This window comes from Tinamus guttatus, unplaced genomic scaffold, assembly GCF_059628265.1.
Source record: "Tinamus guttatus ecotype Peru unplaced genomic scaffold, ASM5962826v1 Tinamus_guttatus_pri_ptg000138l, whole genome shotgun sequence".
Taxonomy (NCBI): domain Eukaryota; kingdom Metazoa; phylum Chordata; class Aves; order Tinamiformes; family Tinamidae; genus Tinamus; species Tinamus guttatus.
In genome coordinates, this window is record NW_028288672.1 from 3,291,105 (window position 1) to 3,435,283 (window position 144,179).

Consider the following 144,179-nt stretch of genomic DNA (forward strand, 5'->3'; position numbering starts at 1 on the left):
AAATTTGCCAAACAATTAGATATAAGTCTGAGGTCCAGGCTGTAATTCGACAGGCTCAGTCAATTTGCGCCCTTGGCACAAATGACCCGCAGACGTCAGTAGGGGCAGCAGACATGGCAGTGGAGATGGCTGGCACACCAGGGTAAGGGGACATGGTGTGGGAGGGAACCTCACAGCCAGCAACCCAGCAGCTCACCACGAGCAACAAATTGGTGCAGAACCACAAAAAAAGAGAATTGCTTCAAAGTTTTAAATGAATAATTCAACACTCCTTTGATTCTTGAGTTTTAGCTACTGCAGAATGTGTGTCCTGCCACATTACTTCAACCTTGAAATGAAGTACAAATGGATATGATTCAGATTCTAAATATTTAAAGCCAGAATCAAATCTCAGATACATTGTGTGTTCTGTCATCTCAAAGACCTGATAAAGAGAAGCAATGATGGACAGCATGGATTGAAATTAAATTGTAACTCTGTATTAAAAATCTTGCACTGCTAATTCACATGAATAATTAACCACATAGAGCCTGAAGTTTGTACGTTAAGAGTATCGTTGAAGTGGTCTTTGGCATTTCTGTCTTGCTTAACCTTCCATAGGAATAGTCCAAGAAGACCTCACAGGAGAAGGATATCAACTCCCTGTTTTTCCTCTCATCTCACAAATATGCATTTGAACTATTAACATTTTTCCAGATAGACTGCAAACAAAATATTTCTAATCTTTCTTCCATTAGAAAGAAAGATAAAATCACAAGCTATATTAACACGTGGGCAATGATACCATTTTACTACCGATAGCCAGATAAAAGCAATCATCATATGAATCTTCACATACAGCAGGCAAAGACATAAGTCAACACAGCTCTCTACCAAATATTACCTTAAGAGGAGTAAGTGCATCAGGATATGACCCTATGAAATACTAAGCCTTTAGTTCCAAGATAGTGCAAAAAAACAGATGCATGATCTCATCACAAATGTCGATGTGCCAGAATACAACCATAGAATTGTAAATTCTCTAAATGCCCAAGGAAAACAATATTTGATCTTGCCAAAAAGAAAAGAAAGGAAAAGAAAGGAAAAGAAAAGAAAAAAAGAAAAAAAGAAAAGAAAAGAAAAGAAAAGAAAAGAAAAGAAAAGAAAAGAAAAGAAAAGAAAAGAGAAAAAAGAAAAGATCAACACAAGTGGCAAAATGAAATATAGTGAGGGCTGAGCATAATAAGGAATGCTAGGCCTATTTCTGCTGAAACTGAGGGTGGTCTTTTTGCTCCCTTAGCTGAACTCCAAGGCCTCAGCAGAGGACTTTGGGATAAATTACAACACAACTGCACAACAGGCTCCCCAGACAAGCTTCAGGCTGTCCACTGAAAGCAGCAATGAGGCTAAACACCCTGAATGTCGGAAGAGCCTGAGCACAGACTGCTTTTGCATTTGGCCCAGCCTTGCTTAGAAGTTATCTGAGAGTGGCTCTTCGTATGGCAGATCTTATGGGAGTTGTATGTACCCAGTGTTTTTTTATTAACAAAACTAACACAGCTGCATTTGGACAGATGGAAGTATTTTGTATTTCAGGAAGACTGTCTGCTCTAGCTTAAAAAACCCACTTCCATCATTTTGTGTTGAACTGAACCTGGGAGGGCCAGAGTGCCCACGTGGGCCCTTCCAGGACAGCAAGCCCTGGAATGAATAAGGAATCTGCAATGAATAATGCAGAGAGGGATCGTTTCCTTCCTCAGGCTCCGGGGGAACGTGTGCTACGTTCCAGCAAGTGCCCCTGAAACACAAGGTAAAAGCCCACAAACACATGAAGGAGGACGAGGAAGCAATCCAGACCCACAACAATGAAATTCCAGCTAACATCCTCAAGGCAGTTTCATAATAAGTTAGCATTGCCATGGACCCAGATGCAGCTGCAGGAAACATGGATTTTGGTTTGTTTTATATCCCATGGATTGGCATCTAGGTTCTGTAACAAGTAAGTATGATCTGTAACTGAATAGGAGCATAGCCACAGGAGAGGAAAGATTAAGGGTATCAAAGGAATACATTTTTCATTTCACTCCTTTCTTATTACAGTAGATTAAAAGAAAAAAAAAGAGAGAGTTTTGTTCAACATTCAATTTTGAGAAGAATTAAATGAGCCAAAAGCATTGTTCAGAAATAGAGCTCTGAATAAAGGATTTCAAAAACACAGTGTGTGGTTCATGGTGGGATTTCTACTTCCTTTAAAGACAAGCCATATACAGCTGTACAAGAACTATTGTCCTGTGTCTCATGAAGAAATAGTTATTCTCTGAAGTGCTCGATCTGTGAAGACACATAGGTGAAAGCCTGTAAATGAAGGGAACCACTCAAACTCTTCTGGTTCAAATCACCATCGTTCAAAAAGCAGCAAAGAAACAGGAATGATGGATGAATTAAATAGCTTTTGATTGCCTGGATATGAAGGATAGCAGGATTTTGTCTTTGGGAATGGCACGCAGCAGCAACTAGCATGCCAATGCAAGACTAAAGCCAGCCCTGAGGTGGTACAAAGGCATTGATCCTTCTTACAGAACATGGTTTGTTCTTAGGAGCCCACATGGGGAGGACAATTTTGTCTGTGGGATATGCAGAAATGTTCCTTGCCACTGAGCAGCAAGATACCACAATTTGGGGAAAATAAAAACCTGAAAAACTTACTGATAAATCTTGCTCTGGAGATTCTCTTTTCCTGCTAGTTGCATGAGATGTCAAACATGAAGACTTCAACCACCACTTTAGCCTCCATCAAGACAAAGGCTAGCAAAAGAGAAAGAAAGGCTGCAAGGCAAACTCCCAAAATGCAAGAGTGCATTTCAAACTCCTCCTTTTGAAATGAATGACTCAAAATAAAAAAAAAAAAGGAGAAATACAGAATACAAACTAGGGAACCTGAGAAAACAGATTTAATTATCATTTTAACTTTTTTTTTTTTCTTGCAGAAATTTTCCTGCTGCAAGCACACATGCTAGAGCAGATCACTAAGATCATTTGTAATCCCAAGTCATCAGGAGCTGAACTTGACTGCACTGGGCTGGGGATGTGCAATGAAAGGAAGTCACAAGGACCACAATACTGAGATCTCCAGTGCAATGGTTCTAGTGATTCAGATATTACCAAGTTTTGTCACACCTAACCAGAAAACAGGATAACACAGTATTCTAGGCAGTCATTAGTAGAGAAATGACAGCCGGACATCCTTCTTTGAGCTTTAAACTTTTGACATCAACTGTCTCATTCTGACAAGTTGTCCCTAGACCAAGGAAGAGGAAAAAAAAAAAAAAAAAAAAGTAAGCTTTTTTCCTAAAAGAAGACAACAGACTTGGGAGAAGTCTTGAGAGAAATAGCTCTTTCCTCAAGATAAAATTCTTCAGAAAGGAAGTCCTGAGATAAACTTTATACCATTTTTTAGGTACAAATGGGAAATTTTACTATGACAATTTCAAGTATATGTTGCAGACACAAGAAGCACATGAAAGAAAAGGTTTTGGATCACCTCCAGAGATTTTAGGTTATGGCAAGTACATACTACCAGGATACAATATGGCTGAAAATGGCTTCCTTAATAACAGGGTTTGGAGACCCTGGAAGAGTAAATGACTGTACAATTGGCTGAAAAAAACTCCAGTGTACAATGTTTTGGGCATTTCTGAGTTTATCAATTCCGGTGTGAGTTCATGCATTCCTTGTGTATTTTTGTTCAGAGGGATGCTCTGCTGGTCTTCAAGAGGCGGCCAGAGGAGGTAGATAGAGGCAGCACATGCAAATCCAGCTCCGTCCGAGTGGGCGGGAGAGGAAGGCTGCATCCAATAGAGCAGCCTGCGAAGGGGAAGCTCACGGATGGCTGTAAGACCTGGTCACAGAAACCACCTGAGGAAGGGCTCTGCCTGCACGTACAAGCTAGCCAAGGGTTCCTCCACTCATAACCACTTCCACCATAACCATGGCATACACAGCTGCAAAGGTATCAGAGAGAAACCTGGCACCAGGCAACAAAGTAAATTTTTGCCCGGAGAGGAAAACCTCAATTCCTGCCCAGCTGGGCCAGTTACTTCACTCAGTGTTTGGCAAGCAGGGCAAAGACCTTGGTCCAGTGGCTGAGATGTCTACTTGCTTGCGTGATTGTGAGGAAACAAGTTGAGAGGAGGTAGAGGAAGAGCTTCAGACCTCACGGGTGGTGGCTGAGGGTCTGCACGTATCTCAGCCCTGCTGACAGCCACACAGGGAGGGCGGCTGCCATGGAAAGGGCTCCTGCTACAGGAGGGAAGGTGCTTCTGCTCAGAGAAGCGCTGCAGGGGGCATGGGGAGGAGGGAGACCCCACAGGGGTTTCCTCTTCTATCTTGTCAATGAACCAGATGGCAGGACCAGCAGAACCCGAGGGAGGAGCATTTAGGAGTCAGATACCTCAGAGGGAAAAAGGAAGCCAAAAACTAGGTCTGGGCCAAACAGCACAGATGAGACTGAGGGCAGCACAGGAGTAGCCTGGGGTCTCCTCTGCAGCTGCAGCTGGCCACAGCTACGTTCCCATGCTTCCGGCAGGCCGCTCGGCCCTGCGGAGAGTTGCACATTTCCCACAGGATAGCAGTAGGGGGAAGTGCCACAAATGGACACCAGTGGCTGCAGCACACAAGCCAAAAACACGGTCAGACAGGTTTGTCGCCAGGCAAGAAAGGCAGCGGTGCAGGAGGGCCCCGGCGCGCACTGCCACGGCCCAGCACCGCGTCTGCGAGCGTGAGGGAACCACGTTCCCTCTGACAACCCTCCTGATCTCCATCACCAACCGCAGACCGGCAGGCACTGCTTGATCACCCCGTGGGGGGAAGCTTCAGAAACCCCTTTCCACCCCCGGAACCATCCCCAATTTCAGTAAAGATCCTGTGACACTTTGTGGAAAAAAACAACATTGTATTTGATTTACAATTAACAGGATTTACAAATAGTGACAAGGAAACATATTAGCCATGAAATTAGGATGCCTCTGTTGACGAAGGTGTAGCTGGCAAAGCACCTCTATGTTGAAGTCTTACGCACTTCAGTGCTAAGAAGTGTAAAATAACTTATAGGCAGGCGGGTTCAGGAATGATTATCCACAAATACAAGAGCTTGAGTATAAAACTAACTCCCCACCCCAGGCCACTGGTAAGAAACCAGTTCTGGTGAGGCTTTTGACTTCTGGAAACTGAATGAAAGGCCCACTGGCAAGTCCTAGGGAAATTTCAAAAAGGAAAAAAGACCAACAAACAGTAAATTCATTGTATGACAATCTACTGGGCAGGGAGAGCGGGCAGTGGGAGCTGTGCAGCTTGCTGAGACTCGGCAGAGCCGGGAGCTTGGCGGGACAAGGAATGGGAACCAGGACAGATGGCAGCGCTTCGTTAAAATGCTACGTTACTGCCAAGAACTTGCAAGACAGAAAGGAAGAAAGTTTTCTGATGTGCAACACAGCAAGTTAAGAACAACGTACCTAACTTTTTGACTTGTACAGAGCTTACCTATACTGTAAACACACACTTTTGACAAGTTATTTTGATTTTTGTTGCTATGCGTTATGGTGTGTATTCAGTCAAATGCAGCATTCCAAGGCTCAAAACTGATCGAGTGGTCTTCAGAATGTGGGTATATGATTTTTCCAATATCATACTAGTATTTTACAGCACAATTACAATAAAAACAAATGGTGGTAACCTAGGACAGTTCCAAGATTCAAATAAAAAATCATCAGAACCAATTCAATATAAGATATTATACATAATCAAATCATGTTAAACAGCACACTCTCGGCAAGCAGCTAATTACAAGCATTCTGCTGGTCATGTTTTTCACACAAAAATCATTCAAGAGCACATAAATATTTCTTTTTCTGATCTGCTTCTTTTTACAAAACCATTCATCAGATTCACAGAATTAGTACAAGTAAGGCACATTAGCATATATCATAAAACTCACAATAATAACAAAAAGTTGTAAAGTTTTAAGAACTAATTCTCCTTTGCAGTGATTTCTGAACCAAATGAGGCTTCATCAGTAGAACCCTCCTACAGGGATGGATTTTACTTCCATTGCAACCAACAATGGTGGGTGCAATACTGTGCATTACCATGAACATAAATAATTAAATTAATTAAGAACTGCGTGTGGTAGCAAATCCCTTTTCCAGATCTTACGGGAGAATGAGATACATTGTTTACTATGTTCGTTATGAGCACAGAGAAAGTACTTTTAGAGCTATGGAAATTAATTTCCAGTTATCAAAATAATAGGGGATATTGCATGTTTCTTTGAATATGCCATTGTATTCCTAGTATAAATATTGCTTAAAATATAAAGGATGCTATAGCATTGAATTTATTTGCATAATGAATTGTAAATGCGGATTTTTCAGATTTTACTAAATTAAATGAACCATAAACTTTCCTTCCTCCACCCCCCACCCTGCCCCCAACCAAAGGACTCTCTTTCCCACAGAAGATTCATTTACACACAACACAGCTTTTAATTAGAAGCATAATTTACAGTAAAAATTTTTTTACATTACACCTCTGCTATCAAAAAAACATGAAATCTTTCATTTAAAGTTGTAATTATACATTAAAAAATAGAACATTATTTCCTTAACAGGAAGAATGAATTTGAACATCTTCAGATCAGATTTCTTTATTGCGGCTTTTGAGTCAAAGGTCAGTCACTTTATTCTCTAATGCAGCTGCTATTTGCTGTAAACGGAAGGCAAGCTGCATTTTTTGTGCAGCTGGATCCTCTTCAAGTGCATTTATAATCTGGAAGAAATAAACACAGAATGTTTGGAATCATTTAGCTCAAAATACATAGACACTTCCTGGACCAAGTGTTTGACAGTAATTTGGCTTTACAGACTCTTTCGCATTCACTCTGTAGCAAAGATAAAGTCCATCTCCTAGGCCCCACATTCCATTTTTACATGAGGATGATAAAAATGATTGTCTCCATTACTTTGTCCCATTACTTGGGATCCAAGCAAATTAATAGGTAGTACTTTATCTTTTGAAATACTGCATACCAAGATGGACCAGGCAGTGGAAAATCACAGAATCCCACAATTACAGAATGGTTGAGTTGGAAGGGACCTCTAGAGATCATCTAGCCCAACACCCTGCTCCAGCAGGGTCACCTAGAGCACGTGGCACAGGGTGGCATCCAGGCAGGTTTGGAAGATCTCCAGAGAAGGAGACTCCACAACCTCTCTGGGCAGCCTGTTCCAGGGCTCTGTCACTCTCACAGGAAAGTTCTTCCTCACATAGAGATGGAACTGCCTGTGTTTCAACTTGCACCCCTTACACTGTCACTGGCCACCACTGAGAAGAGTTTGGCCCTATCCCTGCTACATTCTCCTCTCAGGTACTTATACATATTGATCAGATCCTCTCTCAATCTTCTCTTCTCTAGGCTAAACAGGTCCAGCTTGCTTAGTCTTTCCTCATAAAATAGATGCTCCAGTCTCTTAACCATCTTTGTCGCTCTACGCTAGACCCTCTCTAGAAGTTCCACACTTCTTAAAAGTGTGAACAAAGCTTAGAAACATTTATTTTTTAGCTTTGAACCTGATTTTACTTAAGCCTCACCCCACAAGGCTTAATGGTCACCCACCTGTGCTGGCTAACCCCATCCCCAGGAGTTGGGCTGGGAGGAGCTCCTGGGTGCCCGTGCGCGGGCAGAGCTGTGAGCACTGCGCGGCCTCCTCCCTCCATGAGGAGCACAAGGAGGCATCGGCCTGGCTGCTGCACCGGGCAGAGCTGTGAGCACTGCGCGGCTTCCTCTGCCCATGAGGAGCACAAGGAGGCAGCGGCCTGGCCACTGCACCGGGCAGAGCTGTGAGCACTGCGCGGCCTCCACCGTCCATGAGGAGCACGAGGAGGCAGCGGCCTGGCCGCTGCACCGGGCAGAGCTGTGAGCACTGCGCGGTCTCCTCCGCCCATGAGGAGCACGAGGAGGCAGCGGCCTGGCCGCTGCACCGGGCAGAGCTATGAGCACTGCACGGCTTCCTCTGCCCATGAGGAGCACGAGGAGGCAGCGGCCTGGCCGCTGCACCGGGAGCTGCGGGCTCCTTCCCCTGGCTCTTTGGGAGCAGGGCTGAGAGCCCGGCCCGGTGTCACAGAGCCCAGGTGGCCCCCAGGCCGCTGAGGGGCCCCCAGCGACTGCACGTGGCCTCTCTCCTCCACAGGCCCAGTGCAGACAGGCTAGACCCTCAGACACCAGGGATTTTAAAGCAAGAGCTAGAAAAGGTCAACTATTATGAGAGGGATTTTCCTCAAATAGAGCTTTCTAGGGCTTTTCAATATCAGATTTCAAAGCGTTCAGAGGGTCTTCATTTCCACTATCCTTTAGGGAAACTTCTCCACAAACTATTAAATTTCTCCATTAGGACAATGTATCAAATGGCAAATTCGTTCCTTTTCTAAAACTTGACTTTATTAAAAAAAGTCAGGCACTAATAAAGCAGAAACCTTTAGCTATGTTTCAATACTACACAAACTCTGAAGAGCAAGAACAGGAAAAATGGTTTCCCTGTCACCACCTTACTCTAACCAATTCCTGCACTTTATTGACAACGGGAATTAATGAAGTCAGTATCAATCTAGTTCCTAATTTAACTTCCAAGGACTGGCACAGGACTTGATTTTCAAACACCACAGCAAATTTGTTTAGAAATCATTATTTCAACAGTTTTATTTTTAGAGCACAGCAACAGAGTTAATAAATACTTATTACAGTATTTAAATTCGGCCGATTTAATTTGATATTGTTTCCTAATTCAACCAATTACGTCTAGCTGTAACTCCTTGAATCTTGACTAAATAATTCATGATTATCTCTGCTGGTGAATATACCCTTCCTATAAATTTGGACAATTAGACTGTACCCACTTAGTCACTGTCAAGCCCCGCAGAGAAGCACAGGGAACAGCGCATGCTGGGAACCATACTTCCACTATTAAAGACAAGGGCAGCTGCAAAATGTTCCAATTTATGCAAATTAAAACATTTTTATGGAAAACAAATAAGCTCAATTAATTTTACAGAATGGTCCTTGACAGATTATCTCCATAACTCCACGTTAGCAGCCGTGTGATCACACGCACCTTGTTGTTGCACAGCGCTGTATGCAGCAGGAAGAGCTGCAGATAGGCTCTGAGATTGGCTGCCCTTGTGCTGATAAACTCCAGCAGGCTGCTGAAAACAAACGAGGCGCAGCCGGCGCCTCCGCCTGCCAGCGAAAATGAGCGTCCAGAAACCGTGATGGGAAGCAGGAATGCGCGCGTGGGGAAGAACCGGGGCCCGGGGATCCATTTGTCATCTGGCTTCCTTGACTCTTTCTGTAGCAGGTCAGGCCATGGATATATATATGTGTGTGTATATATATATATTTATATATTTATGTTTATATATCATATATTCCATATATGATATATAAAAAAACTCTCTATATATGTGTAAATATATGGAAAGCATTGTAAATTGTAAATAAGGTTACTTCATGCTGGGGAAGAAGGGTGAGGAAGGCAGGGCCACATGCTGGCCTGCGTGTCTCTGCCCGCTTCCCCAGTGGCGTCTGTTGCGGGATGCTCTAGCTGATTTGGTTTTCCTTGCTTCCATCTGCTCAGGAGCCACGCGGAGCTGGCTGCTGCTGCAGAAAGCAGCTGCAGGGAAGCAGAAGACTTGCTGCCATCAGGGTAAGTGTAAGTGAAAACAAGAACTGTGGTGAGGTGCAGGACAAGCTGTAGAGAGCTCGCATGCGCTGCGCTCCTATTCTGATTCAGCATCTGTTCTTGCCTCCTTTGATTTAATTCTAAGAGTTTTCTGGACACATTCATTTCCATGGAAACCTTTGAACGCAAGTTCCCTTCTCTCTTTTTGTTTTCGGATTACGTTTGGAGAGCCATAGCCACAGCCCAGCTACACTGGGATATCCTTTGTTCCCCTTTCCACACATCCTGCGGAATCCAGGCAACATTTTGGATTGGGAGCTTACTTGTGAATCAGACCATATTTAGCAGTTTTTCTACCTTGGTTTACCTTGGGCAGGCACTTAATTTTCATGGCACAATGGGGATTGGGTATGGAAGTTTTAATTGTAGGTGAGCTAATGAAAAATGCATCGCTCCATTCCTACAAGTGAAATGATTTTCATCGATTGTCCCTAATAAAAAAACAACTAGCTCAAACCCTAACCTCTGAGGATTGCTTTTTGCTCAGTGGTATTTTTAAATCCTGATTCTTAGGAATTAGTGTGGCAGGAGAACCACGCAGAAATGATTTTTAAATCTGATTCTCCTTCCGATATGGTTAAGTTATGACCATCAAAACCAGATAACCTATAATGAAACTGTTCACTTACAAGTATACCCCCTCCAGCAGCATAAATCGAAGTGACAGGTGTAAGTGCAAAGCTAGACGTGTCTCTTTGGCATTGCTTTTACCTGATTATCCAGGGAATTACGAAGTTTTTTGTTTAGACTCATGTTAACCTCTGTAGCACATTATCATTGATATTATTAAAAAAACAAACTCCAAACCCCGCAACTTACCTCATCATAGTATTTGTTAGTATACTGGTAGAGTTGGTGTAGAGCCACAAGCGTGTTTAGAGAATCAGTATGTGCCTGTTAAACAACACAAGTGAGGGGCAAACATGTCAAAATATGATTGTAAACAGCTAAAAGTTATGCACATGCATGACTGCTGGATATAACAGACAACCCTATTTTCATAGTCAAGATCCTGCATCCTGTACCTTATTGCTATGTTGACAGTTTGGGCAGAAAAAAGGGCGAGAAAACTTTGGTGATTTTTAAATCACAATTTTCCCACTGCTGTTTTTTCCAGGCTATCCACAGCTCTGACACTGGGGGTGGCAAACAGGCAAATATTTTGAACTCAGAATGTCAAACCACAGCTCGCAGCTCTAACATCTGTTACAAATATGGCTACATACAACTTAAGCATTTAGTTAGCACAATCTGCAAATTGTTGAGCTATTAAATGTCGGTCCTGTCACTGTCATGTCTGTTTGAAATCCCCTTTTTTTCCAGCTCATTTTAAATGCTTGAAACTATTCACATCTCACTATAGCAAAGGTGTAATTCATCAAGTCTGCAAGCACATGTACATTCGGAAAAATCCATCTGGATCACAAAAATGGAAAAGGGAGAGAGAAAAGAGGCTTTAAATGAAGCAGGAAATAACTCCAGCACTACCTCTTCCTCCTTCCCTCCATGACATTTGACATCTTAGTGAATGTGCTCTACCTGTCTAAATATCTGTTTTCATTCAAATGTACAGGATTCAAGGTTCCATCCATGCCTTTAAGTCTTTTAAATTAGTAGAGAAAATTAAAAATTAAAAAATATTGCTTTTGGCATAAATGATTTCCCAAGGCATAAAGCAGCAGAGAAATATCCACGTTTCTTTGTTCTGTGAGAGTCACTTCTAGACCTGGCAAAATCTGGAATTTTCTATTAATCCTTACATATTTATTTTATCACAATTTGTAATGTAAATAGAAAGGACCAGTAAATTCTGCTGATTTTAAAACACAGTTTTAAATTCATTTCTAATCACTAAACATCTTAATTTTATATACATCTCTTTTTTTGAGATAAATAACATGAACTGGAAAATGAAATGTCACCGCAGATGAGTTGTGTAGTGAATGACTGAAAATAGAAATGTTCTCATGAGGAAGTTGATCCACAAAATGTTAGGTCCTACGGGCATTGAAATAAATAAGCTACAGAAATTCCCCAAACATCTTCATAACTGTAGAAGTCTCAAGCTAAACTGCACAAGAAAAGCATCCAGGATATACAGTAGCTCTTTGCTGAGGCTAAACCTAATCTGTTAAGGCTGGAGAGGGCTTCTCCTGGCTCCCTAAGCTCAAGTGCATGGGCTCCTGCAGGGCTGAGGCAGGTTTTGTGGCACTTCTGCTCCTCCTGCCTCAAACCAGAGTCCCTGGGGGAAGCCAATGCTGCTCCCTCTCCCTATAGCCACTAGGATGGACAATCCACAGTAGCCTGGTGTAAGAAGAGAGAAGAAAAACCACTGCTTTAGGGAGCATTTTAGGGAGGTGAGCTACTCATGCACGGTGCACGGTTCCACCACCGACCTGCAGTGCACGTGTGCAGTGCAAAGAGTCGTACTGCCCTTGCTCTGCAGTGCACTTAACACGTATGCCTCCCCCTTCATCTCTGCAATCTGATTTTTGCTGTAATACCACTCTGTGAACTCAGTTTTTACTTATTATCAATATGATCAATGATAAAAATCCTCTATAAACTGCCAAGAGAAAACACCATTCAACAGTGTTACAATCTTTCTACGATAGACATGAAAACTGCCACTTTTTTCTAGCTTCAAGATCATTCAAATAGATTTGTGGCAGTAACTGCTCTTGGTTCCATTCAATAATCAGCATTTCAAAGGGCTAAAAATCGCTACACTAAGCAAGAGTATTTCAGAGATATATGAAATTATTCATTTTATTAGCACATACAATAAACTCACTCATAGAGAAGACAGTGAAAATGAGAGCTAGGCTCCAATTTCAGGAGAAGAAAAGTTAATATATGCTTACCCTAGAAATCTCTGCTAAGTGGGTGTTCATATCCTGGTCGCTCACTGGCACCATCTGACGAATACCTTTGTAATAACTGCAGTAAACACAAACAAACGTGCAATTAGGTGAAACACACTGTGGTTTTCTGGTAGTTCTATATTTTGTGTTTGCAGTTATTTAAAACATGCTTCTTAACAAGCATGGAGCTTGTTCTACTGCAACCGATCCATTTAGTAACCCCACCTCCCATCAGTCATTTGTATTTATACACCAGCAGCAGAAGCAAATTGCCCTTTATATACAGTGCCATGCCACTGAAAGGGATGTATTTCTAATTCTGGTTGATCCTTATTTGAGGTCTTCAAGCTTTTGAGGTCATTGACCAGCAAGGTGCTTCTTCTGCAGCACACCTGCCGCGATACCATGCAGTCCTCAACTAGCAAATGGCCAAAGAGGCTTTGGAAGGGCTGTGTTTGTGCAGATGTTTTGGGGAGTTAGTGCCTACTCAGTTGTGGAAATGCAGCGCTGAATAACAGATTATGTAAGTAAGGAAAAGAAATGGTGCAAACAGCACTGAGATGTGTCTATCTGCACACACATGAACACGCGTTTCACTTCAGCGCTGCCAGCAGCACCCTGCTCTTCTCTGTCTCCTCCCAGCCTCTCATATGAACAAGGAAACTTTTTAACATCCAAGTGTGAAATCTTTAACACTTGAAAGTTGACTTAGACTCCCTCAGCATTCACTTCTTCAGTTACTAAACACATTCACAAAGACTTAAAATCTTGACAACTGTGAATAAATATAAAGAAAGTGTTTTTACACTTACTCTTCCACCATTTTCTTATAGTTAGAGATTTCTTTTGCGTAAAGTAATTTATTACTTGGAGAATCCTGAAAAAAATATGAAGAGAGAAACATACTTGATTTGTGAGCATTTCTAGAAGGTAACAGAAAGTCAAGCATGTAAGATCACCCCTTTATAACATATGCACTTGAGCTTTTCGGTATTAACATTATGTTCCTTGGTATGTGGGTAGGATTATTTGTCTTAGAGGGAAGAGGTTGGCATAGGACATTATTATTGCATTTTACAAAGATATCAATGCAAGATGATTCGAAATTATGGTGGACATGAAAAAATCACTTCTGAAATCTGCTTTTTATAACGGCAGTTGCTATTTTTTCCTTTTTATGAATACCAGTTGGCAGGCAACACAGTAACAATGACATGTTCACCAACCTGTTAAGTAGTGAAATGCTAACTTCATTATAAAATTAAAAAGAAACTATCACTGCTTTATCTCCTCCGAGAATGGGTATTGTCTACAGTGATGCCCTTTGTCTTGTCAGGCATGAACGCAGTCAGGATGTAGAATGCAAATCACTTACTCTGCTTAATTTGTGCTCTGTTCTTGTGCAAGCATCCATGAAAGTCTGTGCGATGACTGACAAGGAGGCATCCACTACTTCGTGAACATGAACATCAAAGATGAAATGGGGATTTTTCAGTATGTTTACCCAGAATCTAAGAGGCAAGCTGCAAAGCAAGGAAAAAAGATAAATAATCCATTTTACACTACAAATGTTCGACAACACCAACAAAAAAATCAAACGAAATTAAATATGGGTTTTGCATTTTGATCTCACTGTGGTGAATTTTAATTTTATATTTCAACAATTACATACGCAGTCTGATGTCTAGTTTACATGACTGGAAACAATGCCTTTACGTCTCTCACTGTTGCATGAAAATGAGAAAAATTCATCTGAGAAGAACTTTGAGTGCTCCAAACAGAAAAAAAAAGATGTGTGGTTAGAGAAACACTCTGACTAACATTTTATTAGATTTTGTGCTTTGACAGATAAATCTAATCCCATTTGCATCTTGCTCTTCTGGAGGATCTTATTATGAAAGGGTAGCACAGAAGGGAATCCTCAGTTGCAGGGACACCAAGAAAAGACAGAGAGTAATAAAAAATAACAAGAGAAATCTGCCAAGAAATACTCATTGGAAGCTGGTTTCATTTTTGCAGCTTCTAGACTTATCAGGAACCCTTTTGATCAGCAGAAACATATTATATTGATCAAAATTATACTGAGAATTATAAATGGCATTTATGTGTCCCTGTGGCTAGAATGTTCCCCTGGAGCAGGGATTAAACATTATTTTTTTCTGCAAAACAAATATTTTTCTGTTCATACTGCACCTATTTGTTTTCCAGATGTGGATGGTATCTTCATCCTTGATGTCATGTTTTTCTGCTTGCTCATCAAGAAAGTCAAAGAAGTACTTCACAGCTGGAGGCACTACATGATTCGAGTTGAGCACGCTATGAAAAAAGTTATCTACAAACTGCTGAAGTGTCCCCTGAAAGTGAATTAAAAACAATTTATTACATTTGCTGATTTCAGTGCCATCTTAGATTTTTTTTTCCCCATTTACATCCCCATCAGCCTCTATCCAGGTGCAGTCACTGGAGGCCTTTGTTCTGCAAACTAAGGGCACACGGTGACAAAAACAAGTAACTTCTCAATGCAGAGACCTTGCCAAGAGCCAAACAGTGAAGACCTTCCAGAGAACAGTTTTATGCTCGAATGTGAAAGGTTGTGACTTCACCGACTGTTATATGGTTAACACACAAAGGTGTGCTTTGTGTTTGACAGATAGAAGAAGCAAAAACTGGCTGCAAGTGACAATAGGTACACAGTTGAAGGCCGTTGTGCACATGAAATAACTGTGGGCAATGTTCAGCTTATCTTGAGGCTTCCACTTCCAGTTTCTCTGACGCCAGGGCATCATGTCCTATTACAGCAATTTTTTGAAACGAAGTGAGAGGGATAAGTAACACTGAACATTTCATTTTTTTCTTTAGAGGCAAGAGATTGTGTCTCATCAGACACCTAATGGCCTCCATACACAACCTTTCTTTCACAACCACTTTCACACTTGGTCAAATGGCCTCAGCTGGAGCTGAACCACCCTCATCTTCTCCAGTAAGAGTGACTGGGTCCTGCCTTTTGGGTCAGTAAACACTTTATTCTGAAAAATGTCAAATCATTCTTTCTGCAAGCAAGACTAGTTAGCAAAATTATTTTGGCTGTAATACATTTTGCTGTAAAAGCCTAAAAATATTCTAAAAGGACTGTTAACACGTGAAAGTATTTTTACTATTTTTTTCTAGATTACACTGCAGCATCATCCACAAAGAAAATCAGGGAAACATAAAGCTCTGCAGCAGCATATAAAGGATTTGTCCTCCCCAGGAAGGTTCTTGGGTCGTGCGAGGGTGGTGAAGCAGCAGACACCTAAGCCCTACCTTCACAGACAGAAGTCTTGTCAGGTAGATCTCGGTAATGGCTTTGGTTCTCTCCTTCTCCTTCACGCTGCCCCGCTTCGATTTGCCTTCATCGAGCTCATCCACGGGCCGCACCAGGTGCCAGACCTTGTTCTCGTCTTCCAGAAGCGCGTGTCCTAGGAACAGCCGTTGCAGTAGTTACCAAAAACTTCCCGCCAAAACAGCAATGCAAAAATAATAATGTGCACGAGTACACGCAATATCCATCTTCTCTTCCCTCAGCCAAAAGGAGCTAGGTGACTCCAATCTCATCTAACTTACACAGCTCGAGTACTAAATTGTCTATGGGGTGTCAGCTGAAGAGGCGGCTGAAGCGACACACAGCTTTCTCCAGCCAGCAGCAAAGCCAGAGGGAAGATGGACAAGGAAACTCCTGTTAAGTTACACAAGCCCTGGCGCGTATTTTGGAGGTGCCCACGCTGAAATGCTCTGTGATGTCCTGTAAGTTCCCAGAGATCAGATGAAGTTAGAGAAACTTGGCTAGTTGTCACCCCATAGCCAACATGGACCGAGTGTTTGTAGCTCACTGCAGGTGCAATGTAAGACATGGTCACACAGGCTCGGGTGAATTTGGCAGAAATGATCTAAGAATTTACAGTGTCAATCTTTTTTTCTCAGGATCATCACCCAAACTTACATTTTTTACCCTAAATGCTAAGTTCCAAGTATCGCATCTCAGTTCAAACCTGCCTTTATCAGCACAGGACTCTACACTTAGTTTGATAATAGGTGAATGCTCAGAAAAGATCTTCGAGTATCTGTTGTTTCAAAAAATTCAAAAATATATGATTGTTATAACTTACTATTAACCTTGAAAAAAAGACTGGGTCACAAACTCAGTTAATGAACTATTACAGCCCCAAAATTTCAAAGATTCTTGCAATTCCAAACTGGTGTTTTCCACTACAGCTGTGATTACATTATACACATGTAGTTATATTAAAACATAGAACCTAACTGTAATGTAAAATTACTGCAAGGTAATTTTTTGTAATGAAGCTGAATTGTGATTTTTTTCTGGGAAAAAAAACTTTCAAATTAAAAAATGTTAATTTTTAATGCTTCACCTTCAAATGATTCAACAACTTCCCCTGGAATAGCACCACTGATTTTAGGGATTATGCCAAGTAGGTATATTAATACCACCTTAAGGATTTAAAGAAAGAACAAGCAAAACCAAGAGATCTGAAACTACATTCCTCAAAAGGTACACTAAATTTACCAGATAGCATATGTGCTCAATATTTCATTGTAGGAGAAAACAACATTTTTATGTAATCTGGAGAAGCCGACACGTCTGCTTGAATCCATTTCATACATTCTCAGGAAAAGCATTAGCTGTGCAGCCTTCTGGTGCCTTTACCACTTTCTGACTCCCCCCAGATTTGCCACACTTAATCATGTTGTCATTTAACAGTCCTTAGTTTGACTTGGAAGCTCAATGCCACTGAAGCAAGGTAGAAATAAAAGTTATCATTTTATTCTGAAGCAGCTATGATTTCCCAATCAATACCATTCATAACAATCATTCTCCGGCATGGAAAAAAACTACTGGCGGGCCTGAATTTTTGAATTTCTTCTGCAATGCCTGTCATTTACTTTTGTAAACAAATAGACGATTACAAGGGAATTCAATTACAGTGGAAACTATTTTTCAGCCTTGTGCAAGCTGTTTGGTACTCTTCTGCTTCCTCCTCCAATTCAAAGGAATTTATCCTCTCTGTGCCCTCCCGGAGGTAAGACCAAATTTAACTTTTCAGTAAAGAGAAGGAGCCAAGTGGATTCCATGCAGATTGTTTGTCCTCACACACATCTTAATTTGGCCCACGTTCAATTAGCAGGAACAGAATTGGCTACTAGTGCAATAGTATTTATTTCACAGAAAAATAGGGCTTAAAAGAAAAAAGCTCAAACAGATGAACTTTTGTAATACAAAGATCCTATTTCACTGCTCGAAATAGCTTCAAGAAAGAGGAAGAGAAAATCAGAATACGGGGCAACACAGCACATTATCACTATGGTTGCTAAGAGGAGATAATATTGCTGTGAGATAACATTTTCCCCAGTGGAAACTGATGAAGTGAAGAAGAGAAAAAGCGAATCCCAATATTTTGGCAGTCACATTATACATCAAGCTGTAAGCAAGGAGAAGGCTGCACTCCCTGGGTCAAACAACTTTCCTCCCAGCCCTCCGCTTCTTGGCCCTTTGAGAATTTTGTGGTTGATCTAAAATAACACTGGAGCTGTGTTAACCACAGCTGTGCTGACTATTTAGCATGGCAGAATCCAAATATAAACATGGTGGAAGAAAGTGAGATGGTGAGAGGTGGTTTCTGCCCTACAGAAAATTAAGTTTCCTTCCCAGTTCCTGCTCCCTGCTGAATACACTTGTCTGTGTAAGTGAAGGTGGGGCTGTCCTGCACAGAACTGCGGATCAGGATTTCTGATCTGCAGCCTTCTGGCTACTCTAAACCGTAACAACAACGATAGTTATTTACAACAACAACAATAATAACGAAAAAAGTTATCAGCAGAGAGTTGTTTTCGCTTACAGTTCTGTATAGAAATACTAGTATAAAATGGTTGAAACGACTCTCCATTTTGATACTAATCAGTAATTTCATTTTTTATCTCCAGAGGCAAAAGATTCTGCATTTAATTTGTCGCAACCTCCAGCCTATAGTGTCTTCCTGTTAGAAGCAGTGATACAAAACCAGAATGGAAGCAATGCCAGGTTTTAGAGCAACATCTCTGAACATGATTCTACATTTTCGTTCTGTGCAAAGCCTAGTACTTTGGCCGACAGTCAATGGCTTCAGCTGACAATTCTCAATGCAAAAGGTGCAAGTTAACGAGAGACTCTGGATAAAAGGAAAACCACTTTGTTGCAAGTCTTATTCAAAAAGCAGGGATAGGATATTCTATTTATTCCAACCCTGTGAATCCCTGACTGTCATCTAAATGCGTATGTGTGGGAGGCAAAGTCTCTGATCTTTCCCTCTCCTTTTTGCACAGCGTAGCATCTCACAAATCACTGTCACTGTGGGCTGCTGCTTTGCCCCAGCTTTGTAACATTTTATAGCTTTCCAAAAGAACAAGCTGGCACCAGATAGCTCTGAGGACCCCTAGGCACTAATGAAAATGTGCTAGCATGGCATGAAATACTGTCTTCCCAAATTTGTACATTGTCACAGTTCAAGAGAGGGTAAGGAGAAAAAATGAGGTGGAAGTCATCTTCTCCTTATGCTTTGGGATCTGAACTACTTCTATGGTTTTATTTTTTTTTATCTCATGTATCAGGGTAGTCAGGAGCACTTGTGAGCCTTGAGGTCTATTTTTCCTTTACAATTTAGTATGTCATATGTATGACTAGAGAGTTCATCCTGGAGTGCAGACCAGGTAGATTAAGTAGGTTCTTCACAACGAACTGACATCAAAGATAGAATCATAGAGGATTAAAAAAAAAAAACCCAAACTTCACATGGTCTAGTTGTCTACAGGGAGCAAAGCAGGGAAGACTGGACAATTGGGAAGCCAGAAATGGACACTTAATATCTACCTGTGTTAATAGAAAACAAGTGAAGAACAACAACAGGCTCCATGTGTCAACCTGCTGCAGCTCTTGGGAGGGAGATGATCACAGTCACCTCAGCAATCAGTGCAAATAAATCCAGCAGGGACTAGAAATCAGCTTTGCCCTGCTGCCCTTCACTGCCCTCTGTATTAAACAGAGTGGCTTCTTAAGTTAAATTGCTGGGTTGGCAACTGCCCTGACAGAGGAGGAGCCACCACCTTCCTTACTATGGTAGATGGTTCCGGCAAAGAGGTGAGAGGAGAGCTGCAGAGCTGCAGCTGTGACCACTAGGAAAACCTCCAAAGATCATGGAAAAAAAATCTCAACAAAAACCACCCAGGAGCAGAGGGTAAGAAGTGAACTGCAAGTAATGCTGCCTGGACTGATTTCCTGGCCAACTCCCAACATTACTGAAGTAGAAGTCTGCACATTTTTGTTAAAAAGCAATACATATCAGAGCTATTAGCTGAGAGCCATATCCTTGAAAAACGCACATTTTTGTTTTATTATTTCCAATCTGTTTGACTGTCCAGCACTCAAAACCTTATTCAATGTAAGATCAGTGAATCTGTTTAAACAAATTAAACTATTAGGTGGAGCAATGGCTTTTGCAATCAACGCAAGACAGAGAAGTGTATCAAATGACTTCAAGGAAGGAAGGATGATCTTAATTATCATCGCGTAAATCCAAGTTCTATTTCATGTAAAATAATAAAGGATAGAAAAGAGAGGCTGAACATCTAAAATCTGAAGGAAAAGCATATGACAAAGAATATAAATTTACAAGTAAAGATTTCTATGAAAATATGACTGCACTGTAGCCTGGAATGGATGTTGTATCTCAAACGCTTTGAGATTTAGAAGTTGGCCTAGACAGAATACTGACATGTGGAATTAACAGCTTTAAAAGACTGTTCACAAGCTAACCAGCCTTATTCTGAGTTGAGAAGAAGTCCGTCATGTTGTAGTAGGCAGGAGTATTGGAATTAACTTTATGTAACAGCTGCATTAGTAATATGAAAGAAAGAAAACATTCTAATGAAATTCCTGATGCTGACAAAGGAATTGGGGACAACATAGATTCTAAAGAGATTATGTCAACGGAATGAACATAACCAATGTACCAACCTTGGAAAATCAAGCTAATGTAGCTGCGGAAAAAGCATTTGCCATGCACTCAAAGGGAAGGCAAATATGAACACAGAGAGATGAGTATGCAAAGTTGTAGAGCTACAAGAAATGCAGTGAAAAACGTACTGCCCTACACCAGATTGCTAACATAATGCAGTGTGGAAGAAGGTCACTAGCATGGGTTCATCTAGAACGCTGCTTTCAATTCCCAGTTTAATGGAAATAATTTGAGAAGAGGCTAAGAGAGGACAGAGAGAGAGAGACAGGAAGAGGTGAAGCTCAGGAAAGATGAAGCCTGCCTTTTGAGCAATGAGACAGAACAGAGAGACTGTCTAGGCAGCCCACAAGTATCTCAAGCTGGTAAAGGACAAGGATGAAGAGAAATGGCACAGTTGGTGTGCAATGGAAAGAGCTGACATGGTGTAAATGGATGCAATGGGATTAAGAGACAAAATGCCAGGAAATGTTTGCTAAGAGCAACTTCTATTAAGCTGGGGTATTGACTCATACTCATCATGGTGAAAGACCTATTATTTCAGGCTTTTATAACTGGGAGGAAGAAACAGGGTGCAGTGGGTAACACAAAACAAGTAAGCATTATATTGCTTGCTGGGGAATATTTAGCTCCATTGAGACTCTTGATAAACAATATCAAGACAATAGCGTCACCATCGCTGTGTGGGTTTTGCCTCCTAGCCCTTTTGGAAGGTAGGGAAGCCACGTGATACGTACTTTCTCCTGGAACATCTTGCTGATTATCCTCCGGCTGCTGGGAAATTCCCATTTTTGACAAGATGAGCGTGGCACCATCTCGGACCTTTGAAAATACAAACACAAAGTTGTTATTCCAAATAAGGTAGTTTGACTGAACCTCGTTGTTAACATCTAAACTCCAGCGCCTGTAATCTTTGGGGGGGAATCGGGACTTATGATAAATTTTGCCCTTCAAAGGATTCTTGAGTGACTGTGCCTGTAATTCAGAACAAACTCCCTCCTCTTCCATTTACAACAGTCTAAACCTCCTCTGAGATAACTGAAAATACTGGAAACATATGCAAGACTTCAGTGGTTCATTAAGCCTGTGTGTGGGCCCTCTGTGCAAAAACGGATTTTATGGTGAGACCTGTTTGCTCAGAAAGTGACATCTTACTTTCCTAAATTGAACATTTATGCCATGAAAAGGATAAATAACATAAAAAGGAAAGATAAGTGGACTGCCAGTGTTTGGTAGTGAGCATATGAAACCTAAGACAGACGCTACAAAATATCAACATCTGCTCTCCTGATTGTGTTGTTGAACAAACCAGATCAACTCAAAATCTATTTAGCAGCATAGCAGGGACAAAGATAAATCTCAGCGGTAGGAAGTGATAGAGAGAAAAGACGAATACGAGACCTGGCAAAAGAACAGAGAGCTTTTACCAGACAATGTATTTGGACTCAGCAGTGCTGAGGAAGCCAAAGCCCTGGCATTTAGGCATGCTTTTGGTGAGAAGTTCAGGCAGTAAGACTAGACCTAGCCTTTCACGCTCACATATTTTAAGTGTTTTAGAGCCTAGACCCAGAGCTAGTTTTCTGTGATTCCTTATGTAGCACAGGAGAAGCTTCTCTACAAACAAATTAAGATTTTATTTATTACTGGAGAACAGTTAACAGATGCAAACAACTGTTGTGAAACACCTCCTTACATTATAATGCATTAGTGTGTTGATACGTTTCCATCTGCCATCTTTTTGTGATGTTAAATCCAAGTCTGAGAGGATCTGTGCAGTAGAACCTGGACGCCACTCTGCAGAGTAATTAAAAGGAGAAAAAGCATTTTTTAAGCTTGTGCAGAAATAACTACTCCAATAGTATATTTCGATTTAAAGAACCACTCATACACTGTGGAACATTAAAAAAAGTCATTTGGGATGTGCCACAAAATGACATGTTTCCTAGTTTGGCTTTTATTATAGACATTTGCACAGTTTGCAAAAGTTTACACTTCTCCAAACTATGCACATGTCTTCTGATTAATTTCCATAGAAAGTTGAATTCCTTTGAAAAAAACACAATATTATAAAACCTGCTATAAGCCCAAAACAGGAGTAGGACAGACTTTCTATGGAACAGAACAGACATTTTTAATTAACTTACTGTGGCTTTCTGAAAAGCAAGAATTGCATCCTCTATTTTCAAACTGAGGCAGCAACAAAAATATCATCAAAACTACTTAATTAGAATTCTCAATATGAGATGGATAACCTTTTAACATTCACATCAACATTTTCAGAACAGAACAGCAATTCTGAAACTCTTCAAGAAAAAGAATTTTCAGAGACTAAGTTCATCATCTCCTGAAATTACAGCTTCTTGGGCTTTTTTTTTGAATAGCCATCATGAGCAAGTCAAAATCAGTTTCAATTTCTAAAATTACATCATTATTTCTCCATCAATTAATTGTCCATGCCATCATTACCACATTAATTAGGACTTGAGCTACTCACTCTGTCAGCCAGGAATACATATCAGTCATTAATATGCCCACTGCACACTAATGACAGTAGACCAAAACTTTCAGAATCATGGAAAAGAACTCTGTAAGAAAATATTCCCTTTTAATGCATATTAAGATTGTTGCAAGGTGCAATACTTCTGCATTTAGCTGAACATGAATTTGGCATTTAAAATGTACTTTTTTTCTTTCACAGTAATTTGCTTTTAGGAAAAAAAATATGAAAGAAAACCATAAAACACACTTCACCTGCTCAACACAGTAGGGCAAGCAGCTACTTACCAAGAACTACACTGTCTGCTTTTGGCCACTGTGAACATGACTGACTTCGATAGACTTGGTCTATTATCTTTTCCTTTACTTGAGATATAGTATCACAGTTGAGCACTTTCACAGGTATGGAGTCAGTTCCTCCATCCTGTACATATACATTTACTGTCTGCAGAGGAAAGAATATGCACCGTTATTAAGATAAATTTTAACTCATTCCTTCCTTTCTGACAAAATAGAAACGATGTAAAATAGATTTTCTTGTGCCTAGTATGCTATACATTTGAAAAAATAGCAATTTTTTATTTTAATATTTTTGAACAGAGGAAGGCACAAGAACAAAGTAGCTGGAACACTGACAAATTACATCTTCTTATATATCCTGATAACCTGGGACATAGAGAAGCACAAGCAATCAGTGCTCCACTGTAATGAGTTACCCATGGGCATCAGAGCTGCGCTTCACTCAACTCCTAATAGAGTGTAGTTGTGAGCTTGCATGCTCCTTTATGCTATATATCATATAATCACAGAATCACAGAATGCTTAAGGTTGGAAGGGACCTCTAGAGGTCATCTAGTCCAACCCCCTGCACACGCAGGGTCACCTAGAGCACGTGGCACAGGACTGCGTCCAAGCGGGTTTTGAAGATCTCCAGAGAAGGAGACTCCACAGCCTCTCTGGGCAGCCTGTTCCAGTGCTCTGTCACCCTCACTGTTAAGAAATTTTTTCCTTAAGTTCATGCGGAACTTTTGGTGCTTCAGTTTGTGGCCATTACCTCTAGTTCTGTTGGTGGCCACCACTGAAAATAGGCCAGCACCATCCTCCTCACTCCCTCCTTTGAGGTACTTATAGACACTGATTAGATCCTCTCTCAGCCTTCTCTTCTCCAGGCTGAACAGGCCCAGCTCCCTCAGCCTCTCCTCATAGGGCAGATGTTCCAGGCCCCTGATCATCCTTGTAGCCCTGCGCTGGACTCTCCCCAGCAGCTCCACAGTCTTCATGACTTTACTGGCATGGTATGGCTGCATACACAAATCTTTATGGTTTTATTTCACAAGTAGAGCAGACTAATGATTGTAAATGTGGTCATTTAACATGGCCTAACTGACACGCAGTGACTTGTTCAACTCTTATCCCTCGATCTCCAGTGATGAGCTCTTCATTTTCTACATTTATATATACATATAACAAAAATAACACATATGTAGATACATACATATAAATATATATAAGCCATGAACAGCATCTTTGTTTTTCAAAGATTTAATTTACATTTTACTGTTATCACAATTACTCTAAGAGCTTCAGAAAGCACATGTAAATAGTATATTCTAGTTCTAAAATTTACTGTTTTCTGCTAGTATTGACATGTTTTATTTATGTTAAAGAGAATCTCTTGAAAGCCTGTAATTTGCTAAATCTACGGTGATTTTATTAAAGCAGTTCCATTATATAAATGACAATTTTGAAAGAGGAAAAAGCAAACGAGAAGACGATGGCCAGGTAAGTGAATCTTCATGGAGGAACCCCTAAACGAGTGATGTTAATGCAACATACCTTTTTTTCACTAGCTAATACAGTAATTCAGCTTTGAGTTTTCCAGGACCTTTTGCTAGTCACGTTTCTTTGGGAGGAAGGCGTCACATTTGCCCCATGACTGCCCAGCGGTGAATACTTCACCAGTCAGATATGGTCTATAATCCCTAAATCTTCAGAAATAAGCTTGCCTGGTTGGTATTTTTAAACAGTTAAGAAACCCTGCCATATGGCAGTCAAATTAAACATGATTGCACTGTCCCTTGACAGAACTCTCTAACTAATCATGAGTTTTCACCTTCCTTTTCCTATTAGCTTTATGGTAATTAGACATGATTTTGCTGCTGGTTCAGTATGCAGCATGTCAGTGTAACCAGTGATGCAAAACAGGCTCATCTTTTGAATAAGAACAATTAAAGAGCAGATAACTGCTCTATACTGTACTTTCTCACCACATCTCAGTTTCAGGCAGAAGTGAAATAATTAACACACGCATTAACCTACCTCAGTGCCATAACTGCTCCCCCTTTACTAAACTCATACAGTGTCACAGTTACCATAACATTGTCATTATCACATTAAAGACCCCAATAATTAAACACAATACTAACCCACTTCATAATCTTTCATCATACATACACCTCCTCCTCCTCGTCATCTAGCGCGCACACACACACACACACACACAGAACCTTTGTTTTATGTCAAATAAGTAAATCTGGACCAAGTATCTCTAATGTTTACAACGTTTAACATCTAAGCAGTAAGCTTGTTTAGCCCACATCTGATTGCACACACAAATCTTCTGCTTTCATATTGCATTCATCTAGCTTAATTGCAGGCATCATGGTTTTTTATGGAACGAAAGAGCCCAAATATAAAGAATTACTCACATTAAGACTCGCATGTGTAGATGCAAATAAATTTTGCTCACTAAGCACAAGAGAAAATATAAACAGAGTTGCCAATCAAAGTAGTATTATGGGCACTACTTTCAGCTCAGATATGAAGAGGAAAATTCTACTAATCATCAAAATATCAACCAGGCTAAAATACATTTTCCTGTCCAGCACATGCTTTTCCTGCATACAGGCTAGGCCATATCCTAGTAATTCTATGAGTTAAAGTCCTATATTAACCTCCTCACACTAGACCTTCCATCAACATCCTTTCAGGATAAACGAAATGGTGATTTTACTAGGATTTAATAAAGCTTTTTATTAAGTTTGTCTCTGCACACTGCAGGTATCTAAGTGTATCTTTCTCAGTTGGAAGCAACCGCAAATAGCTACTAACATGTCAATAAAAGAGAAACCACATCAGAGTCTGCTTCAAGTCAGGAAGAAAAAAAAATCCTATGTTGATCTTTCAAGGGCAGCCTGTGCATCTTGCATATTTATTACACTATATTCTGAAGAAAAAAAACGTAGCAAGACTGTCAAAAAGAGCAAAAATAGAATTTAAATGTATATATTCCTTCCTAAACAGCTAAAAAGTGGGCTGTATTCATTTTTAGAAATCCAGTGTACACTGTGAACTGAAGCCTCCTCAGAAAACTGGTATAAATTTGTGGCACTGAACAGAATTAGGCTGAAGCAGAATTGGAAATAGCAGAGAAGAGAACTGGGCCATGGATTTGGAGTTCAGAGGGCTCAAGAACCTATTCCCTGGGCAGGGGCTCTCATCTCGCTCCAGCTGAGGTGTCCTCCATGCATCTCCAGACCCGCCCATAGAGGCAGCTGGCCAGTGCAGGGAATTTAGGCTCCTTGGATCACATCCCTTGGAATACCCCTTGGGTTTGCTATGTTCAGGAGATGTCAGCTTCCACTTGAAGAGCTGCAGAGAGGCTCATAAAGTGATCTGCAGATTGCAGAGTCTACAGAGCTCCAGAGCAGCTCATCTTGATATGCTAGGAAAATGATCTCCAAAATGACAGTTGCTATTCTGAACAGCAGAAACCACAAGGGAGAAAGACAACCTGAAGTCCCAGGGTAATGCCAGTGCCAGAACGTAGCAAAAATCAATTATGAATGAATCTGGTTTGGAAACGGGAAGAAAGAACTTAGTTATTAGAATGATGGGAATTTTCAAGGGGCAAACAGAATGTATTGAAAAGGCAAAACGTTCCTGTCCGGAGAATTACTTCTGGACAGACTATGTGAAGCACTGCCCATTATCAGGATTTCTATACAGATCACAGTGGTCCAAAGAGAATGTACTGACCTAACACTGTAGATTTTAATTTTATGGAAGAAACGATTTTATACTATATTAATCCCGCTCTGCTTACCAGCTGTGTATACTCTACATCATCTCCCAGTAAGCCGGTGTCGTTCAGCGTATACTTGGCTTTCTTCAGTACAGCATCTACTGGGCCCTTTTCTACCTGGTGTTTGATAGCCTTGAATAATTTATAAAGAGGCTCCCCAGCATTGTCCTGTTTCAGGAAAATAAAGCAGAAAAAAAAGATATACTCAATACAGCATATATTACTGGAAAAAAAAAAACAAAAACAGAAAAAAAATCCACATAGGCAACAGACTTCAACTCTTACCTTGAGGTACTGATATAAACAAATAGACATCCAGTTAGACAACATCCTCTCGACAACAGTTTCAGATCTAGAAAACACAGTCCCAAGTATGTTAAGAATATTTAATGACAAAGTTTTAAAGAAAAATATTGCTTGAAATACAATATTGTTACATGCTTAACCGCATGCACTCTCCTAATGCAGTGATTTCCCTATAGAGTTTTGAGAGCATGCACTTGCTTTAGGATAAGTGCTTTGTATTGCTCATCATTCCCGGGTACCTCCAGCTCATTACTGAAAAGCACACATCCTGTACGCAAAATCTGAAATTGTGACTCTACTGCAAGAACAAGAGATAAAAAATGAACCCTGTTGGGTAGTTACTGCGGGGAAAAAACAACAGATTACCAAAGTACAACCCTGTATGCAGAGCAGGGCCTTCTTTCAGTGCATTTGGGATAACAGAATGTTAAAAAAAAATAGAGCAAGCTCTCACTGACTACACGAGGGTTAATTAGATATGCTCATCACAGAGATGACATGGGGTGTAAATGATAGATAATTTGGAATAAAATTAGATTTAAAAAAATAAATCAAATGTTCAGTATTGGATTTTTAAGTAAGGCAGATGATTCAATAACACTGACACAGAGGCAACACTGCAGCATTTGGATATTCTGCTGCCAACACTTTTTCCTTCCACAGCTATTTTGTGTGATCTTGTTCTTCTAATACACTTAGGGTATTTCTGGCTTCCACAGATAGTTGGTATTATAATACCAGTTTCAAGGTGACTACTTTGCAAATGAAACACAGATACTGAAAAATAAACGAATATGGAAAACATGAAATCATTCAAACCTTCTTAGCATCAGCTTTGGGTTTTTGGCCACAACATACTGCTCCATTAGTTCCAAGAACAGTGTCCTCATGATGTCAGTATAATATTCTAGCTTTCCATGCAAAGCAACAGTGAGTAAAGATGCAAAATAAACTTTAGCTCGAGCAGAGAACTCCCTCTGGTTTTCCAGCGTGTGAATAAACTGAAGGAGGAAACAAATGCATAACTGTGTCAGAGAACAGGTTTCTAGAATATCTCAAATCTCATCTGCAGTAAAGAGATGAGCAATATTATTTTAGTGTTAATCTCCTATGCACAGCACGGAAAACTTTTCAGAAGTTTGAAGAATCTACTTACAAATAAGTGTTACTTATAATTTCCTTAAATATAAACTCCCACAGTCCTGCTGAATTAACCCAAGCAATACATTTATTTCAGCTGAAGCATTATAAAAAGGATGTTTTAATTAAAAGAAAAAAGGTGCTCTGTGCCAATTTTTTAAAAAGCAAAATCAACTCCCCTTTTCCCCAAGTTCCCAATTCTTTCACATCAAATTACAGCAGACACTAATCTAAGTAAGTACACCTGGGAATGCACTCTCTTCCACCATAAACCGTAATGCTACCATTAACTAGCTCGGCACTGCAGCCTCATTTAAAAGAGAAAGTTAGAAGCCTAAATCTATATTTAGGTATCTGACAATCAGCTTAGTTTTTGAGAGTGAGCAATTAGAAATCTTTTCAGAGCAGCTGAGTACTCATCAATCTTGATGAATAGGCCACTTGTTCTGGCTGCGGAGCCTGCGCCTCTCTCCTGGCGAGACAGAAATCCAGTTTATGACTTCCAGTAGGTAACTGCTGTGACCATGACACACAGCCGAACCAGAATTGAATCTATCATCCCACTGATTAAATTTCCTAAAAGGCTGAGGACGAAGCAACTGGGTAACTGCAGTTTTCATGCTGGAACTGGTAATGCCTGTTTCCCTACAGCCACTGTAACGTTAACTAAATCTGTACTATGTGATCTGGGTCACTCTACAGAAATATGAGTGTGTTTTCCCCCCAGGGAAGCTCTGGCAGTGATGACATAGATCTGGCATTAGTTACTGTGCAACCAGAACTTTGGCAAAATCACTGATTTCTGGCAATTTTGCTTCAGCTGTGCAAACTTACTGGATAGTCTGCACACACACATATGTGCAGCTAGGAGACAAGGTGAGTCTACTTCAATACTCACATTAATGAGAAATGATTTGCTATTGAGCAGGTTAGAGAACTGGTTCAAAGCCTGCTCCACAGTGTGCCGCCTCGCCTCTGGAATATCCAGCTTCCCGGTTATCATCACGTCTTTCTCTCCGTCTTTGGAGGGCAAGAAGAAGACTCTGTCCGTGTACGTTTTGTAGTCTAGCACCGGAATTCCAGCTTCATTTACATCATTGGTCTGATCTTCCATCTCTATCATTAGATCTAGAACATGCAACACAGTTTAAGAGTTCATTTATCTTTCATATTACAGCTTTTTTAGGCAACACAGTATCTTTGGGGAAGAGAAGCAACCGAACATTGAAAACTGCTTTTCATGCCATATTTTTCCTTGCCATTTTTACCGATTTACCTGTCAGCTGCCACCACAGCTAGCCTGTGCTGGCATCTGCATACCTTTTTTAGCACAAGTTCTCTCCTAATGCACAATGCCTATAGGACCTCAATGGATGATGAGGTGGAGTTCATTTTTTTTTCTTCTATGTACATTCCATTGCTCCTTATTGTATGTAATAATATAAACTCCTTTCTAAAAAGTAACCCAAGGAAAAAGAAGTACAAGCCAAAAGCAGCTTAAAGTTTAAAGCATAGTCATTTAATTGGAAGGGAGGGGCTAGCAGGAAGGAATAAGGTTAAACAGTTCCCAAAACTGATGAAAACACTTCTGTGGGACCCAAAATCTTTCAAGTTCTTGAAAGGGACAACAGTTAGGTAATCACCTTTTGGAGCAGTTATTTTAGCTGAAGGCTTTCCAATTACCCAGTACTACTAACTGACTTGAATATCATGGTAATTAATCTAATGACCTCAGCAATTTCTACTGTTCATGGATTTATTCTTTCACCCCTTTCACCCCTTTCAGCAAACCTAAGGGAGAAAGTGTCTTGCAGTTTCTGGCTCTATAGGGTTTGGACTTCCTGCCTGATCTCCATTTCCTTTGCTATTACTGGTTCTGTGCGTTTTAGGCTATCTGCATTTCATGCTCTTGTCACTACAACATTGCAGTATGGATCCAGAATATGTTCTGATTTTGGGGTTTCCTTTTATTGTCAGCCAAGAAGGAAGCGGTTCAGGAACTGGACTGCATGTGCATTCTGCTTTCTGCAACCTCTGTGCTGGGTGGAGCAGATACAGAGAGAGGCAGTGGAACTGCTGCAGGATTTTGCAGCTCCTCACTGAGAGTATCGGCAAGAGAAGGGCAGCTTTGCACGTCAGAAACACATGTGAAGAAGCTGCACGAGGTGGTTGTGAGAGGGCAGTTAACCTTGATTCACCCTATCACTTTCAGAAGGCAGCTGGAAATGAAGCTCTCTCAGGAACATCTTTTGATTCAGAAGTTTGCTTCTGGGTTCTGTCCAGAACCTGGAAGGAGTGTTTTCCAGAAAAAGAAAGCTGATATAAGAAATGAACATTGCCTCCCAAATGGCAGAAATTCCAGGAAAACAAGACTTTGAGAGGCTTTTAGCATGGCAGAAATCTTACGAAACCCAGAGCTCCAAAAACTGATTTCAAAGTCTGACCTCAAGCTGGTGTTTAATTCTGTCCTACTTTTAGTTCCTGCCAATATGAAATATTCTATTTCTTTTTAGATATAAAACGTGTACTTTTTTAATAGGGATTACTTTAACATGACCCAACAGCAAGTATACCTCAGATAATGAGGAGACATCTCATGGTAATCATTTAGGCCAGTATTTGCAAACTCAGATGCCTAATTTGAGCAATGCTGTAGAAGTGCTGAGCCCTCACACCTCCCACCGCCTTCCCTGGGCTGCAGCCTCTGTGTTTATGCAGAACAATTAGCTGGCTCCTCAACTCAAGCCTAAGGTTCTCCTGATAAATAGGGCAACATGCTATTTCTTTCCTGCAAGCTTGCCAAATTATCCCTTTGTATGCTGATTGCTGCAAATACATTTTGCAGCTCTGAAAACAGTTTTTAATGTACTTGCCTGGCACATACTGTCATTATCCTAAAAAACAAGTGCACAGTTAGTTATTATAAAACTTCTTTCCTCTGTATCAAAGGCCACTTGTATCAGTGGCTATAAATAACCCCTTCCTCAACCAGTTCTTCCTTCCCAGTTGCTGACTAACTCCTGTGCTCCCTTTGGACTAAAATTGTCCATTTCCTTTAATAACCTTTGCCTCCCTGTTTTATTTTATTTATGGTTTTCATATATAATAGTCAGCAAAATATTTGCTGTATGTTGATGTCTGTAATCAAAAGTAGTTAGATCTTCTAATTATTCCCCGAAGACAGCTTAGCAAGAGAGCACAGTAGCTCCAGCCCATCTCATGATTTCTCAGGAGGACCTAGAGCAATGCAAACACCAGTCATACCTGTGAACTCCTTTTTGCACCGATCTCTGACACTCTCCTCCAGGCCCTCTAGCTGTGACTTGATTTTTTCATATTCTCGTTCTGCTTGTTGGCTCTGGCGTCTTTATGAAATAGAGGTAAGATTTAGAAAACTTACAAACTGGAAAAGCAAATTGTTTGCAATAACTCTAAATAGGAAGCAAAAGGAATCATGGGAAGACAATTTCTTGTTCTTGATTTCTTTCAAAACACTAGCTGCAGAGAGCAAATGAGAGAGAAGACCACCAGCGGACCAAAGACCCTAGAGTGTAAATCAACCTGGTGCCACCATGGATCTATTGCATTAAAACACATATGAGTCATTGACTTACTTAGAATTCATTAGGCAATGGAGAGGAATGGTTGCCATCATACACCAGCACCAAAACGTAATTTGTATGCACTGAACAAGGTTGCTTGCAGCAAGCTCTGCCCTCGCGAGGAGGCATCAAGGGAGCGTTCCCAGGACTGGACTGGGCAGGTGGGGAAGATCCCAGAGAAGGTCACTGCTGTGCCACACACTTCAGCAGGACTTCAGCTATACTGACACCACATCATTAGAGTGAAATACACCCCACACGGGGGGCCAGTATAAGGCCTATGTATTATAGCCTCCAAATTGGCCTAAGTAGGTCTTCAGTGAAGTACAGACATTGTTCTGTCCCTTTGTGAAGTGTGAATTTCACCATTAATCACAAGATTCGTGTGTGGATAACACTTACCTCAGCTGGAAAGAACAAAATGATCACTTAGAGAAATCCATCCAGCTTGGATTTATGGTACTGACTGAAGCAGCTTACATGGTTATTGAGATGTATGCAGAACTAGTGAGCTCCTTCACAAAAGGAACTTCAGATGCAATCTCAAGAACATATGTGTGCACCTAGGCCTGCAATTGTGCCCTGGGAAATTTTGTGCTTATGTATAATGGACAGACCATGCTGACTGACACCAAAAAATTTGGTGTATGAGACAGGCATAAATTGTTGCTCATACTCATATCCAGCTGTAGCTGTTTTCCTTAACTCTGCAGCACATAAAAATTATAGAGACACTTTCTTTTTGTAGACAGAGGTACAATAATTGGACATCACTTTCAAAGCTTCAGAATAGCAAAAGTTCCTAATTAAAGGAATTTCTTACCTATAACAGAATATGGAGATGATGATGATTGCTATCATAGGAATAAGTACGAGTGGCAAAATAAGATTCAGTGGGATTTCACTGGCACGTGTATCATATTCCACCCTCCCGAGGATCCATTCTCGGAGGCCAAACTTCACCTGATCAGATAAGCACAGATATTTCTCTCAAAAAGCACAAATGGACAGCGGTTCATTTCTCAGTTTTGTTTTAATCTCTTACCAATCCTTGCAGCCCAGTGAATTTCTAGCTCCTTCTGCCAAACAAAGGAACCATTTCTGTATATTTTATACAGATAATTCAAGTGACTAGCACTATGTTTCACGAAACAATTTTACTCTGCATTACAGAGGAAGAAAAATCCCCTGCCTGTCTAGCTGCAATTATACACTTCCATGTAACAAAGGTAGAAGGCAATTAGCAGCTTGGGACTGCTTTTTATGTATAAAGTTTTCTAGACAGCAGGCAGAATCTGCAGAAGGAATGAATTGTGCAGGAAGTTTCTTCTTAATAATGTAATACCATTATAGAACAAATTATTTCAGTGAAGAAGCTACTATAGCAGTGTCACTTAAACAGGGCATTATTTTGAAAAGGTAACATACAATGAATTCAGGAAGGTTATTGATAGTATCTCTCTTCTGCCTTTTCTTGGGTTGAGGTTGTACTTCTGGTGGCTCACAATATAGGTCCTTCTCGGTCAGGGTTTTTATGTTGCAAGGCTCATCTCCCACAAAAGCCTGGGCCTCATCTATTGTCATGGCTTTGTTCAGATTACTGCCCTAGACAGAACATACAAGGCTAAGTTATCATCACAAAATCATGGGGACAAGAAGTCATGAGCTGTTAGTTACAAATTTCTGGTTGGATCATTTGCAGTAGACGCAATTCGCATGGTGCCATACAGATGAGCAGAGGGGAAGGTAAGTAAACTGTGTCCTTTCTCCTCCCTTTCTTAGTGTGAGAAAGGAGAGAAACTGACCCCCGCGCCCCATCCCTGAGGAGATCGTGGAGAGTGGCAATTTCCAAATTCCTGGCTCAGCAGCAGAGGGCACCATGAGGAAACACAAAAGGAGGAGGAGGAGGAAGAAAGGGGACCTAGCAGTGCTCCTCATCTAGCGTGGGTCAGGGTCTCCAGCAAGCATATGAGTTTGGTACCAAGCAGCTATTTGTTGTAGGTTAAAGTTTTGAGAAAGATGGGAAATATCTTCAGTACAAGTTTTAAAGGCAAAGCAGGAAACTGTCATCTCTTAATAAGTTTACCTTCGCATGAATAAGTTTGTTGACTTGTTTTTTGATGCCATCTGTGAAGTTTTCAAAGGTTGGGTCTGCAACATATGCAAAGGAGTGGCTCTCATTTTTTACAACCAATTGATGATGATCCATTAGAATAATAGTGGTTATATTATAGTTTTCTGGATCTTCCAGTATTGGTGGGGAAGAGAAAACCACTGTGGTTGCACTGAGATTTGTAACAAGTTTTCCCTCAAACTGTAAGAAACAAGACATGAAGAATATGCACACTTTAGAGCTTGATTGATTCCTACACTTAACTGTTGATAACTTTAGATTGCAGAAATAAAAACACTGTGACCTATGTCATTTCTATACAGCAAAAACAACAAAGGCACTATGAGATACTTTCTGAAAGGAAAACAAAACAATTTGTTGACGGGAAAAAAATATTGATTCATTGTCCTCTAGCAGCTTCCCCACAAAAGCTTTGGCTACAGCTCTACTTTTATCTGCCTTCAAATTTTCTGGCTCTCAGCCACCCTGATATCATTAAATTGCTCTAAGATTAAGAAGTTAACATGGTACTTTTAATCAAGACTGTCTTCTGTACCATTAGGGATCTCAGGTGAACACTTCTCTACTGACAATATGAAATACCTCACGGAAATCAATATTAGTACTAAGTACAGTGTCTGAATTAAATTTACCAATTGTTAATCAACATCTCAAATTAACAACTTTGTTAATATCCTTCCCTACCCTCCCCCAAATAACACAAATCCCAGAAAGTCTTTCACTCATCCAGTAATACCAATTGCAGCCAGCAACACTAACAGGAATCTTTAAAATTTCTTACAGCATCACCTCAGTTTTGAGTTTTGAGAAAGAAAATATAATCTGATAGCTTCTCCCCCACCTTTCTGACATCATGATTAAGTAAATGTAAGTAAATGTAAGTAATGTAAGTAAAAGGTTAAAAAAAGAGTTGCTAGACTTAACCAAGAATATGCCCAATACATAACAGAATTAAGCTAAGATGTTTGGGAGATGCTAGGCACACATAAGGAGGGGTGGGAAGAAATGTTGATAAACACTGTCAGGAATGCTAAATAGACTTTGAGATTATTCTGAGGTTTAAGGTAAGCAGGATATAGAAGAATTATAAGTCGCAGTTTATGGAGTATGAAATGTATGCAGTTTTTCTTGTTAAAATTCTTAAACGGATACAGTGTTAATGCAGCCAAATCCAACCTTGGCTTTGGCATACATTAAGGTTGACTTGCACATATATATAAAAAATAGATATGTTACCAGTTCCATTTAATAATCATTATTTTTTAAACATATGATCAAAAGAAGTTTCTGAATTTAAAATTGTCCATAATTTAAAACATGTTCTTTCTGGAAGATCACATCCAGCTTCTCCATTGTTGTTTTAATTGTGATTTTCATTAGAAAAGTGAGATATTCAGCTCTTTTGGAAACGCCAGTTCTCCTTAATATGAGATGCAAAGAGGGTTTGTTTTATATTTTACAACTCATAATTGTGCACATGCTGTAACTGCAATATGCCTGAAGCATACTGCAAGAAAGAAAAGGGAAAGATTTTGTTCTTTGAGGTGTGAGAAAATAAAAGGCTCTGACTGTGTAAAGCCAACTACTCAGGACTGTGTGCATTTGAGTCCTGTTTCAAGCGAATCTCTAAACACTGAAGAGGGAGGAGAGAGAGAGAGAAAGAGAAAACAAATTATACCACTTTCAAATTCTGAAATATATTCAGTTTACCATTCAAAGCTTCCATACTTATTCATGTTGAACAATTTTTCAGCAGAAAGTTACCAAGAACTAGTAAATGTAAGTATAGATGGCAGGAGTAGGACTTTCATTAGTTAGAAATAGAGCTGAAAGTCTGTTAAAACCTTATTGCTCTCCAATCCCAGTGAAGTCAAGCAGGCAAACTGAAATGCATTTCTGTTTGAACAGACTGTATTTCATGTGTCTATCGTGATGCCTTTGTTGGGTGGGAGAAAAAGGAAAATTACCCTTTTGGAATTTTGTTTTCCTGCTTCTGGATGTTCTGCATAGACCACCAGTGAGAATTTCTGGATGATGTCAAATCCAGTTCCAGTTACTGTAATATTTCTCCCTCCACTGAAAGGCGGAATTAAAAAAAAAAATCAAGTCATTGACAAAATACTACAGCTATAGACTACTTCATACTGAACCACTATTAATTCCACTGCAAATAGCTATACGATAGTTACATCTATATGATAATCACATCTCCTGCACAAAGAACTTCTAGTAAAGCCATCATTTAAATGCTGCAATGTTAATTTAATTTTTTTTTGAATAGCAGTATGAGAAAAATACAAATTCTTTCATCAATATTTGGGACTTGTAATTGATGCCTCTTTCAATGTGCTTCATTTCTTGGATCTTTTTTATTTATTTTGAAATCCCTTCCTCTACATACACACAGACAAATGCGAAAATATAAATCCTATAAATCTCTAGGGACCTGCAAATTACTATTAAAAAAAAGGAAAGAATGAGAAAAGAAAAAGGAAAAGAAAACGAAAAAGAAAAAAAAAGAGAAGATAAAAGGAGAGAGAAAGAGAATGAGAAAGAGAATGAGAAAGAGAGAGAAGAAAAAAGAGAAAATAAAGAGAGAGAGAGAAGATAAAAGGAGAGAGAAAGAGAATGAGAAAGAGAATGAGAAAGAGAGAGAAGAAAAAAGAGAAAATAAAGAGAGAGAGAGAAAAGAAAGAGAGGAGAGAAACAGAAAAAGAAAGAGAAAAACAAGAAAGAGAAGAGGAAGAAAGAAGCCTGAGGTAAATTGTTGCTGGTCTATCAAAGAAACTCCCAGCCCTGAAAAAAAAAATGCAAAAAGAAACAAATCCTTTTCCACAGAAGTGACCACTCCATATTCAAAGAAGCAGACACCAATTTCTGCGACAGAAATCAAAGCCAATTTTCATTTTAAGGTTCCTTTCTTACCACTTTCTTCTACTGAAAGAAAGAAAGAAGCATCTTGATCTCTTTTTCATATTTCAAAATATGAAAAAGCCAATTGCTTCCCACTAGGCAGAAAGCTTGGAATATTGGGGGCAGCAGAGACCAGCATGAGTAAAATTTGTCCCTGTATCTGCTGTGGAATTCCTCTCAAAATCAGTGACGTGCTAAACTGGCCTTTAAACAAGGTGATCTGTCATTCTGCTACCAAGCTAACAGTGGCCTGTCTTCCCTCGGTTCTCAATTATTGCTACATCAGTTTTTTTACAGAACAGAACAGTGGTTTGAGTGAACAGCTAAGAGCTGGGACATGAAATGAGTAAGGGAAGGGGCAACACCTTTTAAAGGTTTTGTTGAATTCCGATCTAGATTTCCTAAAAAGAGACTTGTCCTCCTGGGAAACCATAAGCTACTTCTATTTCCTTCTTACTTACTGAAAGCTGAAGATGAGAACTATTAGAAACCTTTCTGACACTTCTATAATATTTGCAGAAGATGATCTCTCCTTTAGAGAGGATAAGAATGTGAAAGTAATAAAAAGATCATGTGGTTTGACATCATACTTAAATGCTTTAAATCTTTCCCCTTAAGATATCTTCATTTAAAAGAAACTCATTACTTTTTCTGATTTCAAGATTTAGCTTTGAAGTTGGATTTCAAGTCTGGGGTAAGCAACACCAGGTGTGATTTAGAAGGAGTTCAAAATTTATGTATCTAAATTAGTTTATTAATAAACAGTTCTTTAAAACATTTATACATGGGAGAAAACCTATTACATACATTTTATCCCAATCACAAATGAAGTTATGACAAATATTTCATTACCTGCTGAAGCTATTTACCGGCAGGAACCTGGTGACAGTGGGATTCTCCCTGTAGGAAAATTTCCCTGGTATGTTACTTGCCGTGTCTCCATAGTGCACTCTCACATCAACATCTTCAACCTTGCTGTTAGGTCCTGTAATGCAAACTATCTGGTCTCCAAATTCAGTGCTAAATCAAAGAAGAAAGAGAAGAGGAAATATCTTCTGTTACTGATATTATTATAATTCACATTTATTACTTTACTGTACTGTACATACTACTGCATGTAGTACTGTACTTTAGTACCCCAGAACCAACAGGAATGAATCCTAATTTATTAGGCATTGTGTAATTACAAGAGGAAATAATTGTTTCTCCAGGTCTCTTAAAATCTTAACAAAAAAGATATGGGATATGAAAAGAAACAGTGCACACACACAGAGGGAAACAATATGTTAGCACGCCTCATGGTATTCCTTTTGGTGGAGGAAGAAGAGGAACAGTTAGTAAGAACAAAAAGAAGAGAGGAACAAGCCAAGGGACACTACAAGATTAAAATTTTATATGGAAACACAGAGAAGAGAGTGTGGGAAAGCATGGAGGTGTTTGCAGCAGCCAGTCAAGCAGAGAAAGTTGAGACTGGAAGATTGTGTTGATATCTAAGTTCTCCCACTTGGGTTGTTTTTGCAGCTGCCTCTTCCAGCTGGAGTCCCTGAGTTTCCATCTAAGCACTGTGTGCAGAGCCACACTGCACGTGATGAGTCGCTGCGGGACATACTCCAGCTCCTCAGCATTTCATACGTACACATTGCAAGGCTCGCTGCCGACAAACACGTGCACATCCTTCTTGGAACCTGTGGCCAGGTTTGTACCAGTGATGGTAAGTGTGGTTCCGCCTGCTTGGGGACCTCGTTCAGGGCTTATTCCAGTGGGGAGAGGTTCCTGCAAAGAAGAAGCAGGAAAATGCATTAAGAGAATCAATCAATATTTACAGTGGTATTAATATGTATATATTATATAGTAATATATACATAATATTATCTGCAAAATAATAAAATCAGAACAACACAATAACCCACAAATCTTCCACCATCCAGCCCTGTCCATGTGAGCAAAGGAAGAAGTGAAAAATGTGATTTTTTTCCAAACTGTGCTTCACGAGGCTTTCCACAGACTTAAATTCCCTGTTTGCAACACACATAGAGTTAGTGGCCATTAGGTTTGTAAGAACTTCCTCTCAGACTTCCTGTTTTCACACTTATTTTCTGATTTTCCCCTTCATTATGGCTGAGTGTACCTCAGCCTTTCCCTGCCCTTTGAACACATTCTACATCAACTGTAAGAGAGGCAAAGTGAGGTTTTCAAAACTGGTAGTAAAAAGAAAGAATATTAAGATTTCATTTATCTCATAATGCAGTCACGGAAAATGAGTTTTACCCCCTTTTGTGAGCAGTGAGCTTGGAAAAAAAATCTGAACACATTAATTTTCTCTATTCATCTAGAATCTCAGAGAACTTTTTTTTAAATCAATGGAAACATGCAGACATGCTGCAAATTATTATCAAATTCATCAGAAATTTAAATTTCTCAAATAACGACACTCCCTTTGTTCTCAATTCAGTCTTCATTTCAGTGATCACAGTTGCTATTCCTGGATAATTGACAAATGGAAATTCACCGTGAGGGTGATTTTCATGAATGATGCAGTTTAATTACTTCATACTTAAGTAGTCCCTAGGTCCAGTTCAGAAAAGCATCACTCTTCTGGGTAACACGGAGGCTCCTGAATCGAGAACATGAACAAAGTCTCCAACTTGCATGAGGCTCCTTCCCTGCACCAGCCGGATGCCACCGGGGCTGGGAGAGGATGCATCCTGCCTCACGCCTCTCAATGCTGTCTGGGATGCTCGCGTAGGTGCCATGAGATGCCATCCAGAGGGATCTGGACAGATGGGACAACTGGGCGGTGAAAAACCTCATGAAATTCAACAAGGCCAAGTGCAAGGTCCTGCACCTGGGGAGGAATAACCCCAGACACCAGTACAGGCTGGGGACTGACCTTCTGGAGAGCAGCTCTGCGGAGAAAGACCTGGATGTCATGCTGGATGACAAGTTGACCATGAGGCAGCAGTGTGCCCTCGTGGCCAAGAAGGCCAATGAGATCCTGGGCTGCATTAAGAAGAGCGTCTCCAGCAGGTCGAGGGAGGTGATCCTGCCCCTGTACTCAGCCCTGGTGAGGCCACCGACAGAACTAGAGGTAATGGCCAGAAACTGAAGCATCAAAAGTTCCACAGGAACTTAAGGAAAAATTTCTTAACAGTGAGGGTGACAGAGCCCTGGAACAGGCTGCCCAGAGACGTTGTGGAGTCTCCTTCTCTGGAGGTCTTCAAAACCCGCTTGGATGCAGTCCTGTGCCACGTGCTCTAGGTGACCCTGTGTGTACAGGGGCGTTGGACTAGATGATCTCTAGAGGTCCCTTCCAACCTTAAGCATTCTATGAACATTCTATGAACACTCTTCTCATCCCTGGTGAGGCTGCATCTGGAGTATTGTGTCCAGTTCTGGGCTCCACAGTACAAGAGGGATGTGGAGCTGCTGGAGAGAGTCCAGCGCAGGGCTACAAGGATGATCAGGGGCCTGGAACATCTGCCCTATGAGGAGAGGCTGAGGGAGCTGGGCCTGTTCAGCCTGGAGAAGAGAAGGCTGAGAGGGGATCTGATCAGTGTCTATAAGTACTTCAAGGGAGAGAGTGAGGAGGATGTGGCCGGCCTCCTTTCAGTGGTGGCCTCCGACAGAACTAGAGGTAATGGCCAGAAACTGAAACACCAAAAGTACACAGGAACTTAAGGAAAAATTTCCTGACAGTGAGGGTGACAGAGCCCTGGAACAGGTTGCCAAGAGAGGTTGTGGAATCTCCTTTTCCGGAGATCTTCAAAACCCACTTGGATGCAATCCTGTGCCACGTGCTCCAGGTGACCCTGCTGGAGCAGGGCAGTTGAACTAGATGATCTCTAGAGGTCCCTTCCAACCGTAACCATTCTGTGATTCTGTGATCCTATGATTTTACGATATTTTGCGGCAGGGTGAGGTGCCCCCAGCAAGGCTGTTGCGCATGGGGAGATGTCTCAGCACTGTGTGTACCCAGGGAGGATCCTGGTTCCACACAAGCAACACAGCCTTGTGTTTGCTAAAATGTATCAGGTCAGAAGTTAAGGAAGCTGTGACACAGCTAGGCAGCAGCTGATGCTTTTCTGATGTATAATTATGCATCTTGATCCATGTTTAAACATAGACAGTCCTTAAACACGAGAGCGATGAGCCCCTGCTCCTGTGTATTTGCAAATAACATCTTCTCTCCTCCTCCTCTCACCCAGCCTTGCTGAAATGAGCAGCTGATAACGAAGCCCTCAGCTCGTGCTGTTCAGTACGAAATATGTACAAGTAGAGCAAGAGTAAGGAAGCTGGAAGGCTCCCCTAGCTGATGTGGGCTCACCAGATCACTACCCCATCAACAGTGAGGAGAAGGCATATCTCCATTTGGAAATGCAGAGCAAAGGGATCCCAGCCAACTTCAATGGAAGTTAAATATCATCTTAGTGGAAATTATATGTTGAGAAATTTGGTGGTGGTGTTCTTTCAGAGTAAAGTGTACCATCATTATTCAGCAGCAGAAAGCCATCCCCCATGCTATTTTGCTCATGCCTAAGCCGTTGTCTTTACACCGATTTATAGGAATGCGGGTTCCGAAAAGGCTGGGAGGTGAGGGAAGGGTGTCACACAGCTTGATTCCAGCTCAGTGAGCCCTCTCCGGGTTTCCATCAAGGAGAAGAAATCAGCAAAAATGCAAGTGACCCTGTGTTTACTTTAGAGATACGTTTTACACACGTTTTGCTGAAGCACAGACACTGCAGAAACACTGGTAACTAGTACTTGCTGTGCTAGCTGTCTGCTCCCATGTCGGAACAACCTCTCCTAGAAGGAATGCCTCACGGTTCAGCACACTTCATAAATCCACAATGACAACTGTAATTTGCTCGGAAGTCATAGAGCCTTAGGAATATGTTTTAACACTAATTGGGTGTCAATTGCCATTCTTCCCTAAGAGAAATCTGTTTGTAAACCCGTCACTCCTCAAGATCTATGTTGTTTCATCATACGACTGCTTGCACACACTAACCTTTGATTTTGTTTTAAATTTAATATATCGCTTGGGTTACGAGATTTTATGTAGGGAAGTGAATCAAAGTCTCTGTTAAAGTTGGGCTTAAGTCAAAAAAAAGCATCCTGGATTCAACATAACAAGTTTGAGTAAAGCTTGCTCAGTAAAGCTCTGTCAGCACTGCCAATTTAAGTTAAATAGAACTAAGTCACAAAGTGTTAATGGTAAATTTGCGGTGTTCTAACTAGCTCAGTTTAAAATTGCACTTGAGGTTTAAGCTGACAAAAAATCTGGACATGCATTTCACATACAAGCTCCTTTGTATTTTTTTCATAACACAATTTTGTTGATAAACATTGCAATCAATATTACATATGAAATGCAAGCTAAATAAAATACTTATAAAAATGTATCAAATATTTTAACTGTAACCTTATCACATGGACAGAGGATGGTAACCGTAATTAACTTTAGATCTTGATTATCATAAATTGTGAAGTGTGTTGGACCAGTCTATCATCTGTGCTAAAAACCACAGCAATCATTTGCTGCCTTACACATATGAGAAGTTTTCAGGAGAAAATTTTCCCCAAGAATCACTAAGGAATGGACAAAATCTTTATTCCTGAACCTTAGGAAAACTATTTAAAACTATTTTAAACTTTTAGCCTTTTCTCTTAATACTATTTAAAGCTAAAACTTTCGTTATAGACTTGGGAAGAAGAAGGGGAAGGGGTTTCTGAAGCAACCCACATCACTGTCCTCTGTCACCACACATACAAACCAAAGGAAGCTTGCTAGAAACTTCTGCTAGGTCCTTGCAACCCTTTTTTCCTGCAACAGTTGTAAATAATTATACTAGTAAAGCCCAGTTGGGTTGTTTGATCAGGAAATTTGGCAGACTGTCAGCTTGGTTGTGTGGCTAGCTATATATCGAGCAAGCCTCATACTTGGAACAGAACTGTCCAGTGCAATTTTCCATGAGGGATCTTTCAGTTGTGGCCTATGTTTATCTGTCTGTGAACAAGGATATAGGTTCTAGGTAAATACATAACTATTGAAAAACAAAGTTTTCTGTAAGTAACATAATGAGGTAAGCATCTGCTCAATTTGTTGTTTTCTTGGCAAGACTCTGACTTTGCTGAAAGGTAAAACACAACTATGTCGAGAGGAAAACAACAACAGCTCAGCCCTCTATCCAAGATGTGGCAAGAGCAGGGGAGTCAGCACATCTTAAATTCACCTGGGACAGAATTAAAAATTGAGGACGAGAACCACTGTGGCAGCTAATACCAGGTACCAGCCAACGAGGAGGTGGAATAGCTACATTTAACCCTTATTTTCTCTCCGATTTCTTATTTTGCCGCTATTCCTCAAAGGCCTATTTTAAAATAGCCTAATTTGAAGTATTCATATTTAACTTATTTAAAGTAATTTTGCAAATACCAAGAGCACTCCAGGGACTGAGTAATGTGGATGCTTCATAAAGATGATCTAATAAGGAGGAACTCAAGCGTCCCCTGTGTGCAGGGGAATTCTTCAGGACGATTGCTAAGACAAAGCATCGCATAACAACAGTTCATTATCGTAAACTTATCAGGAACATGATGTGATTAATTTTAACCAGCTATTTTTTTTTGTTTCACATTATCATTTTTTGTCTCCATCCTCTTTGAATGGTCTGCCAGAATGAGTATTTTAAGTATATTATGAATTATTTTTAAAACTTTAATAACCAATTTATAGCAAAACCAAGGCACTCCAAGCAACTTTTAGTGCTCTCCTAAAATGTTCATGGATGGCTCAAGAGCAAAGCTATACCAGCTAACCTGGGGGTCTTCCCAGGGAACCAGCAAGGGACCTGCACCATCTAAATGCATAACTAAAAAGCAATTTTCGATCATGAAAGTTAGTCAGACAAGATTAACAGGGAAAGACCTTTTGCTGAATGCCAATGTATTTTGGAAAGGGGTGGTGCAAGCCCTCAGGAAGGGTCGTGTTACCGGAGGAGAAGCCAGTCTGTCCCTACCACCGACATCCCCCACCTGAGCAACCGCAGCACAGAGGCTCAGGAGCTTTGCAACTTCTAGCTCTGGTCTGACCTCAGAAATCCTAGCAAGGCTGCAAACCTCCTCCCTTCACGCTCCTGGACACAGGCACACAGCTCCTCTTTAAAATTTATCCAAGATTCCTTCTCCCTGCAAAGGAAAATGAGGGGCAGAGGGCAAAGCTTGTACTGCAAACACTGCTTGAGCTGTATAAATGAAACATAAAAATGTTGCCTTTACCAAGACGCAAAACTCTTTAATTTGCACTGAATCTTGAGCAATACCGAAAGCTCAGGCACTGGAAACCCATGATCTCAAGAGCTGTTAGATTGGTGATGCCACCTTTTCAAAAACACCTGTTTTCTTCTCGTCTTGTCATCCTTCAGGACCTGTTTTCTTCTCGTTTCCTCCCTTTTACTGTTTCAACCCCTGGATCATCATAAACACCCCACTTTCCTATTCAGCACTTGGCTCTGCACCTCTCCCACTCTCTGTTCACTCGGTGAGAAGGTACCCAGGGGAAGCCACACTTTCTGTAGCAAGACACCTCAGAGACTGTTGCAATTATGAAGCTGAGCAGATATTTTGACCATGGGACCTACAAAGAATTTATATGAGCTTTAAAATAACTCTTCTGGAAAATCTCATTCTTGGAGAGGACTTGGCAATATTTCATTTCTCATGGACATAGTGAAATTTGAGCAACCCTACAAACACTAATTTAACCTTGGTTTTATAATTCCTTGAAGTGCAGAATACCATAATTCACATATATTTCAGTCCTTTCCTTCTTTTGCTTCAAATGGAAGAATTTACTTTCAGATTCCTGTGGACTGTATTTCTGCCTTGTCATGATACAAGCATGGTTCATTCTTCCAGACAGCTTGATGTTTGAATCAGAACAAATCTTTCATTTTTTGCAGTAACAGATTTTCTTGCATATGGGTTTCCTGTTTTAAGAAGTGTGTTCCAGTGTCTACCAATTGCTCAGCGCCTGTTTCCCGTTGAGTCTCGTAGGCCGCGTACCAGCAGTGACTGTTGCACCCTCTTCCACTTCCATGATCATGTTTTCTGTTCACAGTAGCACTGTAGTTGTGTTGTAGTCTTGCTAAAACATATGCCCAGCCACGTCTATGTTATTTGAGCAAGGATCTACTGTCAACAGATGCAGCTTGCTCCCTAGTGCTTAGTTTATCCTGAAGATATAATTCGATCTTGACAGTATTTCTTGCACACGGCCAGATTTTAGTTTGTAAGCATGGGAAGCTTCAGCATTTATAAACCTTACCTAAATGTTTTCCTTAAAACTAGCTGGGTGTGACGATGCAGGGCTAGAGGAGGCAAAGCCCAGCTACTGCAGCTCAGTATCACCCGTTGCACCGTGCTGCTGAGTTAGCAGCCCTGCACTGAGGAGCGCTTCCTGCAGACCTGTAAAAAGCACCAGGCAGCTTTGCTGATAGCAGAGCTACATAGGGACCTTACGTGACTCTGGTCAGTGCTCAAAGCATTCATATAATTTAGGCTATATAGCGAAGGCTGTGGCTACACGCTGCAAATTGGGGCAGTAAGAAAGCCAAATTCTAAGTGACAACTCTGTGCATTGCCTGTGAAACAACATGTTCTCGCAGCACCAGCTTGTTTGCACAGAGAGCATGCGAATTTGCTGCCAGCAGCAGTGAAGTCTCTGTAACTTGGCGAACTCTCACTTGCTATTTACTCTCCTGTGTGCTACTGCCTCCTCTTTGCATCATGGACTCTTCCGAGCTTCTCAAACTCTGTTGGGGTTTGCCTCATGATAGCAACAGTCTATCCTCTCAGGCACTCTGTACTTCATCAGCACTGCGGTATCAGAAAAAAAAACACAAATGACTAAGTACTGGCAACACAGCTTCCACTGGCCCAAGTACGTATATGACTTCACGTTCGGGCCATTTTCCAGCACCATGTTTTCTCCAGAGCCATTGGAAGTCTTTCCCTTGCATTCTGTTTGTATCCTTTGCCTTGTTGTTACAAATCTGTTTCACAAAAATATTGATATATTTTTCCTTGTAGTTTGGTGCTTGCTGTGTGCTGGAGGGTGAATTATTTCCATGCCTGTCCCAGCTATAATCACATTTAGAAGTGAAGTTACTTATTAGCACCGTACATGGCTGTTGCTCTTGATAGAGTTACTGCAGACTCTCTGAGCATTCAGATTTTTCAGCCTATTTACTAATCTAGAATGAACTTTCTCATCTTCGATATTTTATCATTTGCAGATTTTTTTTTTCAAAATTTGCAAGGTGATCTCTTATTTCTTTGGGTTTCCGCTTGCTACTTTATTAAAATACACCTTTTATAGGCTGAAAGTGTTTTTGGAGGGCTAAATCAAGCCGATCCTAAGCCTCTCTCTCACCCACCCACCTGGCAGTCAGGACCCAACGTGCCACTCCGATTAATGTTTCTTTCTATTGGTTTTGTCTATTTGCTTTGCACTTTTCTTGGTTTACAGTGTCATGTTGCACCAACGCAATTCTGGCCCCTTGCACAGCATTCAAGAATAAATAAGAGCGCACTCCTGCAGATCCATTTAGGTTCTGTATCTCTCATGTTTTTGATTTCTCTGCTTTTTCACTTTTCTGTCGACAGGCACATCCTGACCTGTCTGTGTTCTTGGGCATGACTCTGTAAATAAGGATGCCATCTACTATAATAGTTTTCTGTGGTGAGAAGTTTTCCAGTCTAAAAGAACTACACCGGGGAGATAAAAGTGGCTGCCCTTTATCCTTCACTAATGCACGAAGTCGAGTAGAGAAACAAGCAGCCACCAAGAAGGTTAGTGGCGATTCCCCTGATGGGTCAGAAATTCAGACACAGTAGGAAGGGAAGAGAGGAGGGGAGCCCTACAGAGATGCAAAACAACCTTGGCAGAAAGTCCATGCTCCAGAGGGGCTGCTGAAGGAAAAGCAGCTTTGCAGGACTACAGCAGAGAAACGACTGGTGAAGAAGAGGACAGTGGCTGAGTAAATCCCCACGATGACGCTGCGAGAGATGCAGCACGTTGGGAAGCCAGCACCAGACGGATGAGTTCAAATGGACATGACGGGCAGCACACGGCGAAACCAGCTAAGCCCCCAATCTGTCAGCTCCTGTAGGCAGTGGCCTCAGGGCTGGGCTTGTCTTGAGGTGTCAGCGCACGTCCTCCAAGCACGGCTGGGCTCTCGTGGCTCCCGAGGAGCAGAGCACAGGGATGCTGTGCACGGGTCTCACGACGACGCACGCACGCACACAGAGAAGGTTTTCATAAATGTATCCTGTCACAACACATTACTGCTCAGCATTAATCTTGTCCTTCCTTTCCTCCACTTCTCCCTTCCAACGAGAGACATGGAAACCTAAAACATCCCCTTCCTTATCCCATTCCCAGTTGCAATTAGTTCTGGTTCTTGCAGCAGGTCTGTAAAACAACCCACTTGTTACCAAAACTACCCACCCCGCCATCCATGGCCAAATTATTCTTGCATATAATGTACATGAAAACCACAGGCACGAACATGCCATAGTCCATGAAGTGCTGGAGGCACTGGCTGCCTTCTTGGAGGTAAAAACGTCACTCCACTGACTATCAGGTAACCACGGGAGTAAGTTGAGGGGAGTTAAGGGAAGGTTGGTCCTTCGGAGCTGCTCTGTCCCTCCGCTGCTGCCCTTTCTCGGGCTCGAGGGACCTGCTTGTTTCTGCAGCCAAGCCCCCGCGCACAGGATATTCAACCAGGGGATCCCCCCTGCGCGCACCCGGCCGGGCCTGCGTCCCCCGTGGGCCTGGCCCGTCCCGCGAGGCCCCGCTGGAGCGCAGCACAGACCCAGCCTGGGCGACCGGCCGGGCAGCGCAGGGAGCCGAGCTCGGGCCCCGGGGCTGCTCCTTGCAAACCTGTGCACGGCGCAGACGCCCACGTGCTCCCAGGCGCGGGCAGAGCGAGGCACCGTTTTAGCAGCGAGCGCCGCCTGCTCTGCGCGGGATGCTCGTGCAAGTGGCTGATATCGGAAAGAACTGTTTTTTTTCTGACTCAAGGCAGCACCTTTTAATCCTGAGGCAGTGACAACATGATTTTATGGAAAGTCCACAGAGCCTTGCTGACACAGGGCTTTGATGGAGAAATGCAAACATGCGTGACTAGGAAGTATTCATTATAATTTAATAATATTGTATAACGTATAACTATGACCCAGGGTTCCCTGGCAGCTCTTGAGCAGAACTAGAAGCACTGAACGGTGGGGCATATATTTAAGTGCATAACTTGAATGCTAAGTCCAGGATATCTGCATGAGGCAGGGCCAACTTTCCCAAAGCTCAGAATTACCCAGGAGTTCTCCTGGCCCTTAGGCATGACGACATGCAGGAACTTGGTAATGAAAGAGCCACGGTCCTCTGGAAGATGGCAGTTCCAGACCGCTACGGATGTCTGCCTTAGCAGCATCAATCGAGATGGTAACAAACCATGAAAAGGAAAACCAGAACTACAGCGAATCTGTCCAGGTGAAGATGTGTTCAGGGAGAAGAATCAAGGAGGGAGCTACAGCCCTTTGCAAAAACCTCGTGGCACTACTGGCACCGTGCATGAGAGCTCCCAGAGGGCCTGCCTCAAACATCAAGAAACCAGAACTGGATGAAGACAAGAGGAAACTGCCAACTTGGTAGGAAATCAAGGTGGAGGAGACCAGCATGTTAAATGCAACCGTGCTGTTCATGCTCACCTTTGAGCTTCCAGTGTGGTGTGTAATCAGCTTCATTTTGTTTTAGAGCATACTAATACTTGACTCAATTTGTTCCTCTTTTTGGTTATTCATCTCATCTTGCTCAGGTAAACAAACTTCCTGATTTACTACATGTCCTTCTTTCCAAAATAAATCCTTAAAATACATTCAGCCGCTTAGAAAGCTACACAAATGCGCTACAATTTTGCAAGGTGCTATCTTTAATTTCCTCACTTTACCTGTATTTGAACTTCTTGAAACCATACAGTCTTTTTAATCTACATGGGCTAAACGTCACAGAATTGCTCTTGCAAACCAATATGATCCCTGAATCAGCTGCAGTGGAAATGGGAAAGGAATCATGTTTGCACGTGAGCAGCATACCTGAGCCCTAGACCTAGGAAAAGTTGTCTCTTCCCTTTGTACCCTGATACTGTTTCTCACTGCCACAAGCAAACTAGATAAACAATCAGTCAAGAAAAGCCTGGACAGCCCTTTAGCTCTGCTGCTGCTCCCTTTTCTTAGAGACCAGCAGAGCTGTCAATATTCCAGATGTACTGCAGAGCTGCATATGAAAACTCGGCATCATTTCATTTATACTTCACTAAAAAGGAGAATGGCTGCTGTCTGCTTCTGCTTATAGTCAAACAAACAAGGGAAAGGTCAGTGGAGGAGGACGAGGCTATCAGAATTTAATTTCACTGAAATGTCTGCGCCTAAATACAGCACTTGAGTTGGAGAGAAGAAATTATGATGCGTAGGGAGAAATAGGACTTTTATTCCCTTGGTATGCAGCAAATATAGGTGCTAAGTATGCAGCACAGACTCCTATGGGCCAACATAGTTAAAAAAAGTATTTTAAATTGAAACCACAGCTCCCTTGCTAACTGGATTTTTTACTCATTTAATGGAAGTCTCACCTGCTCATGGACTCAGAAATGAGTTGTGCTGGCACACTGGGGCAGAAGGAGAAGTGGAAGCCCTACGTTCTGCTGTCAATTGCTCCCCTACAAGCTCATCTTTAAACACCCACCTCATCCCCCAGGCTCAGCAGCAGCGAGATGCACTCAGTAACAGGTTCTGTGTTCTTGGTTGCCACCACTAGCCTCATACAGCAGGCTGAAATTTGGCCAGAGAGGATGTAGACACTTCTAGTAAGCACAGACCCAACAGGCTGGTAGCTGCTCTGCCTCCTCATGCCTCGTGTTTGAAATGATCACTGCTGAAGCTATTATGGTGATTAAAGCAGACAGTAGAAACAGCAATATCTGCCAGCAGGAGGGCAGCCAGATAATGCGCTCAAGAACAGAAAAAAACCCACATAATATAAAATATTTTAGGAAAGCTCTTTGAAAGAAGAATGTTTTCTTTTCTTTGTATATGTTGAATAGAAGAGTTTTAAAATAAAACACAGATTTTGCATGTCTTCTGAAACAAGTGACAGAGGAACAGCCTGAAAACAACAGTGAAACAAGACTGTAGCTTTTAAGATAATATAAAGTCACTAATTGTCTGCTCTGATCATGCCAAAAGCCAAGAAGCCTATAATACACTTGTAGAGGTCTGCATGAACATGACACCTCCTTACTAATTTTAATTCTGCTGCCGTCCACACTTGGCTTCATTTTCTCATCGAACAAAAATAAGAGAACGAAATTAGAAACTATTTTACTATTTTGAGGCATGCAGAGCGGCACTTCAGGATTTTGTATCACCTGTCATTGCCTCATACTTTGTAAATAGAGTCTGTATGGAAAGATTTTTGCAGTAAATAAACATGTTCCTCAGCAGCAGGTAGCTTAGTTCAAGATTGACACAAAGGAAGTCTTGGACTTTCATGGCAACATCTGCCTGGAGGACATGTAGTCAGAGGCTCTAGATTGTCACTGAGATGCATCTGAGATGCTTTCTTTCCAGAAGCCCAAAGCAGGGGCTGCTTATCTCATCTTCCAGATGTGACAAGGAGTCAATTACACCAGACCAAGATCACAGACAGGCCTTTTAAGCGTACGTAGAGCCTTCAGATTGCCTTTAAAAACTCTTCATAGTTTTTCCATGGGATTTTCATGCAGATCATGAAAGAATCTTTACACTTTGGGGAAGCAGAGGGGGATTTGTGCAAAATTTATCCCACACAATGGATTCATGTTAAAATCCCATCCCATTTTGGCTTTACTGCCACAGCTTCTGTCCTAGAGGTCCTAACAGGCAACATGGAACATGATGTTTCTGCACGTGATGTTTCTGCATGATGTTTCACTCTCCAGGTAAGAGGAATGACACTGACAAAGGAAAGTTTACCTATAACCTACATCTTCACAAAGAAACAAAACAAGCTGTTGACATCAAAAGATCATTTTCAAGCAAGAGGTAGTTTTGGAGAGATGCCACCTGGGAGAGGAGACATTTGCTTGGCAAGACAGTTACGGCCTGTTTTGTGAAAACAGGATGTGTTCCTCTCAGTTGCCTCCTATTCCTGACTTAATCCAGCTCTTACTGCTGATTCCCTTCATTTCCTCCTCATAAGAAATCCAGAATTAATGAGACAGAAGTTACAATGACAGAGATGATAAAACCTAACACACTCTTCATATTTTATAGTCTTATAGTTTATAGAGGTAATTTCAAATATCAATATGAGAAGAGAGATTATTTAAACATTTCTGCTCTCACAGGCTATTATAAATTTCAAAGACCTCATAGCCACAGCTACTCTCTACTAAACCACAGACTAAAACAGCCATAACCTGGGACCATGTTTGGGGTAAAGCAATTAAGACACAACTGAAACTCTTCTTCACAGCGACAGTGAAAACAAAGTACCTGTGTAATAGGAACATATATCATGCTGTCTGGGGCTCTGCTTATTTCTCTGCATGCTATATTTTTGAACTAAATACATTATTTAAAAAATGAACCTTCATTACTTACTCTTCAGTGGCTGTGCATTAATTCTCACAGTTAAGAACACCAGCTAAACACAACCATTAAAACAGTGCAGTCACTGTGCGTCTAAAAACACCTCATTTTTTCCACTGCAGACTTTTTTTTTGTTCAGTAATAATACTGTATTTATTTTGAGACTCTGGCTGTGCAGTCAAGAAAAGATTTTTGGTGTACTTTTAGTATAAGGAAATGCTTACATGTTTGCTAACATACTGGAATGATAAGGTTGTTGACAAAACAAAGTATGTTTGGCAAGCACAAGTGACTCTGTGCTTAACAGGTATATTTTAGACATAAGTTATGCACTAGGTATGACAGGTCACTTAAAGAAATGCACCTACCTGGTAGGTAAATTTCACATCACTTGGTGATTTGCCCAATTTTCCATTGACGTTAACCTCAATTTGACCTTCTTTTGGTTCAGTCATTCTTCCAACTTCGCATACAATCCTATCAAGAAATAATGTAAGTTTATTTGTTAAAAATAGCAGCTGCAATACAAGAGGAATTCATTACACCAAAAGCAGATTTTTGTTAGCTACCACACGTAGGGCAAGCAAAAGCTCAAACGTTTTTATACCACCAAATATACCTGAGTTCTGGCTCAGAGATCCCACTAAAACCACCCAAGAAATTTCAGTCTTGTCTCTGCCCCAAAGCAAAGCTGAAACCTGCACCACAGATACTTAGTGGTCAGTTATTAGAGGTGACTTCTACTGAAAAAATCAAATTCAGTCCAAAATCAGCAATGAAACCACCCAATTCCAAGCCCTGTTTTCACTGCATATGGTAATGGTAAAAAAAAGATACAGAGAAACCTGCCACCTTGATGGAAGTATCAGGCCACCTTGCAACTTGGTGTACTTCAGCTTACAACACTCTTCCTGTGCCTCCTGTCATCTTGCAGCTTTAAACTACTATATTTTCACACCTACCCTCAAAATCCCCTTAGAATTACTGTTCACTGAACGCAAATCCTAGGTAACTCATGCAAAATCAGAGGTCAAGGAATCCCGGGGGGGATCCGCCACCGCTGCCGCGCTACAGCTGCGCAGCTTGAATTTTTTGATCCAACAGTGATTCGCAGAATACAAGCAGGGATAGGGATTAGGTAGGTAAGGACTCAGCACAGTGGAAAACTGGGGCAAACTCTTGATGCAGAGCTGCCAGCTAAGGCTGTATATAAGGTCTGAAGCCTTCGCAGGCAGCGAGTTTCGCACCGGGCACACCCTGAGCAGCTCTGCACATTTCCTTCATTCTTGGGATTACTGCTGTTGCTCCGAAACGCAAGATTTTTCTCCAAAATCCCAAAGAGCAAACGAAACTCTCTCTCCAGAACCTCCCCCCTCCAAATTTACTGGGAATAATGAACTTAAATTGGACTTATAATAAAAGGATTGTGAAGCCTCTCAGCAGAGCCCTCCACAATGTGGAGCCTGCGTCCTGGCAAAGGGACAAAATTCTCGGAATTCCTGCGTGTCCTGGCATGTGCGCGGCTGCCTGCGCCTGCAGGCTGCTCCTCATCATCCCTACTGTATTCTTGGAAGTTGCATCTCCTTGTCAGGCGGTCGGAGGAAGCGGTGCCTGCGGAAGAATTTCGACCATATGTCGAGCTAAGGGAAGCAGCGGGGGCCGGGGCGGAGGGGGGAAGAACGCGCCACGGCCCACGCGATTTTAGGGATTTTCAGAGGAAAAAAGCTCCCTCCCATCCTCCCCTCAGGATTCGCTTGGCCTCCCTTCCCCCTGGCTGCACAGGGAGAACTAGCAGAGAGGGAGGCAGGACAGAAAGCAGCCTCAAGTGTCTAAAGTCCCCCTGCTCTCCCAGCCCTGGGAAGAAGTCATCCTAAAAGGTGACTTTTTGGTGCAAAGGACAAAGGGGAACGATTGGGTGCTTTTTTCCCCCCCCCCCCCCCTCATTTTAAAAAGGGATAAAAATAAAACAAAAGAAGAGATCTCTATTTGGAGATTCTGAATAATTTCTTTTTCAAGGTTTCCCCAATGGAGAGTATCCTTCAAAAGCCCCTAATTTGTTGGTAAATCACATTATGCAAGTTGCATTTATCCTCACCTATTACCACACGGGCAGAACTTAGGAAACCAGTAATGTTGCTATGATACAAGGAAGCAGTCATCCCATGATGGCTTCTTTCCATGTATTTAAAAATATCAAAAAGCTTTAGAAAAAGCCAAGAGGCTGGGGACAATCCTTGGCGATGCTGTGTTTCAGTGCAGCTTCTGCACACATGGAAACCAGAGAATGAGAAAAGATGACTATAGGAAATTTGGAAATTAATGTGGATGGGATGGGAAACAGTAAGAGATGTACATATGCATTGGGGTAAGGAAGTTTCTAAATCTGCCCGATTCACAATCTGACTTTCCAAAAGCTAAAAAACTACTTAGGCATCTTCAAAAGATCTTTCAAAACAAGCCACAACAATAGCAAGAAGTTACTGCCTTACAATTAAAAGTAAATGAAAGGAAGTCAAGGTTTCGATTGCAATTTGAAATATCAAAAGTGAAAGAAAGAAAGAAATCAAACTGTTTGAAATACATCATTACTACTGATATTACTACTGATCCTTCATGCTATGCTTTTTCTCAGCTAGTATCAACAGGGTATTTCTCTCTTGATATTAGATGCTTGACAAAACTGAAATAAGCATTAGATCTCTAGAAGAATTTAGGCACCTTATCTTCACTTTTGGTGGTGTTTAAGAGTGTGACAAGTAATCCACAAAGCCTCTGCTAACCTGCTTCGGCCATTCAACATCCACGGACTTGTTGGTTCTGCCATCAAAGTTGGTCACCTAAAGCTTCACCAAATATCTGGGCTCCCTCCCTGCACCCAGAAAAGAATCTCTGTAGCTAAAACAACAAGAGAAAATGAAGCTGCTTCTTGCTTTGCCTAATGTTTCTATAAACTGGTATGCCTGGCTGCATTCTGGTTCCGTGTTTGTAAAGACTGTAATGACTGGCTGCACATCTACAGCGCCTTGAATTTGAAAACAAATAAAATGTTTCTACCTACAATGTAATGTATGTAAAACAAATACAATGTACTCTAGATGTTTTGAAACATCTAGAGTAATAACTCGCAAAAGAAGAGAGAAAGGCAATCCCAATCACAAATGTACTACTCTATCATAAATTTGCTGTTGCATTAGAATCTATAATGATCTTAAATAAATCCTCAGATATGTTGGAATGAACTATTACAAACACATTGCACTAGATCTTTCTTCTATTGATAATTTCTTGTAATTGCAAGGCGATCTTTCTCTTCTCTTGAAAGAGCACAGAAGTTCCTATTTTCTCCTATAATCTTGTGAAAAACAGGCAGCAATTACCTTGTGGAAACAGAGTAGAATTCCTTTTTAAAAAGACATTCCTGGTCTACCACTGTTATATTTTTTACATCTTCTGCTTTTATACCCAAGTTAGATCCCATTATGGTCAAAAGAATTCCGCCACTTAGTGGTCCAGTTTTTGGCTCAATCTGTGTTTGGGAAAAAAAATACAAAAAAACAAAAACAAAAACAAAAAAAGTTTAAATACCAGTGATCATGTTGCTCTTTCGTATCATTTAAGGCTAATTCGACTTACCAGCACTTGAAATGAAGATTTTTTTTAAGAGCCATGTAAATATAATTAATGTTACTAGTTATTTATTAGCTCAGAACACATATTAATTAGTTCCAGATTTCCTGCCTTCAACCTAAACGCACAGTACACAATTCCAAAGAGACCCTGTGGCAGACACTTAGGTGCAAAGTTCTTGCTTGGTGTTTATTCTGCCTTAAATTTGCTCCATCCCTTAAAGCACTGTGATTTTGAGAAGCAAATGAAAGGATTAATAATCCAATAGATAATCCAGTAAGTATTTCACTGAGCCTTCCTAGCATTTCTATTTTGAATTTTTTGATTTTTGTTTGCTTGCTTGTTTTCCCCATGGTTCCCACCCTTTGGGTTCCTATGAGCCCAGCACACCTTCCAAGCAGTAAATGTGGCCCACGTAGCGTGTGCTGGAGTTTCTTCAGTCCCCTGGCCTTCCTTACTGCATCAAACAGAAGGATGAACTGATGCTTGTTAAGCAGTTTGTGGTTAAAATGCCGACTGAAAAAACCCTCTGGTGGCAGTGGCCATCTCTGAGGTAAATGGAGGACATGAACAAGCACCAGCACTCGGAGTATCTGCTGGGAGAGGGACCTGCTTTGCTAGTGCAACCGGAGCAGCTCCAGGGAGGCCACCTCAGGGCCAAGTGACCAGGGGCAGCCCCTGGAAGTCTGGGCTTTGACGTCTGCTGGGCCTGTGAGTGTAAGCAGCAGCAAGCCTGAGCGCGGGGGCTTGGCTGCTTGCTGCTCACTGTGCAACCCGGCTCCAGGATCACTTTTCTGACTATTTTCCCACTCTTTCAAATTTCCAAAGCCAGGTCTGTTACCCACCGGCCATGCCTCTGCACTGAACCCATAAATGTACTAGTGAATAAAATGACTGACCAGTTTCTTTTACAAATTATTTTGCACTAATTTGAAAGCAACAAAAGCTTTTAAAACCTAAACATATCAGAACATCTTTGGTATTTACTGTTAAATCCACCATTACATACAAACAGTATCGCAGGGTGAAAACACTTTTCTTCTTCTTTGCTCTCCTTTCCCTCCTCCTTCAAACCATCCTTATGGTGGCAGAGGCATTATGCGAGTGTTTCTCTCCATATGTTCTGTCGAGATTGCAGGATATCTGCCTTCCTGAGCAGACTTCAAGCACTTACCTGCCGCTTCCTCTTGGACACGGCACCACGGCCCGTCTCACAGGCCCTACCACACGCTCAGGAGGCTCTTCACGTCTCTGCCAGTTGGAGCCACAGACTTCAGAATCAATCAGTTCTTATCTTACTTGAGTGAAATATATCCCCTTTATGGTTCAGAGCCTCTGTCACAGAGTTGTGGCATTTTTTGATAGCTTAAGATACATTTTCATCAAACTGCGTGTTTTGAGTCCTAACCCTGCCACCACAGTGATTGGGCTTGCCCAACAGCAGCAGGTATCACTGCTTTGTAGGCAGCCACGCAGCCCAGAAAAGCAGCATTTGGCAACCGCTGAAAGCAGACCAGGGTCTGTCACTTTTTGCTTCAGCTGCTGGTGGACCAAGACAAATCGATGCCCTTTCCTCCTCCTGGGTGAGTGTGGCACCACCGAACTGGTGCTGTGCAAGGGGGGGCATTCGCCTCTCTCTCTCTCTGACTTCTTACATTAAACTTCTACAGCCCAGGGTTTCATTCCAGAATGGGCTGGAAAAAATCACTGGCACCTTGAAAACAAATCACGGCACAGAAACAACCTGCTCCCTTTTTAAACGCTGTGAAACAGGCTAGTTTGAAGCCTGCTAATGAGCCTGCTAAGGGCTCACATGTGGTGAACCTCTTTTATAGACGTCCTTTAGGTAGAACAGATTTCAGGACAGGAAAAAAATCCGTGCTAATTCCCAAGAATCAAGTGCCGTGTTTAAGCATGCACTGCTAGCCTGGCTCACAGCACAGGGAGAACAAGGCCTACAGAGCAAGGAGTCTCAAAGACTCCATTCACCCTCTTATTACGAGTCTTTACAAACCTTTCACACACATCACTACTGGCATTATTTCCTTGCAGCTATTTAGAGGCTTGCTTAATGCCCTAGGAAAAAAAGAAATGCCTTTCAGGATGAGCTCTCTTAGATGCTTTTTTCTCCTGAAAAATAATATACTGGGAGCAAGAAAAAAAAAAAGCAATCTTACGTGAGTAATTTCTGGATTAGGGCACGTTTCAGTAGGAGGAGCACGACAGAGTTTCTCATAAACACATTTGCTTGGCTTGCCTTCTTCTTCACACCAGACACAGTTGTAGTCTTCACTGGCCGCAAGGCATAAACTGCAGTCACTTCGTCCGTACGAGCAGTTGTACAGAGTCACTGAAATATGAATGGTAAATGCACTTAGACATCTCCCCCTGCTTCAAGAATATTCAGTGTATGATTGGAAGAAAAACTAATCCTGTGCACAAAGCCTCCCTGCTGCTCAGTTCAGTCCTGTGAAGAATATGCACTTAACTCCTGAATGATGCTGAAAGAAAACTGTATTTCTGATTACACAGAAAAACTTCAAAAACATGCACAAACGACCATGTAGAACCCAAATACACCTTTATCACTCAGGTTGCATCAAGCATTTAAACACAAAGGTGTTTCATAGTTCAAGTCCAAAGCCCACATACCCACAATGAACCTGGCTGTGCATCTGTTCAGAGACAAGTTCAAATGAACAGATCTCCCTGGGGCACCAAAAAGGAAGCCAGAAATGTTGTCAGGGAAGGGTATAACTCTCATATGTGTGTTGCTACGAGCAAACATCAGCTGGCATGGGGCCGCTGCCTGCCGCTTGGGCCTTTGCAAAATCACCACTAAAACCTGAAGAGTGTTATCCTTTCTCTGAACTAATATCTCTTCATTTCCCTGGGTCTTTACTTGTATCTCTGAATAAAGACAAACATTTTTTTTTGCTTTGTTTCCCCTTTTGCCTTGAGTTGCCACCCTGTTGTACACCCTACTCCTTCTGTGGCCTGCTTTAATCCTAGCTCTTCAGAAGCAAGAGCTGTGTTGTTATAGTCGTGCCCCTGTCACTGATGAACCACACTCTAACTGTCCTAGACACTAAGCTTATCTTGGCCCCCATCGCTCTTCCAGAACAATGCAGAGTCACTGAACAAAACTAATTTTCCCAAGTAAACACAAGCGTTGGGATGCAGCAGTGGGGTTCAGCACCACAAGGAAAGCCTGCATTTGGAAGGAAACATTTGGAGATGCTCTTGGGAGCCAGCCCAGAAGAAAACGAACAGGCTGAAAAGATGCCACACATTTCTCTGGGGGAAGTGTTCATGTTGTGCAGATAACTCAACCAGTCAGACCAGCCGTGCTCTGATTCCCTGGGCAGCTGATTATAATAAAAAGAACTTTTTGCCCCCTTGTTTCCCTGCCCCATCCCTTCATTCCTGCTTCTCTCTGCCCTCGGGCTGCTCTTTTTCTGGCCACAGAGTCTCACCCTCTGTCACCAAGGCTTGGCACTTGTTGGGTCTGTTTGTGAATCAACTTAACTTACTGCAACAGCAGACAACTATCCAGGTTTCCTCCTGTGCTCTCTCAGGAGTTAAATGTGTGCACAGATGGGAGTGGGGAATAAAAGACAGAGAATCAACACCTCCCTTTTTCCATGCTGATGAGCTGTTTTATGTGCTAAGTCTCAGGAAACTGTACCCTTTAATGTTTTTTTTTTTTTTCAAAAAAGGTTCATCCTTAAAGTGAGATTCAGTAAGTAAACTGGGATAAACAGATATGTTCAGAGGTGTGGAAGAGAAACCAGAACAATCCATCTGAGACTGCATATGGCAAAGGCCACAAAAAATGTCTATTTCAAGAAGGCACATGCTGAAACGTTCAGTCTCAGAGGAGAGGGACGCGTGCAAGGGCACCAGCAAAGCCACCCTCCAGCCACCGACGCCTCAGTGCACTGTCCTCCTAGATATCCTCCTAGGTTAGAGCAGCAGCAGGAGCTTCTGAGGTCTAATTCCAATAAGCTACCACATCAGATTCCTATCAAAATGAAAAAACAAATTGAGAACACCACTTTTCTACTATTTTTTTTTTCACTGTTTGGTGTAAATAGTATGCCCAAGACTTGGCCACAGTGTCTGCCATTTGCATTAGAGTGGACAACCTCTGAAGGGAAGTTCTCTGAATGCTGCATACTTAAACATCTCCACATTCACTTTCCCAGGCATAGCCTTTATTAGAATAACTTGGTTTTGTTCTTTCCCTTACAGTGAAGGGTTAATACAGAAGCGAAGGCTGATCCAGATTTTAACCTTTCTTACATCTAATCAGCACATCCACTTGATTACAAGCAGCTTTACCAGCACAAAACCAGTCGAGACATCACTGAAGGCGTATGGAAAGCTGAGAGGCTTTGACATTTGTAACAATAATCGATAAGAAGAAGTGTCCATTTGACTCAACTCCAATCTTGACTTTACAAGGAATCAATGAACACAAGGTAGGAGCAGCATCATTTGCCTTATATATTGAGCATGTCAATACATAAGTCATGGTAACTAACAAACATAATCCACATAGCATTTTCAAGAGCCTGCGTTATTAACTATTCACTCTGGATTCTGAATGTGATCCCAGAGCTGGGGGAAACTACTTTTGCCTTCCCAAACCCTGCACTGCCCACCCTTCCCACCAAGGGAGGGCACTTACTGAACAGCTTGGCCATCCCTCGTTGGGTGGACAGCGTTTTCCCTTGGCAAACAGCATTAATGGCATCACGTCTGGCAGTCCCTCACGTCCACATGCGTAAAGGCAACGCACAAAGCTGGAGCCTTAAAGCATGAAACACACCCCCCGCTCCCTGATCAGCTCATTAAATGTACCAGCAGCAAGCCACTCATTAGATTCAGCCTCTTATCCATCACCTTGAGATACCAGCTGTGAAATCATTGATAAAAAGGACAAAGGATAAAAGGGAGATATTGGATTCCATACTGTTCAGAACCCCGACGACTCGAGATGTAAAAACGCTATCGCAACTTAGTATTCACTAAGTGCTTCATACAAAGAAAGGTTTCTTTTACTGGCAAGTTCAAATGTGCTTCTCAGCAGCTCCTGCGCACCCAAAGTCAGTTCTTTTCAAGGTGCAAAAAGACCATTATGCTCTGGACTTCAGATGACAGGGAAATTTTAAAGCAGGAGAGAATTTGGATAAAAAAACTTTTATAATAAAAAGAGACATTTATTGATAATTTTTCCTTCCGTTTTTGCAAGAGCTCTCTATTTTGATCTGAATGATACCCTTTCTTTAATAACTCAGCTACTACTTTTAGCCTTTTTTTTCCAGGCTGTGTAATAGAAGGTGGGAACGTTTGGTCAAAATTCTGCAATTGAAAAAAACACAGCCTCGAGAATGGAAATTAAGACACTCTGACATTGTAATATGACCTCCCCAAAACATTCACGCCACGTCTTTTCTTAAGTGCTTTCAGCATTGCATACAGAGCCCTAGGGAAAACCTTCTAAAACCCACTTCTATGCTGCTTATAAGAAAGGGAATCAATTAAATACTGTACAGATGGAAAAAATATGGTCTGAAGATTTAATTCACAGGGGAAATTACTTGGGGGAAGTGTTAGTTCTCCTGATGTTGACTCATCACATAAGTAACAGGCACGTTGCCTAGCAGTTTTTGCAGGATTATGCCTTAAACTTCAATTCAGAGACTTGTAAGGTCGTCCCAATTCCCAGATACTGCTCTCCACAGATTTTAATGGACCTTCCCAAGTCAGCTCTAGATTAGGTCCACAGACATAATTGCTTCATCATTACAAGTTGAAAGAACTAAAAATAAAGAAATAGGCAACTTCTGTCAGAGACTAGGTTTTTATTTATGCTATAAACACTTAATATACTTTTCGTTGCCACAGAAATAAATGAATAAAGCCAAAAGATGAAAGCACAAGCAATGCTTCTGTGCATTGCAGATTGCCAGCAGACACGAAGGCTGCAGACAGAGCCTGTCACTCAGGAGCTGAGGCACTGTTTAGAGCTCAGATTTCAGATGAAGTCCACAGCAGTGGCAGTAAGAAAGATTACTTTTCTACTAATGGAGGGAGCAAGTTCATTGCTTTCACCTTTCAGAGAGTGGCAAGGGGAAACAGCCATTTAAAAAACAAACTACTGAAGTACTTTTTGACAGTAGGACTATGAAGTTTTTGGACTATGATTGCTTTTCAGAGTAAAATCAAATTTGAAAATACTGGCAACATTTTAAAAGAATTTTAAGCATTTTTAAAACAGCCTTCAAAATAAAAAATGCTGGCGCCTAATTCATGAGTTTATCATTTATTACATTTGCTCCATCAGAACTGTTTTCCCAAGACTAGTAACCATGCAAGAAATCTTAAAAACTGCCAAACTTACAAAGCAGTCAATTTTAATTTAGTCTAATTTACCTCCCTTTAATGCCATTTTTCATACTTACCCATCAGTTTGCTGTCAATCTTGACCCTTCCTGTTCTCATGGATAAGTTTAGTTGTAGGGTTTCATTTGCACTGTAGGAGAACTGAAAAAGAAGACATACTATTAAGACATTCATAGTTTCATTTTGCAAAGTTAATTCCATGCGTCCCATGATTCTTAATAACCAGAGCTTCAGAGCTATGAAGATTTTAGACACTACCCTAAACCTGATACATATGGCCTGTTTTTATTTCTTGGCCAATTATATTCACTGAAAAAAATGTTTTAATGAAGCTAATCCTTCACAGACAGAATTTTTAAGTACCAAGGGAGAGCAATACCTGGACACCTACTGAATCATTACTTTCCATTAATTTAATTTACGTTTGGCTATAAGCATTCAGGTGCCTGGGGTACTGCACAAGTCCAGCACAAATCGCTGCTGGACCGGCTGCACTCTTCCTCCCAAGCCATCTGGCCCCAGTATTTGCATGGATGCAGCAGACTCCCCATGGACCACATGGAGGGGGAATCTCTTGCATCTTTAGCAGCACAACCCCCTCACTACAACCAAAGCACAAGGTTCACATGCTTCAAGGCATGAGCTTTTGCTAGGGTTGAAAAAGACAGAAGCAGTATCAACAGGTGGGAAAGAAAAAGGAGCCAAAAAAACAACAACAAAAAGAAGCTTTATTAATTAAGTTTGTGCTTCGTGCCAGGCTCAAACGCTGCATAAATGCTAACTAGTTCTCTAAACTAAGGCTGTTACTTAGCTGGTAAGACTAAGTTTATAAGTTTAAAAAAAGGTTAAAGTCAGAATAATATTTGTGAGCCTAACTTTGAACTTGGTAGCTAGATGGTTATTTTGACTGTTATTTCTCTTCTCTGTTAAACAAACCTGAGTGAAAGACGTATAGCTGGCAAGTATGTAAACATGCCATCACCATTCCCATTTTTACAAATGAAAGAAAGTGTGTCATGGGAAAGGTAACAAATTAGTGTGTGGTGAGGGAGAAACTCTCATCTTCTATCTTTGGTGATTTCACTAGATGCATAAAAATGAAGAAAGTAAATAATAAAAAAAAAAGAGCAACCACCCAGAATTTCTCCAGGGACAGTTTTAATAACAAATCCATGAATGCCATACATAAAGAAACTAAAGAAGATGACATAGGGCTTTAAGGAGAGAGCTCAGGAACTTCCTTTGCTGCCTTTGAACACTAACACCAAAGGAGACTCTTTAGGAGATGCCGCTTTTTACCTCTAACAGTGAACAACACTTCTTGTATGGTTCTGGGCCTGAGTGGGTAATGGCGCAGGACTAGAAGAATTGAATATATATGGTGGGCAAAACATGCTTTCACATTTACCTCTTTAGTCAGAAATGAGAATTTTCCCTCTTCTGATTCATCCACATGAGCTTCAAATTTAAATTGGCTGTTTCCGACCACAAATTTTTTATCCTAATGGAAGAGAAAAGTTCAGCTTAAAATCTTAATAATAAAGCAAAATAAAGTCAAAGCGGCAGGCGATACCCTGTCGAGCACCGGAAGCAGCAGGGCCGAATGGAGAAGGGCCCAGTGAGAGGGGCCGCGTGCGGAGGAGGCCGGCGCCGCCCGGCCCGCCGCGAGCTGCCCCCTGCGGCCCTCGCGCTGCGAGCACAAGGGCAGAGCCGGCGCGCCGGCTTCCCAAGCAATAAGGAAAAGAGCCAAGGATCTGAATACGGGATAACTTCACACATCGGATGTGTTATTAGCAGGGCTGTGGGAGCGCTGCCCTTTCAGGTTTTCTCGGCAGGGAATCCGGGCAGAGCAGGAGTGTAAGAATTGCACAGGAAACTGGAGCGACACTTTATTTCTTCTGCCTCCCCAAGACCCCAGCTGGGTTTTCACAAGTCAGTCTGTGACGGCAGTGACAGCTTAAGGGCGTTCCTGTCTCCTGCCCAACTTTCCCCCTGCTTTTCCCCAGCTCCTAAATCCTACCTTCAGGCTGTGGCACCCATGCCGCCCTGGGAAAGCTCTTGGCACGGCTCTTCCATGATCAGATCTGGGAACTGAGCTCACTAAAAGTAACCTGGCCAATGAGACCAACTAAAACCACCGCGCCGATGCCGTGTTGGGTCACTCTCCTGGCCCACAGCACAGCTGTGCAAATAGCTTTGCAAGAGGAGGAGACACAGAAACAAGCAGTGAGGATATTTTAAGCCTGTGCCGTTGCTAAATACTTGTAAAACTACAGGCAGTCCATGGGGAAGCAAGACCACCTTCCCTTCTGAAGCCTTCATGCAAAGGAGTAGTCCCTGCTTTTACCCAGAACTGCTTGAATCTTGGAAAATATGGCAAATAAAAAAAAAAATTGATTGCTTTATCCCTCCATCCTGCTTCAAGTGTTAGCAAGTCCTCCCTTGCTGCCGTCTAAGCCTCATACCTCAGAATATCAGATCTTATCCTATTCATTTGCAGATACTTGTTTCAATACTGGAATCACAGGTAACTCAAGGACCTATAATTGACTAATTATCTAAACAGAGCAGTGCAAAGAAGCCACCTTTCCCATTGCCCCTTCATCCGCCAGGACAGGCAGAGGCCACGAGAGATCCTGCGCAGCCCTGGGGCTGGGAACAGGCAGGGGACCTTGCTCCTGTCTCCGAGAGGTTTGTGCTGCACAAGGAACACGACCTTCTTAGAAACTGCACATAGAGAATGAGCTACTGAAAAGTCTTCTCTGAAGGTTTTACAGCCTATTCTATTTCACAGAAAATGTGTGCCTCCTCCAATTTTAAAGCACCTTTTAAATCTCCCAGAAAAACACTGCCTTGCTTGCTTTATTCTGCATTTCAGTATATCATGTGTTTTTCAAAAGTGTTCAAATTCTGGAGCTGCTGCTATACAAAGCTTCCCCACACGCTTAGCAGAACACATTGGGGATGGAGGGAAGCTTCTGTGTGTGGCAGCTGCCAGCCTGGAGTGAAATGCAATGAGGAGCTGCTAGACTATCCAGCAGAAGGCTATGAAGCTACATACATCCATTAGTCTGGGTGCAAGAAGAGACACCTAACAAACACTGAGAAGTGGGTTATACCTCAGACACCCAAGACAAAGGCAAGTCCAAATGGGCAATTGCTTTTAACTAAAGTTTTTGAAGGCTAACAAGGTTCTCTCAATGCTGGTACACCTGTTTCTTCTTTTGCACCAGTCTCGCAGGGACTCAGATGGAGAATATCTCTTAGAAGTTGCATGCAATACAAAGAATCAATACTAAACTTTTCTTTGGTGCCTCTCTCAACTGCGTGTTCTGGATGTGGCTGTTCCCAAAAGAATGATGATTCACTTTTATTTGCTATTGAAATATTTTCAGGGGAAGGGGGAGAAAGATACTAAACAAGTCTCCTCTTAGTATACCTCAGCAAAGGACTCCACAGCAAAGGCCTTTACAGGAGATCTCATCACTGTAAGAAAAGCATTCACAGGCAAAGAAGAGCCTAGAAAATTCTTAGCTTATTCTTCCATCATCAGTTCTGCAAAGGCAGTTTTAGCAGCTTTCCACTTTCCTCACTCACTGTGAAAGGCCCAAACCTCTCTGCTGATCTCCACACAAGCAGAGATGCTTACGTGCATTTTGCTGGCCAGTACATTTGCACATCCATAATGAGTCAGGCTGCGCGCTGTCCCTTTAAGCAAGGCACCGATTAGATCAAGGAAATAGAGCTATTATTCAAAAGTGACAACAGAACATTTATTTTTGCTGATCAACTTTTATCTAACCAAAAATGTCAGCAAGAAAAGCAGCAGGAACAAAATGTATATATACCCATGTTCTAATCAACAAAGTCTTTAAAAAAACTATCTGCAAATAAGCTATTATATCCAGCATATCCTACAGCAACATCATTCCACATGAGAAGCCTCGTGCTATGTAATGGGCTTTGGGCCAAGCCCTGTAAAAAACTCTTCTCCTAAATATGCTTCTCCTGAGCCACCTTGCCCACCAGGAGAATTTCACCCAAAGGCTGAGCATAAATTATGCCCTTACTCAAATGAACTCATTGCTTTAACTATCATCACCCTTAGACAGAAATTCCTGCAGGATTACGACCGTTTCATGCCTTTTATGTCTATTTTCATATGAACTTAGAAGCCTGTGCATACAGCTGTCAGTAACTGCGTGTGCCCTTCAAGTCCTGGCAGGGGAAGTGTTATTATTTTCATTTAAAAATGAACATCTGTATCAGGATATGTGCATATGGGGCTGCTCCCATGACAGAGACGTTCCCACATGGCTCTTATCTAAGAAAAATTATTCTAACATCATTTGACACTCACTTCTCTACAGTGCCCTTCCAGCCTAGGGCCTATACGTTTATTTTACTTCTTAGAGGTCCCAGTTAAATAAATGCATACAAGGTCTGGTCTGCAGGCACCCTGTTTAATACTGCCAATAAAGCACTCGAATCCACCCTATGTGTCTGGCTTTGTTAAAGGTAATTGATATCTAACAGGAAAAAGGGCTTGCAGAGACATTTGCTTTTCCTTTTGTCTATGACTACAGAGGGATTTAAGTGCTTATTCAAAGAAATGATAAACTAGACACACGAGGCTCATTCTGGGGCGGGGGGGGAAGGGTTACTTCTGCTATTTCTCCTCCATAGAGAAAGAGGGTCCTCCAGAAGGCAAATTCAGCACATCTTTATTATGCAGCTGCCCTGAATTTGTTCTCAAGAGAAAATGGGCTCCTCCACTCATTATCCAGGGAGCAGACAGAGGTTTTCCACAGTTTCTCAGCTCTTTGCAGCGCTCGACCAAAGCCTCCCGAATTCCTGCTCCGGGCTGAGCGGCCGCGGCTCCGTTTGCCAAGGGCCGCGTGCGCTGCACCTTGCGCAGAACATGGGTCAGGTCAGACCAGTTTCCCACCCCTAAATTCACGTTCATCCTTCCAGCCACCAGCCCCAGACACTTGAGATGATAACATAAAATTCACAAAATCCACCTCTCATTGGTTGCAGGTATCCTAAGGTCCTCAGGCAAAAATGCCTGTTTTTGAACATGTGTTTGTACAGCACACGTTATTTCAGCGTTTACGAGTTGACCTTTCCCTGAACACTTTTCTTCTTATGTTGTCTTTAGACTGCAGACCTGCTTAGCCTTTTCCACCCTTTGCAGGCAGAACAGCACTTCAATTTGGCAAAAGGCAAAAAAAACCTTCAAAAAACAAGTGCCTTCTTTCCCTTGATAAATGGTGCGTAGTTTAAGCAATCAATGAATTCTCCAGTGTATCCACCATCAATTCATATTTATACAAAGACATCGCAGAATCAAACAGCCAAAACTAACACTATCTGAACCATCATCTAGATAAAAAAAAGTGATTTTCAAGCCTCACTTGCGAAGCTAACAATAACATTTATGCCTCAAGTACATTATTAAATAACAATTAGAAGCTTGCAGTTAAATTCGGGCTTCCCAAAAGCTTTGTAATTGACTTTCTAGAAGCAAGTACTGAACTAAAGAAACCTTTGCTACAGCTCAGCAAATACCAGATCTTCTGGTTTGATGGTCAAAGAAAAAAAAAGGCTGAATATAAAAAGTCCTTTTACCCAAACCAAAGGCATTTAATTTCTAAGTACATATTTTTCATCTGAAAAGTGCAAATTGAAGTAAGCACATTGAATGGTGTTTAGAACCAAAAAAAAAGAAAAAAAAAGCAGGCATTTAATCAGAAAAAGATATGAAACATTCAGACATCCTAAATTTCCTCTCTTTTCATTAGCTGAAAAAAAAAATAATTGCCAAGGTATTTCAGTGGGTGCAAATGACATTCTTTAGAGAACCAGCTAATAGCTACAATATTCTGTCCTGCTCTAATTCTGTCCTTGCGATGGCTTCTCATTTAGAGACTACACTACAGTAACCAGTGTTTTATCGCGTTTAAATGTGCAGCTCTTTTCCTTCCTTAAAACTAAGGGTGAGATCACCAAGGAAGACAGATCCTAAAGCTTAAAGGATGGGTGAGGCTGGAGTTCAGGAGGAATTCAAACGGCAGCTTCAAATTAATCTGTTTACCTGATAATAAGCTAGATGTCTTCCCTCAAAAGTCACTGTTGTTCCGTACTCCATAGGTATTATTGAAGGACTGGGATTTAGAAACTGGGGGCATTCTTCTTCCTGGGGAGATTAACATTTTATACATTATTTAAAATAAAGAAGTCTTACCACAACAAGCTTCATTGGCCTTTGGACAATGAAATTATTGTTCTAAAGAACTTCATGCTTAAAATACAGTGACAGATTTGATTACACCCTTTCAAATTAGACATGCTAAAAATGACTACAACATATGTCAAAGCTGTGGGTGATTATCTTTCCCAGCCTAGAAATCTTGTTCCTCCCATTGAAGCAAAATAGTAAAGTGAACAAAAATATCCTTTCAGGAGCTCTTCAGTCTCACTACTCCTCCTCAATCACACCCTTAAATTCCCACCTCCGCACTGTCACTAAAAAAAAATCTTACACTTCTGGAATTAAATTTAGGATCATTTTTTAATCGGTAATTCAACCAACTAATCTGTGAGAAAAAGCAAAGAAAATACTGAAGTGTTCTAATAAAAACCTATTTTTTTAAAAACATTACCATATTTTGTTTAATCACATCCTGTTTTGAAGAGGACTCCTCACATATATGTCTCTTCCAGTCCCACTGGCAATTCCATCTATTGCTCGCACAGGAATAGCATCTACAAACGTAACACAATAGGCATGACAAACTGTCAGGCTTTCTCCCCCATTGACAAAAAAAAAACCCAAAACCAAAAAAATATATATCTTTATTCATGGAGAGTGGCTCAATCTGTTACAGTATCCTTACTATATTAAGCTGAAAACTTTACAGTGAGAACAGTTCAAGAACCTCAGAAAGATTTTTTCCCCCCTTCACATAAGCAAGGCTCAGAAGACAACTGCATCTCCCAACATTTGGGAATGGTGTTGATCAACCTGTACGTGCCAGGCTGGAAAATGTGTTGTTTGAGCTGACCGTGCTGCCTTGGGGCAGCAGGATCTCCTGAAGGAGCACAGAGGATAACAGTGACAGAGCCAACTTTGACCATCCTATCGAATCCACCCAAACTCCATACCTGGTATTTATGGCTAGGAACATGGATGTCTATCGAGCTCATCTTCAGATGTATTAGCAGCCACAAAAATGGGATCCCAGTGAATTAACCTTGATTATATGTGCCATGAATATTCACATTCCTAGTATTTTATATTGCCAGCTCACTGTGCTCATCAACCCTTTCTAACTCCGTTAAAACACAAAGAAAGGAATTTGGACACCAGAAAAAATCTGGGAGTAGCAAAGGTTTAATGACCAAACCCTTCACCAGCTCAGCTGCAAACTACCTGAAACACAGTTACAGTATCTAAACACTTAGTAAGCTGAAATACTTACGGCTGATTTTCAAGAAGATTCATTGCTTCTTCACAGTCATAAAAAGGATAAGTATGTGATGCAAAAAATATATTTTTCTGTCCAAAGGTTAACTTTAATGGAACTGAAACATGATCTATCACAAAAGAAAAGAAAAGTCATCTAAGTGGTTGTTGAATTCTTTAGCTTTTGAGTAGAAAGATTTCATGATAACGATTTCCTTATTTGTACAGGACATACGTAAATATTTAACTATACAACTGACACTTCGGATCTCACGACGTGTTATATTTCAGATCTGTGAGCTCTGTATTTGTCTTTTTGACCTTTACAATTTTGTCAGTATATGGCATTTGGAAGAAAATCATAGATGCAACCAATGAAAGAAACAAAATCACAGAGTAGCTTTGGTTTATGGAAGTGTTTCTTCATGGTACTAACATCATGGGAGAGTCTAAAAGAGTAAACAAAACTGAGCAAGGAGATAATTGAATACATATGAAAACTGGCATGAGAACAGTCATTTTAAAATAAAATATTTCTCAAATATGAATATGCCTTCACGTAAAATTACGTGTTTCATTTGTGGATTAGAATTGTCATCGTCATGTGGATTAAAGCAAGTGCTCTCTGTGGTTACTGCTTAGCAATGCCTGCAATGTGGAGTTACCACAAACACTTGCAAGCTTCACTTTGCTGTACATGATTTCTCCACAAACGTACTTCTCACCTGGATTACTGCTGGGCTAAGAGTGGAAAATTTATCTTTAGGAACTGGTGTTTTTCCCAACAAAGCTGTCTGAAATACCTTTTGCAGAAATCATTAAGCCCTTGTGACAAGCTATTTCACAAGCTATTGGGCAACTTCAAACTCTGCTTTCCTTGAACAGGTTCTTGAAAGAGAGTGAGCAGCTTGCCTGGAAGCTGGGCCCCATTGAAGATTTCAGACTGGTAGACATGCCAGGGGATTTCCTACAAATGGTACTGCAAGAAAATACCCTTTCTTCCAGGAAATGCCTCATTCCCTTTGGAAAAGACTACAGCTGCAGTTGGCTCCATCCAGCCTCCACAGGGTTTATGACAGCAAGTGCATGTCTGGATTTGTGGTCACAGGCTCTCAGGAAGCATGGCCTGCCTTAATGACTGACTGGCTTCCACTGAAGAGTCTGCCAAACTTCTGAGCACCTTTCTAATTTAGTTAGTTAGTTTTGAACATCCTTTCAGTGGATCCCTCTGTGCCAGGCTCGGAGGGATGTATTATTCGGAGATGACTGGGTTACTCCAGTGCCAGCCCTTCTAGTCAGGCTTCCAGTCTCACCTGGCATGCTGAAAGAGGGCATGCTGTCATGCTCATCAACCTGGTGTTCCTATGGCTTGCCTCATAAAATATTTGGGTAGCACGAATTGGCCCTCCATAAGGGAACACTGTTTCAAAACTTACCATAATCTGATACCTTCATACTCCCTGGTTCAAAACTTAAGAGTGAGATTTTAACTTTGTTGTTCTCTGGGCAAATAAAACTGGATTTTGTCCTGTTTCGTCCTCAAGAGAACTGAAATTTATCTTAAAGTGCTTTGAAGTACTGTTCTGACAGTTCAAAAAGAGCTTACTTTTCTAACTCGATACATAATAGTCAGTGTTGTGTTACTGGTTTTATTGCACGTGCCTATGTATCAAAATCTATGAACCTGAAGCGTGAATCAAGCACTAGCTAGGAAATAGCACAAGAATTATGGTTGGCAACAAACCCCAAAGCACATAATCAGTGGTTCAGAACCATGAGGCAGTCTTTAATTATATGATCACCTATTTTCCAGTGACTTACTATTGCAGAAGCCAGAAGGAGCACAGTAAAAGAAGTAAAGGTGTTAGGAGAAACACCATGGGGAAAAAGAGCCTTGTGACATATCATGGAAACCAAGACACTGAACTATGGCTGAGCAGAGCAAAAATTAAACAGCAGTGATAAAAAAGCTTTAGTGCTAAAGTGCATATGCCTCACAGCCAGACCTCAGAAATGCTTTTTTGCTTGTTTGTTTGTTTGGGACAGGGAATAGCACCTTTCTGTCCCCATGTCCATGCCAAATTCCTCTTTGAGTTCAGATTTCTGCTAGAAACACCGGAAATGATAAAACTTGCAAATAAAGAAATTTTCAAATTTGGAGCTTGAGTAAACCCTTTTATTTAAAACACTAAAGTTTGACTGGGCAAAAGCAAACAACAACAACAGACTATTTGGGGGAAAAGAACTGGAAGAGGAAAAAACTTGTAGGCAGCTCATGTATAAAAAGGTGTAATGGAAGCAGCAGGCTGTGTTATCTCCATTTTCAATATAGAAAAGATAGCAATATTTCCTTACCTTGACCTTTGGGTGTTGGAGGAATCCAATCAGGGGGCTCACAGATAATAACTCCTTCTTTTAACTGAGCAGAACGGGTAGTTTCACCAAACGTACAAACAAGCTCGTCACTGTCGGTTAACGTTGGCAATGGACTTACAGTCAGTTCCACCTGGAAACAAATGTTAAAATGATAAAGTATCAAAGAAACTAACTGGAGCCCCAAAAAAATTATGGCCAGAGATGTTTCAGCTGCTCTTTTTTCTTGCCAAAGCTGATATTTTGGCTAGTGCCACAGAAAGTGGTTTTCCTTCTCAGTTTGTATTTCTTAATCTTTCCTTGCTACCATTTTATTAATTTTTTGCAGGCTGGGTGTGTGTTGAATTGGACTGGTAAGCAATCCTCCTGTCCTTCCAATGCATACCATGAGATCTTAAAGGGTCTTTACAAACACCTCCTCAGTCTCTTGCATTTTGTTCTTGCCCTCAGCAACAGTAAGCAGAGTGCTTAGCACTTAAATCTGGATGGCCTTAAGTAGATTTACATTAACGTTACTGGATAATGAAAACAAGGCAGGATAGGCTGGAAATACCGATGTTTGAAAGGGTTAGAGAGAAAAATGGCTTTGTCAAGGCTGCACACACATACAGAAACAAACTGGGATCTACCTTTACTACTGAAGTGACACAGAAAAAAAAACCTGAAAAAGTCATGGTGAACTTTACTGAGATGTTTCTTGAGGAGGTTCATTGTGCATGTGAGAAACTAAAAGTGAATTATCAAGGCAAAAATTGGAAAGGAAATGGGGAAAAAAAGAAATCTTGGATGTTGTTCTTGATTTAATTTTTCAGGCATGTTAATTATACAGTTGAAATTTTTCATTTTGCATTGTATTATTTTACCATCCACGGTTTGCTGTTAACAGTGGAAATTACAATCTCCTTTCTCAAGGAAACTGATGCATAATCTCGTAAACTGCAAAATTTTCAGTGAATATAGGAATCACGAGAAGTGACATTACAGATATTATAGGTATCATGTAAATGCTCCTTTGAAGCTGAGTTATGCTTCAGGGTTCCTTTTTTTTTATGCTTTGGCCTGAGATCCTGATGTGAGACACCAGGGACTTGTCTACACAGAGATGCTCAAGAAAGCTGAGCAGAAATAAGAAAAGGTGTGGATCTGAGATGGACCCATTACATTCCACTCATGCTTTAACTCAACATAGAAATGGTCTTACCAGAATGCTGTTTAGATCACTTAGCAATGGAATTAAACTAATATGAATTAAAGTCTCTTTGTTTCTGATTAAGAGGGATTAAAATGTATTTAATAACTTTACTCAAAATTAATCAGATTTTACATCCCCAAGAACTCTTTAGTCTGCACTGGCATGCTCCATTTGGAATCAGCACAACAAATGACACCCTGATTACAGTGGAAATGCTTAGCCCTGTTGCCACAGAGTAGTTTTGGAGGCACCCGCTCACTGGCCTGTGTAGGGAAATCCACTGTTCCTTTTAAAGGCATTGCTTACAGCTTTGCTGCTTACTTCAATTTATGCTCAAGTGAGGTGAGCGAGAATGTAAGGGCATGATGAATTCTCCCCTATCAGTTACCTTTTATGAGTAATATAATATTGTATAACACTTTCACAATATTCAGATATATGTAAGCAGTTTGTCATCCATACTAACATCACTCAGGTTTATAGAGAAGGTCAAAAGGACTGTTTCTTAGAAGAAAACACGAACTGCAACCTGCAAAAACAGCACTGTGAGAAACATCAAGGACTGAGGTCCCCAAAACACAAAAATTTATTTCCAGTCACCACTGAACATAAAGAAGCGCAGATACCCACTTTCCTAGTAGTCATATCAGTATATAAGAACATATAGGGCAAGCATCTTGCCATACCTTAGCAGGGGATCTGCGACTCATGTTCTGAGGCTCAGCACTAATGATAGTCATGCACGTGCCGCTTGGACTCCACAGCCAGTGGTTCTCCTTATCAGCTGTCTCACAGTCTGCCCGCTTTGTGCACCTGATAAAATGCAAACAAAAAGCAACATTAAAGTGTGACTCTGCTTTCTCTGCTCTATACAACATTTTCACTTCTAGAAACTGGAATCATAAGATCAGATCAGAGGGAATTTCCTTCAATATTGACCATTTCTGTTGCTCTTGGAGAGCTTTTAATACCGATAGAAAAAGTACTAATGTGTCTTTGAAATTATCAAAAAGTAAATGAGGAAACATGTGGCACTTTACACCTAATATTAGACAACTCATACCTGGAATTAGACAACACAAACCAATAGCATGAGCAGCAATACTTACCACAGCATCAGCACAAGGACAGAGCCTTTGCCAGATCATCTGAATTTAGGCTGATTAATTAGGAGTATATAACAAACCCCTCAAAGAGCGGGCACTGCCTGTTGTTTCTGCAGGTCATGTGGACAACACCTGGGTGCTGGCAGTAATAAACACCCAACCCATGAGAGGAAAAAGCAACAGAGTTGTGCTGCCAGGCACACAGGCCTGCCGACAGCTCCCGTGAAACCACAGCATGAGGGAAACTGCGTGGTAGTAGTGAAAGGTCTCATTAACCGCGGCTGCTGCTAAAAACCTCTCCCTGCCAGGGCACCTTCGGGCTTCCTTGACCGCCCCAGGAAGGCGGCAGCAGCCGTGCGGCCTCCGCACCACACGGGGAGAGCGGCGTCGCCGCGAGCCCGCCAGCGCTGCCGGCTGCCCCTACAAAAGGCTATTAACAAGCCAGGGGCTTTAAAGTGGCACAATGGCCTCACAGTTCTGTCAATCTGGCCCTCAAGGATATTATTTATGTGCAGAGTCCGCATGCATGTAACAAATCCCTAAATCCACAATAAAAAAGTACTGCATAGATCACAAGGCAGAGTTTGGTGTGACTGAGGAAAAACATGAGAAAGGAAGGAGATTTCTTTTTTTTTCCTTTGAAAAAAAATACTAGAAAATGCAAAAATTCATGTTTGCCTGTGCTCAGAGACCATTAATACTTTAAGATATTGAGGTCAGTGGTCATATCTGAAACCTGAAGGGAAAACTAGAGAAAATTGCCTTTGCATGATATATGACACAGCCTTCAACTCCCCGTAGCCCAGGAGGACTCAGGTCGTATATTCCAACTCCCCAGTCTCATACACACGCTAACTGAAGCCAGCCCAGCCTTAAGAGTTACAGTCTATCACATAAGTCTATAGGCAATGCAGAGCTTAATCTGCGGTGCTCAACACTGGGCTCTGCGTTGAGCTGTTCGGCAGCTTAACGGGACTGTTCACATTTTAAGACAGGAAGCTGGAAGCCTGAAATTCATCTGCTCACCATAACCAAATAGCCCCTTTGTTCCAACGGCAAGTCCGTCGATCATGAATTCCCAAGTGCTCATGCCAAGGGGTTAATTAACTTACTTAGTAGTGAAAAAGGGAGCTGTGAGGCTGCCTTTCCCGCTCTCCACAGCCGCCGGTGCCCAGTGTAAAGCAGTGACATTCCCGAGCTGTTCAGCGCTGTCCTAGTTTACATATGTTTGAATATTAATTCGTTTAACCTCCACAGGGAAGTCAGCCAAGTGCCAGTTTCTGTTCTCCCACAATTAGGTGAGAGTGTGGTGTAGCTACACTTCTCGATAGATCACATTTGTATAAAACTGGTATTTGATCTACATGCTGCATTTCAGATATTAGCTGCCCTTTCTTTTCTATTCACTTCTGGGTAAAATGTATGCTATATTTTCTGGATTTTTTTATAGGGAGTACTATTTTAATTTCTGGGCGAATATTTGGCTAGGGTACAGAGAATCATAAAACATGCAGTTTGCATGAGATGTACACATTTTCATAAAACATGCATGAGATGCATACTCGTTTTCAGTACTCACAGGAATATATATATTTTCACAAACTAACCAAATCTGCAGAAGGAAACGGGGACTTATTTGCGTGTGTAGGAGCCTGACAGCAAATGTCTGTTTGCTAAAATGTAATCTCTGACAGGAGTGCAAGGCAGAGCACAAAATGCTGGATTTATTACATCAAGCAGTGACTCAGTGTTACTCCTTAACATCAAATCAACACCAAAGTTAACACCACATTTTGAACAATGCCATCACCTACAGGCAAAACCCCCCGCACAACTCACCTGTCCTCTCTCACACACCAGCCACAGTAAGGGTCCTGGGCTTGAGCACACTTTTCACAGTCTGGGTATTTCTGGCAATCCTGTACGGGCAGTCGATAGACCTAGGGACCCAAAAGTACCAAAAGTTGTCACGTGTCTGAGGAAGGTGCAAAGAGGCTCAGATTAAATGAGTGGGACTGTACAACACTGTTGCCTGCGGCAGCAGGAGGCTTGTGCCCGTATCGCTACAGCCAGATTTTAACAATTGCTCAGTCTGATTTTATCGCTCGGTCTGATTTTAACAAAATCCATATGAACAAAGTCTGTCCCCCGCTACCTCGACTTAACAAAGTCCAAGTTTAAACATTTCCTGCTCCTTTTCACTGCAAGTATTCTTTAATCTCTCTCCAAAGTAAAACAGGATATTTTTCTATCCAGGATTGTGAAGTCTTAAAAAAGCGTTTCAGTTCCTCCGGACTATGTTATGTCTAGCAATCTGCAGAGCAGAGACGGTACAAACAGCCCTTCAAACTCAAGACACAGCTACTGCACCATGCCTGCTTTCACATGGCTACGCAGCTAGATCATTTCTTAACCAGTCCATCCTTTCCTCCCTACAGTTAAAAGGGAAAAGAAAGGAAACTGGAAATAATTGTGACTGGAAGCAGCAGGGAAGAGAGTGTTATCTGTTCTCATACCCTCAGTGAATATATAGCTTCTGTTTTTGTTCTCCTGTGGTGGTGAGAATAAACAATTTTGCTTCTCTTTGGTGCTCAGAAGACTGAGCGGGCACACAGTCATCCCTCTTAATTAAGCCAGGGAAACTGTGCAAGAGGGAACGGGAGCCCTTCCTCCTGGTGCTGCCATCACTGTTCCAGTGACTGAGACTGCTAAGCTCTTAGCAGTAGTAGCTACAAGACACAAGACTCTTTTACCTTTTCCTCTCATTTAAAGCAACTGGCAGTTACAAAGATCCTTCAAAACTCTGAATTTGGCCTTATTCCACACTAGGAAAGTTCAGCCTGACTCAGTTAAGGGAAAGTTAACATTTGATAGTTTTCATGTATTTATTATTACGTAGCTATTCAACGCTCTTCTCCTACTTCTTTTTCCTTCCACAGATTCTTACCTAAGTAGAGCTGAGCTACTGGAACACTGTTTCACTAACTGGTGCCCCTCTCGGGAGCAATTTAGTACCAGTGAATGGCTTTTTTATGACAAAGTATTTGTTTCATAACTCTGGCAGGCAGAAACAAGCCCTCGAGTCTCTCCAAGTTTTATGTAAACTTAATGGATTTTAAAAAAGAGTGGCTCAGTTTACAGTCAGCTTCAAAAGGCAACCAATCTAGCTTCAGAGGTTTCCTAATTGATATTCTTAATCAGAGAGCCTGGTAAAAAGGAAAACAAGCAAAGGAACTAGTAGCAATGTTAAGCGTTGCCCCAGGCTTCTGTTTTATTCCCAATTTGAGGGCTTCCACGAGGAATTTGGGATTCAACTCTTGCTGTTTACCTAGAGTGAAGCAGAATAAGCAGGGCAGGGGTGCTGCAGCCTTTTCCAACTTCCCTGGAAGCTACAAGAGGTTTCTCCTCATCTCCACAGGAGCTGGATGGCGAAGGCGGCCGCCCTGCTGAACACTTTGCCCCCTGCCACCCACAGACTAACCCTGCACAGGGAGGCAGCAGGAGACACGGGGAGAGGTGAGATGGCCAAGCAGGAGCTTATTTTCTCTCTCTGACTGCAGCCTTCTTCTCCTGGTTTTCTCTGGACCTCAAGGCCGGCCCTCGGCTCTCCTCACCACGGCCTGTGGCAGCGCAGCGTTCAGCACGCGCCGCATCGCGCCCGTTACGTTTGCCTTTCTCAAATAAACCCACACCACTTCAGCTCCTAGGGCTGACTTCTGATATCTCCATTCTCGCAACTCCCAGCAGCTCTTCTTAAAACAGAAGCCCGCATTTCAGCATTTATCCTTCTCCCTCCTCTTATGCCACTTTATTGCTTCCAGCGATTAAGGCTCTCATTCTCCTTCCATCTATCTCCTTCCACAAGTGGGTGGGACCATTCACTGTAATTAACTCCTGAAGATGACAGTAATGTAATGCCATTACAGAGCTCCCCAGCTTACTTATTCATACTTAACCTGAACAGATTTTGTAAAAGAAAGTTATTATACATATTATTCAGAAATTGCAGTGGCTAGGTGAGTTACTTGGGAAAGCAGTTTTGAATACTTTCTTTGGTAGCAAATTGCCACTCTCTAAATTTAAACATTTTGTAAAGGTGAAATTATTCCTCCAATTTTTCCCTCAAAAATTAGGTTATGGCCTGCCTAAATGCTACCTTTTCAGGCAGACTCTAACCAAAAACCCTGTCTTCCTTCAGGGTTGCTCCCATCCTTCCTGCTCAGCAGCTCGATGGATGGCCTGGAAGGCACTTGGGGGCTTTCAAACGGTGTGCTGATTTGTCAGATGGGGTGCCAGGCTGCCCCATCTTCTGTGGGATTTGGAGTCCTGCTCCAAATCTGATGGAAGGCAGATTAGACGTATCAGATGCTCCACAGAATGAAATAACCCATCTCATACACTGACGTATTATCACTAAATACTTTATCAGTTAGTAATGTGGCTTCTACACTAAAAACCCTCAGATAGAATATAACAATCCCTGACACAGAAATCTATGGATCCCTTTATAACACAGAAACACAAGACACATCATGTTCATCTATACGGTCTCCTTTCACGGCCACCTTCGTTCTCCCTCAGCTAGTGCTGCTGGAGCACTTCCCATGTCCCCTTCAGTGCGACCATCAGTGGTGAAGAGGGGCAGACAGCAGCAGCCTGGGACAGCTGGTGAACCACTTGACGTTGGTAGCTCCAGCGACCACAACGGGAAGTGCCAGCAGCAGGTTACAGAGAGAGGTGAGGTGGAAATACAGCATCCCTCTCATTTCCTGTCTGCTTTGTGTTTCTTCCCTCCTTTCTTCACAAATCTCCACTCTGCCTCATCTGCCAGCACGGAGAAGGGAAATGTAGGAAAGGCTGTTTGTTCCTCTTGTTGCAGAGTCTGATCTTTCCTTCCGCACTGATTCAGCTCTACGCAGAAACTCATAACTCATGCAAAGGTATTTCCAGAAGTTGCAGTTCTTTCCGTTTCTTCTTAGCTTTTGACAGCAAGACTCACAAAGACTCTGGGATGTTTTACACGTGTGTAAATGCTATTACTCCAGCCACCAATATCTGAAATCTTGAAGTGTTTCAGAGCTCCTTTCCAGCTAGAGCATCCCCTGACAACACTGTAGGCAAAACCTGAGTTCTGGTCAGGGTTCTGTGATGTGCCACAGCCCGAACCAGAGCTGTGTCCTGGTGCCAAACATTATCTGATCCTCCTCATGGACTCTCTTTGAGAACCTAGGGGTGAAATCACTTCCGATTATCAAATTCATTAGGGACATAACCTCTTCCTGAGTGATAGTCCACCAGCCTGGAAAAAAGTCTTCTTTTTTGGAGAGACCTCCCTTGAAGTCAGGAGAACTGCCAACCCTAAAAGGATCATGTAAACCTTTTGCTTATCTTTAGAGGCATCTACACTGCTATTGCTCATCCATGATGGAGTGAGCCTAAAGTAGAGAGGTTGGTGAAAGAGGACCTTTCACCTTTTTACATCTACCTCCTACCACTACCAATTTCATTTTCCCTGTAATGCACTGTGTTCCCCCCATTGCAAAGGTGTCTACATGAACCAGGAGGAGCCACAGCAAACAGGACAGCTTCTGAGAAAGACTGTGAGATGAACAGACCTTGGGTGAAACGGCAGAAACAGTTAAACTTGAGCTGACCCCTAGCCAGAAGGGGGATACTCTACCTTGTCTGTGGTCATCACGTACAGATTCTCTTGGGTTCTGTCAAGGACCAGGTCTTTTTTTATGGGTTTGTTTAGTTCAATAGTAAGAGAGGTGTATTCAGTTGCAGTGGAAGACAGGAACACCTATTCCATGGAAGAAAGAGATGTAGTTAATGCTGCTATTTTACTGTTTTCAAAGATCATGAGTGAAAACTCTGAGTTTAGTCAAGTTCCCAAATGTATACTGGAGAAAACATTTCAGTTTGAAGCACTGGATACAGAAAACATCAAGCACAGAATATAAGTCACAGAATCTCCCTCTGCTTGCAACTGTTCAGACTTGCACTGATTTTTTAAAAATACCGATTTATTTTAATGCTGCAAAATTCAGATTCTCAATGTTGAGCCTTTGCACTTGCTGCTGTTCAGACTTGTTCTCTTTTATGGTAACCAATAGCATCAGCTTCAAATCTCAAACCAGACAGAGATGCAAGGTCATCACTTGATTTCAAGCAAAAGAATCTAGGTTGTGTTTCAGTCTTGACACTTTAACACTGCAGCCACACACGAACACTTAAGCCCCGTACCCAATAGCCAGAACTTACCAGAGCTCCACCTTTAGCTTTCTATTCTTATCCATATTCATTGAACAGACAGACTGATTACAAAATAAAAAAAGTTCTTAAACTAACGGGGGCTTGAATTGAGCTCAGAGGAAAGCAGCTGTTATATCACCAAAGGCTATTTATATAGGGCTCTCAGTAGGTAGCTACACCTTAGAGGAGAGTGTCATTCAGGAGATGCTAATTCAATCGGTGTATCAGAGAAACTGAAGTACATCAGAGATTAGCTGTTTTTCCTTTGAAATTAAAAATACCAGACACAAAGAGAATCTATTCCTGAGATGTGATATTACACATCCCATATACTTTTAGAGGAGAAGCATATTATTACTATAAATTGTAACATTTTGAACACGTTCTGTTTTTTTTAAGTCAGAAACATTACCTTAAGAATTTTACCATCCGAAGTTCCCAGAAATGCCACTGTATGCCCGTTTTCCACAGCGACAGTGACAGCCGTGAGATTCATCCCTTCTTTTTGTAACACCGGCTTCTCTACAACACCATTTTTACTTCCCAAAAGGTATGGTAAGTGTTCAGAGCCACAGGGGAAATTTTTGCTTGCATTCTAATAAGGAATAGTAATACAGAATGATGTTAAACATTCAGATCACTAATTCCCGGCTAAGACTGCAGTGCAACCATACCACCACAATTATAATATCCCTCAGACACACGCAGAGAGAGATGGACTGTCTGGCTATTTTCCCCAAGCCAAGAGGCAGCAATGAGAAAGCAGTCTGCAAACTGCAGCAGCCTGCACACTGCTCCAGCACCTCCACCTTCCAGGAGGGATGGAGGGACAAAATGGGCTGCTTCTGTTTCAGTACAGAAGCACAGCTTACTAAGTAACCACTGAAAGATGTTTCTTACTTGGTTTTCTTTCTTAATTGGTTTCTATTCATAGAAAAGCAATGCCCTGGCAACTGTGTGTGGACTTCAATGCCTTCTGTCCTTGATAGGCTTCAGTCCTAAACTGCAGGGAGTTGCACCAGGGGGAAGCTCAGTCCCGGGTTGGCTCTCCTGCTGGAATTACTGGTAATGAGGCTGCTTTCCGACCTGACGCCCTCGCCTCCTCTTTGCAGACACCAGGGCCTCTCCACTTGCCACATTCACAATCTGTATTTTGGATTCTCGTCTCAGATACCCACGTATGGCAGTGAGAAGCACAGCAGTGTCTGGAAGCCAAAAATGCTTCTTTCCTGTGCTAGACACCTAATGTGTGGAGAATTGTGGTTTCACGAGATGAGGATTTGGGGCCAAAGCCACCAGAAAGTATCCCCATGTCCCCTGTCTTCTGCTGCTCATCCTGCCCCTGGGCTGCAGCCCACCACCTTCTCCAGCTGTGCTGCAGCATCTGCTTATGCACGCATGCAGCTTGGGTGGGCTGGCAAATCAACTCCTGTTTTTAAAAGCTGTCTGAGTTATTTTTAAGCTGGCTCGAATCCTCAGCCTTGTGCAGGACTGGCGAGCACACGTGGAGTTTGGGAATGGACTGCGTGGTGGAGGGAAAAATAGGGAGGCTGAAGACGGGCTCTTAAAGCCAGTGGTGAGTGTCTTAAAACATGAAGCAGTGACCTCCAAGAACTCTGCTGCCAAGGAAATCACAAGCCACAAAAAGAAAAGACCGATGGCCATTAGTTTGTGGACATGTTTTGGGCCAGAACAGTACATGAACCCCACCTGGATGTAAGATACAGGCATACTGCCAGCTCTCTGAGAATTCAAATCCAAGTGAGAAACAGCATTGAACTCCAGATATTAACTAAGTGATTCTTAATACTGCCAAAACCATCAAAAATGGAGTGGTGGAGACCAGTATTATATATACATAGTGATTGTCTGGAGGCTGATCATGGGCATGAGGAATCCCTGCATTTGGCTTGGTAATTTCCATACCAGAAGGAACCTTACACTTATGTGTACACTTATGTAGCACACTTACAACACCAAATAAGATCTATCTTTTGGAACACAACCATTCTTATTCAAATCTTGCTACCCCTTGCTTGACCTACTCTGCAACTCCCAATCACACTCCATTTCCAGAGCAGTTTGCAGTAGTCATCTCACAATACTTTATCCCAAAGCCTCAAAGTCATTGAAGATAAAGCACAGTATATCTTACACTAATTTTAACACAGATTCTAAAACTGAGGCTGATATTACCAGTCCCTTTAATCCGCATGGGTTTTCTACTGCAAAGAGTTTGTAAAATGAGCTGGTATTCTGGTTAGTGTAGCAATCGTTCCGGTTCTTTTCCATCTTCTCATTGATTTGCCTCAAGGAAAACATGCACATGGCCGACTTCAGGGAGCCGGTATCCTTGTTCACTTTGCTGTAGAGCGCAAGGAGCACTTGGTCATCCAACACAGCATCCGCAGCTTGCCCCTGCCGAGCCATGCTCCTGGCCAGCTCTTCTCCTGGCGCAGTGACATAAGCAGAATGACAGTGATCATAAGCCCCATCCTCATCTTTGCACCCCAGGTCCATCTCAAAGTAGGAGTAGTAATGGGCATCGTCCTTGCACAGCCGGGCGATGAGCGTGCGGTTATTGACGGGCTGCTTCTCTTGCTGGTTAAAGATAAAGTAAACGTAGTTTTTGTACTCAAAGACGGCCACAAACTGCTGCGTGCTTGAGGAGTGATACGCTGACTTGACGGCTGCCGAGTCTGTGTACATTTCAAAAATGTCTTTCCCATCACTTTCGTAGAGCTGCCGAGTGCTGATTATTATCCCATTATCATTTGGCCCATTCCCTTTCCCAACAAACAAGACCCGGTCGTTGTTCAAGGAAGTGATGAGCCCAACAGTCCACACATTCTCATCGTTGCTTGCTACGAAGGACTTCTCTCCACTACTGTCCACATAATGCACGACTGTCGTAATGTTTGTTAGGTTTCTGATGGCACAGATTCCCTTAAAAAGGCTTCCACACACCACAATTTTGTTATCCGCCTTGTTCAGCAACAGCAGTTTGTTGTAGTTGTCAGTCATTACTGCTTCTTTGCACTGATTTTCATCTATTGGAGGAGTGCACTTTTTGTTATCCTTTTTGGGACCAGTTTCTACAAATTCAAGCACCTCCATGTTTTCTGTGAGGTGGTACAGAGCATTCACTGCTCCCAAATAGATACTCCCAGTGTCATTATCCACCGAGAGGTGATTCAGTTCTGTGGCACTCTGAAAATATTTCAGTTCCTCATTTTTGGATAAGGTGAAACAAAAACAGCTCAAAATGCTCAGTGTCCAGGTCCATAAAGCCATTTCTGTGTAATACCTAGAAGGGGAAAAGAAAATGAAAACATAAAGCATACTTAAAATCAAATTTTATATTAAATTCAGCAGCATGAAGGTTGAATTATTTTTAGTGTTTTCAGACACCGATATATTCATGTGCATATGTAGACACCATGAAGTCTCAAACCCTGTTAATTGTCCAGCAATTTAGTATGCTGGGGAAGGATGAAACCAGGTCATGTGCCTAATTCATCCTTAGATAACCAGAGCTCATATTCCCCTCTGCAATGGGGCCGAGCGGCGAGGAGCCATGGAGCTTCCTCTGGGAGATTCCTGTTTTGTGACTAGTTTGCTGCAGAGATTGTAAAAATATTCCCTGTGTCTCCGATGGCTCTCCCTTAGCAGAGGGATGGCAGTTACATGAAATTCCTTGTGGCAATTTGCAGGACTTTACAGGCAAAGGAAAAAAGCCCTCGTAGGCAACATGTCCTTTGACTGCTAGTAGGCATCACAGTCACACACTTCAATTCACTTACGCAGTTTTAAATCTGTTTTAAGAACATCACTTAAAGAGTTTTGTGGGCTTAAGATTCTGTAACCTGCTTTTTCAGACTTTCTGCTTCCAAAGAAGACCACTTGGCTGCTTGCATTTAACCCAACACCTTCTGAAACCTGTAAGGAGGAGCCTAATTTTAACTGCAGGAGTTAAGTGAGCGGACAAGTCTGAACCAGCTTCCTGGGCACACTGTTTTCAGACCTGCAAGTGGCAAGTTTGGAGAGTAGAAAACAGAGGAAGGCTTGGACATCTGGGCATTGGGGGTAAGGCATAAATCACGTTTGGAGGAAGCGTTTGGAAAGCCAAGAACCACATTTCAGCATTTGCAGGAAACACTGAGAAATAAATATGATCCACAGTATTGTCATTTCGAAACTTAGTCATGTCAGATCTCATAGTCAGCTTTGGAAGGAATCTGTGAAGTTATAAGGAATCTCAAGTGAAATCTGAAAAGAACAGGTGTGAATAGAGGGGGAAAAATAAAAACCCAGAAAAGGCAAAAGACACTCTAACAAACCAATTTAACAGGGGAAAGTCTTGTAGGAGGATGAAAACAGCATAAAATGTCAAAACAAGGAACTGAAAAGATAAAGGAAAAATAATAACAATAAAAAATAACAACAAAAAACATGCTCCTGTGCCAGCCAAAGCTTCTGTTTGGGCAGTGGCAATAAACTGTGGTGAAAGGGAATTGCCTGAATCATCATTTATCCTGGACAACAAAACTGGAATGACAAGAACCAGGCTGCTGCAGAGGGCTTGGAGCGGGGAGGGAGGCGCCGCTGCGGGTGCAGAACTCCCAGGAGCAGCCCCAGGACCCAGCAGGACAAATCCTGCCTCCCACCTCGCTGGCTGGGCTCCTCTGTGCACCGAGGGAAGGCGCAACAGTGGGAAGAGCCTTTCCCAAGGAAGAGCAACTCTGACTCCTAAAACAAGCCCAGATCCACTAAACGCAACTCAAAAATAATAGTGAAGACCAAATAAAGAGCTATCTTCAATTTTAGCTTGCTAAAACTCTTATTGTAAGAAGTCAATTGACGTAGTTAACTGTAAAATGAGGTCAAGGAAAAGACAGCACATTACAGAGGACATAAACCTGATTTCTAATGATAGGCTGACCTCATACGACAGAGTGGCCAGGAAATGCCTGAGAATTACACCCTATTTCTGCTGTATACTGACTTCAGCACATACCTTGAGAAAAATGAAGTGTGAGGCCTCTCTGCAGTAACCTTACACTCACTCCACGGAGCTTGTAGGAATTCTTACGTTATTTGTTAGAAATCATTCTTTCCTTACTGCTCCCAAGGACCTCAATTTTCCAAACAAGCTTTGATTCCAGCTTACACCTCAGTGGCTAAATGGCATATCATAATGCGTGTCATCTCGTTTCAAATACAGCTTCTTAGGGTTATTTGCAAAGAGATGAAAACACAGCTTGACATACAACTCTTAGGAAAGAGCACTGCAGAAGTATCACACTCCCATCTACTGTCCAAGGACCAAATGCAGAAAAATTCAGATTCATTTGTTTATGTTCTTCCCACAATGTAAAAAAACACCCATACAGATTGTTGCCCTCTCAGATCCCAATCAAAAAGCCATAAATAGCTCTGCTTATAAACTATGCCTCAAATGAGGGAAAACAATCTCTTGTACCTTAAATTCTGCAAGCAGTTCACCTCCACATCTGCTTCTTTCAGTGGAACAAAGAAAAATCAGGGACAAAATGTTTCTCTTTAAGATGCATTAATGAATTGTAAGACAGATATTAGAAATGAATTGTTTAACAGTATTCATTAATTTAAATCTCTGCTCTCTGCATCCTTTTGTCCCTTTGTGGCATGCAGCTTGATGACACAGGAGCTGAACTTCCAATACACATGGATTTGTCCTATGGGAAGGAGGAATAGTCTTGCTGGACCATGCCAGAGCCAGTGTTTAAAGAAGATTAATGCATTTTGCAGCTCTAAAACAGATTCTTACAAGCGAAGCAGGTAATCTCTGTATCAAGTGGGCAGCACTTCCTCCCTGCTATTTGCTTCCTTGTGTACTTGAGAATTAAAATTTGAGGGAGGCCCGTCTGTTACTAACCATGCATGGACCCCCCTCGAAGACGACAATCCCAGTTTCATTTGGGACTAAAAAATGAATACGAGCAACAAACTAATGAGAGTTTAATCTTTGTCACGAAGATCATTAAGGCCAAGACATTCACATGCCATTAAAAAATAGTTACCAGAGTAAAATGTCTCTTGCGAAACAGGCCAGACAACTCCTGAAAGGCATAAGAAAGAAAAGTTGTATTTAAAATATTCAGAACTACATGCATTCGCCATTAATTCTGTGTTTCTTTTTATTCTTGTTATTCTTGTTTTTTCTTTTCTTTTCTTTCTTTCTTTTTTTTTTTTTTTAGTATTTACTCTGGGCCATCCTCATTTCATGATGAACACATTCAGAGTATTCCAGACTTCCAGGCATGGAAACAGTTCCTCCTTCTTCGTATCTACTGATTTCATTTTTTCCTATCATCAAAGCAACCAAAACTACAGAAAAGGTCCACAACTAAATCCCCGCGCAACTTCAGAAGACCAGGTTTAACAAAAGGGAAAGCAAACCCAAGTGACATGAGATGCACTGCAGGCACAGCTCCTTCCCCTCTGCTCTCAGCTCAGGAAAGCTGGAAAACTCCTGCTCTGGCCGGCTGCCTGTGCGAGGTCCTACAGGCTGCATCTTAGCACAGGCGCCTTCGTGAGTTTGGTGTTGTGGAAACGTTTTGAGGAACATCTTCCTGCTGCAAAAAGCTTCTCTTTTAAATGTGCAAGTCAAAGACAGGAAAAAGCAGCCAGAAAGGCAGGCTGGAGCTGCAGAGGGGAACCCCCCATGTCCAGCACAGCAAATGTATTTCCAGTGGATCAACCCTGTAACTGTGCACGGGCCTGTGGGCTTTACCTAAGGGCAAGCCCTGGTCCTGAGAGCTCATGTACTGACCCCCTGCATTTACCTTTAAGCATCATCATTTGGAGAGAGGGAGCCCAAGTAGAGCAGTTGATTATCACATTATCATTCTTTTCACAAGTCCTGTCTCTATCCTGCTTCTTGTCCTGCCCCCCTATATTATTAACATCACCATTTTCACTCTCCCATCAAGATCAGCTGAGCTGCATAACCCCTGCCTTTGGAGCAAACCCTTGGATCTCTCCCTTCTCCACCTCTGCCTTCCCCATCACTTTCCCCATCGTCAAACACATGCTCTTCTTCTTACAAAAGCTCCTCTGACTCTTCCGTTTCATACAGAGCTGAAAGCCATTTCTGTGAATACCTTACAAGGATGGTAGTAATAACAAACACATTCCCAAAGCAGGAGAACTTTATTATAAAAATGTGCACGTTGTTAATTAAAAAAAAAAAACAAACAAACAGTATGGGTAACATAGAGCAGCTCTCCAGTCACTCCCAGACTTGGCAGGTGACAGTGTCACTTGGTGATGAGGACAGGGATTCGCAGCCAAGTGCTTTAAAAGAAATTAACTGCAACAAAGCAACTTCTTGTGGCTTCCGAGGAATATGAAACTCTGCAAGTTGTGTGCAGGAAGTGCGGGGTGCCCAGGAGAATATTTTCACACAGCGGAAACTGTTATGAAGTGACACTGCACTGAAATGACACAGCTAATGCCTATTTCTAAGCAGATCAATTTAAATGTAAGTACATATAGGCTTTTCTTTTTTTTCCTCAGACAAGACCAGGAACCTTAAGTAACAGTTAACTCTTCAAAAAAAAGGCAGAAAATAAAGAGCATCTGTAATCCACTAGCACAAAGCAAGCTTCAAATCGACTTCATATTCCTCTTGCAAATACACTCAAAAATTCGTTACAGACATTTCTATGGATATGTCTGCAGCTCTTCTCCTCTGCTACCTGGTCCTCTGTTGCACCTGCATGCATGAACCGTCAACTTTTCAGCCATCACCAGTTACCTGTTTTCTCCTTAAACCAAACTTTAGCTCTATGTAACTTGCTTTCTTACATTAATTTCAGCTGACATCAAAGCATAAGCAATTTTGCTGAGATCTAAAGAACTGAGGGCTAAAGCAAGTGATATCCCCAAAAATGCTGCCCGGGAAGGATTTTCTAGTGCAGGAATAATTCCGCCTGTTTACCTTCTGGGGGTTTCTGCAGAGAGCTAACCCACACTATATTGAATTAAACCCCGTCTCTAAACACAGGATTTCAAGTAAGGAAACTTTGTCTAGACTACATGAGGTAACAAACACTGCTGCAAACAAACAGATCCGTTTGCAGAACTGATGTGATATGACATGCTTTTAGAGCAAGCGGTGAGGAGAACCGCGGCTCCCACTGCAAACTTTCCCCTAACCACGAGGAAAAGCTCCTAGATTTTGCAACACAAAAAGATAAAAATCCAAAGGAGCTACTCCAAATGGCCTATAGATTTTTGGAAAAGAGAATTAAAAGAAAATAAATTCTCTTCTCCCTCCCTTAGAGTAGCTTACATTTTAGCTTCAGATAGGTTTTCTACATGTTAAAAATAATTCAGCTTTCATTTCTAAGCTAAAACAATTCGTAACAGAAATTGCAGGACCTGTGTTGGATAGGATTTGGTTGGCATTTCCAAGTTGCTCATTTCTGGGAGACCTGTAGGGATGTGGGAGCAGTTCCTGCCTCCTCCCACCACCACTCTTGTTCCTGTTCCCTAAAACCCACCACAGATGCAGTTCACTGCTTCAGAGAAGGAATCACCTAGAAAGAAACTCCACAGGGTTCACAGACATTTCCTAAGAGTGAGGCAACATCCCGGAAAGCCTTTGGAAGGAGAAGAACAACATCTTTTGTAGACTATGGCATAGATCCAAATATTTCTTTGTAGAAAGAACCAGAATAGTGACCGCTGCGAGGGGTGACTATCCCTCTGGTCGTGATGGTTTCCTGTCAGGCTGTTCCTTCTTTGGGAGGTCACTTTGCGGAAAACAAAAAGACGATATCCATTTCTTCAAAAGATGTGATACCCTTTAGTGCTCAAACATAAAAGGATTCCTTTTCTTTCTTATCCACTGTTCCTCAAAACACAATTTGCTAAGATATAAGGTATCTTGGTATGGGACAAATCATCACATCTGGCAAGAAAAGGGACAAATAATTATCATACGGATTATATTCCTGAGGTGGAAGACAGCAGTTTGCCAGACAAGGTAAATCTCAAATATATTTCTTAAATTTTAAATGAGTAAACATAAACAATACAAGCTTTAGTCTTTTTTAACAGTAATACTGATAGAGATGGTGGATCTTTTCTTTATAAGGAGCATTGCAAATCACAGATTTGCAAAGGAAATGCTGAACTCTGCCCTCTCACCCATTCTGCAGATGTATTCCCTGGATAAAGCAAACGGGCAAAGTCCAGAACCATCAACTGAGGTTACAGAAAATGAGTGGTTCCTGTGCCATGGGTACAGGGGAGGGGAGAGAGATGGTCCCATCTCTGAAGAACCTCACTCCTTCACAAGACCTGAGGTATCAGCACTGGCTCTTGCAAAAAGAGCTCATGAATCTCCTTTCCTGACACAGAGCACTGACTGAAGGGACACTGTGGGACATCACACAGGATGGGAGACTGAAGGTTCATCCAGGATGAAGCAATGTGGCATAAACACAGCTGCTCAGGGAGAGCTTTAAGGACTTTTCTGGACCTGCGCTTCCAGGGTCATCCATGCACCATCATCATCAGATGAGTCTGAGAGTTGGTACCACCAGTCATGGTACCAGAGACCACCAAACCTGCCACCTTCCTCACACCTCACAGGCTTCAAGGAAGGTGTCGTGGGGACGGGAATCAATCATGGAATTTCATCCATGGGAATTATGGCAAATTGCATTCCTGTATACAAACAGTTCAGTGACCTGATCAGACCCTCACTTCAAAAACGCTTCCTGGTCCCCAAATGAAAAAGATTTCTCAAGGCTTCGCAGCTGAAGCTTTAGCTAACAGCTGTGCAGCACAACTGCTTTCCATCACAGATCCTGAATCCACAAGGGTCCCAGGATCTCCCCACAAAGGACTCTCAGACTCAGTGAAAAATTGGCAGGGCTGAGTGAAAAGTTTAAAGGAGTCAAATTGCTAGCAAATTCAGAGTTCACATCAGTAATTATGCCATTAGCTTCAAGCTAAATTAATATACTATTAGTAGTCTGAATGAAAATCTTCCATAGAAATACGCCTAAATGACAAAATCTTTAATATTCAGATCAGATGCAAATTCAGACCAAAAGAAAGAAGGAGGAGGAGAAGGGGGGTGAGTCTCAATTTTTCAACTAGGACTCATTCAAAAGAGCATTAGCAGCAGTTAATGAGACTCAGAAAATGCATGCTTAAATATTTTGCTGTTCAACTCAAGAATTTGCAATAATGTGCTGTCTCTGCAACATCAGCAGGTACACCAAAAAAAGCCGCATTTGGTAGATTTATGTGAACTCTCTGAAGGAGAGCTATGCTGCACAAAACTGAACTCTAATGAATCCCCTGGATTATTGCAGCCAGATCAGCCAGTGTTTTGATTTCTAAAATCTCTCCTATGATGGATTCTGCTACAGTCCAAGATTTTCTTTTTTTTTTTTTTTTTTGAGCTCACAGGAATTGAAATAAGACTTCTGTAAAAGCAAGTGATTTCAGAGTTCATCGTGGCAACTAGCTTAAGAACAATCAATAAAAATTGCTACTGTGAAAAGACCTTATTCCATAGGCTTGGATATTAACATCTCCTGGGTGTAAAATACTCTGAGATATGGAGTAGCTTATGTCAAAAGGCTCTCCAAACCCACAATTTTATTATTGTGATTTTTATTATTCAGATAAATGTTTGTATTATCATCTCAAATAAGAACACTGTGTATATCTAATTCCAGGCCCATATATACACTCATCAGCACCCCCCAAAAAAGAGAAAACACCAGCAGGCCTATACATCCCCTACAGAAACTGGCCTTTGGGCACCATACTCATTTCAATTTGGGTGTCTATTTCACCCTTCTCGTATTTTTTTTTTTGTCATCTCCTCAGATATTCAGTAGAAATGGGACTGCTTTTATGCTGCTTTCTTGGTCCTGCAAGGATGTAGCCGACCTGCAAGGGAAGCAGCCAAGTGATGTGCTTCCCGGCAGGCAGCTGCCCTGACAGGAATCTGAGCCAGGACATTCCTTGATTTTGGCGAAAACACAAGGTCTCCCAATAATATATATATATATATTCAAACATTGTTGAGCACTGAGCCCAAAACTGCCTTACGGGCCAGATTCTGGCCCTTTACCCATCTGCACACCAGTCTGCTGCCCGTGCAGGGCCTGCATGTCCCAGAGCACCAGAGCGGTGGGGACGTCCCAGCCATGGCGCCACTGGGCAAGGACCGGCCGATTTTACCCCTTCTGCAACTCAAGAAAATGGGTTGCCAGCAGCAAATGCTAGAGAGCCCAGGGCACGGGGAGGAAAGAACAGAGCGTCAGGACAGCGTTAACTCACAGGCCTTCCCTGTGCTAATGAGGCTATTGCAGCCCATGAAAAAAAAAAATGCATTTATGCTGACAGTAAAAGGACTCTGTGTCACCAGCTCCACGCTGCAACAAGGAACTGCTTGTTTCCAGTGCTAAGGTCATCTTCAAGGACTGGTTTCGGACTTCCCCGGGAGAAACGAGAAAGGAGGGGGCCTTTCTTCCGCCAGTGTGAGGGCATCTGAGCACGGCCATGAGGAAACGCACACCAGCTCCTCTGGCTCCCTCTCCCACAGACCCGCTCCCCTCCCGCAAGTCGCCATTAACCACGCGGGGTCTGGGGGCGGTCGGGCCGCACGAGGCCACCCGCGGCTCAGCCGTGGGCGCTTCCTTCATTTTAATGCCCCTATCTGGCTGTTCCAACAATTCCTGAGGGAATGTGGCGAGGGGGGCGGCTCTGGGCGCAGGCCGCAGGAGCTGTGGTGGCCGGGGCCTGTGTGCGAGCTGCGCGCGGGCCGCACAGAGCGCACGAGCGGCGCAGGAGCACGGGGAAAGTTCCTGAAATGGAAAGTTTAGTGCCTGGCTGGAGCCAAGGAGTGCATAGCTAAGGGATGGGGAATTTTCCTGGCTTCTGCCGTGGCTGCTGGGGATGAATTGCGAGGTTTTGTCTGGCTTGCCTTTCTTCAGATTCTTCAAACTTTCATTTGGACCATTTGCATGGCCACAGTGGTGTCGCTCATGTTGTTTACTCGGAGATTAAAGCTTTTTTTTAGCTCCAGCCGTAAAATTAATGTCCATAACACTTTCTAAAAATCCATTTGACTTTTCCTTCCTTGCAGATCTTTTCACCTCTTCTCACAGCTCCTCCTTCCCCCACCTTCTCCTTCTCCTTCTCCTTTCAGGCACAACATCCAAGTTTTCCTCTCCTACAGTTGCTACTGCTCCAGCTTGAGTGCTCTTGTGGAAAGGCTCTGATGAGAAAGCAGGAGGTAGATGGAAAAAAAGGGGGGAAAATAAAAGGCCAACAACCTCAGGTGATTTCCAGACCTCATTACGAAACTCGGATACATTCACTGACTTTCTCACTGATTTTCTATCTTGACTCTTACCTGGCTTGAAAATACCTCTTTTCTTTCAGACGCACTAAAATAAATATCATGCACAGTACAAAGTGTTAAGCAGCAGAGATACCAATAAATACCGAGCTGTGCATTACTGAGTTGCATTTGATTGCATTCATTCATTTTTCCATTGTGACTTTCAACTGCCACAGGCAAAAGAAGGCAAGACAGAATTGCAGCATTTTGACTTGTATTTACCTTTTGCTTTTTCCAAACATGGGAGGATGGAATAAATGAATGTGCTTTGTCCTAATGATATCACAGCCTCTTGCACATCCAACCTGCCTGCACTGAAACTGGGCATGCTTGCTCCGTGTTTCTATGCATTGCATTTCACTCCAAAATTACAAAGCCAGTTAACCAGCAACTTGCTCACATCTGACAGCAGCACCTACCTGTACTGATCTATTTAATGGCCTGTCGGCAATGCCATTATAAAATCCTCTCTTTATGGATGCATAACACAGTCATAAAATGTGTTTTCCTACTTCAGAATTGTCCGACATGATTCCATCTCCAGGAGCACTTTATCTTTAAAAGTAGCATGGCACAATGTACGATGAAAATATATTACCATCCATTTCACGTTGATTCCTGCCTAACTCCTCCAAAACAGAGGTCCTTCTTTTAACAGTACAAGCCGCCCTCAACACCAAACCGCAGATTCACTGCAGCAGCTCTGACGCACCTGGGCTCAGCCCCCACGGTGGTAAAACCAGATGGGCTCAGCCCCCACGGTGGTAAAACCAGCAACCAGCCTCCAAGGGCCTGTGTCCCAGCAGAGCATTTCTGGCTGCTTATTAAGCGGTTAAGACTGACCATCCATCTCTGTTTCACAGCATGTTGCTGCAGGATTTCCACCCTCTGCCCAGATGGGCTCGGTGCATTTTCTACCGCCCCGAATTCATCCCCACCAAAAGCTCCCTATGCTCGGTCCAACAACTGTTTACGCTCTACGTTCAGGGCTCACACAGGATTTAGGTGATGCATAAACTGTGCACAGGGCACTGTGCAGGGTGCGGTTTTGACCTGGGAAAGCTGCTCTCTGGTAAGTGCGTGCATATGTATGGTCTTTCCCTCTATCCCCTGAAACTCCCCCCACAGGCCTAAATCTCAAAATTTGTTCCCATATTTATTAGTTCCAGATTTACCACTTTCTCCTGTCAGACACTCTCTTCAAAGGCACTCAAGAACAACAACTCGTCCTTAAAGAAAACCAAATGGGATTTTTAGGCAGATAGACGTAAAAAGCAACAGACAAACCAACCAACCCTTCCACTCCTACCACCAGCAACCCGAGGTTTGGGGGGCATATTCATCTGCTTTCTGATCCTGGAGATGAAGCATTCTCAGATTTAAAGCGCTTCCTGACCCCAACAACCGACCGACTCAGAAATGTGTCTTTAAAGCAAAAGATAAAAAGAAATAAAAAATGAAAGCTCCTCATGCTGTAAACAAACATCTGGTTTCGTTTTCCAAACACCCCAGAGTCAACCCTTCGTAGGAGTTGGTAACTCTAGACTCCCTGTATACCCTAACGACGAGCAGGGCTACCCACGGTCCAATTAGGCATTTTCAGGCGGCTGGCTGCATAAGGCCTTTTTAATCTTTGGCTTCAGGAAATGCTCCTAAGGCTCCGTGATGGAAAACACACGACGGGCAGGCTCACGGTGCGGAGCCTCCCAGCGTGCCGGGGCCAGCGGCTCCCAGGTGCTTTAGCCGCTGCTGGGGCAGGACACATCTGAGCACCAGCTGCAACAGGGCAGCTTCTTCTGCGCCTTTATCCCAGGATGAAGAGGCCACCTCGAGCGGCTGTTCAACAGCTGTTGGGAATGATTATTTTTATTTTTTTCTGGCTGGTAAGCATTTCTGGACACACGATTTAGTGCAGGCAGTGAGGGTCTGCTACATTATCAGCGACAAATAGAGAGCAATGAAAATCCTCCTACTTGCTTGACTAGTTTCATCCCACATGCCTAATTATTCAGGCAACCTTCAAAGATTTCTGCTGGGCAGCTTTTGTCATGCATCTCCTCAGCTCTTAGGCTAAATGTTTCTTTTATGGCACCCACTGATGTGGTTAAAAGGTCTAATCCAAGTATAGTTTACAATGTTTGCTTTGTATGTAGGGTACTTTGGTATATATGTCTCTAATTTGAATTTACAGTGGCTGCTCCATATATTCAGAAATTTTGTACAGTAGATAAACTCTAATTTGAACCACGGCCTATGCACATTCTAATAGAGAATATATATCAAGAAAATTCTTATAACATGATCACCACGCATAAACACATTTCTGAAGTGTTTGAAAGCAAATAAGCTGAAAATGTATTGGACTACATTAAGACACAAAGTTTATAGTGCTGGTGTGTATGTGTAATAGGGACTCTGCCTCAAAGCATGACATCATTGCAAAGAGAATCTGCATTCCCTTGCTAAGCAAGGTGTTTAATTCTGAAGCACATATCTGGATAGTTTTACTTTCAAGTAATGAAAACTGCGTAGGTCGCAATTGTCTCAGAAACACTCCTGATTTTACATGTGGTACACAAAGAAATATTATTGTAATAGCCAAGGAATGGGAGGTTTTGTACATGCTGTGTATCCGATGAGACAAGTCCTTGTGTAGACTCAAATAAAAAGTAACCAATTTACGGTCCAGCTTGCCCTGTAAAATATTCTCCCTAATCCTTGTAAAGATAGGCTGCTTGCTAATCCTTCTGCCTGAAAACATTTTTGTGAATGACTTTGAACACTTCTATCACATTTTATCAGCTTTAAGCAGATCTAATTTCCCTAATTTCTCCCAGGAATGTCTGTCCAGATATCACACTTTTATACTTGATCTGGTTCTGTATAAAACCCCCGGACTGCTACATTTTAATTTCCAGAGCAGACATTTGTCTTCATCTGCATCTTGTAAAGTACTAAGCACCTTCCTGGCCCTTAATTAATTAGGAGCAATGACCGACGCATCAGGTAGTAATAGCATCCAATTAGTGACAATGTACGGTGCTTGCTGAAGTGTTATGAGTCACATCCTAGCGCAGAGACGTCTGCCTGTTCTGTCCCCGCTGCACGCGCGGGACGGGGGTACCTGCTCCCCGCAGCCGTGACACCGCGGGGACATCCCAGTGCCGGGTCCTGCCCTTCGCAGGAAGTTTCTGTGTGTGTTTAGATGCTAAGAGCTTGGGCACTTCTGGCTACCATCAGAAACGTGGCATCTCCAAGCTTTAAATATGTCTATTCCTCAAGCTTGTGACAATAAGATGACCACAGAGGTTTATTACAAAAATGAGGTTACAACCTGCCAACGACATGCGAGGTTCTGAAGCATTGGAACCTCTTCTGTGGAAGAGTTTTCCCTTGCAGAACAAGTCTGGAAACCAGCTCAGGAGGCCAGAAATCCCACCTTCACCAGTGGGGGCTGGAACCTCAGTACAGCCGAGCTATCAACAAGAGATAAATTTTCAGCTGGTCTCTGCTGTGAGCTGTGCAGTCACATCAGAGGAGGCTTCATCCTGAGATGCAAGGGACTTGCGTATCCTGTGACGCTCTGCAAATGGTTTGTTAGCACAATTTACCATCAAATAAATACAGACCACCCCCCAGAAAACAGTGGGAGATGTACATGTACATCTGAGCACATTTTTTCCTCAATAACTTTCTTTAAAACTCAAATGATGACATGAGAAAAGCTGGTGGGATGCTCAAATTTCCTGTTCATATGATGAGAGGAAAGTAGGCATGAACTGTTAAAAGAAAAGTAAAAATGTAAATGCAAAAAAAAGGAATTATTATTTTAAATATTTTTATTTTTATAAATAAAATTTATAAATATATAACAATAAACATATTTATATTTATTTTTATATTTTATATATATATATATTTTTAAAAAACCATAGCCACCCTACTAAGCTTTCCTTACAGGTATGGGTAAACTTCCAGACAAAAAAGATTCACATTATTTCAAACAGAAATGTGTCTCGCTACTTGTTTATTGGTAAGCAAAAGCATTTCCTAGCTACATTAAGAAGAAGAACTACAGCTCTGCAGTAGGGAAACTATAATGATGTAATAGATTAGTCCATATTTCCTAGGACATGCCCAGGAACTTAAAAGTCACGCTACTTTGTCTGCTTATGGATGTTTGAAAGCACTTCTTACCAGCAGAATATCAGTAAATTCTTATACAGTTTCATCCTGCAGAAACACTTCAGAAGAGAACCATTGATTTTAATGAAAGAAGAAACTGCCTGTACTGAAAAACTGAAAAACAGGTTTTAGCCCCAGCTTGCCTATGCTGATAACCAGCAGTTGAAAAAGCACACAGCTATATGATCACACTTGGTTAGATTTTAACTTAGCCTATATTCATCTGTCTTTTTTTTAAGTTATTTTGAAGTCGACATTTAAAATTTAGATTTGGTTAGGCTCAGTATAAATATTTATGTAGACATAGCTTTACTCATGTCAAATTGGCCTACCCAATTACACTGATATAATCAGACGTTCGGTTATATTAATCGAACTTGTGGATGCAGACACATCTTTGAAAAAGAAAAGCATTAATTGTGCACCAAGATCTGCAGAACGGAATGATATGAGCACACGATGAGAAGAAATAATTCACTCTCTAAGTGTCTTGAGGAACTGACCATCCTCTGGGACAAAAAAAACCCACAATACAACAACCCAGAAAATACAGCTCTTGAAAAATTGCCTGTGAAATGGAATAGTGATAAGAATTGCCTATCTTTGGTGCTTTTGTTATTGCACTGAAATAATTGATCCCTGATGCTAAAGACAGCAATGCTCGTGGGATTCAAATACTCCAGACTTTAATGAAGTCTCTCTCTAGCAATGGATTTAAAGTATGCACGCTCCCACTGCACAGCGCCTTCAGCAAGAGAGTCGGTGGTTTAATATTAAAGCACTGCAAGCATCCAGACTGAGGAGGTTATAATGCAAAGAGCAAAGCAAGGTCACCTTGCAGCCTCACCATTATGCAAGGAACACTCACTGCGACGGCCACAGGAGAAGAGATCCCCTATCTCCAGTCCAAAAAATAATAATAATAAAAAAAAATCCAAGGCTAACGTTGAGGCTAAAAGATGCAGCTGCTGATTTCACAGACCACGGCCTGATCCGAGTGCATCTGGAAAAAATGCACCAGGCCAATTAGGTGCTTAAACAAACATCTCCCCCGTCAAGAACGGCTCTGCTCGGCAGGAACGCTCTTTGCTTATTTGAAAAAGTTCCCTACCTTGTCGCATCTTTTTAATATCTTTCCAGCCTAGGTCGAATCCTGAGAATAAGTCTAATAACTGTGGAAAACACAACACAACATCTCAGATGGCCTTAGATCTCCTCGTGGCAGCCACCTCAAAGCTCATGCTCTAACCACGACGGAGCAGGTTGCATCCCTAAGTCTCCTGCACAGCAAGTGCTGCTGATGCTGCTCTAAGAACCGGGCGTCTTCACACACAAATTTAGTATTTTATTGCTTACTGCAGCCTGCAAGTAGCAGCGTGACAGCAAAAACAACCTATTGATTTGGAAGGAGCAGCCCCCTTGTCTAGAGGGGTCAGTGGTCGAGTCCCCTTCCCCGGCAGCCCCGTTCCGGGTCTCAGCACAGACCGGCATAAACGGGAGGTGCATCCAGAGAAACTTCCTCATTCCTGGTGCCAGCCAGGCCTCTGCTTTACGCGCTCCGAAGCACTAGGCTAATAACCATATATGAGGCCTGCAGTGGCCTCCTTAGCCTGACAGGGATCAGCACTTTTATTAATAACACTTTGTTTAAACTTAGCTGCGTCTGCTGCTTGATTTATGGAGCCCTTTGCGAGCTTCCGAGCGATTTGCACAAAATCACTATGATCTGCACACAGGAATCGCTTCACCCAGCCCTCTGTGAGGAGGGTGACACACGAGCTATTGTCCCAGCATGGGCAACCCTACCCAAGAACATCTCCTGACATACGACCTCCTCCAATTAAGTGCATGGAGCAATTTAAACAGGCAGAAGGTGATGATTAGGGCTGGCACCTGGCCAGCTCCCTGAGGAAGGAGCACCGTTCTTGGGAAAAAAGAAAAGCTTTATGTTGTTTAGCAGAGTTTAAGGCCGGGCAGCTCTCAGGAGGGTGGCCCTGCAGTGTCCCCTTGGCCGTGGGACGCCCGAGCAGGACACGCTCCCTGAGCCGGGACGGTTTGGGCAGGCTGGCTTCTCTCAAAAGGAGGCCTGGAAATAAATGGCTTGCTACTCGCTTTCTTTTTTTTTCTTTCTTCCCCTAATCCCCTATATCTTAACTGAATCCTATTTATTTTGTTTTAACCAAGAATAGAGAAATCGGGACTGTGTGCTGCTTTAGTTTGGGGGAATTGCCAAAGTTTGTTCTTTAAGGAAGGACTTAAACTGCTTTCCCATATCACTGACTTCTTTGTCTTTTTTTTTTTTTTTTTTTAAAAAAAAAGGAAGACAGAGGAGGAGGTGAAATCTATGGAGACAGAACTTAGAAGTAATTCCCCTCCTAACTGGTCCATGGCAATAGTGTGAAGCATTGCAGTTCTGCATGGGTACAGCCTTCACAGCAGTGCGCCGACAGCAGAGGCAGGGGAAAAACCTCAGCCCTTCTGTGTGGAATTGGATAGTCAAAGACATTTCCTTTTTGCATAATTAACCCCTCATCCCTTTCTCCTGGATAAGCACAGCCATTCCCAGCTCAGAGCCCAGCCCTCGGCCCCTCGATGCCACCCCAAGGACCGTCACAACGAGGGTCCCAGAGGGAGCGGGATGCAGCGAGACGCTGCCAGCTCTGGAACGGCCTTGTCCTCTCTGCCTGCTCCTTTCCAAGGAGCTGCACTGAGCTTTTCCCTGCTGGCAGACTTGAGGAAGGCTGAGTATAAGCTTTGCTTACTTGAGTAAGTTACTCTCCAAACCCCTTTCTTCAGACTGCCTAATTGACTTCAATCTTCAGCTTACCAAAGGGAAAAATCTCTCCCGTTTTTCTCTGTTTGGATATGACACTAGGTTTCTGAATGATACTTCCTTCTTTCTACTTAAATTCCTTCCCTACACTTCAGCTCCTCCTCCTCCTTCTTACATTTTTGGCCTGAGCAGTTGGTGCACGCTGACCCTGTGCTTCCAGAAGCTTGTCTCACCTTGGATGCATTTCTCGGGTTTATTTCTAACTGCCACATTAGCCAACTTGTAACGAGCTTCCTCTTTTTTTACGTCGTTCCCTTTTCTGGAGCTGAGCACAAATGTTTAAGGCTATTTTTAGCCTATGCTGGAGAGAAGAAAATATATATAAATGGCAAAATATAAATGGCAATGAACAAAATGAAAGAGCGGCATAGGCTTCCTGCAGCCCCTAGGCTGCAGCTTTCTCTCAGGCCTTGCACTGCGCAGCTTCAGACAACTATTATTTTTATATGGTGATAATGACTAGAGGCTCCGGGGTGATTCAGGCCCTGGCTGCGCCAGCTACCGTGAAAAGCAAACAGACACTGCCCTGTCTTCAAGCTTACGTCTCATCCAACTTACTTGTTCTTCACTGACAAGTAACTGCTAGACCCGGCGTTCCTGCTGGCACGTCTGCCGGTGAGAACCTTCCTCAAACAGGAGGCAAGTTTACACATTATTTAATAACAGCCCAAGATACACGAAGAGCTGTCAAGAGAAAGCATCCTGGTCTGAAATGGTCTTGAAATGATTTCAGGGAACTTTTCTCAATGGCTTGGACTAATTAGATAGAAGCTTCCTATTCAAGCAAGCAGGCTTTCCCCTTCGGTTTTGGTACCCCCAAGGAGAATATTATTTAGAATATGCAGGTGTCATTAAGATTTGAGATTCTATCCAATTAAACATCGATTCCTCAGGAAAATTATCCTTTTAAGAGTTTACTAAGACCACACTGGTTTCCGCTGTCCACATGGGATCCTGAGAATTGACTGGCTCCACAGAACTTGACATTTTACACCACTTCAGTGTAGAAATGGAGCAGAATTACAGAACAATTATTGGTAAGTATGCAACCGCGGCACCATAAAAGCCTCATGGGTAAGACCAATCTAAGGAAAAAGAAATGAAAAAACAGTTTTGCTTTTTTTTCTGTTTTTTTTTTCCTTGTTTGCACAGTTGGAAATGTATTCCCTGCTGTTTCATATTTCCTATTCTGATTAAAAGTGTTGCCTATTGCATTATTCTCTTCAAGGCCTGGGTTTTCTAGGTGAAAGCATCATTAGAAACACAGAGGCAGGGTAGAGAAATGGGGCTGAATTGAAGAACTCCTTAACTATACAAGAAATAAAATGTGTTTTCCCAAATGATGCTTTATACACTGCAGAAATTGCTTTTCCACAAATTCAAGCCACAAACAAATAACATAAAACTTCAAAGACAAGTAAGACATTGGTATTTTTAGCAGCAAACAGGTTTGGGTACCACGCTGCCTGTTTGTCCTGGTCAGCACCCAAGGCGATTGGCTCTTCTTCTCAGAAGGCTTCTTAAAATCTTTCTACCCTTCATTTTCTGCAGAGCCCTCCGGAACTCGCAGGACTACTGCATATCTCAGGAGACATCTATACCATCCTAACACGGTAACAGGATCAGAGACTTTTTTTGTTTTGTTAAACCTTGCACTTTCTGATCTAGAAGGTTCTTTTTTTTAATATAAAGCATCAGATGTGTCACTATTATTATAGTATCTGTGTTTCAGAGGCGAGCGTAGCAGGTTGATTCTCTGATAGCTTCGTTTCTGGCCTTTCCCTAAGTGACTGTGCCATTAGTTTGTTTTAAAATGTAAACAATCTAATTAGAGGATAATGGCAAAGGAAGATAAATACGCTGGACTGGATTAATGCTGATGCTAGAAGCTGGAATAGGAAGTCAGCACTTCTTAAAACTTTCTTCATAAGTCCACAAACTCCCTCCCATTCATTTCATCCTGTTTACATTAGGCATTCCAGTACAGTAGTGACCCACATAACCCTCATATTCTTCTTTTGGCTTCCAGTTTGAGAAAAATTGGGTTCGGGTAGTACATTTTTTGACTTTTGACATCAGGCGCACCGCTACCAATACGTATCTTTCTCTAACATTACACTTTTGAAACTCTGATCAAGCTGAAATCCTTCCTTCCAAACTGAAAGGCACCATTTTTCAGTCTGGTTCGTAAAATATGAACTTTCAACGGACAAACAGGAAGTTGAACTAATCCATGAACTTTGCTTCTCTCCCACCAGTCTCCTAAAGGCTGCTGTGTTTTTTGAGCAGCATTTACAGGAATATTTCAACATCTCTTTATCTGCTGAAGTTTCACTGTCTATAAATCGGTTTAAATATGTAGCGTAACTCGTAATTTTACTGCTTCCTTCAGAGGGGTGTGTGAGCTTGTTATTTGGTTAAATGTCCTTAAAGGAAAATGGCCAGTTTATTTTCATGTTCATGTTTGTTGAAACACTCTGCTCTTAGTCCTGTAACTACAGAAAAACAAAGCAGCTTTGCTGATGTTCAACTGCCACAGCAGAGCGCAGTGCTCCTGACTTTTCCCTATATGCACACCGCTGGCTTGCTGTGGGTTTTGCTGAAGTCCCAAGGCTTCCGACCTGTGCAGAGATGGAGCTCCTTTCACCTTGTCACAGCCCAGCAGCTCTGCTCTTCTCCTCCTGCTCGGGCCTCTGCAGGAACCTCACACTGAACATTACCATGTTCATCCCCAGGAGAGTCTCAGCCCAGGACGCAGAGCACTTAAGGAGCACTCAGATGCCACAAGCACCTTCGTGGAGGCCACATGGCCTCCGGGTTGGGGAGAGGAGGAGGAGGAGGAGGCGCCGCTCGTGTTCAGCAGCAGCCACGCAGCTCCACAGCTACCATGGCTGCTTTGGAGCTGGGGAATCCAGAGCTCAGCCTGCCGAGGGCATCGGCACCCATCTCTTCACTGCCTGGCTACCCGATGCCTTTTTGCCTGAAGGGAGGTTCTTTGCTCCTTTCACTCAATAGCCAGTGCTGTAGGGGAAACAATTCTAGATTCATGGGGCAGGCAGAAAGGACTGGACTTTTAGGACATTGATTCTTGTGGCTGATTGGTACTCCCTGGCACGGGAGCAGCTTCTTATGCACTGATAAAAGGATAAAAAGGCTGCAAAGGGAAGGGCATGATGTCCTCAGGTCCTCAGCGTGTGCCTTGCTCAAACGCATCTCAGAGGAGGACGGTGCCTTGCTCCCTTTCCCTGAACAACAACCCTGGGGGAAAGGAGGACCCAGGCTTGCTGTCCCAGAAATAGGCCTGCTAAGGCCTTGAGAACGGGAGAGTTCAAGGCAAAATGTCCTGCTCAGCTTTTCGTGCTATTTCGGGCATCCCTGCTCACGCTGTGGTATCTCACGAGGGCTGCTCTGATGGGCCTGGCGCTCCCTGCGCAATAACTGGAAGCTGAGGCTCCTTGTTCGAGCTGTTGATTACACTTGAATTAGCCACTGCTCTGAGCATTACGAGCCCACATCCTCCTGTTGGCCTAGCCTTATGTCTGGTGGGCTGAGATAGTACTAAAAAAAAAAATCCTCCCTGCACCAGGATATACTGCACTTCTAAATTCAGTAACGTAAAGTAAAACTCCAGTGTCACATTTCTGCTATCAGAAAATAACCTGGAGCCCCTAATTCTTGTCCCAGATGGCCAGAGACTTTCATCCAGCCTTGGTTATTTCCTGCTGCTGGAGAGAATCCGTTCTTCCACAACTGCAGCTGTAAAATACTCTTCTATAAAAACCCCCTTCCTTGAATGTTTGTTTGTGTTTGGTTTTGCTTTCCCTGAGAAAAGGTTTGGGAATAGCAGGGATACAAGCACTCACCTCCTTTAAACTCAGCATCATAATCTCTGTGATATGGTTTATCACCAGCTATCTTTCAGCTTTAACCAGGATAGCAATTCTTGCCCTTGCAAAGGCTCCCCTCGAGCCTTTGCAATATAGGGATACAGGGAGAGCAAAGACACATGAGACTAATACTAGAATTACGTGGAATAAAAGCAGAGGGTTACAAAGGGAAAGCTCAGCGGGAAGCCATGAAAACGCTCCATGCGGGCGCTGCGTATCAATGGCCGTGACCATGAGCGAGCCCAAATCGCACCCAAAACGCTGCGGCCGCGCGAGGCGCTCCCGGCTCTCCCGGCCAGACCGGAGCCCGCGGATCCCGGCAGCTCCCGCCGGGAAGCGGCCACGAAGCCCCGCGCCGGCTCCGCGCGCGTTCCTGGGTGTTGCCATGGAGACCTGCAGCGCGGATCCCTGGGGAGCAGCTCGAAACTCGGAGGGAACCAGGGCAGGACAAAGAACTGACACCCAGGCAAAAGCAGGGGGAAATTATGGATAAGAGCCATATCTACACACCCTCATATGAAAGCTTTCTGAAAATGGCTATAGAGAGAGCAGAGAGTCTGCAGGAAAGCACTGCAAGCTCCAGATGCTCAGCTCTGAAACGAGGTGGTCTAATGGATAAGCCCAGGAATTTCTCTCCCTGTCTCTTGTGGCTCACTATTCAGCACAGGGTAAATCCTCAGCCTCTGTATTGCCAAATCCTGAATTTGTGCAGTAAGGACAGGGGCAAACAAAAAGATAAAGGCGTCTTTAAAAGTAACACTGTAGTGCAACAATATCTACTGGATGGTCAAAGCCTGACACTTCTTGTGAAAAAAAAGTTAACATAAATATTTGAGCAATTTAGATTTTCACCAAGTGCTTCATGTAATCTATTTGTCCGTATGGCAGCTATACTCTCCTAATGCAGTCTCAGCAAAGGGGATCAAATCTGCCCAGACAGGAAGGCAACACTCTGCCAAGCGAGGCACCCTCTCCCCACGCTCTTGGAAAACCTGTGGCACGGTCCCCGCACTCCCAGCACAGCAAAGCACAAGCTGCCAGGACCGCGGCACAGCGGCCACGCACACGGAGATCAGCCAGCAAGGAGGGACACCAAAACTCCCCGTCCGGGTTGTGTCACATATGCCACCGTCCAGAAATAATGCCACATGAGAGCCGATCAATGTCTGGCCATTAGGCAGCGCGCTGCACTCAGAGCTTATTAGCAGGCGCTGCCAGGCACCTCTGTGCAGAGAGCAGCTCCGGGATCAGTTCCGCCCACGCTTGTGTTCAGCAGGGTCTTTTCTGAAAACACACAGCATTGCTCTTGTTCCTACCTGATGTCTCCCTACTGGGCCTCTCCAGGTCACTACTATTAGCTTTCCACGTCCGTAGGCAAGCATGTTAGGAAAAGTTGCCTTCCCCTTACATTAGCTTCTATTTTCTCTATCAGTTTCCCTTCAATTTTTCCCAAATCTTCCTGGTTTGCCACAGATGAACCAATGTCAACAGCCTCATCCTGTCCCCCATTCCACAAAATTCAGCACGTAGTCTTTTGTTCCTGGCTGCAGGAACCCTTCACCTGCCACCTTTGGACTGACTCCTTACTCGACACCAGTGCATCACACTAGGACACATCACCAAAGAAGGTCACCTGCGGATGCCATGTTTGGAAAACTCTGGTTTCTTTAGTATATTCACAGTCTCATATCCATATTCCTTCAATATTTATTCACGCTACAAACAGTAACAATTTACATAATACTAGTTTTATCATATTTCTCAATTTGAGCCCCCCTGCTAGTCTTGCTTTGCTCTGCAGGCATCTGATGAAGCCTCCGTGCCTCCTCAGCAACTTGTTCCCTTCCTGGGTTTTCATCTACCAGTAACTGCTGAGTGGAGGAGGAGCTGATGGAGAAATGAACCTATCTACAGCACTTATTTTTCCATTTTTAGTCCTTTGTCTCCACATAGGTGCTGGCATCGGCCTCGAGCAGTCTCCCCGGATTTTAAGCTTTTCCCTCCGGGACACGCGGAGGATGAAGCACAGAAATGGGGTCACGCCGCGGCCCTGCCGGCGCCCCCTGCGCTTCCCCCGCGGCAGCTCCCGCCGTGACGGACACGGTTCCTGGCGCCCCGGGCGGGACATGGAGGCCACGGCCGCCTGGGGAATCAGCCCCCCGCGCTGCACTAACAGCCAGCGCGGCCTCCGGGCAAGCAGAGCCACTACTCTGGGTAACCCCGCTTCTCCCTGCTCTCATCTGTGGGCGTCACAAATGCCACTAGCAAATCAGCAAACTATGTGTGATGAATTGATTTTTCTTTGTTGACCCCAATTTGCTGCCTTTTCCTTAGAAAAAGTGTTTCAGAACACCTTTTTTTCTATATGTTTTTACTTTTCATGAGCTTTTCCAAGCTGTTGATTCCAGAGCCAGAGCTGTAACTTTGGGACATAACCATTCCTGATTCCCTTTCACAGTCTCTTACAGAATCCCAGAATGGTTGAGCCTGGAAGGGACCTCTAGAGATCATCTAGTCCAACCCCCCTGCTCCAGCAGGGACACCTAGAGCACGTGGCACAGGGTGGCATCCAGGTGGGTTTGGAAGATCTCCAGAGAAGGAGACTCCACAACCTCCCTGGGCAGCCCGTTCCAGGGCTCTGTCACCCTCACAGGAAAGTAGTTCTTCCTCACATGGAGATGGAATCTCCTGTGTTTCAACTTGTACCCATTACCCCTGTCCTGTCACTGGCCATCACCGAGAAGAGTCTGGCCCCATCCTCTTTACATCCTCCCTCAGGTATTTTTATATATATTGATCAGATCCACTCTCAATCTTCTCTTGTCCAGGCTAAACAGGCCCAGCTCACTTAGTCTTTCCTCATATGATAGATGCTCCAGTACCTTAATCATCTTCATGGCTCTCTGCTGGACCCTCTCTAGAAGCTCCATGTCCTTCTTGTACTGGGGAGCCCAGAACTGCACACAACACCCCACGTGCGGCCTCACCAGAGCTGAGGAGAGGGGGAGGATCCCCTCCCTTGACCTGCTGGCAATGCTCCTCCTGATGCAGGCCAGGATCCCGCTGGCCTTCTTGGCCACAAGTTTTACTTCCTGCATATACCAGTATTTCTGCCGTATTGCAGGAAAAGAACTTTAGCAAACTCCCTACAAAATCACTGACTGAGGTAGGCATAATATTATGGCTCTTATCCTCTTATACCTTGATGCCTTCAGGGAAGAGGTTTTATTTACCACGAATAAAGATGAAGGCTGATAGACAGCCTTCAAATCAATGCACAAGCCAGAAAACGTCTGATTATTCCCGGAAGCTGCATTTAACAGCTTAACTTAGTCTTTATTTAGGTATTATTTTGCATATTTAACCCATAATGAAAGCAAACTTGTCGTGAACAAAATCATTTGGTAATCTAATTTATCAAGACCACTCACACACTGACAGACAAGAATTTTAATAAAATTTGCACTTATAACATCTGTTTGTACTCCTTTATGTCTCTTAGATGCTTATGTGTTTTCCAGGGCTGGTGAATGGGGAAAAACAATTCCTGCAATTTCAAGTGCTTCTGAAACACACAGCTCTATGCTGTAATGTATATCTGCTTAGGGAATATATTTGAAAGGCTCTATTCCCCTTATGGCAATAGCATGCACTATACCACCCACTAACATGTGTGACTATTTTACAGAGACACTGCAAACCTTTAAAATATTGGATGAACTAACTATGCAGGGGCGGTCAGATTTTTACCTTTAGAAAGAACATTAGAGGTATTAGATTAATGCCAGAGATAATAAATGAAGTCCAACTTTGGCAACCAAATTGGCAGGATGAGTCTAAAAGCATTTTTGCAGAGCCACTTGCATTTAAGCCATGTGTCACAAAACATCAGATGTGCTGCCTCCCTTCCCTGTCCTTTTCCTCCCCCGGTTGTCACAGGCAAGGCTGCTGTCAGCTGCTTCGATGTCTCAAGAAGACCGCCCCATGCCTCAGCAGGGACACCTCTACTCCCCCACAAGGTCAGCATCTCAGTTCTACCCAGTGAATCAGAGAGCAGCTTGTCCCTCTCCACTGCATGTCCTGCTGTGCAGTTCGAAGAAAGATCTGGGTAAAACTTCTAGTAAGAAAATGGTGAATTTTATTCTCTGTCTCACATTTGGAGAACTGACACCTAGTTCATCACTACAGAGGAGCTCCATTGCCTCTCCATGCCCCTGGCTCTCAGAGGACGATCTCTGCTCTGGACTGCTTCTGGCACGCAAGAGATGGCATGAACACACTGCTGGGTGCTCCAGCAGGAACTAATCATCTCCCAGGTCCTGGCCAGGCTATTTTCAGCAGTCTGATCAGACATGAGGTTTGGTTACAGCCATGCTTATGCCACCCATGCAAGAGGCAGAAAGCAACTAGGGGAGATGAAGGATCAAGCCACCTTGTTCGGTGACAGCATGGATGGGTACCCCACGAAGTGACTGTGCAAATATGCCCTAACACAACTCAAACTACACAACTTCTGAGGTGTCCTAGAATGAGAGAAAGAAATGTTGCTCACCTTGTCAGAGAAAACAGATGTACAACTGCTGGGTGAAGATGTTATCTCTGCTCATTCTTCTTTTGTGAGAATAAATGGCTGCTTTTTACAGTGTGACTATTTGCAGGGTATCACATTTGCTTACAATAATACACAGGCCTGTTCAATATCACTTAACTCATGCAAAATAGATATATTGGACACTTTTTCCTTTCTTCGGCTATTGGTTTCTATCTTCAGTCTACATCACCTGCTTTTTCTTTTCCTTCTGATCCTATATATACTTCAAGTAAGTCTTTTCAAATAATTTCTCCCAGTGTAACTTGCCCCCGCAGCTGTAAAAGCTTCTCTTGCATAGAGCTTCCCTCACATACACCTCCCTTGCCAGAGTTAATTCTGTGAGGAGCTCCTCCAGGCAGTGTCTGCAACCACGCAAACAGGTAGAACATTCCCATGTTGCACGGCTCGAGAAGGAACCATCCGTATCCTGCAAAGTAAACCCCAGGCAGCACCACAAATACTTAGACCTCAGATAAAATCCATAATCTGCAACGTGGACCACTATAAACAAATGCTACCCAATGCATCTTTGAAGCCAATAAACTGAGGTGCTTATGCATGGATGGCCTGATGTGAGGGCATGAAAATCTGGGAATGCAGTGAATCAGCATAGTCCTCGGTTACACACACCTTCCCTCCTTCCTAGCACTACGCCAGCTTTTATAACAGGATCTCCTTGGCTTTGAGTCCACGCAGATCTCTGTTCTGTGGTTCTGTCTCCAGATGGGATTGAAGCCACTACGGAGCAGAGAGCAGGCAAACCCAGGAGGTTTCTCCTGGACACAGCAAGATAGCCTTGCTTTCTGAAGACACTGTCTGTCAAGGACTTTAGTAAGCTGCTCCCCCAAGCCTGCTATCAACTCTGCTGCATGTTTCTGCTCGTTATAATGGAAACCTCAGTTTGACCTAACCAGCCATCCGAGGAACTCCCACCATCACTAGATGGGCTTGTATCACAGACAAGGAACCCCTGTTCTGTACTGCTTTCACTTCACCTATTTCTTCCTCTTAGATGAAGTTCTTGCAAGTTAGGCTGCAGCTCTCTGCTCTGCTTTCAAATGGACAAAAGTGCTGCTGATACAATGGGTCATCTTTAAAATACTGTGATCTTTCCTCCCCACCACAACTAAGGGAAGCACCAGGGAAGGGCAAAATAGTAGTGCCATCTGATGGAAACTTCTTGGATGAGAAGTACAAGCAGAGGGAGCTGGGGACAGCTTTCTGAGAGCAGCCACAGCTCCTCAGGACCTCCCGCTTGGTCACCAGGACCCCTCTGACATGCAGAAAAAGGATCATAGCAGGAAGTTCTCTGAGGTGCAGAAAGGAGGTGTCATAGGAAGAGGCAGCAGAGTATGAATCCCCATTACATTGCCCGTAAGGGAAACTATGGTCCGTGAAGTCACCAGTTCCCCGGGAAAAAAAATACCTCTAGAAATGAAGTTAAACACAGAAAAATAAACAGAGTTCTCAAAGCTGCACATGCCTCCTGCCCCTCTGCACAACCGGCATAATCTTTCCCTCTCCAGCTTCAAAATAACAGCAAGCTCTACAGGCCCTTTTCTGAAAACATCCGTCCAGCCTTGTGGAGGATTGGGGCAGGCCCCTTCAGTTGTCTGGAAATTTCTAGGCATGTTTTAAAGAAACTACTAGCTATGTGTAAACACTAGAGCTGCATTGTTTCGCAAGCTCAGACATTCCCAGAAACTCATTTAATTCAATTTATTTAACTAGTCACAAATTAAACCAATGCCATTTTCAGCAAAGCTAGAGAGGTAAACAAGAGTGTATTCTGCATGTCCTGGAAGACTTCTGTTTATTAAGTCATTAACTTAGTGACGATAAGAAATTTGATACCTAAAACCACATATATAAAAAAAAATATATTTTTTTACTTCCTGAAACTACTTCATGACACTGTGCTCGATCAAATTAAAAGCTGGTGTAACAGGACACTACATTATTGTCTGGATGGCCAAAAGAATATATATTTTTAAATATACTGTCTTTTGTATGTATTGCATTAACTGAATTAAAAAAACGTTGAGACGTGCCTTGAATTTAGCCTTTAATAATTATCAAGTAGACAAGTATTTAATTTTTACTTTTAGCCTTTGTAAATCCTTTAATTAAATATAATATTAATTGAACTAAAGATTATTAAATGTATTAGTTGAGAAATACCTGTTCAAAAGCATTTAAGTAAGGAGGAAAGCAAAACAAGAACACAGGACAGGTTTTATAAATAGACCCATAAAAACAGCATTAAAAAAGCAACACCTTGAGAGCACAGAGCACTTTCCTCATGTTTGTTAGCACAAAGGTAATAGCAAAGGCTGAGAGTGGTGGAGGTGGTATTCCAGACAAATCAACATTAATGTAAACTGTTGTCATTTAAGCAAAGCAACATATATAACAGATGCGAACATATGCTCATATAACAATTGCTTAAAACAACATAATAATCATAAAAAATACAAGGATGAAGTGCAGGAAGAGTGTAGAAATCCTCCTGCACACTGCATTTAGGCGGGCAGGTAGGAATGGTACTGCAGCAAGGGCACTGCTGCATCAAGCCCACAGAGCAGCAGCATGAAGGTTTGGCACAGGCTTTTGCAAGTCCACGGTCCTGGTCTTGCTCTGAAAGCCATGGACCGAGAGCCCCGTGCAGGGGCAGCCCTGCCCTGCAGCACCACATGGAGCTCCAGGAGCCCCTGGGTCTGCAGGCTCTGTGAGGTCCTCAAGAGACTAGACCTGAGGAGACCAGGGCCTCCTAATGTCCTTCATTTATGAGTAACTGCAGAGGCACCACAGGTACAACGTCCAGACACTTCCCCACACCAGCAAGTGGACAACAGCATTTGTATCATGGCCAAGACTCTGCTCACCCTAGTATCATTAACGCATTTAAAAAAAAAAAAGCAGGTTGGGTGGGGTGTCATTGCCCTGACTCAGACACCAGTAAGCTCACGGAAGGCCTTGCTTTAGCCAGGAATCAAACACAGCCCCTGCAGCATCTGCAAGTGACACTAAAAACGGCACTTACACCAGTAAGCAACGCTGACACCCGCTCTGCAACGGTCCCCTAGGCCTGTTTAACTCTACGCTGCATTTCTATTTCTGAACGAGGACATAATTCTCAATTTCAGTTGCCAAGAGACAACAAGAAACCGAGTGCCAATATTGTCACTTCTGCATCCCTGAAATGGGCATACTAAGCTGCTGCTTCTGTGAAACACTGCGAGCTGCAGAGCCCTTCGTCACCGGTGAATGACACAGTGAGCCCAGGGCGCTGCCGCCGTCTGCTCTCGCTGCCCACCATGTGTTGTGGGAAGGGAGAAACCTGCTGCAGCGTGGACCACAGCAAAGCAGACCTATTTGTACTGTTTACAGAAGAAAAGGAAATACAGCTTCTGCTGGAACCTTAAGTAATTTTTTCTCAGTGAATCTCCTCCCCTTGCTCACAAAAATTGAGATAACCTGAAAACTTTAGTAGCTTTAGTAGCACTAAGAGTCGATATGAAACCCTTGTTCTGCTGCACCCAGTTTTTCTGTTCGATTGCACTCAGATTGGGCAAACTGCTTTTTTTGTTTTCTCTTCATCTCCACAGGACGCAGCAGGGCCTGCCAAAAATAACTGCGTTTTCATTTTCCTTCACAATTCCCTTGAAGGGGTCTGCACTGTTTTAATGCTGCCGCACCACATACCCTTTTAATTCCAGCCTGCGCATTTTAACATTTCAAACACATGGTTATTTATACACGAAGCGCCACCAGGGCTTTGGTGAGGTAAAAGTGGTTTAGAGGGCCGGGACTGGGGGCGAAGGAGGGAGCGTGAGTCACCCTTTTCTGGTTTTAATCCTTCATTCCTCCTCTGCTTTGGGCTTTTTTGTTAGCAGTAGCACGTAGTCCCTGTGAGCGGCAAACGAGGCCGCTGAATTTGCAGTGCGGACAATGGCGGCTGCTAGCTGGGCCGTGCGGCCTGCGGCCGGCTCCTTGGGGAGCTGCGGCCCGGCTCTGTAGCCCCGGCTCTCCCTGCTCCAAGGAAATCCCTCAATGCGGAGCCACTGGCTGCAGTTTTGTCCTTCGCCACCTGCTCCTGCCCACGCGAGAAGAGGCGGAAGGAAGCACGGCCCTTCACTGAGGTTGGCGCCCGTGTGGGGCCGGGTGTTGTCGCGCTCATGTGAGCACGCGGGTGACGCCGACGTTCGCCAAGGACAGCGCCACGCGCTGGGAAACCAGCCTTGCCCTAAGGAAAACACGGCTGGGCAACACGTTGCTGTGTGCTGAGGGGACCCTGTGGTTGTTCAGCATCCCCACTCTCCTTTCTGGTCACTGCCAAGCAGCACAGCCAAAACTTGTCCTCCAGCCCAGTTATACCTCTCTGCCGATGACGCAGTGAAAGGAGAAGGAGCCATGAAAGAAATAACAAGGGAACCTGCTTTTTTTTAATGAAAGAAGCAGCAGGAGGTGATTTTTCTTCCCACTTCAGACAGTCTCTCTGACAGTCTTCATACAGGGACTGCTTGCAAAACCTCTCCAAAGACCAGTCCTTCCAGACCTGTCTGTACCTCATGCATTTTGGCAGCTGAGAAACTGCCTTTCGCCTTAAGTTAGGGGAGTGCAGTGCAGCACCTAAACCCCAGCTTGGGAAGCAACAACATACAGCTTCCAGCCTGAGATTTTTTTTGGGTGCTCATGTTTGGAAAAGGCCCAGATCAAGGGCTTAAGCGTAGATGTGCCAGGTTCAGATACCATGTCTGTGCTTCGGTATCAGAATATTTGCACTGAAGTTTGGAAAGGATGCATAGCTCCAAGTGCAATCTAGGGCAGCTAAGCACACGCAGAACCTCTGACAATTAGACTAGTTATTTAGATAACTTAACTAGGCAACAACTTTGGAAATGCTGATGTTAGCTGCTATTTCAGCTTCCTGGGCTATAAATGGATATAATTTTTACTTACCTGACAGGTGTGCCATGGGAATTAGGTAATATTGACACTTTGATCTTTAAAATGCTTTGCCAAGTATTAATTAGGGAAGGATCATTTTGTCTTTAAAGTAGCTAATATTTTGAAGCTGAATTCATTTTTATCCCTCTCCTAAAATGGCAAAGAATCTACTGTTTGCTTTTCTACGTATTTCCCAGGAGATTATTTGGAGCGATATGAGAAACAGAGACATGCAGATAGATCTGTGTTTCAAGAGGGAAGAATGGAAACCTCAGGACAAAAAATCTGTGTGCGAGGCACTGTAAGAACTCTTCCCAGAGGCATCTCCTGTGGATCCTGCAGACGGACCTCTGGACTTAGGTCAAATGTTAGTGAGTATAGGGAGAGGGGACCACCCTCAACTCCTCTGTTACAATTCACCTACTGGTATTTCTTACAAGGCAGGTCTCGAAGACACACATAAGAAGTTCCTAGTGCATTGCAGTCTTCAGGTACTGTATCTACCTGCAAAGCACGGCTTAATATCTTCACATATGTGCAAAACTCATTACAGTTTCATCCGTAATTAGTGACATAAAATTCTCAAAGCTGCTGGTTTGGCCAAAAAAAAAAAAGAGAGAGAGAGAGAGAAAAAAAAAAAGAAAAGTCTGCTGAAATGCTCTCGGGGGAGGACGGGGAGCCAGGGCTCATCCATGGGGCTTTCAGCAGCAGCCTCTCCCAGCTGCTCTGTGCTTGACAGCGGAGCCAGGAATTTGGCCATGGTCCTTACGGGCTTTCTGTGGTAAAGGCCTGAGAGCACAGGCTCTGGCCTTTAAAAGGCCTAGTGAATACATATATATATATATATGTATACACCCCCCTAGATTAGAAAGAAATGCAAGATGATACTTGATAACACATGGGAAAGGTGCAGCAGGATCTCCGAAGGAGCCGCTCTGCACCCAGGATTGGTCCCTAAGTGGGTCTCTGGTGCTCCCTTCGCAGGACACAGAAGATGCCCAGCAAACATCACCCCAAATGTCACATCCATAACTGCAGTGATAGGAAGCCGTGCTAGGTAGGGATCAGCAGATGGATCCTACAGGCAACTCCAGGCGCTCAGAGTGGTTGACGTTCACGCAAAGTTTGCCACTTTAAAGAATTTAGGAACATTCTGATAAAAATGCACTAATATTTCTGTAACGTTGCAAAGCTAAATTCTAAAAGTCCAAAAATACTGAAGTTCTTGTGCAAATCCTTTATGATAGACCCCATGATGAGAGACTGCTTTTTTTCATAGCTCCCCTGCTTCACTTCATGTCCAACACAGACATTACTTAATGAACTAGCAACTCTTCAATATTTATTTTTCTCCTCATTATTCAGCATGTGGCTCTGTGCCTTATTTACCACACTATCCAGAGTCTGCTGAGAATTATTTATAGCATTCATGATATAGGAGACAAGCTCTTATAAACAACAATTAATTTTACAATGCCCAGCTGAATCCCAAAACTAAGGCTGACAATTTGGGGATGGTCATTGCTTTTGAGCAAACACTTTATAAACCAAAAGTCTAAAAAGCACCTCTGCATAGTTCCTGCAAAGCAGCAGCCTGCCGATGAGCGTGGCACGTGCCATCATGTGCTTCTCACCCTTCAAAAGCGGCGTCGGAAGCAGGTTATTTGTGGTGCTGGTGCACACGTTTTACATAATAACTCCCGTCGAGAACAGCGAACAAAAACCTTGCTGCTACATTAAGAACTTGTTCTGGGAATCTCAGATTACAAGAGGTACAGGAAGAACCTAATTTTGGTATCTAATGAGGGCTGGGTGTTCTTCTCCTCTCCCCATGCACTCGGCTGCCTTAACGGTACCGGCTCTTACTTCCCTCGGGCACACGCTCCTCTCCCTCCTAATCACATTCATTGCTTCAAAATTATTACAATACATCCTCACCATAATGCAATGCCATTATCAGCTTATCAGCTCCTCCAGTTCTTCTTACATTTTTTCCCAGCCTTTCCCTTTTTTGTCTTTAATTTTCATGCTCTCTCCCCATCCTCTCTCCCTCTTCACCAGCTGAGAAAACACAGCAAAGCAACATTTCACGGTACCCAGCATCTCAACTTCCGTTTGCAACTCTAAGAAAGCTCAGTCTGGATGTTCATGGAAAAGAATAGGAAAGAGGACATTTCTGGAAGTTTTTCCTTGAGCCAATGCCCTGCTAGCAACCTATCAACCTTTAGCCCAGCCAGCTACGCACCCTACAAGACCATTACAGCATACGCCAGTCCCAACAAGGTATTAGAATATATCAGAAAAAAGGACCATCTTCTGGAGGTTATATTCGTTTTAATATCAAGGACAAAGTGTGGTCATCACATGTTGTCAGCAGTCCACTACTTCTGAACTTCCTGAAATACAGCTCTATTTACTGAATTCATGTATTTTGTTTTCACATAAATATGTGAAATAAGATTTTAACTGGCCAGTTATTTTTACAATGCAAGTCATACTAAAATGGATCTCCTTCACCAGTCACTCACAAAACCAGCCAAATAAGACCCAAACATTTGGCTTGCTTATTTTGTAAATCCGAGAGAACTGAAGCACATTTTCCCAAATGCCCTAGAAACACCTGTTAAAGTCTCAGCTGGTGAGAATGATGTGAAAGCAGTTCAGAAAATTAATTTCCATGTACAAACTCGTCACACACAGAAGGAACTGACCAAGAGGTGCCACTGGCCAAAACAAGGTCACTCTATAGATGTACTTCTAGACATTCTGGAGCAACTAAAATGGTTATTTCCAGTTTTGAAATGGCCTTTTTTTACAATAGACACTGGAAGGTTTTAAAGATTTGATTTTTTATCTTCCAAGCTGATACACTGGGTCAGATACCAGTAAAGCACTATGTGGAGAGCTAATGCACAGTACAGTCTGTAAATCTTGAGCTTATGTACAATGTTGTCAAATCTCAGGACCCTCATTTCAGAAAATCTAGGATCAGTAGACACAACTAAAGCAGACAGCATTTCCTAATGTTCCTGCAGTGGCTCCTGTGTCTGCACTATTGGTTGGTTAGTGATTTTAAAGGGCAAGTTTACAAAAGCCCAAAGCCTAAAACTGCCTGAGCTTGTTACATATTTAAAACAGGATCAACATCTTATTTGTCATCTAAGTTATGATTTAGGTACTTTATGCAGCATTTGGAAAGACTTAGTTGACTGCTTCCAGACTCATCAGACAGACTCTGGGAAAGGGAAGGTGAGACCGTGAGAAAAATGTAGTCAGAAAAAAATACTGAAACAAATCTGTGCCAGTCAGAAGTTCATGACTATCACTGCCCTGCAAACTGGAGCCACTCAAAGCCTCCGAGGGTAAAAGACAGGGCTCTGATTTGCTGAGATGTGTGTCTGCTTCACACACAAATACATATGTACACATACACACAGGCACACACTTTGTTAAGGAGTCCACATTATGAAATAAAGCTAGGGAAAGCAATTACTTCAAGAAAAATAAGAGGGTATTCACTGACAAAGTAATAGTTTCAAAAGGGTCTAGAGAATGAACCAAAGCTCTTATTGTTAGAAAACTATTGACTCCAGGTTTGAAAAAATGACCTCAAGTGAGCAATGATGCACTTAGCCGGGAACTTTCAGGCGCTGTATTTCATTCTAAATTGAATTGCCAATCCACAGCGCAATCTTTTTCTCCTATAAACTCACATCTTTTGGGCAAGTATACAGGAAAATACTATATATTGTCTGCTTTATTCCAAGTAAGACTAAGTCCTTTTGGAACAGAAAATATGTCAGTGTTACAGGATTTAAAGGCCCCCATGAGATACAGGAGATAACTGGGGAGGGGTGAGCAGTTTTTTGCCTTTTTTTTTTTAGAGCCCTAAGTAACAGCTTCATATTGCCATTTTTCTCACAAACAGTTCAGAAGCTTGCAAATTATTAGTAGCACACGTCTCTGCTAATACGTATGTATAGCATACAGACCCATATTTAGAAATATTTAAGAGACCCTCACACATAGTGCTCTGATCCAGCATTCCTGTCATACTGAAAGTACCATGATTAGTGGCATTTTAGGTAATTTGGTCTTCATTTTAGCATAGTCTGTAAAATCACCAAGTAATGTTGGTGGTTTGCAAACATAAATAACTGAGTTGCATGCAATGAAATACTTACATTCACGTTTCTACTAAGTCTTCTTCACTGCAGTGAAATTATTTTCCGGAACAGTGCTTAATCTTCTTTTTTTCTGACTTGCTAAATAAAAGAAGACAGTGATTACAAATATACCCATAAACATTAACTACATTCAATCACCCAAAATTTATGAACTTTAAAATACTGATTTAGGATGGTCTATTATGTTCCATAAATCTATAATTTGGTTTATGTACAGCCAATTTGATTTCATTTTAAACACAACTTCAGCACACCATAACTTCCAATCCTGAGGCAAAATGGAGCAATTTTCTGAATTTCAGTAGTGGCTCAGATAATAAATCAGACGGACGGTTGCTCACAGATGTACAACTAATTACCAAAGAACTGCGAGCTCGGCTGAGGCGCGGGCAGAGGAAGGCTCTGCGTTACGGATGGGGCACTGAATGATCTGCACTCTCTGGCGAGGGCTCCAGCACTCTCCTCTCAGGGGCAGGACTCGGCACCTCCCACCATCAAACGTTTAAGCATGGAGGAGAAACGGTGCCTGTCCCTCTGGGGAAGGATAACCTACTCCCTGATGCACCACTGCATTAGTGCACGCGCCTCAACGCGGGAGAGGTTGTTCAACTTGACGATGAAGATGATGACTGCCCTCAAAAAAACACCCTTATCAATATGTGCAGTGACTGCTGAACACCCCAACCTGCTTCTTACACAGATATTTATCCGTGGCTTTTTAGTAGAGCCAGCCATACCCGCCTGGTTTGCAGCCAAAACACCCACTAAAGGGCCATGAAATGACAGTTCCCAGGGCACAGTGACTTGAACGTGCAGGACATCCCACCATCTCCTCTCCAAAAAAGCTCCCAGCTGGACCTGACTCTGGGACTTGCCTAACGCTGCCTCTGCAGGGAAGGAAGAAATCAGCATCAGCAGCATTTTTATTTCCCCGCCGTGTTCCTAGAGGGCTGCCCAGTATTAGGGCGTGTTTATGTCGTTAATGTTCAACGGGGCTTAAGTTCTTGTTTGCATTTCCCGTATCTAGTTGCTGTGGTAACACATTCTTTAGGACTATGTACATTCATCTCTTCCTGCAATCTCCTGACCATGTGAATTGCCCAGCACCACACAACATGCCAGGGAGCCTTACTGGCAAAGGCAGGAACGGATCTGCAAGCCAAGCACATCCAGGAAAATGGAACAGAGAAGTAAAAGGAAGCGCCGGGGATGTGGGAGACCATGACATTGTCAACAGCAGTCGAGGAGGAAGGATATGGAAGTAGTCAGCAAAACTGGTTTCATCCTGCTGAGTTCACTTCATACTTCTACATTGTCTCTCTCTTTAGAACCTTTTTGCAAACTTTAACAAATTTATATTTAGCATTTCTTACACAGTTGGTTAACACTTCAACCTCACACATGCAACAACTGAAGTACCTGAATATCAGTATTTGTCTGAGCCTGGAAAAAAAAAGTCTCAATTCTGTGAGCTTGGGCTATTGTAGTCAGCCAGTTTGACCCTCAGTGATCCCTCAGTGATGAAATATGTGCCCTGCTAATAACATCTTAAACATGTTTATTAGGAAAAATGCTTCAACCACAGCCCAGGAATTGGCAGAGGGCAAGCAGACTGCTTGTGTGTCAGCTCTCCATGAGGGTGCACATGGGCACCCAAGCATTTCAGTCCACAGTGGGTAGGAAGCTGCGCCAGAGAATGATACCACCACACGGCACTTAATTTTCTGCGTTACGGCACTGGAAGTCTCTTTCATAAGAGGCTTGGGATGCGAGCCAGAAATCTCAGTGTCTCCCTCTTTATTCAAACTGAGTCATCAGATTTTCCAGGTTTCTCTGCTCCGGGATGCACGCTGCTTTGGCTAGGTGTAGATGGACACAGGTGGTACCATCTGCCACGAGTCTGCCTTGTTTTGTTGCATTTTGTTTCTTCCATTTACCTCCTGCTCATATCGCAACAGCTCTTTTTCAGCATCGTACATCGAGCACGCAGCGAAGAACTGTTCTTTTTTTGTCGCGTGGGTTTGGCCAGCTAGCTAGTCAAAATGGAGCGCCTGAACAAAAAGGGCTAAATCACCCGTCACTATTATCTGTGCCCCGAGAGCTGGCAGCTCTTGCAGACCAGCCTGAAGTCAGAAGTACAAAGGTAACATGGGACCATCAGTCTTTGCCACTCACAGCAGCTGTGAGAGCCAAAAGAGCAAGCATGGGATGGGGGCCACCCACACAAGGTAACTTCAGTCTAACAAGGTTGATCTTCCCGTTTCATCCCCCTCTGCTGAACACAGAAGTAGGTTGCTGCTGTGAGTCACCTTCTGGAAGAGGCAGCTACCTTCCCTGAGTTGCTTTTTTGGAGGAGTCTCTCCCTCCCTTTCATAACCCACAGAGAACAGGAGGGAGATTAGCGTCACTGGACTAAATTTAGCCTGTTTCCTGCCCCTCCTGAGCATACCTAACTGCTCCCACCTTTTCGTATGACACAATTCTCGCCCTTCAAATCACAGAATTTCATTAGGACATACGGGTGAAGACACCATGGACGATAACGTGCTTACAATGATCCAAACAAGCAAAACATAGCCAACAGAGCCAGGAGGGCTGCAAAGAAACTCCAGTCTCTACTGAGAAGTTCCCTTTCCCCCATAAGGCAACTGTGGCACCAACCTAAGGAGCATTAATCTTGGCACAGTCATTTCAAAACCATTGTTAACTCTTGGGCAGGATGAAATGCAAACCTCCCCGAGGGGAGAACTCGCTGCTGCGGCGCGACGCCGGCTTCCGAGCCCGGCGTGGACCAGGACGCAGCCCTTGCCCTGCTCAACCTCCAGCCAGCCCAGCTCTAACCAAGAGTACCAGAAGATATACAGAGCTTTGGGTTTCCAGAGCTAAAAACAGATTACAAAATACATTTCTTTCTTTGAGCATTTTTTTTCTGTTTTCTTGTTAGAAAGGGCACACAACAGGTCAGGGATAGAAAATTGTGCTATCCGGTTCCCAGAAACAGGCTGTATTCCCAGGAGTCTTGGGCTATGCACAACACACTGAGCACACGCCTTCTGTATAGGCTTCTATGTGCCCAGAGAGCTTCCAAATGGCTCTTGGGTTAGCAAGCGTGCTAGACACTTGGTAGGCCTGAGGATGCAGGATAACATTTTTACAAACTTCCTTTTGGGCATAAATTCTGATGAGGAACCTTCACATTTCAGAGCGAGGAAAACTATGTTGTAACACTGAGATTATGTCCTTATGAAAGCAAGATATAGGGTTTACTAGTAAAAGTGTAGGCCGATATTAAACATCAACTTAAGACCCTAGACATTACAGTGCCTTTACAACTCTAATTAATGTTCTATTAAAGTACTACCTACCAACAGCCAGCTAACTCAGTATCTTCTGCTATCTCCAGCTACCCGTTTTAAGTTGCTCTTGGCAATTGCCATTCTGCTCCCTCCAACTCTTTGACCTCTGGGACACCTATTCCCCTTCTGGCATAGGAACTCCAAGGTTTTACTTCTGACTTCTCTGTCTCTTCCCCATCAGGTTTAGTACCACAGTTTTTCTGAAGCTGCTCAACACAGTTAGGTCTTCAGTTCACTTAAATCTCATACTGCTAAAACTTTTTTTGGGTTTGGTTTCCAATCAGTCTCACAGACTTTTGTCCTCAGTTTTATGAAGTGTGAAAAGACTGTGATCTTGCGTGCACAGAAATTTAGAGAATATTAAAATAATAATGGAAGTATTTAATACTGCTCAATATACCTCAAAAGAACAAACACTTTTATTCAGCCTTTTCATTTTGGGCTTCCTCTATTTTGCTGTGGAGCACGGGGAGAAGCCCAGGAAACCCACATGCACGAGTTTTCTGTGCTTAAAATTTAAGCCAAAAGTCAAAGCCCAACTGAGTTTACAGATATAACATGAGAACAAAGACAAGCATAACCCAGTTCTGAAAAATGAAAATATATGTTCCATTAGCCTTTCTAAATACCCTTCACATTAGTCTTTACCTCTCTACAGACTTTCCAGGGATACTTCCCGAGTGCGCTGCTGAAAGTACCAGCCACAGTGTTCTTCTGTTCTTTCATGTGCAGCGCCTTCTCACCAGTCTAGAGACCCTATTTGCTCTTTCAAGAGTATTTTACCTCAGAGATCCAACCACAAGAACATTATGCTATGAGCTGCCAACAGCCTGAGATCTGGCATCTCACAGATTATTAGGGCAAAGTTTCAAGATGAGAGTCTGCAGGGAGAACTGGTGAGATGCACCTTTTCCAGTGGGACAAAGAGAGAAGCAAATCCAGTTCTCAGAATCACAGAATGGTTGAGGTTGCAAGGGACCTCTAGAGATCATCTAGTCCAACCCCCCTGCTCCAGCAGGGGCACCTAGAGCACGTGGCACAGGATCACTCTGAAACCTCATTTCCTCTTCTTCCAACAAGGCATTCAACCTGCATAACTTTATAAGGTGAAGAATACCAAAAAACATTATCAATAAATTTTAAGCCTTTAGAGGAAAAGCTAGGCTGTCTTTAGAAAGACACTCTCACCTATCATGCATAAAAATATGCCCTAATAGTGACTTGTGTTATATAAATGATTTTATTGATATGCATTTTGGATGGCCATTGTAACTGCCTATTGATTTTTGGTTGCAAGTAACACCATTGCCTTAAACTCATAACATAAAAGCCACGCTATACAGTAATTTTAATTCTGTTAGTGCTACAGTAGCAGCACCTACAAGTGTTAAAATAGCAGAGGAGAGACAAATTTTCAATACAACTGATGGTTGTACATTTTTTGGTCATGGAAACAAAACTTTGCAAATTTGATGGCAGAATGAACTTCACATTGTGTCTCAACACATCTGAAAGCAAACCTGGCTAGTCTATATCACAAGCTCAGCACTGCATATGAGTGAGAGAACATCAGAATCTTTTCACATGTTAGGCAGATCAATACACATCAGAGATAATTATGCTTTTAGTTTCATTTTGAGCTCCAGCTGGAGTCCCAGGACACTAGTTATTGTGATAAACTCAAAATCATAAACAGCACAGTCTATGCCTATAATGTTTTAATGGCATTTGGCAAATTGCTTCAGAATGAATCCCATGAAAGGGGCGTATAGTATAGTATACAAGGGGTTTGTACTAGTGTAGGTGTAGAATCAAACCTGCAAGTTTCTCTACGCTCAATACAATCCCAAGATTTCTCCTTGAACTGCCAGGCTCTTCCAGAAGTCAATGGAAAGACATTTGGGGTTTTTTAAATTTCTCTTTTACTGCTGGCTGGAGAGGCATCCCAGATGCTCATTTAGGTGTCTAATTTGGTAATGTAACAGAAGCAAATTTTGCTAATTTTGTGACCTCTATCTTAAGCAAAAGTTAATTAAAATATAATCAATGCCCTGAAATACCCTGCATAAACATACAGAGACAGCCAAGAATCAACCTTTAGTAGTTCATCTGCGCCTTCTGAGTCCTTTAGAAGACCTCAAGATGGTCACCAGCCTCCTTACTAGCCTCTAGGCATCTTGCCTTCTCTGTTTCTGCCAGAAGACCAGGGTGGACTTTACCGAAAACTCCTCAGACCTTTCACTTACAGCCCAGTTTCCTGAATAATAAAGGCTGTCTGGAAGCAGGAAATCAGATCTCTGACTGTTAAGTAAACACTTGCCACAGACTTAATATTCCAGTTGACGGTTAGTCATCGAGTAGTTTATAGAAATGCTGTGGTGGCTGCAGTAAACAGTAGCTTCCATACAGCCCAAACTCCTGCCCAGATTCCCTGTGTGTGCTCACATGTGGCTGCACGCGCTTGCGGGCGCCTCAGCAAGTCCTCAGGTTTTCTAAGGAAAAGACTGTGGATGCAACCAGTGGACTCCCATGCTAAAGGTATGATCCATTCTCATTTCCACTTTCAGGAGTGGAAAAGCCAGTGTGCTTAACTAAGCTGTGCTCAGTTACATATTTATACGCACCTACCCTTGAAGAGGACTCCGTGCTGAAGGCCCTGAATAGACAGGCCTCTATTTTCTACGAGGAAGAGTTTAAAATAAAACCAAGCACTCACTGGGCTCACTGCTACCCTCTGGGCTGGCTTCAGGGGCTCCTTTTCAGCACGTGAGGACACTGGATTTTGCTCTGGCAGCAGATGGGGCCAAGGCAGCCGCTGCGACATGCGGCCATGCAAGAGGCTTATTGATTTGACCTAACATTCCTCCTTGTCAGTGCTCCCGGGGATGCTCCCGCGGTCCCCAGCACGGCCTGGAGCGGGTTTCAGCCTGCAGAGCGGCACGGAGGGACGCTACAGCGGCGCAGAACAAAGTTCACTGTGAATTCATAGCACTATCGGCACGACCAAATACTCATGCATTCCAAATGATCCAAAGACGAGGATTCGCTTCACTTCCCTGCTCCTCACAAATCCCAGAATCCCAAATGTCTCGCTGCCTTCTGCTGAGGGCAGCCTCCCCTTTGGACAGTGGGGAAGAGAAGGGGGAAACTGAAAGGGAGGAAGCAGATATCTCTATCTCCACTTGTGCTCACTGTAAAAAACAGCATAAACATGAAGTCGGGAAGAGACCAGTCTGCATTCATCTACAGTTTTCAAAGTATTAAAGCAGCTTGAACATTTCAAAATACCAGTAAGTATTTCACTGGCACGAGTCGCTAGGAATTTTGTTATTCTAGCTATGTTTAGACTTACAGGTAGCTCTGTGCAGCCATAAAACACTCTACAGCTGCTGCTTTGGCTTAAAACAACCCAGCAACAACCCTGTCCTCCCTCCTCCCCGTCACAACATGGCTGTTAACCACTAAGTGAAGTACACGAAAATTCCCCCAAATTGTCCTGTGATTATTACTGCTCCATCAAGTTAAATTGCGTGACATCCAAGGACACATTTCAGGAAAAAAAAGAATGTCAGTATCTGCTCTCCTACATTCCCCCCTTTCATCTTCATGTAGTTGAAGGCATTCCACGGACAGTTTTATTTCTGAGAGCACTGATTTTCTATCGATCTGATCTGGCCTGGATTTGAAATAGGATACTACATGAAATTGAATACTGGGAGCCTCAAACATGCCCAGGCTTGCACAGGAGGTTAAACAAAAGGAAAAAGAAGTTTTTTTTAAGCACACACAGTGCTAGTAAAACTAATTTTAAAGTGTGCTCTATTTTTCCGGACTGGAAGTAATATATTAGCTCTATAAAGTGTTTTATATCAAGCTGTTGAACTGCTTTATTATTTATATAATGCCACTGGTGCATGCATTGCTTTAGAAATATGAAGTTTAATAGTCAACCAAAGGGATCCAAACCACCGAGGTAATTAGGATGGGTTTAAAATTGACTTCACTGGCACTTCCACCTTTCCCCACACAGCTGACAAGCTACGGTCCAAGCCTGCAGTGCCTTAATCATGGGGTCAGTGGGAGTATTTGCACAATAATTCCAAGGCTCCCTCCCTAAATTATAAAATGCAGTCTGCTTAGTGAAAAAAAAGAAGCGAGTAGGCATGACATCGGGAGTGTGAAGAGGGAGAGGAAAAAAATCTTACATGTAAGAAGGTAAAAAAAGATTGTTATAGGGTGAATACGATGTGGAAGAAGTAGAGTAGGTGACATAAGGAGTTAGCGGCAAAGGATGGAGCGGAAAACAAGAGGAAAAGCACAAAGTATAGAAAACTTATCCTCAATGCTGTAGGATTTTGCTTTAGTTGTACTTTATGTTGTGCAATGAGGAAAGAACAGGACAAACAGTTAGAGGCAGCAAGTGTGAGTGGAGAGCAGAAAGCCTTACAGAGAGCCTTACAAAAACCAGGCAGGCCCAAGGCGGGCCCCCTCCCACCACGGCCATGCTGCCACACCGCACTGCAAATGCCATTTCTTCTGTTTGGTCCTACAAGGGCAGAAAGAAAGCGAACTGCTACAGAGCCTCGCCTGAAGCTCGCTGGAAATCCTCCCTTCCCCACTGAGAAGCTTTCAAACATCAGAAGAAAAAATGAAGGAAAAAAAAAGAAAAAATAAAGGTGTGGGAGGGGTTTGCCAGCCAGATTGACCCTGCGCTGCGAGCTCTGCCCCCAGCGCCGCGCAGGCCCTGTCCCCGGTGCCTCGCAGGACCTGTCCCCGGGCAGCCTCGCAGGCCCTGTCCTCTGCACCTTGCAGGCCCTGTCCCCAGCACCTCTCAGGCCCTGTCCCTTGCACCTCACAGACCCTGTCCCCGGTGCCTTGCAGGCCTTGTCCCTGGGCAGCCTCGCGCTCCAGGGCTGCATCTGCTAAAAATCACTCATGGACATTTCTGGGTTGCAGGAAGGGAGAGCGGTCGGGGGCCCATTTCACTAGGAAACATATATGTCTTTATTTTTTTTAACAGAAACCACCCCACACCGTGACAGGAGAATGGCGCACATTGATACTGCCCCGTCTTGCAGAACAGGTCGCGACGGGTTCTGTAATCGCAAACTCGGCAAATTCTGATTTTAACCCCCCCGCCGTAGGACCTGGGTTTGCACAGCGCTCCTGGAAGGAATTCCTGACTCAGAGGGGAGGCACAAGGAGCCGGTACATGTCAGGCACCAGCGTCTGCAGGGAAGCATGCAGCAAACACACAGCCTGTGTGATGGCCACGCTCACCTTCACGAGGCCCTCTCCGCCTAAGGATCTGCTTGTTTTTCACCTATTTTCTCATGATACTTTTCCTTCATGTTTATACAAGGCATGAGCTGAGAGACGAAAGCGCTTGGGGTTGAGTTCAAGCACTTTTTCCCCAACCAAGGAAGCCACTCTTGGTTCCACATGAAGGGAAAGGCAATATTTATAAAGGAAGTTCCCACACTTCCTGTTCAAACAAATCCTTGCTGCTTTTGCAATTACAGCCCTGCCGTAAAGGGGAGGAAAGAAAGGCAGCATGTATATTATTTCCTTTCAGAGCTACTTGTTAACGAGAAGGCAACTTGCAGACAGGAAAGAGTTAAGCACTTGGGACAAACTGTCAAGTTTTCAGTAACTAATTTACTCCTCGGGCAGGCCTGGAGGAAACCCACCGTGGCCACAGATATCCCGGGCTCACTTCAATGCTCCTCTTTGTGAAATGCATCACAATGGCCGACCCAAGCGGTCCAAGCCACAAGCGTAAGGCTCTGCTGAGCACGGAGACCCTCCCCGGACGCCCTCGCCGGGGCTGCCTGCGGGCGGCTCCCTCGCATCCATGGTCCCTCTGAGCGGTGACATCCCGGGATCCGGGGCTCTGCACGTGGAGCACCTCTCCGCATGGACCTGCTCCTGCACTCAGCGCCGGAGCACCGAGCGGAGCAGCTGGCAAAACTGGATCGATCCTTGGGATCGACCGGAGGAGACGCGCAGCCCCCATGGTGACAGCAGGCTGAGGGGCGCAAAGTGGAGATCCTGCCTGAAAACTGGCGATAAGGCTGCTTCCTCTCCCATCCCTGCCTTGCTTACCTGAGCTGCCTGCCACAGCGAGCGCAATCCCCGCTCTGCCCAAAGGCTGGGAGGCACCTGGCACTGCCGGCTGTCCCAGCCCCGCATCCACCAAAGGAAGAACAGATTCTTCCCAAAACTCCTGTGCAAAGCGTGGGAGGATGGAAAATAAGCACTGCATACTTTGCTGGAAATAGTTTTTGAGATAAAAGATTTGATTGCTTTGGCACTGAGCTCTCCTTCCTTCTCCCCTCCCCTCCAACCCACGATGAGGTGTGAAAGATTTAGCAAACTCCCCGACCTGACCTTGCTTTTTTTTTTTTCATGTTTAATTTTAGATTAGAACACAACTGGATTTGGACTTAATTAATCTTTCATCTAAAGAAAAACATACACCTTTGATTTATTAATTTCATTTGATATCAGCTGTAAAAAAAAACTCCCCCTTCACTATATATATATGTATAGCAATTCTGAATTTTTGAAGTTAAATTATTAATTTAGCAATCAAATAATTGCTAAATTCTGTTTTCAATAACCAGCTGCCCAAAACAAAGCTAAAAAACTTCCCTAAGCAATTATATTTAAATTATGAATTAAAACCACTTGGAATATTAGGATTAAAATCAATTAGTTTATGCAAAGAAGTCTACAAACCTGAAACTGAGTTACAGTGAAAGAAATTCATTGGTTGATGAATAATTAATTCGGCTCTTAATTTGTTTCACCTCGTGTGCCAAGTAGTACAACAGAGAAGTCATTAATATGAGTGGATTGTAGAGCCAAAATAGAACATTACACATTTATAATCACTGAACTTATCTAGGTGGAAAGTTTGCAGGGAAAAATAAAACACAGTACTGGGCTCAGAAGGAACTAAAATACATCATTTTGTTAACTTGGATGAAAGAAAAGAACATGGAAAAGAAAAGCAGAGCTGTGTCTCAGGCGTGTATGCTGTAGGTAATACCTGTTGTCAGATATAAGGAGTTAGATACTTCTCAGAAACCACATTTTTTCACACCTGGGATGAAGATTCATGAAAGAAGGTGCTGCCCTATAGGCCTCCCCAACAACAGCACTTGGCCAGTTCCCAGTGATTTTTTTTTTTTTTTTTTACTTTCACATGCAGACACTCACACGCTTTTTCCTCTCAGACACTGAGAAAAGCAAGTTTCTGGCCTGACATTTTACAGGTCCCTTGGCAAGGCACACTTCTTCTTTAAAATAGTGGGTTTTGATAAACAACATCAGATTTCCTGGGGATTACCAGAACTACATACCTTCCTCTCGCAAAACAGCATTGCAGTGAAGTAAGACGAGGTCAATAGGATAAATGATTCATTGCTGCACAATTACAAACTTTGCATGCGTTACTTATAACATTTCTTCAGCTTCTTATTTGGGTGGATGGGTGTGAATCACCCAAGTAAAAATAGAGAAGCAGGCAAACTCTTGCAGTAATACAACGAGTCTGATACCAGTTAGCCTTACACTGTACTTAGCCATTTCTCTCCCACTTTACACTGTTTTGATGGAATGGTTGCATTTATACATGTTGATTTTTTATTTCATGATGACTTGGAGAACCTCTCCAAATAATTTTCAGAGATTAAAAGAAAGCTATATTCGGAAAACATTAATTACCCTTTAATCACTAAATTACAGCAGAAAAGTTAAGATAGCAGATAGTTAAGATAAGTTATGATAGGAGATAGGTGTTTTATCAAAGAGTTGTCTCTGTGCTGTTACCAAATCCTCCTTCCAAGGAAACAAGACCCATGGATCTCTTTACACTGTGAAAACACAGACTTTGCACCACATTTTTCTCCAAAAAGGAAGCTGACCTTCCTCCAATAAACGCTGAACGAATCTCCTCTTTCCCTCACTAGGTTACTTTCTCTGCCTCCTGTTTTTTGTCCTTTGCCCCACAGTCTTCCCCGGGTGTCTCATCTGCCTAAAGCAGTGTGCAGCTGACAGCGTTTGCACTGAACTTTCTACCTCCTGACATTAGTGGACTCAAGAGCTAGACAAAACAAGCCGTCCCATTTCTAGACACTGTCTGTGGACTGGTCTTAAAACTGAAACCCTTTCTGCTAGGAAATGATAAACGATGCGACTCTGTCCATGATAAATGATGCAACTTTCTGCAAATGAGGCTCAGCCAACTGTGTCACGCGCAGCCTTCCTTGCTTAGGACTGTCTCGTACGTGCATAAATCGCAGCCACGAAACTTATCTGCATTTTTGAGGGCAGCTGTGGTTCTGCATGAAGAGGTCATAGTCCTAAGTTCTGCAGCCCATTCCAAGGTGACATAAGTTTGGACATTTCCTCTCTACAGTCCCCTCTGCAATATGTTTATCTTGGCTTTCTAAGAGTTGCTAGCCTGAAAACGTAAATATGTGATCCCGAGAGAAGACAAAGGTTTGCCTAGCGCTATTTTAAGGTTCTTCAGCCTTGCCTCTCAGGTAATACTACAGCAGCTACATGGTTTGCAGCAGCGTCTTGCTTGGTGCCGTTAATATGGGAATCTCAGCTGGGTAGGACAGGGCAGCATGCGGGCTTCCCTCGGGAACACCGCTGCTCCCGCGTCTGGAGCAACCAGACACATCCCGTGCCAAGACAGGTCCCTCGGCTGTGCTGCATTCCAGAGCCACCAGTTCCCAGCATGGGCTGCTGAGGACAGTGGTTCTCCCTCTTGCCTTTTAGAAATGGGCATTTACACAGGTCGAGCCTTGTCTGTTCTGTTGAGACTGTGATATATGAGAGACTGTGATATATGAGAGACTGTGATATATGCACAACTTGCCTATTGCACCATTTGCAAGGTTGAAGTACCTCTTCGAAAATCAAAGGTAAAAACCTGCAGTGTGCACAGTTTCACTCCCTGAATCTTCACATTCCTACCTCTATTCACCAAAATGGAGTGTCATCATTTTACAGGAATTTCCAGGGCAGGAAAACTCTCAGAACATAAGGGAGTTTGAGGATAACTGTGTATAACTTGCAGCATCTCTGCTTGCTGGTTCCAAACAGACAGTTACACTCTTCTCCCAGGAGCACAGGGCTTCAGAACTCTTTCCAATTCTTGCTTCCCTCCAACATACCCTTGAAAATATTTCTATAGAATAACAGATGGAAGTTTTGGGATGAATGACACTCGACTGCAGACTCTTGAGGCCAGTCCTGAGCACAGTGGTGTCAGCACAGCAGATGAGCAAAACGATCCCACAGATTTGTTTCCTTTGCCCAGAACGCCTTGCTCTGCCCTATGTTGCTGAGGTACCTGTGGGCAACACTATGATTTAAATATTCACAAAACAAGACACATGTTTTACAAAATACCCTTAGCTCCCTCTAAGAGCAATCTAAGATCTCGACTGGGATCCAGGCCCCACCAGCTGCAGGAGCTTGTGTCAAAAGTAGGAATTGGAGCAGTACCAGAAACGGTCAGAATGGAAATGCAGAGGTCTTAGTGCATGAAACCTATCTATCCTCCAAAATGCCACTAGACATACTATGTTCTGCAACATGTCTGTGTAGCCTACCATGTTATTCTGGCCTGTTTTGGCTACTGGGTGTAGGCAGTAACCAGGTAACTAGAAACAAGTATTTTTGCCTCTATTATGAAGGATTACAATGCAATGAGGTTCTGAGTGAATTTGACTTTTTTTTTCTCTCTCTATAATGGATTTGCAATTTTGCTGAGTGGCTCCTTTCTCGTAGGAGCCACTGTTAAAATACCACAACACAGTCTGTTTTCTTGCACTATATGACACATGCAATCCCCCTCCCAAGCCACCTGCAATTAGTCAGTGTATCTATCTGCTTATTTCACCTTCGAATTAGCAGAACAAACGAAAGCATTAATCTTTTTTTTTTTTTTTTTTTTTTTTTAAGAATTCAGGTCATTTAAGCAGAAGGTCAGGTACCTAATGGGCTGTCAAGTTCAGGCAGTCTTCCCGCCCGTCTTCCCAGCTCCCAAGGTTCCCGGGCCTTGACTGACAGTCCTCGGCAGCTGCTACTTTGTTTTCCTGCCAAAGCACCACCAAGGTCTGAGCTGAGGTGGCTGCACAGCAAGTATAAACCGGGGCTACATATTCTGGTTGCATTTCTTGGGAAAAAACAAACAACAACAACAAAAAGGAGCAGCTATGAAAAGATACACAGCAGGACTGAGAAATATATTAAAGATGCAATTAGTTTGTGCACCGCTGGCACACTTTAATCAAAAAGAATACACATACACTTGCAGATGGCTTCACTGCATTTTTTTGGAACTGAAGTTACCGTGTTTACATTAGTTTTAGGCTATCTCAGAGAAGGGATAATTGTATGTAAAGGCTGCACAGCACAGATAAAAGTAACATGTAAGGTTAGACACATCTAGACTTTCTCCTGTGCTGCAAATTATGGAGCAAGCTCCAAAAGTACAGTCTGGAATGCAAAGCCTTTGCTAATGCTCCCAGAAATCTGCAAAAGAGCATACAAACAGGAGAAAGGACTCTCCATATTCATTTAGATGTAGCCTGCTGTGCATAGTTTCTTTTGAACAGCCTCGTAAAACTGAAGCATTTTTTTCCAAACAGATCACAGGTCACGTAAGCTTCCCAAGGGACATATTGGTTACAGATGTTTTCATGTAATAAAATATTCCACCCAACTGCAGTATTTCTAACTGATAATGCTAAAGCTAAATTACCCTTGACTAATGGTTATGTCCCCAAAGCACTCCTTACCATGGTAAATGTTGGCTCATTTGTTACCATTTAGCCTACATAATACTTAATATTTTATAAGCAAGAGCATGCCACAAAGACAACACATTTCAAATTTGCAAGGAGAATTACAATATGCAGTTTGATTTTTTTCAAAAATATATTCATAAAGTTCTTTTTTTCCCCTCCTATCTTTATACTAAGCTTTAATGAAGGTTCAGCATTACTATGCAGATCTGCATTTTCTAGACATGACTAATTGTAATAATTTGCCAAGATTCCACTCTTAAACTTGGGATAAATCTCATTTAAATGTTCTTGATTGTCTGAACAGCATGGATCTGATGATGAAACATCCACTTCCACTGCCCCTTGCCAGAGCTGTTAGCAAAGGGAAGTTTGTTGTCATGGTATCTCCAAAATGATGGAGTGGTTTGCAAGAAAAAGAAAAAAAAAAAAGAAAGGGGACTGGAAGGGAGAGATGACCACTTCATCTCTCATCTGTAGGCATTCAATAGATGCCTACAGTAAAGGACTAACAAGGATGGCTATGAATTTCCTAAAAAATAGGAAATTGAAACTAGTCCTCTACCCTAAGAAGAAGCCCCTTTCAAACCAAGGAAGCTCGTTCTGTTGTACTGTAAATTGTCTCTATGCAAAACAACAATGTAGTATTTTTGTTGAAAAAAAATCAAAATAGAGCACTACACTGAAAACATCCATTCCTCTTTGCTCTCCCTCATTGACCTCCAACATCTGCCCTGTTCAGATTTCAAATATCGTCATTAGGAATAATGAAACAAAGTGATTCTTGTTGTGATATTAGCATTTCCATGTTGATGCTTAGAATAAAAATTGAACCTATTTTAATTATGTTTTAGAAATGCAGTGAAAACCAAGCAGGGACATAAGTTACTTCAGCATTATAATGGTGTTATAATACCAAAGATAGACCTTGACCATTTTTAAGAAATAATGAGCTTAGTAACACATGAAAGTCAAGTATTTGGAATAGACGAAAAAAGAAAAAAAAAAAAAGAAGCTTTCGTCTCTACAAGCCACAATCCAGGTATTCACTGCTTTAATGCGAATTTTAATTTTTTTATGTTGGTAAACCATTTTATCCCTTCAAAGCCAATGCTAATCACTAATCCTGACAGGCAATTCTTGCAGCTATCAAATTCAGACGTACGCCAGGGCCTGGTAGAGTAACAGCATAACACTGCTTTCTGTTCCCACAAGAGCAGGCAAAGCTATGGGAAAAACCAGAAAAACAAGGGGAAATTGGCTGGGCAGGAGGCAGCAGTGCCCCTCGGGGGCTCCAGCGCGCAGAGGGGCCGCTCGGAGCCCGTCTCTGCCTCACGGCTGAGGGTGCGCGAGGCGCCGCCATGGAGCTCCTCTCCTCACGGCGCCACGGAGCTCCTCGTGGTGCTCATTGCTCGCTTCCCGGGAAAAGCTCCAGGCCGTGTTCCGAGGCCCACGATCACACGTGGAAAACGCAAGCCCCACCTGCTGATATCTGGAAACCGTTAGCGGCTCAGGGCAGTTTTTGAGGCTGTTGTGAGGTAGCAGCGGCCAGAGCAGCGGTGGCTGAGCCTGGGCGACCTGGTGACACAAACCAGGCATGCAGGCTGCAACAGCCCTTTCCTCTCCTGCTACGATGTGTCCACCATGGTGAACACCAGCAACGTGACCGAACTCCTTTAAGGTCTTGCATATTGGGAAAGGACCCATTTTCTGGAATTAAAAATCACTAGGATCCATGAGCCAGCATGATTCCCCATATGAGCCCTTGGGCCAACACAGGCCACCACGGAGCATCTAACGATCTTCCCTTTCCACAGGAGGCCTCATTATTTGTACTGGTCACCGCAGAAAACTGGGACTGCCACTGCTCCCTGGGCAGCAAATCCCTATTTATCTTAGCGTGTGCACAGTGCAACTGCCAGCAGAAAGCACAAATACGACAGCCTTGAAGTGCGTCTGCAGAATGGGGAGAGGTGTCTACGCAAACCAAAACACTTGAGATATGATGCAGATAGGAAATTACAATTTTGGATGGTGCAAAATAATTATTTTGAATTATTTTTGGTACATTTTGCGATATCTTTGTCCTGTTTGCTAAAGAATAGGAAGCACCCAGAAAGCATATCTAATTCCAGTGCTATTTGTCTGCTGCTCAACTACCTCCCTTCCCTGTCCCCGTTCTCTATGCAGTCAGTATCACATCCAGAACTGCTCGCTGGTTTCTCTGAATGCTTTATTTTTACATAAATGCCTAATTACCTCACTCTTTCATTTTAAACACTAGTATGCAGCAAAATGCTCCAATTAAAGATGGAATGTCTCCTAATTTAAGCCCAAAGGTTCCATTAAGGCAAGTTTCATGAATCCTAAAAATAGAAATGCATTCATAATTTTTTTCTCACTTTAATTAGGCTTTTTTGGGGGCTTGAATTTAAATATCCCTCTGCAGTATCTTCAACTGCATTGCAGTTGTAGGAATCCCATGCAGAACTGTAAGATGAAAGATGACTCCTCTTTTTAAGTCTTCCACTCAGAGGTCAGCGTAAAGTGGTAGCGTGCACAAAATAGACGTGCTACAATTATTAGGAAATATTTTGTTTAAAATGGGATTCCCAGATGGAAAGCAACTCTTGGTTGATTTGTGTACAGAGATCTCGGTCCTCTTCTAAGCTACAGTCTTAAGTGACATGGAAGAAAACAGCCTTGTGGCAGCCAAGGTGACAGGGAAAGCAGCAAGACTAACAGCAAGTCAGCTCAGAGCGAACTGAAAAATATGCTGAACTGGGTTCTCTGCTTGCATGGGTTACAGATTGCAAGGTTATGCGCCTGCAAACACAGGTTACACTTGTAAGATGGAGAACTAATTTGGAAGCAGTGCCTCCGAGGAGGCCTTTGGGCTCAGAAGACTGGCAGTGACGCAGGGTTAGGGCAATTAATGAGCTCGTTGGGGACGTGAGCTAGGGAATACACAAAGCAGGAGATTGTGTAGTGGTACTTCAGAGAGGCTTTATTAGCAACAGGCAAGGCTGGCGGTTATCCAGGGCGACAGGATAGCTCGCAAACAGTGTGTTTAAGTGAGAGTCATGGTCCCTCCGCCTGCTTTGCCTATTCTGGAGCTGCTCTCCTTGCTCTTACTGCTGGCCAAGTGGTGCCTGCAGGAGAGGAAGCAGCTCCTCTCTGCCCGGCCCCATCCATCCCTCTTCCAGGGTTGCAAGCCTCGCTCTCCAGGATGAATTCATTTTACCCTCATTCTTGCAGTGGCAAAAATTCAGCTTCACTTGTAATTGCTGAGAAGCTTAGGACTGGTTACGGAAACTGTTACAAGAACACACGTCCACAGCTGGCATCCACACTACACAAAAGATGTTGACATACTGGAAAGGATTCAGGAAAGATCTGCAAGAAGGAGAGTCAGGAAAACACGTCCTAAAGCAGGAGCCAGAAGTAATTCGGTCTACTTAGTTTCACAAAGAGGAAGTGCAGATTGTCTTGATCACGGTCCATAAAGACTTAACATTGATGGGAGACATTTAATAAAGGGCATAGAAAGATACAAAGCTGAAAATGGAACTGTGAGGCAAAATTCAGGCTAAAGAATAAGAGAAGTGAATTTATAAGTGAATGCAGTTAAGTCACTGGAACCATTTACATTTGCATGCAGTAAATCTGCCATTTACCTGAGGCTTTTAAAAAAAATAGATTGGGTATCTTTTTAAAATGATATTATCCAGCTCAAGCAGAACTTATAGGCTGAGTGAAGTGGTGAATTTGTATAAGTGTATAATACTATAGCTGAGCAACCTAGATGATCATAATCATCATAAAACCTCTCAGCATATATGCAGTTCTTGAGTAGGTCTACAAAATTCTATTTTTCCTGAATCCGCTTTAAATTAATATTTTTGCTGAGCCCGATTTGAACCCCTAACTCAAGCCCTTTGCTGTAAATTTGATATATATACATTTTCCTTCAGACACCATGAAGAAGTGATCCAAATACCTAAGGCTGGGTACAAGTACACACAGCAAAAATACCTAAGGCCAAGCACAAGAAAACACAGCAGAGTTGTTAAGTGAGAAGGCAGCGCCCCAAACCCTGGAGCCTGAGGGCCTGGGCTTGCTCTCCAAGCGCATTTCAAAGCAAGTTGGGATCATTCCAGCACATGGGAGCAGATGGAGAGCAGGTGCTTCCCAGCCGCAGCTCCTTCTCCCTGGCCACCCTTGGTGTGCTAAGCAGGACAGTCTGGAAGGGACCTCGGGATTTAACATAGTTGATGACCACCTAACAGGTCCACCGTTTTGCTGAGGGCAGTGCAGGAGAACACAGGATGGCCTGGATATAACCAGGTTTAGCTTAGCATCATCTCCTACCTTTAAAATCATCTGCAAAGCTACCACATCTCTTGAGTTAATCAAAGTATTCCTGTATAAAAAGCTGTATGAGGGTATGCCAGTGTTTTCTAGCAGTCTGTGAACCTGAAGAATCATGTTTTATACACGCAGCGCAGACGCGGAAAAGGAGCCCCCCTCCCGTTCAGTTCCTGTGATAAATTGTTTGCAAATCTATATCCCTTTCTTCTCTCTACAGGCATTTACTATTTTTATAAGCTGGGGATGGAAAAATATTAATCAAAAACAGCAGCAACAATTTCTTTTTCTTCTCAAATCTGTGTGGCATTAAGTATAATTACACAAATAACTGGAATAGCAAAAACAGACAATTGCTGGCTTTATATGGGTATTGGAAGAGATTATACTGTTTTTATCATGTCCCTCAAATAATGGGTATCTTCCAAGTCTACTGTCAAGGAGACTGCTTGCTGCTTTAATGCTGATAGGAAAATAATCTTGAGAAATACTGAGAGAGGGTCTTTCTACATACTTTCACTGTCAGGAAAGATTAGTTAAATAAACCGTTTAACCTGCTATTGACCTAAAACCTAGTTACATAAATGTTTTAAAAATTACTTTCTCATCTTGAGTAGATAAAAGTAATCTACTGAAGTTGAAGATAATATAGGAAGCCCCTTAATGATGGCTGCTTTCCCTTCGGCCTCCGTTAGCATATGATTTTTCTCTTGGTAAAGCAGATACGAATGAACTGCAGGAACACTGGGGTACGATAGGACTTGCTTGCTGTAAAAGCCTGGAAAGAGAGAGATGCATAAAGGAAGCGTGAAAACGTACAGAATGTTCTTGCAAGGGGACACTGGCCTGCATTTGCTTTTCGTTTCTCGTAATTTGTAATAAAATTGCAGTTCATTTTTGTTTTCCTAATGCTAAAAATGAGCGAGGTCAGCGGACCCTGCGTACAGAGGACATGTTTGCTCACGGCCTGTCCGCCAACAGTCAAACTACTGCCCTGCCAAACCTGAAAGAAACACAGTTGTACATTAGAGGTGCACGCAGGGCATCCACCTGCTGTCCCTGCTTGCTGCGTGCTCAAAACCCACCGTGACAAAGTGCCCCAACCTGCACCCTCGTGCCACTCGTGCAATGGGCCGCCCGCGTTTCGGCAGCTCTAGCGGTTGTCACCCCGGCCACCGCGCCTGGAAGGGGGTGGCACTAATAGTGTCATCCAAACCCTCGTGTTTTCCTCCCAGACGGGTCGCACTTTCAGCATCCCTTCTCCTTAGCCTCACAGACACGCAGCTGACAGTCCAGAGCAAGTGTTAGCTGAAAATTGCCCAGACACTGGGGAAAATTGCCCGTGCCAAAGACCGAGGCCCTGTCTTCATGTAGGGAAACCGTTTCCTCTTCCACTGCCCTGGGGAGGGTTGTATTTAAAAAAAAAAAAAAAGAAAAGCCCTATTAATAAGTCTCACCAGTAAAATATATTTCCGCCTCCTGAAGTGTTAAAAGGAAAAAAACCCCACTAAACTGGCTCTTGATACTTCTGTCAATAAGGAGCACGCTCAGGATCAAAGGAATAAAAATGCTAATTACGGTGCACTCTGCAACACCTCTCTCAGAGCCAAGCGCTCTGATTAAGTTAACCATCCTGCTAATTATAATAGTGTTTAGCACAGCTGGGGCCAAAGAAAAGCCACCTACAAAAGCGTGGTGACAGGCCTCCAAACGAGAGCAACATATTTATGCCCTGAAAGAAACTTCCCTACAACCCCCTGCAACAGCCCCAGCTCGCTGTAAATGCTCCAACTGTGAGGCCGGCCACAGGTTCTGCTCACTTTCCTTCTTCATTCAGAGAAATTGGGGGCATTTGAAAAAAAATTTTGTACGTCATGAAAAATAAATGCTGGTGTCAGAAGCTTATTGCCCTGAAATTAAGTTATCTGCTCCTAAGGGAATGTACAGCAGGATAATACAGCTTTCCAATTTAAAGGGGAGCCCACTACCCAGCCTCTTCTCAGTCGATACCACAAGACTGTGAAGTGTTCTGGCGATGAGAGAGGAAGGCCACTCTACTCTATATTTTCATTTAAAATGGAATGAAATAGCAGGCAATTACTGGCAAAACCACCTGCCACATTTCAGCAACATGTTTGGATGGAGAAGCGGGGGGATAGCAGTGGTGACAAATGACAGCTGAGTCTAACTGAAAGTTAATCCTCCCTACCCATTCCATGAAGGAGGGGGAAAATTTATAATAAATCAATAAATCCCCGCAGCTCTGAAAATTGCATCTTCTGTGGGCGCTTACAGTCTTTGTGGCGCAAAGCATAATTAGAAAAAGGCATTTTTAAACGGTGATGTAGTTCTACCCATACAGTCTATTCATCGCTTCCCTCCTTGCAGAACTGCTCAGCGCTTCCTGGCGCTGCCTTCCAGAGCCCCTGGTTAAAGCACAAGTGCGACTGGCCACGAAAGCAGGGAGCTGAGAGGGAGGGAAACTGCCTTCACGGCAGCAGCGCTCCTCACATGACCCTGCTGCACTACTCGGCCGCCCTGAAATCTGGGGTAGCAGCAAGCGAACAGACTTTTCCAGCATGGATTCAACAGCTGACTCTGAATTAAGTGAGCCCCTAAACGCAGTGACGCAACCAAGTGCTCCCAGGGGGATTTGCGCTTCGCACGTGTCAGGCACGTGCAGGACACCCCCGTTTTGGAGCCCTTGGGATGGGCCAGCGTGGAGGTCAGGAGCCCAGAGATTCCCTCGCACCATCTCAAATGCAGGTCGACAACTAGGTGGAATTTCCCAAAACCTTCCCATTCACCTTTCCTCTACTGAACAGGCTCATTCAATAAATAAAGACATAAATGAAAAGTCAAGAAAAAAAACACAGTATTTTATGGAAATTGGTAATCCTTATCTAAATTCCTTGATGTTCTGACAGGCCAGAAAGTGCTTAAGTGGCTTTAATCCATTCTTTCACCAAAGAGGCTTATTACTGCTCTCATTCGGAAGGGGGACGGGAGAGGTTCTTGGAAGGAAAGCCCCTGGTGTTTGGTTGAGCTGCCTGGGAGAGCACCTTGAGGAGGCGAAGAGCACCTTGAGGGGGTGAAGAGCACCTTGAGGGGGCAAAGAGCACCTTGAAGGGGTGAAGAGCACCTTGAAGGGGTGAAGAGCACCTTGAAGGGGCAAAGAGCACCTTGAAGGGGTGAAGAGCACCTTGAGGGGGCGAAGAGCACCTTGAAGGGGTGAAGAGCACCTTGAGGGGGCGAAGAGCACCTTGAGGGGGTGAAGAGCACCTTGAGGGGGCGAAGAGCACCTTGAAGGGGTGAAGAGCAGTGCTCAGCAGCACCCCTGGCCCATACCCCTGAGGAGCAGCATCAGCCCTGCAGTGTTAAACCTTTGCAGGCAGTCAGTGCCACTGCGGGGGTCTGCGAAAGGGGCCGAGATCTCCACAAGGGATTTGGTCTCACACACCCACTAGAGCAGCAAAGTGAAGCAGGGGCTGGGCTGGCCGGCACACAGTAGCGCAAAGGCCAGTCACTGCCTCACGATTCGGGTACCAGTTGCTGCTGTGTACATCTAGGAGGACAATACTACCTTATATCTCCCACTGCTTAGGTAAGCCCAAACACTAACTGGTATTTACTGTTTGCATTTCATGCCAAATCCACTTCCACTCCATGCAAAGCATTCCTGCAGGACAGGCGGAGATGCCCACGTACCACAGTGACGGGCGTACGGAGAGCGTGGTGGAAGAAGAGAGGGAGCAGGACAGTAAATTGCACGCTGTAACATTAAGACAGGTAGCTTTAAACGGGATGTTTTCATTGCCTGTAGCCCATGTGTTTCGGAATTACAGGTCAGATCTTACTGCTACTTCTTCTTGGTCCCCTTCCAAACCACCATGAACTGAAAATGCAAAGCAAGCTAAACACACTCGCCTGGTAGTTGTTTTTCTTTCCTATGAGTTTTATTACAACAGTGCCTTCTGACTGGCAAAAATGGAGCTGTAATAATCATCAACACTGTGATGTATCACCTAATTATTTCCATTTATCATAGAGTAATCAGAGGGGCATGGTCACCAAAATATTTGGATTTGGCTAAGTTTTAGACAATTAGTTATACAAACTTTTAACTTTTGAAAGAATATCTGCTAATGATATGTGCTTCACTTGGGAGTTAAACACTTAAAGTAGAAAGCTGATGTCTGACAAATTGAAAGTAATTTCACATTTGAAGTAAATTAGATGAATTTCCCAGATGTTGCTATAGAAGAGACCCAAGGAGGTGAAATGAAAGTCACTGCTGATGCATTCAGACACTTACCATAAAGTTCCCAAGAAACACACATTTTAAGAGGAAGCTACAAAAAAGGACACATTGGAGGTGGAAAAGTTTCGATTTCTGTTGCCAGCCTTCACCTAAATATCTTGTACTTCTCTTTGGTTTTGGTTTTAAAGAAAGTGGTCCTCATTTGTGTACAAAAAAATTATGTTATTTAGTATAAATACTAGCAAAAATACTATTTTTTAAAGGCTGTTTACAGTCTGAAGGAGCTGCTCATCATTTCTAGGTGAGGTGAAAGAACAATGGAAAATACATCTGTTATTTAGGAATTAAATGAAGATTTTCAGGCCTCTCTTTAATACTACTGGTACTTAGTTCTTAGCACTTTTCTGTGGCAGGTCTCAAAGCGTTCTTAGGGTGCCTCTACCTGTAAAGCACAAGGGTTTCCAATTAAAAAAAAGAAAGAAAGAAAAAAAGAAGACTGAACATCAAGAGGTAGCAGCATCTTTGCCTAAAACTTTCAAAAAGATCTTCCCTTCTTCTCTTTTCCAATTCCTTGCAGTTCCATGTAAGTGTAATCTCTGTCTCCCATACCCCAACCAAAGCAGTAGAGGCTACAAGTTGAGGAGGCTCATGAGAAAAGGCAGTCCATAATCCCCCTGTATCCAGGCTTTCCCAGGAAAAGCCTGTCCGCTCCCCTCCCTCCTCTCTCAGCTGCCAAAGGAAGGCAAGGCCCCGGGAACAGCGATGCCCACGGAGTAACCACAGCCGCTCTTCGAGGGTGCTCAAGTCTTCCCCGTGTTTTCTGCACTTCTGACTCCCGAGCGCTTCCATCTCTCAGCAGTTTCCTCATCCAGCTCTTCATTTTCATTCCTGGAGGTATTTGGGTTTCTGCTCTTTCTAAACATGGAAGATGTGGAAGAGAGAAAACTCTCTTCACATTTGACTCCAGTTTTCCGTGCAGGAGGATTTTACCCTGTGAGTTTGCCAGACCTGCTCATATTGGAATAACAAACCCAGCTAAAGCTCACCTGTTCCTTTAGCATAATCCTTATGTTACATTTTTCTTAGACCTCCTTCCCTCCCCATTTTGAGGCATGTTCCACTAAATTATCCCCCAATAAAGCAGAAAAAAAATCACTAAAATGTAATGATTATGTCAAGTTCATCCTCTTATTAGGATTACAAATTTTCTACAGTTTACTTGGATTCAGTTTGAAATCTGCTTTAAAGCACAACAGATGTTGACCATTCATGCCAGACTAATAAATGCATTTACTCCATTCTCATCTGGTGACCAAAGGCAATATATTAGAGGGGGAAAAAAGAAAAACACTTGAAGAATGGAAGAGGATCTATTTTCCAGAAACAGCCTCCAAAAATCTGTAATATAACACTACGGAAGAGGAAATAAACGGTTATAAAATCCCAAATCATAAATGTCTTCAATAGTCATATAAAAAGCTCAGTATACTGTTAAAAAAAAAAAGTTCTGAAAACACTGCTTTCAAGTGCCTGGGACGTACCAGTTCGACTCTCTAACATTTGAAAGACGGATAACTTTCTAGATTTGATATCTATAAAGAAAATATAATAAAATAGACTCTAAACTTCAGATGTGTTTTTCAAAACAGTGAAATACAGCTGACTAACTAACTGCCCTCTAAATACTCTACCTGGGTTTTACACTGTCTTTCTTTGGGTATGTCCAGTGATGGAACAGCAACAGCATAAACCATAATTCTGGAATACTGCACCAGTCCCTTCCTTCAGCTACAAGAAAAAATCAATTCTAATGGATAGAAATATATTTTTTAAAACACATATGGCAGTAATTTAAAACTATTCCAAATGCAGCCCTTACCAGCAACTCAAACTCCATAAAAATCAGCAATTATGATTGGTATTGCAAGAATTTCCTAGGAGCCCCAACATTAGGCCATTGCTTGTTTGCTTCGCATTGCTCAACTATAAACAAAAAATATGGAGATTTGCAACTAAATTCAACTCACAAAAGTAGGGAACTTTGGCATTCTTCAGGGGCCAAGGCAAGCAGTCAAAGGATTCGATTTCACCCCAGCTTTTAAGGTATTTCAAGAACATTCCTTCTTACAGTTGATGCAAAATTAACCTAATTCGGAAAAAAGTGAATGGGCCAGCTTTTCAAGAAACAAAACTTTAACTAATGCCATTGGATAACCCATCTCTGTCACTGTGGTTCTCTTTTAGCATATTTCTTTAATGAAGGAAATTAGATTGTTTCCAAATATTTCTTTCCAATTCAATATCTTGTATTGAATTGCTGAGTGAAGTAAGTTAAACTGAAGAAGAAGCATTTTTTCTTCTTTGAACAAGAGGAAAAAAGTCAAAAAGCTGAAAAGAAACAAGACAGGAGACAACCACATCCCTTAAAGCACATTGGAACTGGACAAATCATTTTTGTTTTAACCCCAAACTGGTTACAAAGCTGATTCAATCTTGGTGATAGTTTATGATGTCAATACTCAACAAATTAAAGTTATGCATCAGATATGACTATTCAAAACTCCTGGAAAAAAAAAACCAAAAATGCGAGAGAGAGAGAGAAAGAAAAGAAACTTCACACGTAGCTCTTCAGAATGATGTTTCTGAAGCCTCCTCTTTGTTGTCCTAATGCAAAAAAACAGAAGAATCCCAACATAAAATGGCAGAGAGCAAAATTAAATCTAAGACAGATCCTTCTTTTAAGAGTGTCTTTTTTGCTTAGGTAAGGATGCATTTCCCTTCATGTTCTCATCTGAAAGCTACTACGAGGAGCTCACTGCTGTACTGGACAACAAGGTGGCCTCTCCTTAGTGAATGGAAACAAGAAAATTTTGGTCCATGACGCCAAGGCCCATAAATTTGTTTCTTTGCTTTTCAGTAGGCTACACAAAGTTCACACATATAAAGGGATAACAGGAAAAGAAGAAAAGCAGAAAAAAAAAGAGAAAATTTTAGAGAAAACTTCAGTCTGCACAAACAAGAGCCTCGTTTTTACCTCTGGAAAGGTTAAGGTCACCAGGCTAGTGCTCACAGTTTCTTACCAGGGGACAAAAGAAGGCACCACAAAGCAAGCGGTGCACGGATCGCAACTGGCAGCTGGCTTAAAAAATGCTGCACTTCAATTGACTATGAAGAATGAATTACGCTCAGGCTGGAACAAAAAACAAAACCAAAAAAAAGCCTAACCTGATCTCACCAGGCCAGAAGTACAACTGCATTCCAGGCCTGATGTGTGACAGCACGCAGAATGCGAGTTTCAATTTATTCTGCAAATCTGAACACACACAAAAGCCTATGTGGTTCTCATTAAAATAGAAGATATCTCCCAACTTTTAAAAGAGAGCAGAACGATTTGGGTCCCAACTCCTATGCAGCAGAAATAACGTATCCTACCACGCTCTTGCAGCTGGGATTTAAGTCACCTATGTTATTTTCCTATCTATAAACGACCACCAGCGGATTAAAGATCTTTCTGATTTCTTCAGCTCTCACTCTCCTTTTTTTCTTTTAATGGAAATTTCCTTGACAAAGAGCAACAAAGCCTTCTCCATCAAAGAAAGAGCAGAGCACTGTAGACACGCACCACTTCCAGCACGGACATTCAGCCGCGGAGCGCACTCAGATCGGCTTAACAAGGTTTGCCAAACGGAGCTGTGACCCTTTCAGGGAGATGTCGCTTTGGCGGCAGAACAGGTTTAACAAGTCCCTTCATTAGGGAGGGGTGTCCGTGAGGCCGGTCCGGCTCTCCGGGAGCAGCTGTTCCCAGGGCAGCCCCGCTCCGGGCTGGGCGCCCTGTCTGGCACC

At 42.7% G+C, this 144,179-nt stretch overlaps 1 protein-coding gene across 1 annotated transcript; it reads right to left on the reverse strand.

Annotated features, from left to right (window-relative positions):
• Positions 1–6,498: 6,498 nt before the first annotated feature.
• On the reverse strand, positions 6,499–117,596 carry PLXNB2 (plexin B2). The gene is made up of 36 exons (XM_010227980.2): positions 117,520–117,596; positions 82,665–83,775; positions 80,881–81,063; positions 79,894–80,016; positions 76,053–76,153; positions 73,794–73,920; positions 71,898–72,048; positions 69,559–69,673; positions 68,740–68,842; positions 68,172–68,273; positions 63,483–63,575; positions 62,134–62,215; positions 57,841–58,013; positions 55,414–55,562; positions 52,405–52,513; positions 38,985–39,121; positions 38,201–38,368; positions 36,403–36,511; positions 34,388–34,615; positions 33,730–33,906; positions 33,125–33,264; positions 31,964–32,064; positions 29,598–29,827; positions 28,379–28,560; positions 27,539–27,605; positions 27,275–27,421; positions 23,458–23,614; positions 22,367–22,467; positions 21,411–21,495; positions 15,935–16,089; positions 14,825–14,985; positions 14,007–14,154; positions 13,444–13,508; positions 12,632–12,707; positions 10,587–10,661; positions 6,499–6,801 (listed from the first exon to the last, which is right to left on the reverse strand). Coding segments are annotated over exons 1-36 (5,538 nt in total). The 5' UTR covers positions 117,522–117,596; the 3' UTR covers positions 6,499–6,696.
• Between the last annotated feature and the right edge of the window lie 26,583 nt (positions 117,597–144,179).

Bases quoted from the DNA above. Each gene is read 5' to 3' on its own strand.
- PLXNB2 (XM_010227980.2), bottom strand. The intron at 69,674-71,897 runs GTAAGGAAATAT...CTTTTGTGATAG, and splicing joins TCCAACACCCAAAGGTCAAG to ATCATGTTTCAGTTCCATTA. The intron at 29,828-31,963 runs GTATGACTGGTG...TGCATGTTCTAG, and splicing joins GTGCAAAAAGGAGTTCACAG to ATCTAATGATAGAGATGGAA.